Below are 134,708 nucleotides of genomic sequence, written 5' to 3' on the forward strand. Positions count from 1 at the left end.
CTTAACCAACTGAGCCACCCAGGCGCCCTCTGAAAGTTTGATGATGGAGGGCTTTAGTCAAGTTTGAGGGAGTGTTCTTATAGATTTTATTATTCATGTATTTAAATATCATTTAATCTAAAATCTCTTAAAGCCTTTCTAGGGAAATGATTCAGACTGACTCTGGAGTCTTTTATTTGTTCTATTAGTTCTGTTTCTTCAGATGTTGATTATTTTCTGCTGATGTGGAGTTCAAGCTGTCTCCCTCATGGTTTTGATTTTGGTCCCATGCCTGGTGATCCTTAGTTGTCTACTCAGCTTTGAGTCTGAAAATTCCGATTCTTCCTGGGGCATCTGGCTGGCTCAGTTGGTGGAGCATGTGACTCTTGATCTCAGGGCTGTGAATTCAAGCCCCACGTTGGGGGGTTAGAGATTACTTAAAAATTAATAAATAAAATTTTTAAAAAATAGAAAATTCTAATTCTCCTGCCTGTTCTATTTGCTATAACTTGACTCAAGAGAGTGCTGGTAACTTGATATGTTACATTCACTGATTTAGCCTAAGGGCAAATCATAGCATTGGGTTTGCTTGGTATGTGGATCAGAAGGGAGGGCAGAGCCACCCCAACTAGCTCCCATGTCCATCTGTCTGTCTGTTTGTCTGTGTGCTTTCTTTCTTTTTTTTCTTTTTCTCTTTCTCTCTTTCTTGATATAGTTGAGAGTTACACTAGTTTCAGATATAAAACACAGTGACTCAACAAGTCTCTACATTATGCTCTGCCCGGAACAAGTATAACCACCATCTGTCACCATACAATGCCGTTTCAATACCATTGACTATATTCCTTATGCCGTGCCTTTCATTCCCACCATTTATTCATTCCATAACTGGAAGCCTATATCTCCCACACCTCTCTCCCCATTTTGCCCACCCTCCCACCCTCTTATGTTTCTTTCTAAGTAATCACCTTGATAAATACCCCCAAACTTCCTCCTATTACTTGAATCCACTCACACCACATTTGGAATTTCCTAGAACTGCCCATCTTTGAGGTTCTGGTTTCCTCTGGTTTTGTTTCTTAATAATCCTGATCTTGTCTGACTCATCTTAAATAAATACTTACAACTTACACTCCCATACAAGGGCAAGGGGGAAAAAGACTATAAAGCAAATGGGGCAAAATGTTAACCACTGATACATCTACATAAAGGATATTGGGTGTTCTTTGTACCTTTTTTAATCATGTAAGTTTTCTCGAAATTCGAAATTATTTCGAAATACTAACTTTTTTAAAAGGAGCTGCCTGCAGAGACAATCTCAAATTCTTCACTCGTCACTGATTTTTCAAGCCACTCTGATGTGACTTGATTCATTCATGCCCCTGAGAAGAGTGAACCACTCATGATTCTGATGATTCAAAAGCTTGTGAATATTTTTGGTTCTCATCTTAACTGACTCTCAGCAGGATCAAATATCACTGACCACTACTTCCTCCTTGAAACGGATTCCTTGGGATCTTGATTTTCCTCTTTCCTGTTTGGCTGTTCTTCTCAGGCTTTCGTGAATACCTGACTTCCTACTGAACCTCCTCAGCGCTTGATCATAGACCCTTTTTACTTTTTATTCTAAGAGATTTCATCCTTGTCCCAAACATCCTTTATATAAATATACCAACGCTTACAATTCCATTCCAGCCAAAGAGCTTGCATGGCCACAGAATTGACTCAATATTCCCACATGACCATTTCAGAGCCACCTGGAAATTCCACACATCCCAAAGTGACCCATGAGCTTCCAGGGTCTCCAAATCCCTAAGCACTTCTATCTAACCAGTTGCATGAGTCAAAAGTCTTGGCTTCTCTATCTCCTCTCTCTCACCCATATTCAAAGCTTTTGCCAACTCCTGTTCCTTTTATTGTCTGTCTCTTATATGCATACATTGCCTCTCCTTCTTCAAAGCTAGCACTTCATCCCGAAACTCCCACTCTCTCTCAGCTGAGTAATTCCATGGCCCTCCTCCCCCTACCCGCACACACACACTCTCTCTCTCTCTCAAACAAATAAATCTTTCTTAAAAATACTGTATTGTGCACTTAAAATGTTGTTAAGAGTGTAGATCTCAAGTATTCTTAACACCATTTTAAAAATGCTCTGCAGACTGTCTCTACTCCTTCCTCAACATCCTGCTCCCAGCACACACACGTAGGCACACAAAAAGCTGGTATAAGGCTTCAGGCTCTTCCACTCTGCTCCCACTGGAGACTCACCGAACAGCACTGCCATGGGGGGAGGGCACGGGGGTCTCTGTTCATCCCCATCCTGGGTAGCAGGAGTTTACTGGGCAGACTGAGCCAGAGCCCATGGAATGCATCTGAGGGACAAGAACCAGCCTTGACTCTTCACAGAGAGGTGGGGAATCTGGCTTGAAAAGTCTGAGAAACCTCAGACAAGAAACCCCCCTCCAAGGGGTACTACCACTGCAATGGTGTGAGCGAGCCATCTCCCTTTGTGACATCCCACCTCTTGTAAATGGTCTCGACTCACATTCCCCAGTCCCTCATACAATTTCACAGTCCCTGATCCCAAGCCTTAGACATCAAATATGTTTTGGAATCCAGAACTGACACTGGTAATATGACACACACATAGGTCTTTGACCTCACCCCCAACACAGGGCTCCTAAACCCTAGTAAATTCCTAAGTGATGAGAACACTAGGAGCATCTTTTGTTCTAATGAGGCGACTCTGGGTGGGCTTCTGGATGACTCCTGGGTGGGGGCTGGTCACCAGAAAGACCAAGCCATGATTAGAAGGTTGAAATTTTCCGTCCCACCCCCATCCTCCAAACAGGGGAAAGAGGCTAGAAACAGTGTTTATAGTTGATCATGCCTATGTGAGGAAGTGTCCATAACATCCCAATGGTAGAGGTTTTGGGGAGTTTCCAGGTTGGCGAACAGAACCACACAAGGAGGGTGACACATCCCAGCTCCACAGGGACAGAAGCTCCTGCACTCAGGGTCTTTCCAGAACTCTTCATCTGGTGTTATTCTGCAGCCCTTATCACATCTTTTAATAAACTGGTAAACACGTTTCCCTGAATTCTAGGAACAGCTCTAGCAAATTAATTGAACCCAAGGAAGAGATCATTGCAACTTGCCACCTAGCACTGGTTGATCAGAGGCACAGGTGACAACTTAAATTTGTGACTGGCATTTGAAGCAGGGAAGGGGGGAGACAGTTTTGTGGAAACTGAGCACTTAAACTGTGGGATCTGACGCCCTCTCTGGGTAGGTAGTGTCAGAGCTGAGTTGGATCCTTGGACACCTGGCTGGTGGCTGAGAATTGCTTGTTGGTGTCGGGAAACGTCTCCACAGATTTGGTGACCAGAAGAGACAGAAGTGAAGTGTTTTTTGTGAGTAATGAATCAGACTCATATACCATGTATGTTACTTATATATATTATATCATAAGTATGTATTGAAGGGGACTCATGCTAAAGTACACATATATTACCTCCCACCAGGGGCTTCTGGGACAGTCCCCAATAATCAAGCATATTAACATCCTTATTATATGCATATTTGAGCTAAGGAATAAATAAAGACCGTAAACACCTTCACATGTGTTCAATCCATTTGGGCTGCTAAAGGAGCTGTGAAAATTTTTCTGTTTGGGGATTTTATGGTTCTGGATGCAGGATTATGAATCTGTGATTGTTTTTATAACACCACATGTTTCCAAAATTGCCTTTGTAACTTTGTGACCCCTATCTTGGCAAGGGTGTCTTTGTGACATCACAGATGTGTCATTGTAACCTCTCTCCTGTGAATTGTTGTTTCTTTGTTACACGCCCATGGGACACTGTAGAATTCTATGTGTATGTTGGCGTGAAATGTATTGAGTGCTTACCGAGAGCCTGGCACTGTGTATTGAGTGTGTATTCAATGCATCAACTCCTATAACCATCTGTATTAGGTCTGCTGGGGCTGTCACAACAAAGTACCACAAACTGAGTGCCTGAAACAAGATGTTTATTCTCTCACAGTTCTGGAGGCCAGGAGTCCAAAATCAAAGTGTTGTCAGGATTGGTTCTTTCTGGGGCTGTAAGGGAGGAGTCTGTTCCAGGTCTGACCCTCCTCGATTTGTAGATATCCTTCTTCACGATCACATGGCATTTTCTGTGTGTGTGTGTATGCACACAGGTCTATCTCCAAATTTCCCTTTTTACAAGGACACCCATAATATTGGATTAGGGCCCAACCTAACAACCTCATTTTAACATAATTACTTCTGTAAAGACTCTATCTCCAAATACAGTCACATTCTGAGGTCCTGGGGGTTAGGGCTTCCACATATGAATTGGGGGGGCACACAATTCAGCCCAAACTTTTCTGTATTCTATAAGCTCGCTTGGAAGTGACGGCGGGGGGGCACCTGAGTGGCTCAGTCTGTTTGGTGTCTGCCTTTAGCTTGGGTCATGATCTCAGGTTCCTAAGATGGAGCCCCACATCAGGTTCCCTGCTCGGGGGGAGCCTGCTTCTCCCTCTCCCTCTGCTTGCCGCTCCACCTGCTTGTGCTCTCCCTCCCTCTCTCTCTCTCTCTCTCTCTCTCTGTCAAATACATAAATAAATGAATCTTTTAAAAAAAGGAAGTGACCAGGGTTCCAGGAAGACTGGCTCTACAACTCGCACTGTCGACCACTCTACCTGTTATTGGCTGTGTGACCTTGGACTAACCTCCCTGGGCCTTAATTTCTTTGCCTGTAAAATGGGAATGAAAATAAAATAGCACCTCCTGTTGGAGTCTTTGCAAAGCAATTAGTGCCTGGGACGAGTAAGCATTAATAAACATCAGTTATAATTCCTGTCACTATTGTAGAATTCCATCTGTGTACCTTGGGTCTTAGTAACATCTGACAACATTAGGGGACCCAAGTATCCTTGCTGTGGGACACTCCCAAACCCAAATAACCCAGGAAGTGGGACAGAATCTCAGATCCCAAAACTACCAAGAAAGCCACCGACAGCCTTGAGGGCCTGCATCCTTGGGCAGCATGGAACAGAACCCACCCCAGAAGGAAATTCATGGAAGGACACTCAAGTTTCTCATAGCCCTCAAGGGCAGATACTAAATGTACTGAGTTGAATAGTGTCCCCCCCAAAAAAATGTTTTTTTCATGCCCTTCCTGGAACCTCAGAATATTGACCTTATTTGGAGATAGGGTCTTTGCAGATGTAAGTAGTTAAATTAAGATGAGGTTATACTGGAGTCATCTGAGCATTATATCCAATATGAGCAGTGTCTTTATAGGAAGAGGAGAAGAGAAGCAGATGAGATGCACAGAAGGAAAAGCCGTGCCACAAGGGAGGCAGAGATGGGGGTAATGCCGAAGCCAGGAAAGGAACGCCATCCACCAGAAGCTGGAAGAGGCAGGGAAGGAGTCTTCCCTAGAGCCTCTGGAGAGAGCATGGCCCTGCCAGCACTTCGATTTTGGACTTCTGGCCTCCAGGACTGGTGGAAAATAATTATCTGGTGCTCTAAGCCACCCAGTTTATGGTACTTTGTTTTTGGTTTGTTTTAAGTAGGCTCCACGCTCAGCTTGGAGCCCAAGGTGGGGCTTGAACTCACGGCCCTGAGATCAACACCTGGGCTGAGATCAAGAGTCAGTGGCTCAACCCACTGAGCCACCCAGGTGCCTCTATGGTATTTTGTGAGAGCAACCCTGGGAAACTAAGGCACTAGGGTATCCCACCGCACCAGGAAGAGGCAAGTAGGAAACGTTAGTAGCTCCTCTGTCTCTCTAGGGCTCTATGGTCTCATCTGTGAATCCCCACACATCTTCCTCCTCCCCCGCCCCCTCTCTCTCTCTTGCACACGCTTCCCTCCATGTTTCTGTCACATACAGCTTCCAATTCCTGACCCGAACAGTTCGTAGAGCCAGGCCTGCCCCTATTCCTGTGGAGGAGATCTGACTGGCCCAGCTTGAGTCATGTGTCCGTCCTGGCCCAGTCAGCTGCACTGGAGGACTGGCATCACCTGGTGCTATTCAAAATAGGCAACAACTAGGTTAGCCTGTCACTGGTCCCTGGACCAAGAGTTCTGAGGAGCACCCTTCCCTTCCCCCCCACAACCCTGGAGGTGAACCAAGTGCAAGGTTTTGGATGGCAAAGGCCATCTTGGAAGTCCAGAGCAAGCATCTAGTAATGGGGTGGGGGGGAGTAACAGGCTTTTGCCAATATGTGAACCAGACCGAAGCCATCTTGGACAGATGGCCACCAAGACCTCTCTGACCTGAAGCCTTCTTGAGCACAGCACCCCCACACACATCCTTCCCCTTTTACTTAACCACATCCTTGAGTATCCTGGGTCCTTGATCTGCTCTGGAGACATGACTGTGACACACCTATTTTCAAATATTCTCCTCCTGAGTGCCCTCGTCCCGCCCCTACCCCACGGACTCCCAGCGTCTAGCAGGTCTGACAGGAGGTGGGGGTTTCACGGACCTGCTCCTCTTGCAGCCACTCAAAACAGGTTTCTGTCTGTAAGTCCCCTTAATAAACCATTTCTCATCAAGCTGCACTCGTAGGCCTTTTTCTTCTATCTTACAGCTCCTTAGGATTTGTCATTTTGCACATACTTCCTTTTCACGGGACAACCAACTAGAATGGAACAGTTTATTTGTTCTTTGTGGGTTTTTTAAAGTTTATTTATTATTATTATTATTTTTTTTTTTTTAGTAACCTCGACACCCAACGTGGGACTTGAACTTACAACCCTGAGATCAAGGGTCGCACACTCTTCTAACTGAGCCAGCCAGGCGCCCCTAGAACTAGGTCAATAATTTAATTCCCAATCAGGATGACACTCACGGTGTCAGCTCAGTGCCAGTCCTGCACACTCAGGAGGAACCCTGAGAAGGGGTAGAGATGGGTCAGACAAAAGGCGTTCACTTCCACATCCGCATCTTCACAGCCCATCCCACACCCTCCTGTCTGGCCAGTGTGGACCAATCTTCCACCTCTGCCTCCCTTGTTCCCGTCCTTCCTCCTAAGGCCCATCTAGGTCAACTGCTCTGTGAAGACTTCTCTGCCCACCCCAGCCCCTTTTGTCCTATGTAAGAAACCAAGATCCAGCTGGTTTATATGGACCAGCCGGCAGATCTGCATGGTGGGGAAATTATGGCGCTGGAGGGACTGGCTGGTCTGGAGACAGGGGTGTATAGCAAATGTCTAACAACCGGCTCTCCAGAGGGGGAAAAACGAGTATGTGCGTCTATTATAAATTTTGTTGGCAAAAATGTGCAGCATGTATCTACAAAAAACATATAAAATACTCTCCTTTTTTTAAAAAAGAATTATTTAGTTATTTGAGAGACAGCACTTATGCATGTGCACATGAGCAGGGGAAGGAGCAGAGGGAGAGAGAGAATCCCAAGCAGACTCCCCACTGAGTGCACAGCGGACACAGATCCCACACCTCTGAGATCATGACCTGATTTGAAATCAAGAGTCAGATGCTTAACCAACTGAGCCACCCAGGTGTCCCTATAAAAAAACTCTCCATTGCAAATTGCATAGTCAACGCTTACAGAATGCAGTCTTGGATTTTTCCCACGCTGGTACCCATAGCCATGTATGGCTCCAGGCGACAAGGTTGGAATGTTCCTTTAAAGACTAAGATGAACTGGAACAACAAAGATGTCCCCACCTCACTTGTTTGTCAGTCATCTTGAGCAACTTCTTTGCTAAAGCAGATAATGGTCTGAAAACACAAGACATTTAAATACTTCCTCAATTTCTCACGTGCTCTTCACAACGTCACAGCTCAAGACTAGACACACTTTCGAGTTTAATCTCCATGTTTAATCCACACTTTCTCCATCACTGTCTTAAATAGGTGATCCACACACAATAACATGAAGCCAACCTGAAGCATTTGCAGATGCCCATGGCCAATTTTAAGTTCCCAGCATGAGGTCACCGAACAGAGTTGGCAAGCGAGGTCCTTCAGAACGGACGCAGTACTTCCACCACGCAGATACAAGCAGGTCACGTCACCAGCAGAGAGAATGACAGAATGGGAATGAAGTCCCAAAAGCATAGGGTTGTTATGTCTCAAATAGATACCTCATGCTGTCTGACATACAGTGAAGATTCAATACTTCGCGGTCAGTAGCTTTTATGAGTATTGTATCATCCAATACCACGCACCATCCATCACACACTCTCCCATGTGGTCCAGTCACATGGGGTCACACACAATCATAGTCCTAGTGCCAAGCAGGCATACCTGATGGCCAGCGTGGCAAAAGCTGGGCTGTCTGTCTGTCTTGTTCATAGCCATGTCCCCAACACCTAAAACAGTGCCTGATACAAAGGAGTTGCCCAGAACAACTTGCACGAATGAAGCTCACACATCATAGTCACACGGACCCCCGAAGACTAGCCCCCTGAATGCCAGAGCAGGGCTGGGGATGAGTCTTTATTCCGCACATATTAACATAAATAAAATTTTTTTTAAATCTGTTTTGTTTGCTGATGTTTCACCAGCCCTGCACAGGGCCTTGCCTACAGCAGATGGTCAATAAATATAAATGGAATGGATTAATATAAAGTACACTGTTGAGCTCAGGCTCAGAATAAATACCAGAAGTTCGACTTGGGGCAGGATGGGAGAGTGACTTGGAGAGTCCTCGAGGAGTGGGTCAGCAGCGGGGACCCCTGCCAAGCCAGGTGAGGTAGAGTCGCTGGGGCGTCCCTCAACCAAGAGCCCCAATGAAAGAAGGCAGCATTCATTCTCGGTCCAGGGGCCCGGAGCCAGGCCCCGTGTCAATGGGCCACGAGGAGGGGAGTCCAGTGGGGACTTTGGTGGCCACTCTGAAGAGGCCCAAGATGGTGGCACCCTGTGCGAGCTGCCAGGCGAGGTGCACCCCCGCCTCAGCCCGCAGGTGAACACCCAGGCGCTGGCCGGCGCCCAGGTGCAGCAGGCTGCCCTGGAAACCAGCTGCGGAGTCACGGGCCTCTGAGGATGGAGGAGGCAGGTCCAAGGTCAGAGCAGGGGCTGCAGCCGCGGCACCAAGCGGCCGCAGATGCAGGGCAGCGGAGACTGAGCCGGAGCCTTCGTGGGACACCACCCGCTGCAGCTTCAGGTGCAGGAAAACATAGTAGACCCCGGGTTCGGCCACCATCAGCTCCCCAGTGTGCTTGTCGTAACTCAGGCCCGGCCCCAGGAACACGCCTGCCAGGCCCGGGTCACTGTACCAGTGCAGGGGCCCTTCGGTCAGCCGTACTGAGGGAGGAAGAAGAGCAAGGCTGTGGAGCAGGGGTGCAGCCCTGGGGAGGAGGAGCTGGGGCTCTGAGCCCGAGAGGGACAGAGGTCTCAGAAGGAAGAGGTTTTGAGAGGGAGGTGAAGTTGGTGAGGGAAGGGAGGACTGGACAGCGAGGGAGGGGAGGACAGCCGTGAAGAGGGAGAGTGGGGGTGCAGGGTGGGAAAAGCAGAAGGAAGCCGGAGGAGGGGAAACGATGCCCAACGTGGAAGGGGCAGTCTGACGGGGGAGAGCAAGGTGGGGAGGGAAGGAAGTGGATTGGCGGGGAGGTGAGGGGGATGCGGGAGGTGGCACAGCCTGGCGGGGACTCAGGAGGGAGGAGGTGGAAGGGAGAGTCTCAGGAAGGGGGAGAAGACCGAGCGGAGATGGGGGACGGAGGGAAGAGGGGGGCCATACCTCCCAGAGCCCAGCGGGAGAGACAGAGCAGGTAGGATCTGTGGGATCCAGCCCCAGGCCTGGGGGGGGCGGGGGCCGGGGGAGGGGCCGGAGGGAGCCTGAGGTGGGTACGTTTGGGGGGTCAGAGGAGGAAGAGCCGGCACCCTGACAGGGTTATAGGAAGGTCAGGAAGACAGAGGAGGTTCAAAAAGGTGAGGGGACAGCTTTCAGAGAGGAGGGGAAGAGGGTCAGATGGAGGGGGAGGAGGCCCCCCTGCCCCGGGATTCCTCCGCCCACGTGCGCCCCAGGGGCATGGCCGCGGGACACTCACCATCTCGGGCCACCAGCTGCGCGAACACGCCCTGCGGAGAGAGCAAAGGCGGAAAGTGGACGGAGGTTCCCCCTCCCGCTGCCGCAGCCCCCTGGAAAGTGGGGGTCCCCGGGGTCTGTGCAGGCCTTGAGCCCTCCCCCCTGCTCCAAATGAACACACTAGCATACACGAGCACCCAAAGCTGGTGACTCAACGTCCCCCAACCCTTGGAGTCTGCAAGGGCAGAACCCCGTGATTCTGCAGAGACAAGAGGAGCGAGTCCCTCTAAGGGCCCTTGGGAAGGAAACGGGGAGACCCCAAGGGCGCGGGCAAAAAAGCGAGGTTCTCCGGGAGTCAGTAAAGAACATGGAGTCCCCCTTACGGTTGGAGTTAAAGAAGAGCCCTCGGGGTCCGCGATGGAGAAAGGGTTACCTTCCGGGGCCCGGGACGCAGATGGGGTCTCACGGGTGTGCCCCCCGAAGTCCTGGATAAAGAAGGGGTGCTCTCGGGGGCCCGGGTGGGAGAAGGGATTCCGGGCACATCTCACCTGCGGAGAGTCGGGGAGGCGGGCGCGGGCGTCGGGCAGGAGCTCGGGGAGCCCGGGGCTGGGCACGGCGGGGGCCCGGGGCGCGGCCCAGCGGAGCGCGCAGGCGGCGCCGGTGCCGGCGAGCAGCAACAGCGCGGCGCTCAGGGCCCAGGGCAGCGGGCGGCAGGCGCTGCCGGGGGGCGCGGGCGGCCGCTGGGCCTCGGGGTCCGGGCAGGCGTCGGTGCGGGGGCACATGGCCGGCGGCGGACGGCTGTAGCCCGGCCCGGGGCCCCGCGCTTTATAGAACTCAGGAAGCCGCGTTTTCCGGGGCGGAGCGGGTGGGGATCCCGGCTCCCCGCCCTCTCCGCCTTCCGTCTGAAGTTTCCCTAACTTTCTCTTCTCTGAATCTCTCTCCGCTTTCCATCTGCTTTCTCGCCCTCAAAGGCCTACCCCCACCGTTTCCTCTTCGTCCCTAGTTCTCTCCCTCCCCGGTTATCTCTCTCTGCCTCTGTCTCTCTAGGTGTCTCTTCGACACTCTGCATCGCCTCTTCTCTGTGTGCCTCTCTCGCTCTTAATCTGTCCTTGTCTCTGTGGACTGTCACCTACGAGGTCTCAGGGGTTCTTTCCATCTCTCGGCCTCATTATTTCTGTGCGTCTGTCTCTCTGTGTGTGTCTCTCCCTGTCTCTCGATGTCTCTGACTCTCTGATTTTCGATTTCTTAGTCTCTCAGTCCGTCTCTTTCCCTTCTTTCTTGACACTCTCTAGACCCCCATCACTGGAGCTCCCCCAGCGCGCCCCTAAATCCAGCATATCTGCAGAGGGGTCAGGGAACAGCCAGGCCTCATCTCCCTTCTCTGGAGCATAAGCCCCCCACCCCCAACTGGAACCCTGAGTGGCAAGCTCACCTCTCCCGCCACCCTCCCTCACCTTCTCGGGGAGCCCTGGGCCTTCCCTGGCTTGCCCCCACCCACCCATCTGGACGCTTCCCGTCAGGGGCCCCTTCTGGACCCCACAAGCAGAAGGCTGGAGAGTCCAGGTAGAGAAATCCCCCTTACAGGGAAGGGACAGTCTTGGCTAAAAGCAGAGGAAACTCAAATTTCCCGTTCATTCTCCCCTGATGGAGGCGGCGTGGGAGGAGGAGCAGAGCAGGGGCGAAAACTCGGACCCAAAAGAGGAAGCCACGGTATATTGAGAGACAGGCCGCACTGGGAAAGCCCTGGCCTCCTCCAGAAGCTCGGCTCCTCCGGGCCGGGCCAGGTGGACACTGGCCGGGCAAGGGATCCCAGCATTGCATCAATGTCAGCCAGGAAATGGTGCGGGGGGGGGGGGGGGGGGTTGGGGGGGAGGGTCGGATTTAGGTTCAACGGAATCGTTATGGGATGATTCCCCTGTGTTCTATTTTGTTGTATTGGGCCTCCTTGGAGAAATACCGGAAGCAAACAGTCATGATGCTGGCCGTTGTTGATGCTAACAGGTGCTAATGCTTCCTGTATCTGAACAGTTCGTGAAGTGTGACACCCGACCTAGCAAACTAGCCAGGCAGCAGCACCTGGGGATTTGTTAGTTATGCAAATTCTAGCACCGCAAACTAGGCCTATTGACACTCTGGGAGCAGAGAAGCCCAGGAATCAATGTGTGGTTAAGCCCTCTAGGCGGGGATTCTGATGCTCGCCTAAGTTAGAGACGCCACTGCCTTGTACCAGGGTCGTTCCTTTCCACCTGCCATCCCTCTGGCTGGAACGTTCTTTCCCAGACCGGCAGGCAGCAACACTTTCAGTTCCAACATCACTGTGGGTAGAGAGGATGAGCCGAGCACCACGTTCTACTGGCACTCTTTCCTGAAACCCCACTGTGGTGACAGCTAAGCGATTGTTTGAAAACTAAACCAAAATTGTTAGCCAGCAGGGCAGGAAGCTAAATATCATCTCCGTAGCAGAATTCCACCATCGCCAACCCCCAAGGCCCCCCGGCTGGGGGTGACCCCCTCCCAACTCCAAAAGAGAGTGTGGTGGATGGGCTGCTAACATTGAGGAGTTTGCTTCAAGTAGATCCCCCCAAAGAGACACCAGCTTTTCTCCCCAGCAGAGGGCGGAAAAACAGCCATTTCTAGAGTTGCTTTTTCCTCTGGAGAGCCGAAAGGGCGCTTTCTGGGCAGAGGAAGCCAGCTGAGGGTAGGAGAATCACGCTGGGAACCGGAGTGGTAAGCAGACCCCTGACCACAAATGCAGGAGCTGAAATTTCCCCCACCCCAACCCTCGCCCTCACTCAGCACCCAGGACTGGGGAATGGGACAGTAAGAGACCCCTCTCCTAGGAATCAGACCAACCAGAAGAAAGATTTACCGATCCTGAGGCCAAAATGTCCTCTCCCAATGGCATCACTCCGTCAAGAAGCTCACAGGCCATGGGCCAGCCTGTTTACTATTAAGCCCTACCCCACAGCAAGCCATAGCCAGGGATTGCCTCCAATGATATATATATATATATATATATATATATATATATATATATATATATATATATATATATACAGAAAGAGGTACTTGGGAGACCAAAGGCATCACCTTCTCCAAGGACCCAAATGAAAGTGTCCTGCCCTTGGGTCTGGGTTATATGGCCCCATGGGATTTCCTTGGTAGCATTTCCACCATCTGAAATACGCTCGTCAGTTTTATTTCCTTGCTTGCTTTGCCCAGGAGATTGTTATCTCCTGATGAGTCGCATCTCCATCTGCCTGAGAAAACTGCCAGCCTCAATAGTATTCACTGAATGAATGAAGTATATAGCATGACAGTTACCAGCATGGACTCTAGAGGTCAACAACGTACAGTCCACCAACGACACATTTTGTGTTTGTTTCTGGTTTTAAATGGCAAGGAAACGTCAAAAGAAGATTTCACGGCATGTGCAAATTATATGCAATTCAAATGTCAGAGTCCACAAATAAATTTCCTTTTTTTTTTTGCTTTTTTTATTATGTTATGTTAATCACCACACATTACATCATTAGGTTTTGATGCAGTGTTCCATGATTCATTGTTTGTGCATAACACCGAGTGCTCCATGCAGAATGTGCCCTCTTTAATACCCATCACCAGGCTAACCCATGCCCCCACCCCCTCCCCACTAACACCCTCAGTCTGTTTCTCAGAGTCCACAGTCTCTCATGGTTCATCTCTCCCTCTGATTTCCCCCCCTTCATTTTTCCCTTCCTTCTCCTTCTCCTTCACTTAGCAAATAAAGTTCTCTTGGCACCCCGCCCCCACGCCCATTCATTAGCGTGTCATCTATGGTTGCCTTTGCAGTACCATGGCAGAGTCGAGTATTGCAAGAGAGACTGGCCCACAAAGCCCAAAATATTTACTCTCTCTGGGCCATTTCAGGAAAAAAAAAAAAAAAAAAGTTGCTGCCTCTTCTCTAGAGGCTTGAATTTCAGCTCTCGAATGTCTTGCTTGTGATCTTGGGCAGGCGGCTTTACCTCCCTGAGCTTCATTTTTCCTGATATGGTAAATGGGAATAAAAGTAGGTCTCCATACACTGTTGGTGGGAATGCAAGTTGATACAGCCACTTTGGAAAACAGTGTGGAGGTTCCGCAAAAAATTAAAAATAGAGCTACCCTATGACCCAGCAATTGCACTCCTGGGTATTTACCCCAAAGACCAGATGTAGTGAAAAGAAGGGCCGTATGCACCCCAATGCTCATAGCAGCAATGTCCACAATAGCCAAACTGTGGAAAGAGCCAAGATGCCCTTCAACAGACGAATGGATGAAGATGTGGTCCATATATACAATGGAATATTACTCAGCCATCAGAAAGGATGAATACCCAACTTTTACATCAACATGGATGGGACTGGAGGAGATTACGCTAAGTGAAATAAGTCAAGCAGAGAAAGTCAGTTATCATATGGCTTCACTTATTTGTGGAACATAATGAATAGCCTGGAGGACATTAGGAGAAGGAAGGGAAAAATGAAGGGGGAGGGAATCGGAGGGAGAGATGAACGAACCATGAGAGACTGTGGACCCCGAGAAACAAACTGAGGGTTCTGGGGGGGGGATGGGTTAGCCCGGTGATGGGTATTAAGGAGGGCACGTACTGCATGGAGCACTGGGTGTTATACGAAAACAATGAATCGTGGAACACTACATCAAAAACTAATGATGTACTGTGTGGTGACTAACATAATAAAATTTTTAAAAATGTTTAAAAAAAAAAAAGTAGGTCTCCAAGGGTGGTTGAGAGCTTGCCGGGAGGAGGGCCAGGCACATCGTGAATGCTCAATATAGGGGAGCTGGCATCGTGTGATCTCTGAATCTCCCACAACCCCTGTAACACCATCATCCCCAATAGGCTGATGCAGAAACTAAGACTCCAAAAGTAGAAGTCACTTAGCCTCAGTGACTCACGGTGACTGTTCGGAACTCCCTATACCTAGAGGCTCCACAGAGATCTATACACTCCCCCCAGGGAGGGGAAACAAGGTCTGGCAGCCCGGGGAAGACTCAGGCCACAGTCAGGGAGTGCCATGACGTGCTGCTGTGGTCGGGACATCTGAGCCAGGCAGCCCTGCCCATCACAAAGCGCTCAGCATCACCCCACTAGCACCCCACGTTCGGTGGAGTTGCACCTCTGCATTCAGCGGTCTCCCCAAGATGAGCGTGGGCCGTTTTCCTCACCTCTGGGGTAGGACCTGAATCCTCACCCTTACCATCATAGGGCTCAAGGGAGGGACTGGGCAGGAAGTAGTTGGAGGGAGGAGCACCTTCCTTCCCCACTGGGAGGCTCAGTGAACAGATACCTCCTCCAGGAGGTGTGCCTTGATTTTTCCTAGCAAAATTCACCTCCTTTTCCCTGGGTTCCACATTGCCTCCCAACCCCTACCTGTGGCCTCCCCACCCCAGCCCCGCCCGTGTCAACTTCTCGCTGGCCTGGATCCTCTGTCTCCCCCAGGGCAGAGGCAAAGCCTAACAGAGAACATTAGTGATGTTTGCTGAGTAAGTACACAGTGAGAAAGCAAGCAAGTGAGCAAGGGACCAAACAGGGGTGTGTAAACAAGAAAAGAAGAAAAAAGGGAAGGAAAGAACCGAATCAAATAAAATTGGTCTTGAACCATGGCAATGTGTTTTGGGGTTTTTTGTTTGTTTATTTTTGGGGTTTTTTTAAGATTTTATTTATTCAGAGAGAGAGCAAGAGAGCACAAGCGGGGTGGGAGGGGGCAGCAGGCAGCAGGCAGAGGGAGAAGCAGGCTCCCCAACTGAGCAGGGAGCCCGATGCAGGACTCGATCCCAGGACCCCGGGATCACAACCTGAGCCAAAGGCAGCCACTTAACTGACTGAGCCACTCAGGAGCCCCTAGCCATGGCAAAGTTAACACGTGTTGAAGGAGGAAAGAGACACAGAAGGGGGAATCGTGTTGTTCAAGTTAGCCGAATCTCTTGAAAAGCGGGGTCTGGGTCTCCTCAGCCCTAGATAGGCCAGGAGAACAGGGCCCAGCACGTTATGTGTACCTGTGGTGCTGTGTACGCCCTGCAAGGCATGGTAGTGCAAAACAAGCTTTGTGGAGTTGGGGTGCACAACCAGCTGCTTTGGAATTGTGTGATTCCAACGTGATGTTGCATGTTTAGGAATGAGGACAGGGAGGGGTCCCATGTGTGCACAAGTGTGTCTCTAGTTGAGGAACAACACTGGCACAAGATCCAAACTGCTCGGCTTCAAATCCCAGCTCTGCCCCTTGCTAGTTGTATGATCTTGAGCACATTCTTTCCCTTATCCGTGCCTCGGTTTTCCCAACTAGGAAGTGTGGCTAACAGCAGTGACCACCTCATAGGATTATTGTCCAGGATAGGGAGCAGACAGGCGCCGGGCATGCAGTAGATGCTCTGTAGGGTTAGCCATCACTGCTGACAGTCTGGTTCTCCTTGTGATTCGATGCACGAGTTGATCTTGTGAACACACCACCAGGGTCCAAAAACTAGTGCAGGCATCCAGACGGAAAGACAGACAGGCAGGAATGTCTGTTCAAAAGTGTTTTCAGAATGCAAATAACCAAAGCAGTCATTGAAAAAGAAATGGCCAGAATAAGTTTGGTAATCAAGCCATGGAGAAGGTTGAGTCATCTCCTTGGGGCTCAGTAAAGATCTCTCACTAAGGGTTAAGTAAGCTGCAGGACGCTATGTACTGAAGACGTTGTTTTGTTTTAGAGCGGAGATATACTTGCACAGCAAATTTCTAGAAGGTATAGAAAAAAACCCAGAGGATTCAGGGGTGAGCAATGTAGCTCTTTCACTGTGTATGCTTTTGCCCACTTGCATTTTCCATGTGCTACTGTTTTGCTTTGTTTTGGTTTTTTGATGTTAAGTACAGAATTGTGGTCAGGTGTGCACACACGTAGAAAGAAACCAGTAGCCCGAGCTGAAGAAGGGAAAATTTAGCATCAGTGACATCAAAGGCAGGAAATGGTGTTTCCCTGCTAAGGGCAGTGGAAGGACACAGGGATGGGGAAGATCCAGGCAGACCAGGGCCAACCCCTACAACCCCTCAGAGGGGCCTGGCATGAGAAGCCAGATCATTCTGCTGGGAAGCAAGCCCTCCCGCCCCAGGAAGGAAGTCCCAGCAGGGCCACCACCTGGAGGGACTCTCCAGCTTGCCCAGGAAGGCAGCTATAAGGCAAACAGACATAGGGTACAATAGATACCTCCATTTGAGTCATACACAATCATCCAAATCAAGACACAAATCAAGACACACACAGACACACCATATAGACACACACACTCTCTCTCTCTCTCTCTCTCTCTCTCTCTCTCTCTCTCACTCACGGAGACACATACCTGGACACATAACCATACACAAGAGCAGCCACCAAACCTAGCCACAGGCACACACAAGGATAGGCCCGTGGCTGTGGTCATACATACCCACTCACACATGAACAGCCTCCAACAGACTCAAACTCTCCGGGACACACAATCAGAGACTCACAATATCAGACACCCAGAGACCACCAAAGGCACACAAGTCACACAGTGACATAAGCTGACCTAGAGAGACACAAAGGTCAGGCAAGACACTCAAAGACACAAAGTACAAGGGAACACAACCAAAGGAAGCCAGGCCCCATCCTTCAAACCGCCCAAGATCCACCACCCCCTAGTGGGGACCCCGGCTCTCGCTCTTCACTTCCTTGAGGAACCTCTAGGTCCCTTTTCTTGGCAGCGGCGCGCAGTGTAGGCCGCGGGCGACCCCTGCTGGACCAGGTGCCTCAACCCCGGGCTGCAAGAGGTGGGGCGAGGGGTGGGGTCTAGACTCAGAGAAGGAAAACCTGCTTCTAGGTCTTTGGTATCAAATGCAAAGGACTGTGAGGAAAGAGCGTGGCGACCGGGGAGCGGGGAGACGGGCGGCCGAAGCCGGATCAGGCAGGCCTGGAACACGGGAACAGAGCTGGGAAGCCGGAGTGGGACGGAAGACCCTCAACCACCACCCCCACGCAGCCCGCTCCGCGTCCCCGCGGCGCGCTGCTCGCGGTACTGAGGAAGACCGAGTGAGCCCCAAGGCGGACTCCCATTGGCCAATGAGACGCGGCGAGGGCGCCCGCCGGGACCCGGCGACCATTGGCGCAGAGGGAGGGGTGCCCGCCCGCCCCGCATGGCTCTCGGCCGGAAAGTAACCACTACGTTCTGGAATTCCGGGGGCGGAGACAGCCAGCGCAAGATTACCAACCAACTCGGACGTGACTTTGACCCTAGGAAAGGGGAGCTCGCCTCTTCCAGGTCCGACCCGTCTCACAAGCCCTGCCCATTCCCCAGCCCCGCCCATTGTCCCCGTCATTGTCCCTAGGCTCCCCCCACTTCCCCGCCCTCGGCCTTCCAGGCCTTGCCCCCTCCCAAGTCCCGCCCACTTCCCCAGCCATCCCCCTCCAGGCCTTGCCCACTCCCCAAGTCCCGCCTACTACTCCGTTATCTCCCTAGGCTCCGCCCACTTCCCCAGCCATCAGCCTTCCAGGCCTTGCCCCCTCCCCAAGTCCCGCCCACTTCCCAGCCATTCCCCCTTCCAGGCCTTGCCCACTCCCCAAGTCCCGCCTACTACTCCGTTATCTCCCTAGGCTCCGCCCACTTCCCCAGCCATCGGCCTTCCAGGCCTTGCCCCCTCCCAAGTCCCGCCCACTTCCCAGCCATCCCCCTTCCAGGCCTTGCCCACTCCCCAAGTCCCGCCTACTACTCCGTTATCTCCCTAGGCTCCGCCCACTTCCCCAGCCATCACCCTTCCAGGCCGTGCCCCCTCCCCAAGTCTCGCCCACTTCCCAGCCATTCCCCCTTCCAGTCTTTGCCCACTCCCCAAGTCCCGCCTACTACTGTTATCTCCCTAGGCTCCGCCCACTTCGCCCCCATCAGCCTCCCAATCCCGCCCAGTTCGCTGTCACTCTCAGGCCCCGCCCACCTTCAGTCCTGCCCACTTCCCTGTCATTCTCTTTAGATTCGGCGCGTTTCCCAGCCATCAGCCTCCCAGGCAGGCCCTGCCCACTCTCCTGCCCCTCCTACTTTTTTACCTCTCTCAGCCCAGCACCACCCTCTCCCCAGGCTCCGCCCTTTTATTGCCTATCTAAAATCCTCTCTCATTTCCTAGGTTCCACCTTTCAAGAACCTTGCGCCCCCTAACTTCCCCGTCCCTGGTCTAACTGCCCTGCCCACAGTGGTCTTCACTGTCCAGGCCCCATGCAGCTCATAAACTCTAACCCCAGTACGGGTGGGTGCGCCCACCCTGTCGCCCCCACAGTTGATAAATTTACCACACATGATCTTGGCCTTGCCCCAGATGGTGATCTGGTGCCACTGCCTGTGGCCTGGGGACATTCGCAGGACACTCCCGCCCCACCTATCTGCCCGCCTGGACCTCACACCTGGACCAAAGCTGGTGGCTTTGGAATGTTGTGTCTGCAGCTGGATGAGCCCCTCCCCACCAGCCTTGAGCCCCCCCATTGCCAACACCCAAAGGTCTGTGGAGGGGTCTATCTGCCTGTCTTCTTTTTTTTTTTAAGATTTTATTTATTTATTTGACAGAGAGAAACACAGCGAGAGAGGGAACACAAGCAGGGGCAGTGGGAGAGGGAGAAGCCGGCTTCCCGCAGAGCGGGGAGCCCGATGAGGGGCTCAATCCCAGGACCCCGGGATCATGACCTAAGCTGAAGGCAGACGCTTAACAACTGAGCCACCCAGGAACCCCATCTGCCTGTCTTTATCCAAGGGGTCGCTAGACTGGGGGCTCGCTGGCTGCCCTTGTGTGTGTACTTGGGGCACGTGTCTTCACACCTGTGTGCTCGTCAGTGTATTTGGGGGATGTCTGGGTCAATTTTTGTCTGTGTGAATGGGGGAGAAAGGGATTCTCCGCAAGCGTGACTTTGGGATGTTTGCCTGTCTCCCTCCCACACAGCATCTGGCTGTGTGTCTTTTTCTTTTTTGTCAGTCTTGCATGTGACTTTATTTTCTCCCTTCAACCTTTTTTTTTGTTCAGTCTCTCATATGCTTTTCTTTGCTGTCTGTCTTTTTGAGTGGTATCTCTGAGTCTGTCTGTGTGTCTGTGGTGGGGGGAGGGTGTCTGTATTGTGTACCTCTAGGTGTGTTTGACTGTGTGAAGGTTGTATGTGAGTCTCTGGGTCTATCTGTGTGTCTGAGGTTGGCCTGTGTTGTGCTTATATCCATGTGAGTGTATGATTCCGTGTACGTGTGCTCAGGCGTGCGTGTCACACACACGTGTACATCTGGTCCATTTCTACATCGGGCTCTGTCTCTACTGAGGTCTGAGTGTAGAGCTCATCTGTGTGTATCCAACTCTGTGGTATGTATGTGTGTCTCTGTGTTGTGTGTTATGTGGTTGTGTGGTCGTGCTGTGTGTTGTATCGGCTTGGAGAGGTGTCTCCAGTATGGGTGACACTCCTACAATTGCACTTGGTTTATAGGCACCTGACTGTGCAGCTGGGTTGGGGTGGATGTGATTTGTGTAGCTTGGTGTGTGTCTGGGTCTGTATGGGCCTATGTGTGTTGTGGGTATAGTGTTGCATCGTGTGTCTGCCCGTGTATATCTGAATCTCTGAGTCTGGGTCAGATTGTGTCGTTGTACTGTGTAATTGTGTAGGTCAGACTCTGCGTGTGGATGTGTCTCTATGGCCTCAGCTTGCCTGGGGTCTAGATGTGTGGCTTGCATCTGCCCAGTGGGTAGAGCTGGTGACCAAAGCCCCCTCACTGGGAAGGGGAGGGCAGGCTGGGACATGAGCTTTTCCCTCAACCCAGGAAGGGAGTTGGGGGGGGCGGCTGTGGGAGGCTGGGTTCCAACTACCTAGTCCCCCCAGACTTCAGTGGGCAACAGGAGGACAGGGTGGCAGGCCTGGGGGTAGGTCTCTAAGGTGGGTGGGCCTGACAGAGAGCCTCACACAGGACCCCCTGCCCTGCCTGACTTCAGGATGTGGTGTCAGGTGAGGGACCCCAGACCCTGCTCACACACAGCACTCACACCAGTATCTCCCAGCTCACAAACACACACACACCACGCTTCCATGAACACACATGCACAATCACACGTACACACGCAGATCACAGATGGGAGCACACACGTACCCACGAGCACCACAAACACCTATTCCCACAACACATCATACACACATACATGCATACGTCAGGATGCAAACACATACAGAAAGTGAGCCTGCCTACGTTTGTCCCTTCATTATTCTAACCCCTGACCCATCTCATGCACAGGACCCCCTCCCATGCATGGGTCCCTCGGGCTCTGTCCGAGGGCCTTCTGTCCAGACCATCTCCCCTACATGGCCATCCTTGCCCTCCCACCACATCCAGGCTGTGGAGATGCAGGAAGGACAGACTGGCCAGAAGGCCTAAGGAGAGTAGGCCTCAGGCCACCTGCCCATAAGTGGGGTCTTCCCCACCTCTGGCAGTCAGCATCCCCAGGGTGCTGAGACAGAGCGGTTTGTCAGTACCCTACATCCAGGACTCCTCTTGCAATGACACCACTGTCAGATACCCCCCGGGGTGGCCCATTACGTCCTCAAGGACTCAGCATTCATCATCATGGGTTGCTTAATCTCCCTCTTTACAGTAAGGGGCTGGCCACTTTCACCCCATGCGGGGGTGACATGCAAACTGCACCCCTTCTTCTGACAAAACGTAGGCCAGAGCCAGGAGGAGGTACCCAATCTTTTCCTAATGAAATGGGAAATCTCGCTGCTCCATGACATAAAACTTTCCTTGAGGAGAAGGTGAGGCTCACCCTTTGCGTTAAGCATGGAGCAAGAGGAGGCTCAGCCCCTTTACCCGCCCTGCCATAGACAGGGAAGCCCACCCCTCATAGTCATAAAGCAGGATGCAGTACTGCTCCTTTCCTGGGGAGTTGGGAAATCTCCCTCTTTCAAACAGCGAGAGAACATCCTGCCTCTTTATCCTGGTGAAAAGGGAAGCCCCACCATTTTCAGGCATGTGGGAGGAAGTCTGCACATTTTTCCAGGTGTAGCAGGAAGTCCGGCCCCTTTTGGATACGGGACCCCTGCCCCGTGTCTGAATAGGGAGACTCCCCTCCTTTCCACATGAAGTGGGACATGCAGTCTGTCTGAGACAAAGGGTTGGGGACTTCCCATGCCTGTGGCACCCCTGACCCGTGGTGCTGAGCCCTCCCCACTCCAGTGTGGCTCACAGATCAGCCGGGGAGAGATGCCCTGGTTCCAGGACCTGCATCTGAGCTCACCAGCAGCAGCCACGTGGCCATGGTCTCCAGGCATCTGGGCACCTTCATATTTGGCGGCATGACCCACGGGTCACTTAAGGCCCCACTTCCTGCCTGGCCTGGCTTCCTCCAACCAAAAGAGCAGCTACATCACCAATGACACCTGCACCAGGCACCCCGAAGATGCCCTCGATGCCAGGCAAGTCGGTGGGCAACAAGAGGAACCCAGGAGGCAGCCCCCCCACACCCCAGACCCATCTGATGTCAGCCAGTGTCAGCCCTCCCCCACCCATTTCCAGAAAATCCTATTCTGAGCACGCCTCCGTGGGGTGGACTCCATGGTGTATCTGGTGGCAAGTGTTAGTGGGAGGCTGGCCACACGCCGGGCAAGGCCAGAGAATGCTCCCTTGTCCCCCCCACCCCCTCCCACATGTTCAGAGTCAGCGGTGCCAGGCCTCCATAGAGCTTGTGTGCGCCCCTGGAGTTGGGCGGGCAAGAATGGGGAGGGCCTATCTCCTCTTAAGGCTCATTCAGCATCCCTGTCCTGGAACAGCAACTTCCAGAACTCTCTGTCTCCCCCGTCTCTGCAGCTGGAGAGGGCCCGTGCCAGGTTGGGTTCATGCCCGGGGCTGGGCTCTGCCAGGGCAGGGGGGAGGGAAATCAGATCCTGTGGAGGTGGAGGTCTAAGGGAGCCTCTGGAAAGGAGTCAATGACCCACGGGCCCAGCGGACAAAGCAAGCACAGACTTGGGTGGTGGCATCAGATCGCACACATCGGAGTCAGCCCAGAACACCCGGGCAACGTGGTGGGCAGACACAATGGCATAGACAGAGGCCAGGCCAAGGAGCACGTCACAGTCACACGGCTCATACCAGCTACTGGTCACACCAGCAACATTTTCCTCCTGAAAGACAGCCCATTCAACTGCCAGCCCTTCTTTTTTCTTTTTTTAAAGGCCAAGTGACAAAGTAACTACTGGTGTCCTGATAAACCATCAGGGGCTTTGGAGCTGGAATGTATGAACTTTATTCCCAGCCTCCACTGTGTGTGAGATACTCAACCTCCTAGGGCCTCCATTTCCACATCTGTAAAATGGGCATGCAAACAGCACCTGCCTCCTAGGGTTGTGGTTTTGTGAGCTCAAACATAAACGAACTGACACACTCAAAGCACTTCGAACAGGATATGGTTGAGACATCACTATTATCATTAATAATAGACAAAACGGACTCCATCCCCCCCCCAAAGGTGGATTGGTGGTTGGGTGCATGTCGGCAATGCCTTGAGGCTCACAAACAAGGTGGCAATGTGGCCCCCCACATGGTGGACAGATCACACATAACTAGAAGGCAGGCCTTTCCCAGGTTTTGCAGACCTCAGAAAGGGTGGTCAATTTAGTGCACAGAAAGTTCTAGGTCTCAGGGAATTCTTCATCTCATGAGTATTCCCCAAGCGCAGATGCCTGATTTCTCCCTGAAATGCCCAACAGCCACTTCCCTGTTCTCCCTGCTCATTCCAAGGAAGTATATTAACCTGGCATTTTAAAATGGGATTTTTTTGTTTTCTGTTTTCCATTTCAATATCGGGAGCCCTATCCCTGCTCTTTGAGGGCTCCCTGATGATGCCAACCTGGTTCGACTGGAGATGCGACACGGACAAGAGGTGGGAGTACCCGGCCACAGTATGAGCCTCCTGGTAGGGTCTCACCTGACCGCATGGGAAACCCTCTATTTCTCCCAACACTAAAGTGTAGTTAGTAGCATAGCTCTCTTATAGTGATGGCTCCGGGGGGCCAGAGCCGATAGGCTCTTTGGATGCAGAAATCCATTTCCATACAAAACTGGCAAGATAGAACGCCCTGCCTCACACCATGACTGCCCAGGGTCAGGCAGGCAGCTGGGTGCAAAAATGCAGCCCCAGGGTGGAGTCCCTCTGCATACCCACTCCTGGGACATCAAGATGCGGGCTGCCTGCCCCCCAGCTCTATGGGCAAGCCCGCGCGTGGAGACAAAAAACCTGGTTCTTAATGGCCCACCATCCAGCCCGTTTTCTTGTCCCTGGCTCTATTCATGGGCTACATCTGGATCTTGGGACTCCTGGCACTGTGCACACAATCTGGTCTCCGGAATCCCGCAGGGAGTCTTGATAGCTTTCTGGGTAGTAGGTGATACCATGCTACCAGGGAGGGTCTGTTTGCCTGGAGGCCACGGTACACCTGACTTTTACCTCCAGGGAAGGAAGCCCCGGAGAGGCCAGACCACAGAGGGGCAGCCATGGGGGACAGATGACATCAGCCCACCCACCCCAACCCCCTCCCCGCTTCCTCACTGCAGGCTCTCTACATCTCTGGCCTCTTTACATCGCTGGCATTGCCGGGTCCCAGCAGCTCCAGGTGCTAGGAGGCCACCCTTGCTCTCCATTCTCTCCCCGCTTTGTCCTCCCTCTGCTCTCCCGAAGACCAATAGGGAACCCAAGGGATGCCCTGATGCAGAGAGAGGTCAAGGGCACAACAGGGCTGTACTCTCTAGAGGCTGTCCCCTCCCAGGCAGGCTAATCCAGGAAGCCCTGCTCTCTGGGGGCTCAGTCCATAACCCAGATCAACCCTGCCCTGGTGGGGTGACACAGGAAACCCCATTTTTCTGGGACTGAGCCCCAAATCAGCCCCTCCCAGCAGAGCCACTTCCATTTGTATGTTTTTTTAATGACTCTTGATATGTTAACAAAAATTATGCCAACATGGAGTTTATAAATTTTTGATACATATTAACATGGGCCAGTGAAACTCCATGTCTCAGGGATCAATTATTTTTTTTTAATCCTTTAATTTTTTATTGTTATGTTAATCATATATTACATCATTAGTTTTTGGTGCAGTGTTCCATGATTCATTGTTTGTTCATAACACCCAGTGCTCCATGCAGAACGTGCCCTCCTCAATACCCATCACCAGGCTAACCCATCCCCCTACCCCCTCCCCTCTAGAACCCTCAGTTTGTTTTTCAGAGTCCATCATCTCTCATGATTCGTCTCCCCCTCTGACATACTCCCCTTTTCTTCCTCTCCTGTTATCTTCTTCTTTTTCTTTTTTCTTAAAATATGTTGCGTTATTTGTTTCAGAAGTATAGAACTGTGATTCAACAGTCTTGCACAATTCACAGCGCTCACCATAGCACATACCCTCCCCAATGTCTATCACCCAGCCACCCCATCCCTCCCACTCCCAACCACTCCAATAACACTCAGTTTGTTTCCTGAGATTAAGAATTCCTCATATCAGTGAGGTCATGTGATACATGTCTTTCTCTGATTGACTTATTTCACTCAGCATAACACCCTCCAGTTCCATCCACGTCGTTGCAAATGGCAAGATCTCATTCCTTTTGATGGCTGCATAATATTCCATTGTGTATATATACCACTTCTTCTTTATCCATTCATCTGTCGATGGGTATCTTGGCTCTTTCCACAGTTTGGCTATTGTGGACATTGCTGCTATAAACATTGGGGTACACGTACCCCTTCGGGTCCCTACATTTGTACCTTTGTGGTAAATACCCAGTAGTGCAATTGCTGGATCGAACGGTAGCTCTAATTTCAACTGTTTGAGGAACCTCCATACTGTTTTCCAGAGTGGTGGCACCAGCTTGCATTCCCACCAACAGTGTAGGAGGGTTCCCCTTTCTCCGCATCCCCGCCAACATCTGTCGTTCTCAGGGATCAATTATTAACAACACACTAGGTCATAACCTCAAAGGTCTAAATCCGGGTTTCCCTACTTTTGGTCTTATTGACATTTGGGGTTTTGATAATTCTTTGCCTTGTAGGGTGTTGAGCAGCATCCCTGGGCTCCACCCACTTGATGCCGTAGCACTCCCCAGGTTGTAACAAACAGAAATGTCTCCAGACATTGTGACGTGTCCCCTGAGGGGCACGTCAGCCCCAGCTGTGAGCCCCTGGGTTACAGAATCCCACTGACCCCCCCCAAAAAAGACACTGCCTTCATAATCATCTGACCTACTGAGGTCCTAGGATGCTGCACTTAAATACACACCTGAGTGGGGCGGTTAGAGGAAGGGACTCACAGACCCTGGGGGGTCACCCTAGTTTATACCATATAACAGCTGTCTAACCTATCAGAAATCTATTCTGGGATCTAGTGTGAGCTAGGGGGTCTAAATTTTTTCCCACTTGGCAACACAAGGTTTCCCAGACCTTAGCATTGCTGCCGTTGGTGCCAGATAATTCTTGGGGCCCCTGAGGGATTGTCCTGTGCACTGCAGAATGTTTGGCAACATTCACCCACTAGATGCCAGTAGCGTGCACACACACCCTATCCAGGCATGACATTGCCCAGTGTCCCCTGGGAGGGCAGAATCACCTCCTGCTGAGAACCACTGGGTCAAAACCAGAAGCCTCTGGCAATCGTGAGGTCCCGGCCACATAGCCAACCTGACTGATCCCACCCCCACCCCACAATAGCTGGAAACCACGGGGCATGCCGAGGAGAGGAGGATGGCAGAGCTAGAGGTCAGGAGAAGGTGGCCCCAAGAGGTCTGGCTTTCCCTTGAGGGTCAGCACAGGAAGTCTCGTCCAGCCCCTGATAATGACTGTAATACTAACAGCTACAATTTATTGTTTACTCTGTGCAGAGAAAATTGGGGCCGACTTGTTGTTAGCTGGCCCATCTATTTGGACCCTCCCAGTAGCCCTAGAAGAAGGGCATTCTTGACCGCCCCATCTTGCAGATAAGCAAATTCAGCCAAAGACAAAGCGGCCTGTGCAAGGTCATATAGCTAACAAGAAAATGCAAAGGTAGGGCGAGGGCTTGTAATGAATGACAACACTGGAGCAGAAAGGTGCCTCTGGGTGGGGTGGGGGGAGAGGGAGCAAGGCAGCCCCCAGGGGCTCACCATCCACCCCGTGTGTAATCCAGCTCTAAGTGTTACTCCTTGATGTTCAACACCCGAGAAAAGGCTGGAGCTGACCCCACCTGCCACGGACCGAAAGCCCAACAGAGGTATCCAGGGGGAGCGCACTGTTCCCTACAACCTCCATCAGCTTCCACAAACATCTCCAGCTAAACATGGAAGAAAAATCGCGGCGTTCCTTACTATGCAGCTTCAAGACAAGCCCTCCAGGGACCGACCGCCCCCCTCCCAAAACAGACCGCAACTCCGGAGCCCCTAGATCGGCCCCACGAGGAGTCCTCTCGGTTGACGCAAGGGTTCTGGCAAATGAGACCTAAAAGGAATGGGGAAGCAGGCCACGCATGAGAAACTGAGGCAGGGCCGCCCCGGGCGGGAGGAGGGGCGGGGGGAAGCCGGCTCTCTCCGCCGCTTGTTTACCCGGCGCTCTCCCTTCCCCCGCCCAATCTCCGCAGAACCCCGGTCGCCAGGCCTGGCTGGGAGCCGGTGGGAGGGAGGAGATGGTATAGTGGAGCTTGAGGGGTCTCACCCCACGGCCCGCGGTGGGGGTGGACGGCGCCCTGGCGTGCCCCAGCCCTTGCCCCCGGAGGTCTCCCGGCCGCTGGGCGGGTGGGGAGGGAGGAGATCTCTCCACCCCCGCACCCTCCGTCCCGGGGCGGGACCAGGGGGCGGAGCGGGCCGGTGACCGGCCGTGACGCGAGCCCCGCCCGCTCATATAGAGGCGCTCCGCGGGCGCAGGGACCGTGCTTCGCCGCCGCCGCCGCCGCCGCCGCCGCCGCAGCGTCCACGTCGTGTCCCGCCGCCGCAGCTCCCACATCAGCGCCGCCGCCGCCGCGTCCACCATCAGCACCACCGCCATGCGGGAGATCGTGCACCTGCAGGCCGGCCAGTGCGGCAACCAGATCGGGGCCAAGGTGCGCGGGGGATGGGGCGCCGGAGGCGGCCGAGAGGAGCAGAGCGGGTCCACGAACTCCGCAGAGCTTCCCCCACCTTGGGCCTTTCGGAGGGATGGGGTCCCCAAGGAGGCCAGCACCCCAGGGACGGCAGGGGGAAGAGGGCAGGGGCAGGGCCAGGCTGGGAACAAAGAGGGCGATGGGGGTGGGGCCCAGCCTTCCGTCCGCTGGCCACAGCTGGCTTCACAGCTGGCCCACTGTCCTCTCCACACGCACAAAGAGACCCTGCCCCTCCCCGCGGCTGCAGCCTAGGCGAGCTGACACCAGCAGGCTAGACTGAGGTGATGACTCTGCTCCACCCCGCCCCCACCTCTCCCTTCTTGCTGCCTCATCCCTGCCTCCCCACCATGCCTCTGGGTCCCCCATTCACCTTGCTGGGGGACAGGTAGCAGCTAGGGGGGTGGTGGGAGGTCGTGGGCACAGAGAGGCAGGGACAGGCCTGGCCTCCTGTGTCCCCTCCCTCTGCCCTTACCACCACCATCCCTCTAGTTTTGGGAGGTGATCAGTGATGAGCATGGCATCGACCCCACGGGCACATACCACGGGGACAGTGATCTGCAGCTGGAGAGAATCAACGTGTACTACAATGAGGCCACAGGTAGGGCTGGGGGAGGGGCACCTGCTGGAGTGAGGGTGGGGACGGCGGGAGGGAACAGGTTGCTGGTTCCTGGCACTCCTGCACCCCAGCTGCCCTCCATCTGCTTCCCTGCAGGAGGAAATTACGTTCCCAGAGCCGTGCTGGTGGACCTGGAGCCTGGCACCATGGACTCTGTCCGCTCTGGCCCCTTCGGCCAGATCTTTCGGCCTGACAACTTTGTGTTTGGTGAGTTCTAGGCATGGGAAGCCCCCTTGTTCCTTCACTTCCAAATGCTTGGTGAAAAGTCTCCACATAGCATGGGAGACTCCGTGGTAATTACAGGGACCCACGGCCCAGTGGGGGAGGTGGACAGGGCAGTCAGGGCTGTGACACAGGACACACAGGCCACTGTGGGAGCCCAGGGCAGACATCTGATACGGGGGAGGGTGTAGAGAAGGCTTCCTGGAGGAGGTGGCATTTTAATTTAACAGTATGGACCAGAGCCAGACTGCCTGGGTGAAAATACCAGCTCTGCCATTTCATGCATTCCACAAATAACTTATCGAGCACCTACCGCATACCAGGTCCTGCTCTTACCCCAGATGGACAAAGCAGATGACACTCTCTACCCCACTGGACCCAACCTCCTGGTGGAGGGAGATGGGCAACAGAGAAGATAAATAAGTAAAACTCAGCCACTGATTGAGTCAGCTGGGGGACTTTAGCTGGGCTCTTTAACCTCTCTGTGCCCCAGTCTCCAAATCTTTAAAACAAGGCTTACAAAAAGACCCACTCATCAGGATCGAGAGGCTTAAAGCCATTAATATGCGTAAAGCACTTAGAACAGTGCCTCGCAGAGAGCAAAAGGTAAATAAGCATGTGTTGTTTTCATTGTCGTCATCGGTATCTGCAGTCTGAAATATGAGTAGGACCCAGGCTGACCAAGAGGCACTGAAGAGAGGAAAGATGTACAAGACAGAGGGAACAGCACATTTGCGGCACTCAGGTTCAAGGAGCAAGCACACTCTGTGAACATCTTGCTCTGAAACCTTTCCCAGTGCCCCCTAGGTCAGGCTGGCTGCATACGCCCACCTGGCCTCAGACCCCAAGCTCCACCCTCTCCCCCAGCACCCCAGGCACCTCTCTTCCCCAGAGCAGATTTATGGAGTCTGAAGTCTAGGCATTGACATGACAAGCTGTGTGACCTTGGACAAGCGACTTCCCCTCTCTGGTCTGTGTGATGATTCAGCAAGATGATGCTCCTGTGTGGGTATGGCATACAATACGTCCTCAGGATCTGGCTGTGGAAGGACTAAGTAATGTTGGCCAAAGGGTGTGAGGGATTCTAGGATGACCATGGATGGCTCCATTGGGGCTAAGAGATTCTATGGCCCCTGGGAGAGAGGGTGGGGGAGGCAGTGGTAAAAGTGTGGAGTCAGGAGCCAGCTTGCCTGGCAATCCTGTTTTCTCTGAGGTAGTGACATGGCACAGAGACCTGAAGGAAGTCAACCATGTGAATACCTGGGGGGAAGGGCATCCCAGGCAGGATGAACAGCAGGTGCAACGGTCCTGGGGCGTCATCAGGCCTGGTGTGCTGGAGAAACAGCAAGGAGGCCTGTGTGGCCAGAGCAGACTGAGCGAGGGGGAGAGAGTGAGGAGGCGAGTGCAGGGAGGTGACAAGGTGGGGGCAGGTTATTCAGGGCCCTGTGGGCTGCAGGGAGGACTTGGGCGTGTATCTTGAGGGGGTGGGAGCCCTGGAGGGTTTTGGTTAGACGGGGTAGGACCTGACTCAGGTGCTCACAGGCGCCCTCTGGCTGCTTGGAGGAGAACAGACTTTGGGGGTATAGGATGGAGATGAGGGTGGAAACCAGTCCAGGACAGGGCTGATGAGATCAGACCAGGGTGGAGTCAGAGGAGGGGATGAGAAATGTTACCTTTTCGTGAAAATACCAGCCCGTATTCTAATACTAATCCTTGTCCTCCTGGAGCTCTCACACTTCCCTGTGAGATTACAGACAATAAACATGATTAATAGGGCAGCATAGGTTTGTCAGTGTTTGGGGGGAAATAAGCAAGGAAGAGGAATAAAAAATGGGAACAGTTGCAGTTGTATATAGGGTGATCAGGGAGAGCCTCACTGAGGGGAACAAAGCCCTTAAGGAGGTGAGAGAGCCACGTGGGTATCTGCGGGAAGGGCACTTCAGGCAGAGGGAATGCATGTGCAAAGGCCCTGGGGTAGGACTGTGCCTGGTGTATTGGAGGAACAGCAAGGAAGACCCTGTGGCTGGAGCAGAGTGAGCCAGGGCGGGGAGAGAGGAGGTGAGGGCAGGGGGTAGGAAGTGGCAGGTCCTGCAGGGCCCTGCAGGCTGAGGGGAGGACTTAGGCTTTCACCCAAAGGTGGAGCTGGTTTTTGAGCTAAAGCAGGATGGCTCTGCGCCAAAGTGGGGCATGAATCGATTCCGGTTTTACCAGAATCCCTCTGGCTCTGGACGAAGAGAGGCAAATGTGGAAGCAGAGAGAAGGACTAACAATGATACTAATGAAATAACAATTTCGTTATTCAACTGCTAGGATGGCCGGGGTGGCGTTGAGGGCGAGCCCTCCCCGTAACCGCCCGGCATGCCCCCTCCCCTCCCCTCCCCTCTGCAGGCCAGTCGGGAGCCGGCAACAACTGGGCCAAGGGCCATTACACGGAGGGCGCCGAGCTGGTGGACGCCGTCCTGGATGTGGTCCGGAAGGAGGCTGAGAGCTGTGACTGCCTGCAGGGCTTCCAGCTGACCCACTCGCTGGGCGGGGGCACGGGCTCGGGCATGGGCACGCTGCTCATCAGCAAGATCCGCGAGGAGTTCCCGGACCGGATCATGAACACCTTCAGCGTGGTGCCGTCGCCCAAGGTGTCGGACACGGTAGTGGAGCCCTACAACGCCACGCTGTCGGTGCACCAGCTGGTGGAGAACACGGACGAGACGTACTGCATCGACAACGAGGCCCTGTACGACATCTGCTTCCGCACCCTGAAGCTGACCACGCCCACGTACGGCGACCTCAACCACCTGGTGTCGGCCACCATGAGCGGCGTCACCACCTGCCTGCGCTTCCCGGGCCAGCTGAACGCCGACCTGCGCAAGCTGGCCGTCAACATGGTGCCCTTCCCGCGCCTGCACTTCTTCATGCCCGGCTTCGCGCCGCTCACCAGCCGCGGCAGCCAGCAGTACCGCGCGCTCACGGTGCCGGAACTGACGCAGCAGATGTTCGACGCCAAGAACATGATGGCCGCCTGCGACCCGCGCCACGGCCGCTACCTGACGGTGGCCGCCGTGTTCCGCGGCCGCATGTCCATGAAGGAGGTGGACGAGCAGATGCTGAGCGTGCAGAGCAAGAACAGCAGCTACTTCGTCGAGTGGATCCCCAACAACGTGAAGACGGCCGTGTGCGACATCCCGCCGCGCGGTCTCAAGATGGCCGCCACCTTCATCGGCAACAGCACGGCCATCCAGGAGCTGTTCAAGCGCATCTCCGAGCAGTTCACCGCCATGTTCCGGCGCAAGGCCTTCCTGCACTGGTACACGGGCGAGGGCATGGACGAGATGGAGTTCACCGAGGCCGAGAGCAACATGAACGACCTGGTGTCCGAGTACCAGCAGTACCAGGACGCCACGGCCGAGGAGGGCGAGTTCGAGGAGGAGGCGGAGGAGGAGGTGGCCTAGGGCCTCCCGCCAGGCCCACGCCGCCCCCACGAACCTCGCTGCTTCGGCTCGGGGGCCCTGGCTGACCTTTGACCCGTGAGCCTCGCTTCACCTTGAGCTCCATGAGTCTTCCCTCACCCCGACCTCTCCTTCACCTTTGACCTCCCCCGCGAACCCCATTGTGCCCCCAGACCTAGGAGTCCCAGTTTACTGTGGACCCCTCCTGCTGAGCTTCCCCTCCCCTCTGACCTGGCCTCACCTTTGACACCAAGAGCCCTTCTCCCCTCTTAACCTCTGCCTTATCTCTGGCTCCCTTGAGCGCCCCTCCCCTGTCTTCCCCCGACTCCCTCCCCTCAGCTCTTGCCAACCTCGGTTTAGGTGGTGGAGGGCTCCCGCTGCTGCAGCCTGGGAGCATGTGAGCCAAAGGTGCTGTGCCCTCAAGCCTGCCCGCCCCCCTCCCCTCTGCTTCACCTGCAATAAACTTGTCCTGCCCTGCCCTGTTTCTGCCCAGTGCATTTTTCATCTCCCTGCAGGAGGGTCAGCAAGTGAACCTTCCCGGATGGAAGTGGGTGGGGAAGGGGCATCTGATCTGGGGCTGGTGGGGAGCGGAGCAGAGATTTCAGCGTCGCACAGAGCAGGCTATACCGCTAGCTAACCATGTGAAGTAAGCCACTTTGCCCTCTCTGAGCCTCCATTTGTTTAGAAGTGGCGGGCTGAAGGAGGGCATCACTTCCCCTCCATAGTCGGCTGGGGCATCCTCACAGCATGGTGGCTGGTTCCCCACGAGCAACCATCCCAGGAGAGCAAGGCGGAATACACAGCATTTTTCTGACCTAGCTTCAGAAGTCACACAGTTGTCCCCCTGGACTCCTAGTCGACAGGGTCACAAAGGTCTACCCAGGTTCAGAGGGATGGGATGTAGACTCCAGCTCTTGAGGGTAGAGAGGCAAGATTCCAGAAGGGCATATGGGTTGGGAGATATGGCTGTGACCATCTCTGGAAATTGCAGTTTGCCACAAAGAATCTCTTGCCCAAAGTCCCATGGTTATTAAGTGGTGAGCTGGGGCTCAAACTCTGACACATTTAAGTCTAGAACTCTGATTCCCCTTTATCAGCCAATGCTCAGAGCAAGGACAGTGGCAGACATGTTAAGCAGATTTAATACAAGGACTTAGGGGCTTACAGCATTGTTGGAGGGACTGAGAGAGTGGGCTGTAGGCCAGTATTTTTTAAACTTTAGTGTGCAAAAGAATCACCGAGAAGGGGCGCCTGGCTGGCTAGAACACATGACTCTTGGCCTCAGGGTCATCAGTTCAAGCCCTGAGTTGGGTATAGAGCTTACATTTTTTTTAAATAATAAAAAGTAAAAAAAAAGAATCACCAGGAAAACTTTGGTAGAGCACAGCTTCCATCGGAGTTCCTGGTTTAGTAGGTTTGGGGGAGGGGGCCCAAGACTGCATTTTTTTTTTTTAAGATTTTATTTTTAAGTAATCTCTACACCCATCGCAGGGCTCACACCCACACCCCGAGATCAAGAGTTGCATGCTCCACCAACTGAGCCAGCCAGGCGCCCCCAGACTTTGCATTTTTAACAAGCTCCCAGGTGATGGTGGTGATGCTGCCCATGAGACCGCATTTTGAGTAGCCCTGGAATAGGCTGGAACATCACAGAGCTCAGGCACCAGGGAGCTGCTGCTTCTGCTCAGTGAGAAAGGTGGAGAATCAAGAGGCTGCCACCAGAATTGCACACCTCCCAACACCCACAAAGCTGGAAATAGGTACACACAGAGAGAGAGAGAGTTCTGCCTCACTCTGCCTTCCAAATCTTATGAGCATTTCTAGTTGGTAGAACCTCATCTGCATCCAGAACCAAAGCTGGAAAGAAGTCTACGAATTGTTTTGTTTTGTTTCTTAAATTTTCTCACTCCTGCAATACCAAAGGCAGGCAAATCAGGAGGAAGAGAAGGAAGGAGGAGAGATGCTAAGAGCCAGTCAGCTCTTCCCACCACACTCTATGCTTGGCCACCAGACCCAGACTGGCCTTCCAGCCCCCTGACTGGGTCCCACTGCAGCCAGGAGGAAGAAGTGTAGGGACAACAGCCTGGGTACCCAGCCCCCTCAACCCACAGCTCAGGAGGCACAGCACAGTGCTGGGTGGTGGAGCAGAAAGACAATGGACAAGACAGTGAACTTGGCTCTCTTTATCCTCTCAGACCTAACATGGCCACAAAAGAACTCCCTCTTCTACTCCCAAAACATCCCCTTCTCCAATAAATGGCACCATCCAGTTGCTCACACCCCAAAGCTAGCAGTCAGCCTTGATTCCTTCTTTCATACGACCAGCACACACTTCCTATCTTTTGCTGATCTTGTTGTCTCTTTCTCCAAAATGTATCCCAAATTTGACCTCTTCTCCCCACTGTCTATACCCTGGACTAAGCCACCATTATTCCACATCCAGAAACCTCCCGCAATGGCTTCCCTGGACTCCCTGCTGCCACTCCAGCCATCCTGAAGTGAGTCCTCCTCCTACTGTAGCCAGAGAGGAGCCTTTATATGCAGATAAGAGCCTGTCCCTCCCCAGCGCCAACCTTCCCAGGACTCTCCTCACACTCAGACTGAAACCCAGACTCTCACCTTGGTCTCTACCCACTGCTGACTACATCCCTGTCACCCTCCCCCACGCTCATTAAGCTGAAACTGCAGCGACCTTCTTGTGCTCAACCCAATCACGCTTGAGTCAACCTCAGGGCCTTCGTGCATGCTGTTCTTCTACTTTTTCCAGAGGTGCTCACGACTGGCCACCTCTGGCCTACAGGCTTCCATTCAAACGTCACCTCCTCGGAACAGCCTGCCCTTGGCAAACGGAAATTAGCCCAGCCCCTCTCCATCTGCTATCTTGTTTCAGTTCACTGAGAGCACCTATTGCTAACTCACAAATTATCTTGTCTATTTATACACTTGTTTCTTTTGTCTGTCCTCTTGCCTCCCCACTGGCATGTAAGCTTCAGGAGGACAGAAATCTTGTCTACCTTGGTCACCATGTGCCTAGAACAGCCTGATGCAACAGAGGCCCTCGGTAATTCTTTGTTGCATGAATGAGCAAGTGCGCCGTAGATGTCCTGATTTCTTCATTCTACAGTGAGAAGAATGAAGGCATGGAAAGTATAGAAGGCAGCTTCTCAGACTGCCCCCCCAGAAGGCCCATCTCCCCTACTCATGCCTTTGGGTGATCCCCTCCCATTGAGTGTGGGCAGGACCTGGTGATGGCTTCTGACGAACAGGGTATGTCAGAGGTGTTGGGATGCCACTTTCTCCAAGATCAGGTTACAAAAGACTGGGACTTCCATCTTGATGAGCTTTGTGGCCTTCTCACCTTGCTTGTGGTGGTGAAGCAAGCAGCATGTTGGGAAGGTTCACATGGCAAAGAACCGGGGGCATCCTCCAGCCAGCAGCCAGCAAGGACCTGAGACACTCAGTCTAACAATCCACAAGGAACCCAGTCCTGCCAACAGCCATATAGTGAGCTTCAAAGCAGACCCTTCACCGCCTGGTCCTACGGATGAGACCATAGCCTGATGGGCATCTTACTACAGCTGAGAGACTCTGCACTAGAGGATTCCGACAAGCTGTGCCCCAGAGTCCTGGCCCCCACAGGAACCGTCAGATGACAAATGTATGTTCTTTTATGCCACTAACTCTGGGGTGATTTGTTACACAGCAATCCATAATTAATACAGAGAGGTCAAATGACCTGCCTAAGATCCCACAGATGTTAAAGAACAGAGCCAGGCCTTTGAACCCAGGTCTCTCTGACTCCAAAATCATGTTCTTAACCACTCAGCTGACCTTGCTCCCACAATAACAGACAGAGCATATCAAAAGCTTGATTCGGGTCTCATATTAAACGTTTTACATGAATTCTCTCTTGAGCCTTCATGGGATCTGTGAGACAGGCACCATATCCACTTATGTTCCAGATGCAGTAACTGAGCTGTGCAGAGAATCCCACTCTGAGATCACACATCAGGGGCGTAAACTCTTCTCTTAGCCCCATCTCCTTGGTGTGCCATCGGGCGTTTGTTCTGAATTGGAGTGGATTTCAGAAATGAAGAGGGACTCAGGATGTCTCTGCAGACTCCAGGCCTTAGTCCGTCAGGGCTGCTATAAAGGAATGCTACAGACCGGACGGCTTCTAAGAAACACACACTTATTTCTCATGGTTCTCAAGACTGGAAGTCCAAGATCAAGGCACCGACAGATTCCATGTCCAGTGGGGACCCACTCCCTGGTTCATAGAGACAGATGTTTTCTCACAATGTCCTCACATGGCAGAAGGGACGAGGGAGCTTTCTGGGGTCTCATAATGGCCTGGTCACCTCCCACCGGCCCCACCTCCTAATACCATCACCTTGGGGGGGGGGGTGGGTTTAAATATGTGAATTGGGGGCAGGACACAAGCATTTCAGTCTCCAGCAAGGTCTAAGAGTGTGAGAAGAGAGAAAGGCACGAACTCTGCACCACCCATTCCCAACCCTGGGTTGTGGTCCAGCCTCCCTGGAGAGAAAAGGGACACCAAGCTCTCTGTTTAGCCTCATCCACCTGTGTCTTGATTGGAGGCTTTACAGGTGTGTGTGTGTGTGTGTGTGTGTGTGTGTGTGTGTTCACATTCTTGTGTACCTGCTCACCCCCCACTCCTTGGCATGGAAATACCTTGCACCCATGGTCACAACAGACACGCACAGAATGAGAATCCCCAGTCACCTGCATCTTTACGCAGCCTGATGGACTACACACAAACCCCACAGCCACACAGACTTTCACCTCCAGGCTCCCCGGGACATGCCAGGCATGTGGATTCTTGCCTATGCACACTGATGTCCATACAGACGTTCTCAGTACCTTTCAGGAGGCTAAGGAGTCTTGCAGACTTTGTTGAATTTAGACTCCCTAAGTCTGCCGTGGGACTTTCTGTGTATGTGCGTGACCATAAGCACCTGTATTGTGTTCTGCCTTTGTGCCTGCAGGTGTGTCCTTGTGCTTCCCAAGGACAATGTAGCCATCTGTCCACTTGCATTCTGTCTCTTTCTGAGTCTGCAGCTCTGCTTGCGGGTGTCCGGATGTGTCTTTCTCCGTGTGTGTGACTGACTGTGACTCCGGCTCGTGGCCGGGTCCTGACCATGTCTGCCCCTCTGTTACCGCTCCATCTGTATCTGCGCCCTATGCGCTTCTGTCTCTTGTCCAGATCTGTATCTCCGTTGTCCTGTCTGTACCCACAGCTGTGGTCTGTTGTCTCTGTCTGGGAACTGTCTGCTGGCTGCACCTGGGTGTCACCTCTGCATCCATCACATGGCTGGGCAAGGACTGCTCCGTATGTGTGCTGTCCCTCTGCGCTCCTCAGTTTGTGTCCACGACTACGCTCCGTCTGCTGTCTGTCCACTTCCCTGGTTCCTGAGTCCACTCTCCAGCCTGGCTCCCTCTGGTGGTCCTATAGGGAATGGCCGGTGCAAATAGGCCAAAGGAAAGAAGAATTGAGGAAAGAGGAAGCATTTTAGGCAAATTGTCGTTTCTTTGGCTGCCCCAGAGAGAGGAAGGCTTGGGTGTGATGTCAGGGACCAGAGGTGCCCTGGCCCGGCAGGACGGTGCTGGGGGTCTAGCCTCCGAGCCCGCCACCCATGCCCACCCTACCCTCAGAAGGCTGGGAGGCAGGGTGCCTGGGTCTCTCACAGTGGATGGGGGCGGGGGCCTCCCTCCTGGGACGTCACCCGTCAAACTTCCTCTCCCGGCCACACAGGAAGTTGAGCGGGCTCAGAGCCCAGCCCTGCGCAAGCACAGGCCCCCAGGACCCCTGGGGCAAGGGCCCCGCCGCCGCCGCCACCGGCGGCCCTGCAGGGACCATGGGATCCAAAGCTGAGTAAGAGCTGCACCCTCCCCGACTCTCTGGACCAAGATTCCCAGAGCAGGCCTGGGCTGGGGCCAAGGGGAGCTGGGCCAGGGCAGGCCCAGGAGGGGCCGTGAGCCACAGGGGCAGGTGGCTGGGTCTGGGGCAGGTCTCTCAGAGGGCCTGCAGTGTGAACTCGACTCTCGGGCCACTCTCAGCCCCTCTTCCCTCTCTCCCTCTCTCTCTCTCTCCTTCGGGCTCTGCCTAAGTCTGTAACTCTGAGCAGGCACCTCTTGGTGTACCAGAGAGATGGTGAACATGGCTTCGGGGGGCCAGCAGGGGACGGGGAGGTGAGCGATTGTGTGGGTCCTTGTGCCTGGGTGCTCGTATGGACCACGTGGGCATGAGGGTGAAGTGCTGGGGGTTCCCGTGTCAGGGTGTCAGGGGCTGTGTGTGTCTGCAGCCAGTCCCCACCCTGTGCTCTGTCTCTCTTCAGTCTCACTGTTGCTCCCCCTGAGTCCAAGTCCCAGCATCCTCTGTGGGGTGGGCAGAGTCGGGGACGAGGGAGCACGGCAGAGAGTGCAAGGCTCATAGAAGTACAAGGGCACGTGGCCCTCCTTGCTCTGATGAGAAATTTGGGGTCAGCCCCTGGGGCACCATGAAGTCTCCCACACAGAGACATGTGGGCAGGGCCTCTCGCTCTCAGGAAGACCGCAGGGATGCTCACACATTGACCCAGCCACACTCGCAGCCATGCAGGAAATTGTAGATGCTATTCATCCTCACACTGGCTTGGTCTCACACACTCCCACTCCCACTGGACACTGGGCAGTCAGGCAGACACGGGACAGAATCACAAACACACACACACCTGAGTGCTCACACGAGTCACGCAGCACATAAGTCAGGCACACACACAGTCACACTCACACTCCGCTGCATACCTCTCAGTCATGCACACACAATCATTACTATTGTTCACATAGCATCACACAACCTATATACACTGCCTCAAGTCACTGAGGGCACCACACACAGTTGCACCTGTCATACACACACACATGCAGAGTTGCAGACGTGTACACACGTACACACGACGACATACATAGAAGCAAGGCCCTGGACTCGCTAAGCCATGTCCCACACGTCCTGTCCCACAGAGAGGATCCACCTGCCATGTTCGACTGGTTCTTTGAAGCAGCCTGCCCTGCCTCCCTGCAAGAGGGTGAGTTGGGGTCATCAGGTGGGACTGGGGACGTGGAGGATGGGCCTGGGGCCCTGAACTTAGAAGCCTGCTCTCCTGCAGATCCCCCCATCCTGCGGCAGTTCCCCCCAGACTTCAGGGACCAGGTATGCAGGCTGGCTCTTTGCTCCCTGGACCAGGGCCGGTCCCCCTCGGGGAAGAGACTGTCTTGGCCAGGGGTGGGGCCCAACCTGGGTGATCAAGCAGTGCGTGCTTCTCTCCATCCCCAGGAAGCTATGCAGATGGTGCCTAAATTCTGCTTCCCTTTTGATGTGGAAAGGTACGGATGGAAGCAGACACTCGAGGACCCAAGGACTCAGACCTCTCAGAGAACCCCAGGATTCAAACACCCAGGGACCCAGGGGCTCAGGCACTCAGGGACCCTGACAACTAAGAACCTGTACACCCAGAGCCTCAGACTGGTGGACACAGTACTAGGAGTGTTGGCGGGGGATGGATCAGGGAGCTGGGACCCTCAGGTCTCTGAGAGCCTTTCTCACCTGCAGGGAGCCCCCCAGCCCAGCTGTACAGCATTTCACCTTCACTCTCACCGACCTGAGCGGCACCCGCCGATTTGGTTTCTGCCACCTCCGGGCTGGTGCCCACAGTTGCCTCTGCATCCTCAGGTGTGGGGTATGGGGCTCTGGGGTGGGGGTGGGAAGGGCCTTGGCCTAGGGGTACTTCATAGAACCTATATCTTCTCCCCACAGCCACCTGCCTTGGTTTGAGGTGTTCTACAAGCTGCTGAACACAGTGGGCGATCTCCTGGCCCAGGACCAGGTGAGATCAGTCCCCCTTCTTATTCCTGTGGGCGTCCCAGCCCTACCCTCCCAAGCCCCCAGCCAGGCTCAGAACCCCCAGGCCTGACCTAAGACCCTCGACTCCTCCCAGACCGCTCAGCCCCAGTCAGAATCCCCAACCCACGTTCTGGCTCAGACACCCTGCTCCCACCCAGGTCTCTGAGGTCGAGGAATTTCTTCTAAACCTGCTGCAGCAGCCCCTGCCTGGGACTCAGGCCTCCGTCGAGCTGGTGAGTAGCCCCCAGCTTCTGGGTGACCCCCTCGGGTGGATGGGGAGGCTGCACCCCAACCCTGAGGACCCCAGCCCTGAGGACCACACAGCCACACCTCTCTCCCAGGGCAGCAGAGTGACAGTCTCCAGTGCACAAAGCATCCTTCCCCCTGCTCCCGGGAACAGCAGGCCGGTGAGAACTGGGGACCCTGTTAGGTTGGGCACCCAGGTGAGGCCGACCCCTGACTGATCGGTGCCCCCTCCCACATCGCCCCCCACCAGCTTTCCTGCTTCGTAGCCCCCGACTCCGGCCGCCTGCCATCCATTCCTGAGAACGTGAGTGGACACCTGGGAGAGAGTCCTGGGGGCGGGGAAAGGTCCCGAAACCCAGAGGGGGCTGTCGGATCCTGCGGTCCCTCGCGCCCAGCGCTTCTCTCCGATCCTCAGAGGAACCTAACGGAGCTGGTGGTGGCGGTGACCGACGAGAACATCGTGGGGCTGTTCGCCGCGCTGCTGGCGGAAAGAAGGGTCCTACTCATCGCCAGCAAGCTGAGCACCGTGAGGCGGGACCAGCCGGGCCGGGGGTGGGGCCAAGGCTTGGTTTCGCCCCTCGGGGGGCGGGACCGCGGGGCGGATTCCTGGCTCTAATTCCACTGGGCGAGACTTGAGGCAAAGTCCCGGCTCTGCCCCTTTCAACATCAGAGTTGAGCTGGATCCTGGCTCCGCCCTCCTGGGGGGCGGGGAATCAGAGTGGGCCGCGCTGTAGTGCCCCCTCTCGGGGAGCGCTTAGTCCAGACCCCACCCACCAGGGGCCGAAACAAGACTGGCTCCGCCCCCCTGGAGGGTGAGCTCGGGGAGCGCTAAATTGTAGTTTCGTCCCTAAGGGGAGGACGGAGGTCGCGAGTGCAGGACGAATGCCGGCTCCATCCCTAGTGACCAAGGGAGCTGAATTCTAGCTCCGCCTCCTTGAGGATGGAGTTACTGGGCTGTTCTACCCCTGAGGGGAGGGATCCGGAGTGCTGCATGTTAGCTCCGCCCCTTAAAGGGAGCGACTGAGACCTGCTGAGTAGTGGCCCCACGAGCTCCAAACACAGTAATTTGCCGAATTCTTGGTCTTCACAGGATTCCTAAAGGGATTTGAATTTTCACCTCTTACCCAGTAGTGGGTGGGGAAGGGGCGAGGAGGAGGAGATAGGGACAGGAGACTGGGGACGTGGGAAATGGAGCCGGGAGAGCCACCGTCCAGAAGAGGGTCCTTGAAGCTGGGGAGGGGAGGGAGGTGGGGGGGTGGGGGGAGGTCGGGGGGTGGGGTCCAGGCCTTGACTCCACGGCCCCCTACGTATCCCCAGCTGACATCGTGCGTCCACGCGTCCTGCGCCCTCCTGTACCCCATGCACTGGGAGCACGTACTGATCCCCACGCTGCCGCCGCATCTGCTAGACTACTGCTGGTGAGGGGCGGAGGCCGGGGAGCAGCAGGGCTTGGGGAAGAGGCCTGGGGTCCTGGAGACTGTGGGACGGCGCCTGCATGACTCTGTCCCCTCGGTCGTCTGCAGTGCGCCCATGCCCTACCTCATCGGAGTGCACTCCAGTCTCGCCGAGGTGAGTGGGAGCAGACCGGGATCGCAGCGGCGGACGGGATTCCCCTCCTCCTGCATCCCCAAATAACCGCCCCCGCCAGAGATCCTCGGGCTCTGAGCGGCCGTCCCCACCCCCACTCCCCGACGCAGAGAGTGCGGGAGAAAGCCCTGGAGGAGGTCGTGGTGATGAACGTGGACTCCAATACCTTGGAGACGCCCTTCGACGACGTGCAAGCGTTGCCCCCAGACGTGGTCAGTGTCACCCCCTTCTGTGCTCCTGCCGCGTCGCGGAGGCCAAGGCCCCACATCTGCCGGCTCACAGCCTCCCCTTGTCCCCCAGGTGTCCCTGCTGAGGCTTCGGCTAAGGAAGGTTGCGCTGGCGCCGGGGGAAGGGGTGTCCCGTCTCTTCCTCAAAGCCCAGGCCCTGCTCTTCGGGGGTTACCGCGATGCGCTCATCTGCAGCCCGGTGAGCAGCGGGGAGGCCAAGGGAGAGGTCTCCTGGGTCCCTGAAGGATTAATAATAATAATAATAATAATTAATGATAATAATACCTAGGCTTTATGGAGTGCTTACTCTGTGCCTCTGTTTGCTCATCTGCGAAATGGAATCCCACTAGTACCCACACAAAAGGGTCATGTGAGTCAGTGAATGGGCATATGCAAAATGTTTGGATAGTGCCTAGCACATCGGGAGCTCTCGCTAAATGCTAGGTTTTACTGTCACTATATCTTGTTTAATGCTCACAACTGGATGGTGAGATAGATACCATTATGGTCCCATTTTACGTTTGCTACATGGACACGGGATAGAATAAGGGAGACAGCTGGGGTCCAGGAGAGCCACGGAAGTTCAGGGTCTTTCTTCTAGGGCCAGCCTGTGACCTTCAGCGAAGAAGCCTTCTTGGCCCAGAAGCCTGGGGCGCCCCTGCAGGCCTTCCATCAGCGGGCTGTGCACCTGCAGCTGTTCAAACAGGTGCGCCAGAACCCTGAGGGCGGGGCCGAGGCCGGGGGCGGGGCTAGGGCGGGGCTGGAGCGGAAAATCCTGGGTCCCTGGGGGGCGAGCCGGAGCTAGAGGGACGGAAGCCTGAGTCCAATAGGGGAGACTAGAGTCGGTCCGGCGGGGTCCCACCCTTCAAGGTCCCCGGGTGGGGGAGGCATGACTGCACTACCGTTTCCCTAAAGATAGGAGCCCCTGACGCCTGGCGGATAAGATCTGCTCCCAGGTTCCTGGGGAGATTGAGGTGGGACTAAATCCCTGGGTCCCTAAGGATGGAGCATCCGGGGCGGGAGTGGGGGTGTACGTGCGGGACTCTGAAAGGGGTGTGTCCCGAGTGTGCACTCCCCTTGCTGGGGAGGCGGCGGCCGAGGACTCCGGGGTTACAGGGATATGGGGGAGAAGTGGAGCCGGATTCCTGGGTTCTTGGGAGGTGGGTAGAACTCTGGGGTCCATCTGTGCGGGGATGGGTCCTCGGGTCCCTGAAGATGAGGTAGACTTCTTCCAGGATCACTGAAAGGAGTGGCGAGCCGGTCAGGAGTGTCAGAGTCCGACTTCCGGGTCCCTATGAGGGGCGGGGTCTGGTCCCCGACAGGTCCTGACTGGGGAGTGGCAGGGAGAGGGTTGGGCTTCTGGCTTCCTGAGGTGGCTCCAGACTCCAGAGTCCTAGGGGTGAGTCCCTGGAGGGGCCAGGGATGGCTTCTGCCTGTGTAGAGCCAGCAGAATCCTGAGTCCTCGAATTCAGATGTGTTGGTGGCAGCCCTTGCTGACCCTTCCCCCACCCCCAGTTCATCGAAGGCCGACTGGAGAAGCTGAACACAGGAGAGGGCTTCTCAGATCTCTTTGAGCAGGAGATCACCTGCAGCGACGCCTCCTCAGGTGAGCCCTGTGCCTAGGCCGAAGCCCCTGCCCCACCAGTACCCCAGCCTCAGCCCACCAGCCATGACCAGCTCTCCTCATTGCAGGCATTCTTCGCTCCTACCAGCTCTGGGCAGACAACCTAAAGGTAGTAACACCAAACACTTGTTTAGTGTTTATTATTGGATTAACTTAGCTCCGTAACAGTCTCCAGGGTCATCATTATGCACATTTATAAACAGAAGTGAAGAAATTGAGACTTGGCTAGGGAGAGGGGCTTGTCCAGCATCACACAGCTGCGGTAGGGAGGTGGAGTCTGGGGTAACCCCAGGGTACCAAGTCTCTCTCCCTTGCCATTCTCTCTCCCCAGAAAGGTGGTGGTGCCCTCCTGCATTCGGTCAAGGCCAAGACCCAACCAGCTGTCAAAAACATGTACCGCTCGGTGAGGCTACACTAGATAGGCCACTTACTGGACTGACAAAGACAAGGGGACGAGGCACATTTCAAACCCTCATGGGAGCAGGACACTTTAGCCCCCCATTTAAAGTGCAAACATTTTTATCAGAACCAAACCAGCATTAAACCATTAACAAGTCTTCCTGCGTTTATTCTCCATTTACCTACTCATTCTTGTCAGGATCACTGCTTCAGTATTTGAAAGTGACAACCCAGATTTGTTGGTGAACATGTTTTGTCCTCAGACTATTACAGTCCCAGAATTTTCCTGTGGCCAACTTCTGCAGCTCCGAACTTAGGTTTTATTCAGTTGCCTGGCTTTTGAATGCTGATACATTTTTACAATGTTCTGTTTTTGCCACTCCCCATTTCATTCAGTGGTTATAGTCCCCTAGGAATACTCCTTTTGTATTAGGCAAGGGGTGAGTTAGTGTTGACTTCTTACGTGGTGCATGGAGAACTGTGACCGTCGGTGAGGCACAAATGTGAACAGATGGCAAGACAGTTGTCCTACGGGATGGAGAGCTGAGTTCTCAAATACTCAGGGTCAAATCACCGTGGAATCTAATTCTCTTTTGGCTCCTCCATAGGCCAAGAGCGGCTTGAAGGGTGTGCAGAGCCTTCTGACGTACAAGGTAAGACCAGTGGCCAATGGCTGGGGCAATGAAGAAGGGACTCCTGGCTTACCCACCCTCTTCCTAGGATGGGAACTCTGGCCTGCAAAGGGGGGGTTCCCTGAGAGCCCTGTCCCTAACCAGCCGCTCAGATCGTCTGCAGCAGCGCCTGCCTATCACCCAGCACTTTGGAAAGGTAAATGTGGCAAACCACCCCCCCCACACACACACCCCACCGCAAATGCTCACACCTGGAATTACCACCTAGTCCTCCTCCCATTCTGTCTCCACCCAGACATCTCACTCACCTGCTCACCTACCCCAGTATCTGGTGCCCACTTAACACTCACCCTCCTCCAGAAACCCGATTCTGTCGTTCCTGAAGCCCCGCCCTCCAAATCTGTCCTTTGCAGAACCGGCCCCTTCGCCCCAGCAGGAGAAGGCGACTGGAGGAGAGACCTTCTGTGTCCCTGGAGGAGGGGTAAGGCTCAAAGGCTGGGGAGGCGGCAATGTTGGACGTGGGAGGCCAGGACTGATGGGGAGGATGGCCCCTAAACTCAAGAACCTCCAGAGCAGTCCAATCAGCACTGGGGGTCTTGGGCAGACATCTGAGGCTGCCCATCCTTACCCAGGGCACCTGCTCTGAGCCCTGAGGACGCCCAGGACCCATGGGCAGAGGAAGCTCTGGACAACAGTTTCCTGGGGTCCGGAGAAGAACTGGATTTGCTGAGTGAGATTCTGGACAGTCTGAGCATGGGAGCCAGCAGGGCGGGCAGCCTGCGGCCCAGCCAGAGCTTGGACTGCTGCCACAGAGGGGACCCGGACAGCTGCTTCAGCTTGGTGAGAGCCCCTAGTCCCCCCCCCCCCCCGGCCCATCTGACTTCCCAGTCCCTCCAGCATCTGAAGGCCAGCAACTTGCCCATCTCCCCACCCCTACCCAGCCTGACATGCCAGGAAGATCAAGATGGCAACCAGACGAGGAAAAACCACCAGAGCCTCAGCCCCTGTCCCTACCTGCCGGGCACCTGCCGTCTCTGCAAACCCTCCAGCCTTTGGATGCCATGACCTCCTCAAAGGACCCTACTTTCCAGCCAGCCTTGGAGGCCAGCCAAGAAATCATCCTTCCACCCCAGTCCTCACCAGCTTCTGTGGACCCAAGCAGCCAAGGGGACCCCGAGTCCCATCTTCTAATCCTACATCTCTCCCCTTCCCCCAAGGCAGCTGAAGATCCCAGAGCCCAGGAGAGCCCCTGCGCCCAGCTCTCCACAGCACCCACCCACTCCAGCCCTCCAGAAAGTGTCCAACTTCTGGTCCCCACAAAGCCCAACTTGGATATTACGTGGACATCCCAACCCCTTGATTCTTCCTCAGTTCCTGGTTCCCCAGAGAACCCCAGATCCCCGATCTCTGAGGTCCTGCTGGCAGAGGACGCTCACTTCCAGCTCCCAGAGGGGCCAGGAGCCTTCAGATCCCCTGCTGCACCTGCCAACGACTGGCTGGAGCCCCAGGCTAGGAGCCGGCCCAGAGTCGCTGAGCTTAAAAAGTGTTTTGAAGGTTAAGAATCTGGGTTCTAGAGGAGACCCCACTCCTTCAATAAAGCACAAGAACCCAAAGCTGGTTTTCCTGGTGAGTTTATCTGGGGGCCCTCTCTCTGCTCAGAAACGTACCCCATCCACTACCTTCCTCCTGGGGCAGCCTCCGGCTGGCTCTCAAGTGCAGCTGGAAGCCCCTCCCTTCCAGGAAGCCCTCCCAGCCCTAGGATCCTCGCAACCTTACAATTCATCTCTCAACAGCCTATGAGCCCTGAGTTTTTTCCCTCCATCTAGACTAATTCCTGCCCCCATCAGCTCAAAAAGAAAAAGGTTTTGTTACATCTCACTACTGACTGTATGTATATATATAAGATGTGAACAACACACTCTTCCTCACCCTCAGGGACACAGCCTTTAAAGCACCTTCTCCCCCTTCTATTCTTAAGCACTGGCTAGGTTTGATTGCCCAGAGAGGGCTCTGCCTTCCCCCAAGGTCACACAGCAAGGCAGATGGATAGAAAAGGGGACCTAGATGGGCAGGCAGCCCCGCACTGTCTCCTTGGAGTCCTGGGGAGCCCGGGCCTCGGCTGCGTGGTTGAACTGAAAGAAAGGAGAGGATCTGTCGGGCCTGTGTGGCAGCAGGACAGTTGGCCGAGCGAAGATGGGGCAGCAAGCGTGGAGGCGGGCCCCCAGCCCCGGCATCCCCAAATGCAGGCAGGGTCAAGCAGAGGCGGCATGCTTCACCGAGCCTGCCAGGCAGGTGCCCCGTGGCCTCCCCCCAAGTCCTCCTGGACCATCAGAGGCTGTTGTCTTGGTGGCAGCTGCTGTGTGTGAGTGAGCACTGGGTCGTCCTAGGAAGTTGTGGCGGCTGCAGCAGGCCCCAGCATTCAGATGAGCCGCTCCTCGGGCGGCAGCTTGAGGTTGGGGGGTGGCGGCACACGGGCACCCACCTGCTCCTCGCTGCTGGGCCGGTAGGTGCCCTCTGTCTGCCTCTTCTCACGCAGTTTTCGCACCAGCAACACCAGCCCCACGGCCAGAAGCAGGGCGGCCAGGAGGGAGAAGACAACAATGATGGCAGTGATGGCCGCCTGAGACTGCAGGAGAGGGGACAGGTTGCCCACCTGAGCCAGATTCTGTCCACCCTCACCTGAGAAGCATCCAGGGCTCCTAATGCCCCACCCCACAACCTCCCGCCCCACAACGCCTGCCACTTTTGGGAGTATGGTACCTCCACCCAGGATTCCTGATGCCCATCAATCACATGTGGGGCTCCCAGGCTCCCACCTGCCATGCCTGGGATCCCCCTCCCAAGCACCTGCCACCTCTGGGAGTCTGGGCCCCTTCACCTGCTTCATGTGGGATACCTGAGTAACATTGCTGTTGCCCTCCTCCTGCATAAAACCGCAACTCACCAGGGCCCCATTGGAGCCAGAGCCTGGGTCAGAGGGTGTAATGGTGCCGTTCTCATTTATAGGGGGGTCCTGCGCTGTGGGGGGGGGGGTTAGAGAGGACAAATTAATCCTTATCTGTCCTTCCCATCTTGGCACAAATGCACCTTCCTTGGGCATCCCTCAGTTAGAACTCTGCTTTTCTGAGTCTTCCATTCTGCTAGACTGTGGGTGCCCTGCATGCAGGGGCTGGCTCAGTCATTTCTGCTCCTCTAGCCACCCCAACCCAGCAAAGCCCAGCGGTGAGCAATCAGCCTACAGTAGTTTGCAGTTTGTGCTGAGTTGGGGTCTGCTCTAATGGATGGTGTCTGGAAGCTGGACCCTGCCCTCCCCCCACCACCTCTCCAGCCCTCCCTCGGCCCTTAAGGATCTGGGTGGATCCTGTGTTTCCCTGGAGTGTCTGACTCACACCTCCCCCCCAGGCTCCAGAAACTGAAATAGAAGGACTGAATGGCTGCGTCCACACCTATGACCAGCCTGGTCAACCTGGGATCAGAGGCCTCCTCCCAGGCAGGCCTCCTCCTGGCTCCCAGTCCGCCCAAAGCACTTCAACCACACTGAGACTCAGCCCACAATTCCGCCCTCCTCAGGAACTCAGGAATTCTACACCAACTCCAATCGTCCAGGGAAGCCCCTACCCCTGACCGACCCTGTAGACTCCTCTCAAGGTATCCCATGACCGCTCCCCAGTTCTTGACCTCTCCAGGGCCCAGGTAACCCGAGCTTCTAAGCCCCGCCCCGCGCCCCCCCAACCTCTAGCCGGTACCTACTTTGCCCCCAGGCCCGGCCCCAGCCGGCCGGCAGCAGCGGCAGGCCGAGCGCCAGAAGCAGCCCCAGGCCGGGGCTCGCCATGGGCCGGGCGACGGGCTGGTGGCACCGGGGACCGGGCTTCTCGCGCGCGCTGCTTCTACCGCATCTCGGGCCGGGGGTACCTGCGACCCGGCACCTGGGGCGGGAGAAAGAGAATGGCGTGGGGGAGGGGGCTAGACCCGGGCGCAGGCCCAGGGGAGGGATGACCGGCCCAGGGCACCCCGCAGTCCCGCCCCGCCCCCGCCGCCAGAGGTCAGAGATTAAAGATTAACTCGAGGCGGCGCGTTCCTGGGCTGGGGAAAGGGAAGGAGAAGGGGAAAGGGGTGGCAGGCCAAGCCGCGCGTCCTACCTCCCTACCTGGCCCAGCCGTCCTCGACCTCGCTCAGGTTCCCGGTCCGGGTCCCCGGCTCGAACCCTCGGTGCGTCCGTCGGTAGCTCGGACTCCTCCAGCTCCGCCCGCTCACGTGACCCGGAAAGTTTAGTCACTCACCTGGGAGGGGAGCACACTTCCGGCTTGTGCACCTGAGCCTAAGGGAGAGGGCGGAGCCAAACGGGGGTGGGACCGCGCCAGGGACGCACCTGTAACGGGAACCCAACTCTACAGTACCGAAGAGTAAAAAGGGGCGCAAGCGCGCAGGTGTAAGAGGGACCTCCCACCTATATTGCGGGCACATCTGTAGGATAGCAGAAGTGTGGAGACAAACCGGGCAGGGAGACACTGGTGCATGGGGCACGCCTGTCTGGGGCAGGCCCGAATGGGTGGCCCTTGATAAAGACACACCCGTGTGGTACATACCTGCCTAGGAGCCAACCTGTATAGAAGACATTTGCGTGGATGTGTAAGAAGAACACCTATGGGAGACATCTGCATTGACACATCCATTTGGTGTATCGCTGAATGGAAGCATACCTGTGTGGAAAACAGCTGTATAGAACACACCTGCATTATAACAAACACCTGGCTGAGGCCCTCTGGTGTAGGATACATTTGCTTTGGAAACGCATCTGCATGGCTCACCCATGAAATGAACAACTCTTGTATGAGGAATTCCTGTGTGGAAATGTATTGGAAAGACCTGTACGAGACACACCTGCATTTTAGTACACCTTATAGGACCCAGGTATATGGAAACGTACCCAGACGGGTGTATACTTAACTGCAACATACCTATGTGCGGCGGGCAGAGGGGAGCTGTATGATGCATTCCTGGGTGGATTTCTGTTGAGAAAGACACCTGTGCAATGAAGAAAATAGCCTCGTATGAGGAACATCTGCATGGAATTGAGATCGAATGAAAAAAAGACCTGAGAACATGTGCATGAGGCACACTCATATTGAAGCACCTGGGAGCTTCAGTGGGGGCGGGTGGGCAGGACAGAGGCTCACGTGTATTGAGGCCCACCTGTCAGGGATGTATTTGTGAGAAAAGGCCTATTTGGGGCATTTCTCTGGGAAAACATCTGTATCCCCCATGTTGTGGGGCACCTGCAAGAAAGAAAACATCTGTGAGGGGCCATCTAAGACGCCATCTGGACCACTGGCCACTAGGACCTCCCTAAGAGGCCATTTGTCTGGGACTCACAGGTGTGTTTGAGCTCACCTGTCTGGGCAAAACTAAACGTGCCCTCACGGCTGTACTTTTCGATTAAGGACGGTGATAATAAGACTTCCACCCCCTGGGCACTCTAGGGTGAAGAGTAATGGTTAAGGGGAAATGAATCACTTTTAGAGTATAGAGCGATGGGTGAGAATTCCAGGTCTGGTTAAATCCCCGCTTTCCCGCTTACTGGGCATGTGGCCTGGGTAGAGCAGTTTAACCTTCTGTTTCCTCATCTGTGAAGTGGGAAAGCCAGTCCCACGTACCTTATAGGGTTTTGGCGAGGATGACGCGAGGCGTGAGTAAAAGGCCTGGATTGTGAAACGCCGTGAATCAATGTTAGTTATTGTTATTATTTTTCGCCAAGTGGTCTGGCCGCCCCTCCCCCTAATGGTGACTCGAGAAACTGCGCCCGAAATTAGTGGGAGGGACTTTCGGCAGGTGCAGCGAGCACGACAGGCTGGTGCCCCGCCTCCAGCGCTCGCCTTCCCGGTTTTCATCGGCACTCGCGCCCGCGACACTGAGATCCGCAGGTTGGTCTGGAGAGAGCAGTCAGCACAGCGACTGGATCAGGCCGCGGCCTCTTTAAGACTGCCCAGCCAGCCCGAAGCCGCCGGGGCCCAAGGCAGCGCAGCGTAGCCGCGGAAGCCCCGCCCAGGTGGGGCGGGCGGGCGCAGCTCAGGCAGCTCTGGCCAATAGGAAACCGACTTTGCAGCCGCGCCGCACGTTGATCTTGCGTTTCCCAGTCTGAGTGGGACCGAAAAGGAAGGCTCGCGGGTGGGATGTAGGGTTTCAGGGAGAAAGCACAGCTTCCTGATTTTCTGTTTCTGTGGCCGAGTGGGGAATGTGAAATGAGCGGGCGGGCAGATGGAGGGCTAGATGGCGCAAGGTTGGTTCTTGAGCATTATCTGGGAAAAACGAGAACTTTAGCGCCTAAAGAGAAATAGTAGGCGAGGGAGGCCAAGTGGAAAGGGATTACGAAACCAAATCCCTGATATCCCTCTACTGCGCGCCCTTGGACAGAGGGTAAACCGAGGCACGCAAGGCGGAACTCTGAAAGCAGAATTGAGACCATTGATCTCTCTAGCCCCCCTCCCCAGAATGAACTCGGGTGCTTCCTGTGCCCTACCAAAGCATCCCGACATTCCGCCCCACACCCGCAGCTCCGCCTCCAGCCCCCTCTCCCCAAGCGGGTCGGGAGGGAGGAGACGCAAGTTCTGGCGCGGGCGGCGACGGCTAGCAGTCACCGCCTCCTACAAGTGCCAGAGCCAGGCGGGCAGCGCGGAGGCTGCGGTGGCAGTGGCCGCGGAGCTGGCCCTGCGGGGCCGCGGGGGGGAGGGGGAGCCGCGAAGCCCCCGCCGAGGCCGCCACCGCCGGGCCTCCCCTCCCCCCCCCGGACCGGCGCCATGCGGGGGGGCCCGGGCGATGCGGAGCGGCGGCAGCGCTGGGGTCGCCTCTTCGAGGAGCTGGATAGTAACAAGGATGGCCGCGTGGATGTGCGCGAGTTGCGCCAGGGACTGGCCCGGCTGGGCGGGGGCGACCCGGACCGCGACGCCCAACAGGTACCCCCGCCGGGACCCCAGCCTGGCGCGCGGCGCTCCGGCCCTGCGGGCGCCGGTAACCCGAGCTCCTGAATGGAGCGCCGCCGCAGCCGTCAGCGACTGCCTGTGGCTGCACTCCAGTGCGGGTGCCCAGCCTGGGCGTCTCCGTCCCCTTCCCCCTGCCCCGCGGGTCTGGGCCTAACGGGTTCGCCCAGGACAGAGCCACGGAGGCTCCAGGCCTGCAGTTCAGCTGCCAACCGTCGGTCCCCAACCCCCGCGCCGGTGCCTCGAGGGTGGGGGATGTCTTGCCAGCGAAAGGAGCCGATCGGCTCTCCTGCCCACTGCCCCGGACACACCCTCCTCTGAACTCTTTGCCCATCCAAGACATACCCTGCTCCCCGCCTCAGGAGACACACCCTTTCCCATCCTCCCCCCCTCCTCCGGGCACCCACTGCCCTCCCAGCCGGCTGCCCCAGCCTCTCCACGTTTACATTTCCCAGGCCTGCCCTTCCCCCCTCCCCCTCCCCGGGGGCCTGGCTTAATGCCCCAGGCTACCTCAGCCCGGTACCCAATCCTGTCCGAGGCCACCCTCAGCATGGGATGTAGCAAAGCAGGAACTTGCCCCAGGCCTATGCAGGTGTCCCCTACACCTCTAGCCCCAGATGCCCCTGGAGTGTCTCTCTCCACAGCATCCTGAGACCTCCAGGACAACCTCCCACTTTCCAGGTGGGAAACCAGAGGCCTGGTGGGGGCTCAGCTTAGATCTCTCATTGCCCCACAGTGCCCAGAGCTGTCTCTAACGGGAGCTCCTGAAACTGCCATATGGACAGGGTTTTTTTAAGAGACAGCTGGGAGGACAGGCTTTCAGAGACAAGAGCCCAAGGCTACCTACCACTTCCCAGTTCTGTAACCTTGAAAAAGTTACTTGACCTTGGAGAGCCTCAGTTTGCTTGCTAGGCAAACTGGACAACCGCTTTCCACCTCGTAGACCTACGGTGGCCTTGGGCGTATTGCTGAGAAGTGAGCTAGTGGATGGAGGGGTGACTTCCCCTGCTCCTGTCCCTTAGGTGCTGGGGGCTCTGAGTTCCTGGGCCTTAAGCTTGTCATGCCCCCCTGCAGATTGGGAGCAGCCTCCTGGAGCTCCCTCGTCCCTTCCCCCTTGCCAGGGTATCTCCCCTGAGGGTGACGCTGACCCAGGTGGTGGGCTGGACCTGGAGGAGTTTTCTCGCTACCTGCAGGAGCGGGAACAGCGCCTGTTGCTTCTGTTCCACAGTCTGGACCGGAATCAGGATGGTACGACCCAGGGATGGGCTGCAGGGGCCCTGGAGACACCAGTGGGGTTAGAACCGGCACTGCTAGGAGGGGGAGGGCCACTTCTCCCTGATGACTCACAAACTATTTTGGGAGTTCTCCTCACCCCCCAGCTAGGTGGTTGGGCCCGTGGGCCCATCCCACCGCCTTTCCCTTCTGGGATGCGACCCCTGTTATTACTCTTAAGTTTCTAAGGGACACAGAGATGCCCCATATTCCCGCTGGATTCCCTATGAGGCAGACACCCCCCATAGCCTCTTCTGGGTCCCTAATATTGCCTCTCAATCCCCTATGGCATAAGGACCCCCATAATTATCCCTGGATTCATTTTTTCATTCATTCATGGAGCAGAGGAACCCCCCCAACATTGCCCAGTTCCACCTTTCTAATCCCAGTGGGTCAGTGACCCCCCCCAACCCTGCTGCAAATCTCATCCTGGGTTCCTGGGTTCCTGGATCCCCTGGTCTTCCTAGACCATCCCCATTCTGAGCTGTACTGTACCTGGGCTCCAGGGTCCCTCCATGCACACCCTTTTCTGGTCCCCTCCCCAGGTCATATCGATGTGTCTGAGATCCAGCAGAGTTTCCGAGCCCTAGGCATTTCCATCTCGCTGGAGCAAGCAGAGAAAATTCTGCACAGGTGAATAACTGGGGGTCCAGAATCCCAGGTAACTCAGTTCCCCGGGGGCCCCTTGGCCACCTTGAGTCTCTAGGCCCCAGACCCAATCCCAGGGCAGGTGGAGCTGAGAGGTGGGCTTGGGAGTCAGGCAGATCCTGGACCAGATGCTTCACTTCTCAGAGCCTCAGTTTTCCCCTTTGTAAAATGGCAAACTCTTAGCGCACAGGAAGTCCACCCCCAAACCAGCTGAACCTCACTCCTACACCCCCTGCCCAGCCCCTGCACTGATTCTATCCCTACCTTGCCCTGCGCCCCCAGCATGGACCGAGACGGCACGATGACCATTGACTGGCAGGAATGGCGCGACCACTTCCTGTTGCATTCACTGGAGAATGTGGAGGATGTGGTCTATTTCTGGAAACATTCTACGGTGAGGTGGGGGCAGCTTTCCTAGCGTGGTGGCTGGGCCTTGGTCTGGTTTCCCCTGGGCATGGAGGGGCTGGGTCAGGAGTCTTGAGAAGGAAGAGCCACTGGGAACAGCCAAGGGATGAGACTCTAGTCCTCTCTTCCTCTGATCAGGGCTCAGGGGACTGGGGACCCTTTGGGGGAGGTCTGTGATCTGGCTGGAGCCCTTCAGACCTGACTTTGGGGTGCTGGGGCCAGACTGTGGGAGGTGGGAGCACAGGGAAGGAAGAGCTCACCAGACAGGGCACCCAGCCTCCAGCCTCCACCCACAGCTCCCCTTCTGCTGGGTTCTTTTTGCCTCAGTAAATGGTCTGCTGCTGAAAGGACTCATTAGAAAGCCACCTTCTTTGGAAAATCCACTGAGATCCACTGGACGTTGGGGGAGGAGGTGCTCTAAATCCCCCGCTTCTGGGTGGGAATCTCTGAGTGATGCTTCCAGTAGGATTTGATGGCATCTGTAGGGGAATCCACCTGCGGGATCTGGTGAGATTCCCTTGGGAGATCCAGACATTCCCACCCTGGGGATCCATGAAAGACTTGGTTGGGAAGTCTATAGGTGGATTCTAGGGAAGGGATGATCCCTGGGGACAGATTCCCTGTGGGATCTGCTGAGGCCCTGGGAGGGATCCACTGGTCTCCTTAAATGGCAGGTCCCTGGTGGGATCTTGTGTGGCCCTGGAGGGGTCTTCTGGAATCCTTATGCGGGAGATTCTTGGGTGCAATCCTTCAAAGGAATCTGATCAGCTCTGGAAGGAATCTGTATATGGTAGATGCTTGGGTAGGCTCCTTTGGTGGGATTTGGTGGAGGTGCCCAGGAAGGATATTGGGATCCTACATGGGAGTCAGGTTGGATGTTCTGCTGGGATCTGGTAGGGTTCCAAGAGGGATCTCCTGGGCTCTCCAAGTAAGATTTATTGGTGGATGCTCTGCGTGTCCTGGGATTCATGAGGGAGACACTCCCATTTAGGGCTGAGGTGCATCTCCCTGCCCCTATGATGGTGTGACACCCAAGTCCCTGCCTCCTCAGGTCTTGGACATTGGTGAGTGCCTGACTGTCCCTGATGAGTTTTCAGAGCAGGAGAAGCTGACCGGCATGTGGTGGAAGCAGCTGGTGGCAGGTGCGGTGGCAGGTGCTGTTTCGCGGACGGGCACGGCCCCTCTGGACCGCCTCAAGGTCTTCATGCAGGTGAGGGGCCCCGGAAAGACCCACCCCTTCTCCTAGGCCTGGGCCCCAGAAGGGGACCCCAAAGCCACCTTATCTCCCCACACAGGTCCACGCCTCCAAGACCAACAAGCTAAACATCCTGGGGGGCCTAAAGAGCATGATCCAAGAGGGGGGCATGCGCTCCCTGTGGCGTGGCAATGGGATTAACGTGCTCAAGATTGCACCTGAGTCGGCTATCAAGTTCATGGCCTATGAGCAGGTGGGGGCAGGTGTGGGAGATGTGAGCTAGATGTGAGGGCTGGTGGGATTGGCTTGGGGGTGGGGGATGTCCGCAGGACCCCCAGGAGTGGGCATCTGCTCCCCTGGGTGGTGCCCACAGCAGGACGACCTGAGGTCCTGCCCACCTCTGTGTCTCCCACTTTCAGATCAAGCGGGCCATTCGGGGGCAGCAGGAGACACTGCACGTGCAGGAGCGCTTTGTGGCTGGCTCCCTGGCTGGTGCCACGGCCCAAACCATCATTTACCCCATGGAGGTGAGAAGGAGGGACTCTTGCCGAGGCCCCTTTGCAGGGTGGGGGGCTTGCAATAACCACGTCACTCCATGGTGTGATAGGCATTGGTATTGTAACTTTGCCTCTCCCTGATTTGGACTGGGGCTCATTAGAGCAATGCTATTTCATGTGTAGTCTGTATGGGCATTGCAATTTGAGATGTGACTTCTAGGGATGGTGGTGTTGATCATAACGATATAGGCAGCAACTGTGGGGCCAGCTGTTTGTGGACATGCCTCTTGTAAGGATACTGATTTCCAGGCTGTTTGTTCCCAGGGGAATTATTTCAGGTTTCAGGTTGTGCAGTGTGTCAGGATTCTGAGTGATGGAAAGCTCAAATCACATAAATGAAGTCTAAAGTAAGCAGTTCAGGGCAGGTATGGTGGCTTCAAAGTGTTAGAGACCGAGGTACCTTCCCTGTATCTTGTTCCAGCACTTCAGAATGTAGCACCCACCTCATGGACCAAAATGGCTGCATATGCTCCAGTCATCACATCTATGTTCCAGTCAATAAGGAAGAATAGACAAAGGAAGGAACACCTCCCTGCCTTTAAAGATACTTTCTGAGTCACACATGCCTGTTCTCCTGCTGTTTCATTGGCTAAGACTTAGTCACATGGCCATATATCCAGGGAAAGTGAGTGGCTGTGTGCTTGCTGAAAATTATAGTTTCTATTATTAAGGGGGGACGGGAACAAGGTATTGGGAGACAGCAGTGGCCACCATATGCAACTCAGAGATGCAACCATTTCGAGGTATAGAGATTTGGGGATAGCAGAAGATTCTAGAGTAACTGGTTTGTTAAATTCAGGTATTGCAAGGGTAGATCCTTCTAGGAGTAGCTGTTTCTAGGTGTCTTCACTCCTGGTTGTGGTGTTTCTGGAAGCAGTTTTCCCAGGGATAACCGGGGTCCTCCCCAGGTGCTGAAGACGCGGCTGACCCTGCGCCGGACAGGCCAGTACAAGGGACTGCTGGACTGTGCGTGGCAGATCCTGGAGCGAGAGGGGCCCCGCGCCTTCTACCGTGGCTACCTGCCCAATGTGCTGGGCATCATTCCCTATGCGGGCATCGACCTGGCCATCTATGAGGTCTGTGGGCAGCCCGCCCCCCTTTTTCTCTCCCCCCCTGGGATTTGCCCACGGGACACCCCTTTCCCATAGGGTTGACTCAGTGAACCTCCATAGCTAGGGGTGGAGAAGCACCATGGGCCTTGGGATCCTGGGGAACCCCTTCAGCTGTTGGACTCCCCAACTCTTTCACTTTTACCACTGTGAGAATTCTTCCCACTTCCGTGTGCAGTTCAGCCTTGCTGGGCCTTGGGGACCTGGGAAGGTCAGGGACCACCATAGCTCACAGAATCATGGGAGAAAGTGAATGTGAGCTTCAGAGATGCCTGTCTCCCCAGAGCACATACTGGATCCGGCCAAAGTCTTCTTCAGGGCCTGCCCATTTCATAGAAACCACACCCTATGGCCAGCATCTCAGGGCCTTTATCAAGAGAGGCAGAAATGGGGGGGGTGTTGACTTCTCTTCCAGTGGTCATGACTTTTCTCCTGGTGGAATCGCCAAGTTCTTCCAAGTAGCACAGCCCCAGATGTCCCCAGGCATCCCCCAAAGTCTCTGTGTCCAGGACAGGGCTAGCTTCACAGGCAGGGGGCCAGTTCAGTCATCAAGGGCCCCATGCTCAGAGGGCCTGGCTCTTGGTTTAATGCCCCGCTGTTGCCATCTTGAAATCCCTGATCATCTTTGGACGAGGGACCTTACATATTTTTATTTTGCCCTGGGCCTCGCAAAACGATGCAGCCGGTCCTCATCTCCAACACTCCATCCCTGACTTCCCCAGCACCCAGCACCTGGGCGGCCACATGAGACAAGACCACCACTCATTCACTCACTTGCTCATTCACTCACTTGCTCACTCAGCAACGGTTTACTGAGCATCCCAAGGTACAGGGACGGCGTTAAATAAAAACAACGCAGTCCTCGCTTTCCTGGGGCATCCACTCCAATGAGCAAGGACGTCAGTCCACGGGCCCACAAGTAGTTTCAGATCCTGCTAAGTTCTCAGAAGAGGATAAAACAGGATGTGTAATTGAAAGTAACACTGGGCAGGAGGGGGTCGAGGCAGGCCCCTGAGGGGCGATGAGCAAGGCCGTGTGAAACAAGGCAGAGGGTGCAGAGAGCGCAGCTCTAGAAGCAGCACTGGATTTGGCCTGTTGGAGGAGTGTGAGTCTCGAGTGGCTGGAAGGAATCGAAGAGTCAGCAAGAGCTCAGTGATGTGGCTGGTTTTTCCTGAGTGCAAGACTCCGCCACTGGGGGCTATGAGAAGAAATTAGACCGAACTTTATTCGATCCATTCTTCACCCAAAAAGGGAGGTGGGAGGTCTGAGTGGTTTGAGAAAGGCTGTGCCCTCTTGGAGTTTCAAAATCTATGTTAGTCCCTTAAAGACTCTGAGAAGTCTGCAGAAAAGTGATTTAACTGGGTTTTTGTTTTTGGTGTGGTTTTTTTTTTTTTTTTTTTTTTTTTTTGGTTTGTTTGTTTGGTTTTGTTTTTTGGCCCAGTGTTGGCCATACTTACACAGTCTTCAGAACTTCTTTTCAACAGAACACCTCTTAAACACTCATGCAACACCTATTTGGCAAATCCTGCTCCAGCCCCCAAAGAAGGCTCTTAAAATTGCAAGGCAATAATGGTGAACACTTGCTTCCAAGGCGCCCAGTCCTTGCCTAGCCCGGACATCACTGATCTGTGCCAGCCCTGAGTCCCTCTCCACACACTTCTGGGCAGCTGTTACCAAGGGGTGAGAAGTGACATGGGAAGTGAAACCTAGGAGCCATCCCAGTCCCAGAGCAAGAAAGAAGGTCCTCGAAGAGAGGCTTCAGAAGGGGTTGGCTGCCTGAAAAACCAAGCGCACCACTCTGGACTCCAGCGTGGCTCTGAATGTTGACTCCCACCCTTATTTTGTGGCTATGGACAAGTAACTTCCCTGGAGCCTCGGCTTCTTGTCAATGAAATGGAGATGGTGGTGGTATTTGTCTTAGTCTGAGGTCCTCTGGAAGCAGGGATGTGAGAGCACGTGGTTTGGCAGGAAGGTAAGGTAACCAAAATAAAAGGAGCATCCGTTCCCTAGGGCTGCCTAACAAAGTACCACAAACTGTGGGGGGCTCAAAGCAACAGACGTTTACTGTCATGGTCCCGGAGGCTGGAGTCTAAACTCAAGGTGTCGGCAGGGCCACACTCCTTCCCAAACCTTAGAGGGACATCCTTCCTTGCCCCTTCCAGCAAGGGGCATCCCTGCAATTTCTGCCTCTGTCACCGTGTGGCTGTCTTCCCCGCTGTGTGTCTCCATCTCTGTGTGTCCTCTTCTTATGAGGACATTGGTCATGTTTGCTTAAGGGCCCACCCGACTCCAGGATGACCTCATCCTAACTCTCCATACCTGCAAAGACTCTATTTGCAGATAAGGTCACAATCTGAGGTCCTGGGGGTTAGGACCCCAATATATCTTTTGGGGGGATGCCGTCGAACCCATAAGGGCATGTTATCAAGCAAGTTATCATGGTGGACAGGTGGAGCTCAGTCCCGGTGGGGGGCCTCTGGAGGCAGCATAGAACATGCCCCCCCCCACGAGACGCGAGGGAGCTAGGAGCTAGACGCAAGTCAGTCATCCGCTGCTTGCTGCTGGGGGGTGGGGGGGCTCAGAGCAGCCTTACCTGGGTCCAGCAAGAGTCCTCAGACAGGACTGTGGACGCTGGCAGTTGGGAGTCAGCTGATTTGAGTTGAAGAGGACACGGATGGCGTGTCCACCTTGGAGAGCGTATTAGTGTCCTATGGCTGCTAGAATGAATGACGACAACCTTAGGGGTTTAAAACAGCGCACGTTCACTATCTCATCACTTTTTGGAAGTCCAAAGTCCAAGATGGGGCTCAGCGGGCTAACATCAAGCTGTTGGCAGGGCTGCCTTTCTTCCGGAGGCTGCAGGGGAGAAGCTGTTGCCTTACCTTCCCCCTTCTCTAGCAGCTGCCCGTTTGCCTCGGCCGGTGGGCCCGTTGCCCATCTTCAGAGCCAGCCGCACAGCATCTTCCAACCCATCCCCCACCTCTGCCTCTCTTATCCCCTGTCCTCTAACTCTTATAAGGAGTCTCGCGATGACATTGGACCTACCTGGATAGTCTAGGATCATGCCCCATCTCAAGGTCCTTAACTTAATCTCGTCTCCAAAGTCCCTTTCGCCACATAAGGTACCATATTCCCAAGAACAAGGGCGTGGACAGTAGAGGGGGGCCGTCATCCCACATACCACAGAGGGTCAAGGTGAGGCCTGAGTGACAGGATGCAGGTACCGTGCTCGTGGGGCACCTGGGAGGTACCAAGCGCTCAGCTAGTACCAGCCATCAGGGGATGCAGAGACCAGCCAGCGGGGCCTCTGAAGCCAGGGTCGTGCATGGCGTTACCCAGTTCCGACCCAACCCACACTCTACTCTCTTCTTCGCCCCCACCAGACCCTGAAGAACCGGTGGCTCCAGCAGTATAGCCATGACTCAGCCGACCCAGGCATTCCTGTGCTCCTGGCCTGTGGCACCGTCTCCAGCACCTGTGGCCAGATAGCCAGCTACCCGCTGGCCCTGGTCCGGACCCGCATGCAGGCCCAAGGTGAGGCCTGGGCAGGAGGATGGGGCAGGGAGAGAACATCACCACTGGGGCCCCACCTCCCCGTCCCCAGCTCCTCCTCCTGGCTAGGCAAGGTGCCAAGCTGGGATCCTCCTGGATTTGGATGGCCTTCACTAAAGTCCCTACCTTTCTCTGGGCCTTGGTGTACCCATCTGTGACACTGGAACGGGAGCCCTTTCCCACCCCCCCCACCCGCCCCACCAAGTGAGGAGAGCAGATGCAGCAAGTACTGGAAGAGTGCCCTAGCAGGCTGAGCTGGGAGGGCTGCTAACTTGAGCTCCGATTTGCAAGGCTGGGTTACAGTGAGGAAGGCAAGGCGAGGGAAGATCCGGGTACGGGGGGGGGGGGGGGCGGGGGGGCAGGCTGGGTATGGGTTTATTATTTTCCTCGTAGGTTTCTTTTATGGGTTCTAGCCCCCCAAAACACACACACACACACACACACACACACACACACATTCCTGAATCTGTTTTGGGAGTTTCCTTGGGAATTTTAGCATTTGTGTTCTGTGATTTTCTCTGGGGGTGTATCGGTGCATAAACCTGGGTTCTCGCCCTCCAAGAGCTCACAGGCTGGAGAGGAAGCAAGATGCTGAATAAATCATTCCACAATTAAGTATGGATTGAGGGTTGAATGCAGGATAAGAGAAAGAGCCAGACTTAGACTGGGGTACCAAGCAGGGCTCCCCTGAAGAGCCTGCTTTGGCATGAAGGTTGGAAGGCAGAGAAGAGTGAGCTGGGAGAAGAGGCAGGGAAATGAGTTCCAGGCAGAGGAAATGTCTGTACCCTCTCCCACCACACACATACGTATACCTTCTCTGTTTCTAATCATCCCCAAACTTGGGCCCTCAAGACTGGGGTGAAAAGGTGAGCAGCCATTTCCAGAGCCAGGAGAAGTCCCGATTCTGAGTGGTAGGTCCCGCTGTTAAGCTAACCCTCCTCCCTCGTGCTGCAACGGCCACAGGCCCAGCCCTGGGGAGTAGGAGGGGGAAGTAAGAGGGGCCCTTTCACCTCACCTGGCCTCCCCGCCCCCCCCCAGCCTCCATCGAGGGCGCCCCCCAGCTCTCCATGCTGGGTCTGCTCCGTCACATCCTGTCCCAGGAGGGCGTGTGGGGCCTCTACCGGGGCATTGCCCCCAACTTCATGAAGGTTATCCCGGCTGTGAGCATCTCCTATGTGGTCTACGAGAACATGAAGCAGGCCCTGGGGGTCACGTCCAGGTGAGGGACCCAGAGCCTGACCCACCCCAGATCCCTCAGCCCAATCACGACATCCCCCACACCTCAGCCACTGGAGACTGATGGCCCAGCCAATGGATCCCAGGGCTCCCTACACCAAATCACAGGATCCCCACACTTGGCCCACTGGGTCCTACACCCCCATATCACAGCTACTGGCCCCCCCCACACACACGGGGTCCTGGACCTCTGTGACTTAACCACGGGATGCCCCACAACCCAACTAATGGATCCTGATAACCCAACCACAGGAGCACACATCACCATACCTAAACACCCAGAGCCCAGCTCCCTCAGGCCCCAGATCCAGCGCTGGGTCCTAGATCCCCAAACCCACTGGCGGATCCCAGATCCCCATGCTTCCAGCCCTGGATCTCCAAGCTCCGCCACTGGATTCTGGATATCAAGAAGCCTCAGCCACCGGATCCTGACAATGCAATGCCTAGATCCCGGGGCCCCAGCCACTGGATCCCAGATCCCCTCACCCCAACTACTGGATTCCTGAATTCCTTTACCTTGACACTGAGTCCTGGATCCCTCTGCTTTGACTACTGGATTCCCTACACTTCAACCACTACACCCTCAACCCCCAACCACCGGATCTCAGATTCCCAAGCCCTGACCGGCTGGATCCTGGCTCCTAAATCCACAATGTGAGCCCAACGGCAGAGCGAGTGGGTCCTGGCGACTGCGACTATTGGACCCCAAACCCCTTCGCCACAGGCACTGGATGCTGAAACCTCACGCATAGGAGACAGACTCCTCCCCCACCCTTCCAAGCACTGGATCCCAGCCCTTTAACCTCTGGATTCTGACCAGAATCCTCCCAGGCACTGGGTCCTGAATGCTCAGACTCCAAGTCTAAATAGATCCCAATAGGCCTGTCACAGCATCCTGGATCCCCCCATGCCCCTGTCCCAGACACACTCCGGAGCCCAGGGCCCTCTGCCCATGACACAAAGCCCCGGGGTCTAAGGAGCCTGTGGGAAGCCTAGGTCCTGGCCTCCTGCTTCCAAAAAACCCGCGGGACTTGCCATCAGTCCTGACATGGCTAGAAGCCGGCAGCTGGGGAGGGAGATGCCCCCCGTCCCACGGCCTAGAGAGCCGCAACCCGCCCCCGCCACCTGCCCGGCACGGCTGCACCTCTGGCCTGTGGGGAAACCGCTCCCCGCCCAGTGCCCCCCACAATGCTCTGTGGTGTCTTCCGTTCCCTTCCCACATTTAGGCTGATGATAACCTCCAGTCGCTCTTTCCTGGGGGCTGGCAAGGGGTCTGAGGCCGGGAACACGTTAAGGAGACTCTCCCCAACCACACCCCAGCACTGCCCGTCTCTTCCCCAGGCTTCGGGGTTGGGAGCTCGGGGCAGGTCTACACAGACTAGCCTTCCCTGGAGCCAAGCGTCCAATTATGCAAAACAAACAAGCCAAATCCCTCAAACTCACTCCAGGTCTATTTTTCTACCAGAGAGGAGCAGACATTCTTCCCCCTCAGATAACCCAAGCCCCCAGCATCCCCCACGGCCCTGTACATTCTGCACTTTAGAGTTGGGTTCCGAGCTTAGCGTAATTGGGGGACCCCTCCCGTCACTCCTCCCAAGTCCTTGGGGAACCCCATGAAAGGACTACAAAAGAGCAACTGGGTTGTTTGGGGGGGCTGGAGGACCCCCCCGTGGCTTCCACCTGCCCCCCCCTACACCGTGTCCCACCTCCCCGCCTGTGTGTGTTATTTCAAAGGAAAAGAACAAAAGGAATACACTTTCTAAGCTCTTTCATTGTGGTTTTTACTGAAAAGGGGTGGGTTGATGTGGGACCAGCTCAAACTACCCCCAGGGAAGGGACATGGGCCATCCTCTGTTGCACACAGTGCCAGAAGACCAGGAAGTGACTTCCTCGGTTTCCATAGCTGTGAAGTGGGGGGCAGAGAAAAGCCCACATTCATGGGCCCTTTTTATTTTTTCTGTATTCTAATTACCTAAGGATATTTGTTTCCCAGGGCTGCTGTAACAAATTACCACAGACCGGGGGCTTAAAATGACCCAGTTTTTAGATTGATATAATTTTTTATTGTGGTAAACTAGACATCACATACAATTCACCATCTTAACCATTTTTAAGTGCACAGCTCAGTTGAGCACACTCACACTGTCGGGCAGCCACCCCCACCCTCCGTCTCCAGAACTTTCCATCTCCCCACACGGAGACTCTGTCCCCACGAAGCACGGACTCCCCACCCCCTGCACCGGCCCCGGCTCCCACCCTCTCCTCTCTGTGTGGACGGGACTCCTCTGGGGACCTCCTGGGACTGGGGTCCTGCGGGATGTGTCCTTCTGGGTCTGGCTCCTCTCACTGAGTGAGCAGTGTCCTCGGGGTCCCTCCACGTCATGGCAAGTGTCAGGATGTCCTTCCTCTTTAAGGCTGAATAATATTCCAGTGTGTGGATGGACCATATTTTGTTTATTCATTCATGCATGCAGCAATGGACACTTGGCTTGCTTCCACCATTGGCTATGGTGAATAAAAACCAAGAGGAATTTATTGTCCGCCAGTTCTGAAGGCTAGAAGTCTGAAAGCGAAGTGTCAGCAGGCTATGACCCTCTGAAGACTGTAGGGGATGATCCTTCCCACCTCTTCCGGCTTCTGGCAGTTGCCAGCACATGGCATTCCTCGGCTTGTACACCCAATTGGTCCGATTTCTGCCTGTCTTCAAATGACCAAAATTGTTCCTGTCACCATCTTGTTTGTGTTTTAAGCTGCTACCATTGGGGTAATTTGTTATGCAGCAGTAGCTAACTGCTACGCATGCGCCTACATAGATATGATTTTCCGCACACTCAAAGATGGACTTAAGCCCTGCTAACTATTTCATATTTTTACTTCCTTTAAATTATGTCCTGAGGATCATATTCCCAGAAGCGGGCTTGCTGGGTCAAAGGATATGACGATTTCAGGGTCATGTCCCCAGAGAAATCGTCTGCGATATACACAGCTACCAACAAGGAATTGGCATTCCTAATTTTACTTCAGTCATACCAGCACGGAGTGTTACCACTTTGATTTGACTTAATCAGGCCAGTCTGCCACTATTTTCTTGTCCACCTTCTTATATCCCATTACACTGTTTGGGCCTCGGGAACTGACATGTGGTGTGATATCACACAGACTGCTTTTCTCTTTCTGAGTCTCCCCACCCACAGAATAGGGGATGTTATCACTGACATCTTTAAAGGGAAAAGAACTTACATTTATTGAGCAAGTACTCCGTACGCTGGCCCTGTGCTAAGCCCTTTGATGCGTTATCTCCCTCACTTACTCATCATCTATTTACCAGACACCTGCTTTGTGCCAGACCCGATTTTGTGAAACACACAATCGTTGCTCCCATAGACCCCACATTCCAGTGGAGAGCGACAAACAGTAAATAACACACGTGAGTGAATGTGTAGCTGGGTAGAAAGCAAAGGCATTATGGATAAAAATAAAGTGGGGAAGCAGAGTTTACATCTTAAATAGAGTGGTCAGAGGAAGCATCAGGAAGAAGGTGATGTTTGCATGAAGATTTAAAGACAGTGAGGGAGGGAGCCATGGTGATGTCCAGGAAAACAGCATTCTAGGCAGAAGGAACAGCCAGTGCAAAGGTCCTGGGGCAACATCATGCCTGGCGTGTTGGAAGAACAGGGAGGGGGCCCGGGCTGGACGTGTGGCTGGAGCAGAATGGGCAAAGAGGAGAAAGGGAGGAGGGAAGGGCAGGGAGGGGACCAGGCAGGTCATACAGGGTCTTGCGGGCCACAGGGAGGACTTGGGCTTCTACCCCAGGGAGATGGGAGCCCTGGAGAGCTGTGGGCAGAGGAGGGCAGGACCTCACTGCGGTGCTCACGGGCGCCCTCCGGTGGTTATTGTGGGGAGCACGGACCGGGGGCAAGAGTGGGCGGGCCCAGAGTGGAGGCGAGTACACTGGTCCGGGGTAATCCATCAGGGGGCTGGACCAGGGTGGAGGCCACAGACGTGGTAAGCAGCAGCCAGATTCCGGATTTCTGTTAAAGGTGAAGCCAGGATTTGATGACAGAGTGTGGGCATGAGGGAAAAACAATCATGGATGACATCAAGATTTTTGAACCAAACCACATGGAGGATGGACACGCTCTCAATGAAGACTCATTGCAGCCTCTTGACACAATGTGGTAGAGCTTATCATTACTTCCAATTTACACCTGAGGAAACTGAAGCTCAGAGAGGTAAAGTGAGTCCCCCAAGGCCACACAGCAGGGGTTGTCCTAGATGGGATTCAAACCCAGGCTGCCTCCAAACCTATGCCTGCCTCACAGGCATAGTTGGAGACCAACTGTGTCTCTCCCTCCCAGAGCTCCAGAACCTTCCCACTCGCCCTCACGTCTACCTCCCGTTGCCATGACAGCGACACACAGTGCATTCATTTCCTATGGCTGCTATAACAAACAACCACAAACGTGGTGGCTTCAAACAACACAAATATATTATTCTAGAGGTCAGAAGTCTGATACGGATCTCACTGGACTAAAATCAAGCTCCTCCTGGAGGCTCCAGGGGAGAATCTGCTTCCTGGCCTTTTCCAGCTTCGAGGGTCGGCCTGCACTCCACGGCTCGTGGTTCCCTCCTCCATCTGCAAAGCCGGCAATGGTTGGATGAGTCTTTCTCACACTGAACCCTTTCAACACCGACTGTTCTGCTTCCCTCTTCACTGTCTGAGGACTCAAGAGGTTAGACTGGGCCCACGCAATTCGTCCAGAATAATCTCTCCATCTCCCCCTTCAGCTGGTTAGTGCTCTTAAGTCCTCTGGCAAATTCACTTTCCCCTTTGCCGCGTAACGTAGAGAGTTCACGGGTTTAGAGGGGTTTGGATATGGACATTTTCTGGGGGACACTCTCTGCCCACCATATCCAGTGAGGTCACAAGGGCCTCTGTGACCTCATCATGCCCTGGTGCCCAAATTTACAAGCTGGCCCCTCCCACATGGCTGCTGGATGGGCAAACCTGTCACCAGGGATTTGAACCTAGGTGTCCTGACCCTCCAGCTGCCGTGGGAGCCCAGCCCGAGGAAGTTCAGAAGACTTGCTCGAGCGTCCAGACGCTGTTTAAGAGGGTCAAAGCCTTACTCGCCAAAACCCCACCACCTCCAACCCTGCCCCCGCCCCCCTCCCGGAACCCAGGCTGTACACATGTGTATGGGTACGTGTTGGGGCACGTGCATGAAAATGCCCTGGAACATCTCCCATCACAGCAGGTGAGCTTGAACACGGCAGGTCTACCGGCATCTCCGGCCTGAAGGCTGGGGTAGAAGGCCGTGCTGCCCGCCCCCTCTGCATGACCCACTCCCCTCCAAGCAGACCTGGATTTCCGCCTTGAAGCAGTGGGGACCAGGGTGGGCCTTTCACCAGGAGGGGCTTCTGGAGATGTGGGGAAGGAGCTCCAGCCTGGCTGAATACGGGTGGGAGCTGGGTCTGCCCTGCAGGTGCTGGGCACAGGAGAGCAGCTGATGGTCCCTGTGGATGTCCTAGAAGTGGATAGCAAGGGGGCCCTGTGGAAGTTTCTGCTCTCAGGAGCCATGGCTGGGGCGGTGTCCCGCACTGGCACGGCCCCTCTGGACCGAGCCAAGGTGTATATGCAGGTGCGCAGGGAGCACAGCGCTGGAGCCTTTGGGGTGGGGCTGGACAGAGGCAGAGCTGATGGGGTTCAGGATGGGGGTGAGGGTGCAATTGGAAACAGGTGTGAGGGTGGGGCTGGGACGCGGGTTGGAGTCAGGAGGAGGCTGAATGGAGGTAAGGGTGGGGGTTGAAGTTGGGGATGGAGCTGGAGCCAATGGGGATGGAGCACGAACTTGAGTTGGAGGAGCCAAGAGAACCGTACCAGGGACAGGGCGGGTTGGGGATAAGGGAATTGAGGATGGGGGGCTTTGAAGGCAAACTAGAACAGGTAAGGAGAGGAAGGTGAGGAAGGAGATGAGCACATGGGTCTGTGTCTGGAGGTGAGGAAGGAGATGAGCGCTGTGAGGCCAGCTGGGAAGGGAGTGGGAAAAGGAATGGGGTTGGGTGGCTGCGGACAGGATGGGCTTGAGCTCCAGGCTGGGATGGAGGCGATCAGGTGGGAGGCTCCTCACAGGGCCAGTGGCCTCCCTATCCCCAGGTCTACTCCTCCAAGATTAACTTCATGAACCTGCTGGGGGGGCTCCGAAGCATGGTCCAGGAGCCGGGCTTCCGCTCCCTGTGGCGGGGCAATGGCACCAACGTCCTCAAGATTGCCCCTGGGTACGCCATCAAGTTCTCCGTCTGCGAACAGGTGGGCGGGGGAGAAGGAGAGGCCCACTTTGCCCAGTCCTGCCCTTCAACCCAAACCTCTCCTACACCCCCTCTCAAGCCCAGATCCTTACCCAAGACACACTTTCACCCTCTGGCCCCAGACCCAGGGTGGGTTTCAGCTAGGAAGAAGGTCAGCAGTTCCCTCCTGTTCCTCTCTTCTGCCCCAGTGTAAGAATTACTTCTGCAGGTGCATGGATCCCTACCCTTACAGGAACGTCTCCTTGCTGGCTCCCTAGCTGTGGCCATCTCCCAGACGCTCATCAACCCCATGGAGGTAAGAGAACATCCGCCCCGCGGAAGATGAAACAATGTCAAAATTAGCTACCAGCTGTTACCGCTTCCCCCCTTCTTGTCTTCCCCTTTCCTCCTCCCCCTCGTCTTCTCACGTGAGGTGTGTGTCCAACTTGCGTTCCAGATGGCTCCCCGGTCATCTCAGCAACTATTTACTGGATGGGTCCTATCCTTTTCCCTTCAAAGATTCGAGATGCCACCTGTGTAATTTACTAAATTCCTGCGCATATTTGAGTGTATTTCTGGCCTTTCTCTTCTTCCTCTGCTATGTCTGTCCAGGCACTAATGTCTTTTTTTTTTTTTTTCCTCTTTTGAGGGGGAGGGGGGTAACAATTAGATTTTATATTGTACAGCAGTTTTATTTATTAAGATTTTATTTATTTGACAGAGAGAGACACAGCAAGAGAGGGAACACAAGCAGGGGGAGTGGGAGAGGGAGAAGCAGGCTTCCCGCCGAGCGGGGAGCCCCATGCGGGGCTGGAGCCCGATGCAGGGCTCGATCCCAGGACCCTGGGATCATGACCTGAGCCAAAGGCAGACGCTTAACGACTGAGCCACCCAGGCGCCCCTGTACAGCAGTTTTAGATTCACAGAAAAATTGAGCAGGAAGTACAGAGTTCCCATACACATCTCTCCCCACATATACAGTTCCTGCTATTAATATCCTGCGTGGTGGGGGGCGGGCAGGGGACGTTTGTTGCAACTGATGAACCAATATCGATACATTATTATTAAAGCCCATAGTTGCCTTTAGATTCACTCTCGGTGTAGTACATTCTGCAGTTTGTACAGATGTATACAGACGCGTACACACCATTAGGGTGTCTAATATAGAGTAGTTTCACTGCCCTAAAAATCCTCTCTGCTCCACCTACTCACCCCTTCTTGCCTCTCCCCTGAATCCCTAATCGTTTGTCCAGTTTTACCTTTTTAAAAAATTTTATTAATTTAAATGGTGTCTACACCCAACGTGGGGCTAGAACTCACAACCCCGAGATCAGGAGTCACAGGCTCTTCCGACTGAGCCAGCTGGGCATCCCTGTAGTTTTACTGTCTTTAATTTTCGAGGCTTGATCTTATGCTTTCTCATCCCCCATCCCTGCTCTTCTTTATCGGTTTCCAGGTTACTCCCTCTGTGGTTTCCCATATAAACTTTAAAAGTAACTTACCTCTAGTAAGTTCAGAAAACAAAGTCACCTATTGGTATTTTTTACTGGGATAGTATTCAATTTATAAATAAGCTTAGAGATTCCTGCCATCTATGAGGCTGGCTCTGGTATCCAAGATCATTTCTATTTGTTCAAGTCTCCTTTTATGTACTTTAATGGTCTTTTAAAGTTTCCTCATATAATTCTTGCCCTTAACTAGTTAAATTTTCTCTTAAGTGTATTTGTGTTCTATTGCTGCGTAACAAATTGCCACAGACTCGGTAGCTTAAAAGGATACAGATTTATTATCTTTTGTCTGTGGGTCACGCCTGGGCACTGGCTAGTCAGGTCCTCTGCTCAGGGTTTCATCAGGCCAAAATCAAGGTGTTGGCTGGGCTACAGCTGAACCCACCAGAGACCTGGGTCCTCTGTCAAGTTCCTTGGTTGTTGGCAGGATTCAGTTTATGGTTGTAGGACTAAGGTCCTCAGCTCCTAGAGGCCACCCACCGTCCCTGCCATGTAGTCCTCTCCACAACAGTCAGCTTGTTTAAGACCAACTGAAGAGTGTCCTGGATACTCCCAATCGCTCTGATTTCTTCTGTCTCTGGCAACAGACTCTTTTATTAAAGGGCTCACCTGATTCGGTCAGGCCTACCCAGGACAAATGGTCTTGCTTCGCTTAAAATTAATTGCTTAAGGACCCGATACATCTGCAAAATCCCTTCACTTTCACGAAATGTAACTTCATGTCATGTAACTTTACGAGGGGAGTGATTCCCAATCATAGTCCCAGCCTAGCACACTCTCAAGGTCGGGGTGGGAGGGGAGGTGGGCATTATATGGAGCGCACATATCAGGGGTGGGAAACTTGGGGACCACCTTAGAATTCTGCCTACCACACTGGGTGTTCGGTTTTTTGGGCAACTGTAGAGCTGCCAATGTTCTGATGTTGGGGTATTTTGTACAAATGACTATGTCTGGCTTCTCTTGGAAAATTGGCAAACCTGGCCACCACGTGGGGTCTGCACCCCCGTGGCATGATGTCTGGCTGCTGCTGGGTGTAAGCTGTAACTCCGCTCAGTCCACACCACTTCCCTTATCCTCTTGGCCTCTGTCAGCACTTGGGCTTCTGAATTCTGGGTTGAAAGCACACACAGGCCAAGGGATCGCATGGCTCTGGGTTGGAAACTCAGCTCTCTGCACTCCTGACCTTCCATTTCCTCAGCTGTAGGACGGAAATGCTGGCCACTGCTGAGGGTCAAGAAAAGGGCATGCAGGGTGGCCACTGGGGGCTAGTAGGTGAGGGTCGGTGAGAGCATTCGATCAGATGAGCCACCTCCCGCCTCGTCCTCCCCAGGTGCTGAAGACACGGCTGACCCTGCGCCGGACGGGCCCAGTACAAGAGGCTGCTGGACTGTGCAAGGCAGATCCTGAAGCGGGAGGGCACCCGCGCCCTGTACCGCGGCTACCTGCCCAACATGCTCGGCATCATTCCCTATGCCTGCACGGACCTGGCCGTCTATGAGGTGTGGGTCGCACAGAGGGGTGCCAGGGGTGGTGTGAACACAGGCCCGTACTAAACTGCCTCCTGACCCCCTTCTCTTGCAGATACTCATGTGCTTCTGGTTGAAGTCAGGCAGGAACACGGAGGATCCCAGTGGCCTGGTCAGTCTGTCATCTGTGACGCTGTCCACGACCTGTGGCCAGATGGCCAGTTACCTGCTGACATTGGTGCGCACCAGGATGCAGGCCCAAGGTCAGACTAGCCCCAATGGCCACCGTGCATGCTCCTCCCCTCAGCCTTGACTGAACTTTCTCGTCCCCCAAAAGTGACCCCCAAACTGACCTCTAAACCTACCAAGACTCACCCCTAAATCTGACCCCAACCCCAAAATTAACCCTACAAACCACTGAAATGAACATCTCCCAACTGACCCCCACAAACACCCCCCAATTCAACTCAGGCCCCCACACCATATTTCAAGACATAGATTCCCCAAATGCTCTCCCACCTTCTCCAAATCAGACCCAGCCTGTACTCCTAAAATTCCCAAATTCGCTAAGCCTGACCCTTAGACATCCCAATATCATAACCACTTCCCCCACTACCCTGTATACTCCCCAAATGGTCTCTCAGCCCCTAAACCAATCCACAAACATCCAAACAAGTCCTTGGTCCACTACCCTGATCTCGAAAATATCCCCAAACCATCCCTTAGCACACTCCCCGAATCTCTGGCAGATCTTAGAAGTTCCCTCCCAAATAAGCATGCATGTTTTCTAAGATGTTCCTGAAAACAAATCCTGAAAACTCCTGCCTGAGTTGATCTCACTCTCCCCAAACTGACCAATTTCCTCTAAGTCTTCCAAACTCCTTCCCAACACCGACCCCCAGACCCCAGCCCCTGGCTTCACCCAACTCCCAACATTCCAGCCCCCCCACCCCCCTGCCCCGGGTGGCCCGATCATCTCTGCCAGAAGCCCTGAGCTTGCCCCTGTTCCCACAGACACTGTGGAGGGCTCAAACCCCACGATGCGCGGAGTCTTCCAGGGGATCCCGGCCCAGCAGGGTTGGCAGGGGCTGTACAGAGGCATGACTCCCACCTTATACTGAAGGTGTTGCCAGCAGGCGGCATCAGCTACGTGGTGTATGAAGCCATGAAGAAAACCCTGGGTGTATTAGGCAGTGGCTAGTCGACCCACCCTGGGCAGAAATGGACAGGAGGATCCAGGGTCCCCTGGCGCAAAGAGCCCTCCAGGCTCAGGCCCGGGGGGGGGGGCAGTTTCTGTCAGGAGAAGCAGTCTGGGGGCCTGGGTCAGAAGATCCCTGGGGATCCTGCCCGAGGGTGCAGCCAGGGACTAGTCTGGACTCCAGTTTGGCTCGTTGTGGCTTGTCCTGGCTTCAGGGTGAAATGGTGGACGTGGAGACAACCTGAAATAAAGAGACGGTTTCTGCTGGATGTGTCTGGGGTACCTGCGTCGCGGAGGGGAGCTGGGTATCTAGAATCTCTGGGTCTAGACTAAGAATCCTTGGTTTCAGGGGGTGAGCTAGGGACCTGGAACACCCTATGTCTAATAGGGAGCTGGGGGCTTCGGATATCTGTGTCCCAAGAAAGGAAGCTGGGCACCTGGGCTCCCTGGGTCTCGGAAAGAGGCCTGGATTATCTTGGGCCCCTTGGGCCCGAGTAGGACTTGTAAACCTCCATAACGCCTGGGTTCGGGAGAGAAACGGAGGTCCTAGGATTGGAGCTTCGAGCTCAGGTCCGCAGACCTTATGCGAAGAGGGTGTGGGGTGTGGACTTAGGGTCCTAGGAGAGAACCAGTGGCCCTAGACCCTTGAATTCTGGAGGGAAACTGGTTCCAGGAGTCCCGGAAGAGAAGTGGGGGCTCTAGAACCCTGGGTGGAGAAGAGAGGGGGAATCCCTGGGTTCCCTCCTGCTCTTGGCCCACCCCACCCCCGGAAGCATCCGATCTCCAAGGCCTCGAGCAGGCCACGTGTTCCGCCGGCCCAGCCAGGCTCCTGGGGCGCTAACCTAGACGTCAGGCCTGAATTCCCCTCAGCCGGTCGGCACTGCCCACGTCGACTGCCATTCACTCTCGCTACGGCTAATCCCCTCTCGTCGTCCGGTGGCCGGCTCCGCCCCAATGCAGCTACGCTTCCACTGGCTCCCACCAAAACTGGGCCCCTTGACTTCCTTCCCTGCCATTTGTCCAGAGCGGTGTTCGTCACCTTGCACCCGCCCCCACCGCCCAGCCATTGGCTTAGAAATCAAGGCTAGAAAAGGATTCTGGTTAACAGGGAGAGCAATCCAGTCCAAACCTCAGCGCGTCACCCGGAGTTCGCCAGGGATTGGATTAAGTTGACTGCCAATCTTCGCAAGACCCGCCTTCTGCGTGTCCTCATTGGCTCGCGTATATGATTATCTCACCTGGCGCCCGCCCAGCCTGTTCAAAGGGGCCTTTCCCCAGGTCCCTCCTTCCTGTCCACTTGACTCTCCGGAGTCGTCAATCCAGTTCTGAAGTCGCCCCGTAGTTCTGGAACTCCCGCTTCATTGGGCTTCCTGTCCTCTCGGGTCGCCTCGATTTGCCCGCCCAGCACCGGCAGCCCGAAGCCCACTGCCTCCGAGAGCTGTCGGTCACGCGGCGCCTCCCGCCCACTGCCTCTCGCGGCACTCCGATTGGCCGCTTGCCTCCAGAGCCCGCGATTGGTGTCCCAGGAGCGGCGGCCGCCTCCGATTGGCCTGGCTGCGCCGTCCGTCACGCCGGCGGCGGGAGGAGGCGTCCCTCTCCCCCCTCGTCGTCTTCCCAGCCGCTGGGTTCCCAGAGTGCTCCGCGGCCGTGTGGAGCGAGGCCTTGTTCCCGCGTTGAGCCGCCGCCGCCGCCGCCGCCTCCTCAGCTTCAGCCTCCGCGCCAGGCCCGGCCCCGCCGCGCCATGTCGGACTACAGCACGGGAGGACCCCCGCCCGGGCCGCCGCCGCCCGCTGGCGGCGGCGGAGGAGCCGGGGGAGCCGGGGGCGCCGGGGGAGGCCCTCCGCCGGGCCCGCCGGGTGCGGGGGACCGGGGCGGCGGCGGCCCCGGCGGCGGCCCCGGCGGGGGGTCGGCCGGGGGTCCCTCCCAGCCGCCCGGCGGGGGAGGCCCGGGGATCCGCAAGGACGCTTTCGCCGACGCCGTGCAGCGGGCCCGCCAGGTGAGGAGGCCGCGGGCCTGAGGGGCGCGCGCGCGCGCGGGGGAGGGGGCGGGGTCACGCGCGCGCGCGCGGGGTCGCGGGGGGGCGGCCCGAGGCCGCCGCGGGGTCACGTGGGGCGGTAGGCGGGGGCCTGGGCCGCCCAGGGTGTCTCCAGTGGGCCCCCAGCGGGTGACCCCCCTGCAGAGGGAAGGGGTGGCCGGGGGGTCGCCAGGAGCGGCCCCTGGATGTTGGGACCCCGGAGGGCTGGGACTCACTTTGGGGAACCCTCCCCTTAGGGACACCCGAGGGCACGATTCCCTCTCTAGGAAGCAAAGTGTTCCCCTTCCCGGGGGGGAGGGTCTTGCTTTTCCCTCACCTTCCCATCAGGGCAGAGAGCTCTGTTTGCCCCCAACCCAGTCGCATTTTTTGCCCGCGCGCCGGGAAGAAGGGACTTTGGGAGGAAAACAGCCCTTCCTCTTGAGCCTGCAAAGGGGGAACTCTTGCTACCAGAGTGGCCGAGCACTTAGGTGAAATGGGGAGGGTGGACACAGGGGCTGGCTCTTTTTGATGCTTCCGGTGGCTTGAAAGGTGGTCTCTCCTTGGGGAAGAGGGGAGGGTCCCACCACTGTGTTTTGAGGCGTGATGATACCATGGAGGTGTCACATGCCGGTGTGACTGACCTCAGGTCCTCTTGTGGCCTCCCCACGTCCTGGAGGGCAGGAGGCCTGTTAGAATGGGAGAACTTTGCCGCCCTCTCAGGAAGCCGACACTCTGGGGGCCGACTGAGTGCATTTGCGATTGAGTGCTTTCCTCGGGTCGTTCCAGTGCCTCCAGGGCAGAGTGGGAGGTCCCGTTAGGTGAACGCCCTGTTCCCGCCCAGTGTGGTCTGTGGCTTTCTCACCTTTGGAGCAGGATAGGGTTCTAACGTGCACTTGATCTCGTCGCCCCCCAACCTGCCTTGTTGGAGAAGCAGTTGTAACTAGCCGAGTTGATGCTCTTTGCTGGGGTGGGAAAAGGCCTCGTCCTAAGAGCTTTGGCTCACAGTATTAAAAGAAAAAAAATCGGGAGAGGTGGAAAGATCCTTAACTCAGGGATCCCAGAGCCCCCTGGAGAGCGAGGCAGACAACTTTATATGTGAGGCGGGTTCATCACACTCAAGTGCTCGGGAAGGCTCGGGAGCACCGTGATAAGCGCCAGCCGCTCCTCAGGCAGGCAGGGGTACCTGGGGGCCAGCAGTGTTCAGGGTCCCAAAGAGACACACAGGTTTGTGTGCCTTTGGAAAGCTTGTAATAATCCCACAGACTCTGGTCTTAAATTGGTGGGATTGGGGTTATTTGAAATTGCTTCTCACGTGTCTGACATGTAACCTGTGTTCTCCGAAAGGGTCTTTTCTTTTGGTGGAATGAAGATTTCGGATGCCTTTAAGCAAAAGCTTCCCTAAAATTTGTTCAACGAACGCAAAGATTTTGAGGGTGAGGGAGCTAAAGGAAAGTTGTTCTCTTCACCATCCCAGGAGAGCCAGGCTACAATCACACTTCCTGCCTCCCTCGTGGAGGCAACCTGAGGACCCTCCTGAGAGCAAATCAGTGTGGATTGTGGCCCAGTTGCAAACAGCATAGGCGCAAATCCCAACTAGAGAGGGAGTTTGAAACTCCTGGATGACTGTTGAACGCTGAGGCCCTTGGGTACGTTCTGAGAAGTTGGTCTGAGCACCAGGGAAGGTTGGTTGTGGTGGTAACCTTCTGCGCTTACGATTTTGTTTCTAGATTGCAGCCAAAATTGGAGGCGACGCTGCTACAACAGTGAACAACAGCACTCCTGATTTTGGTTTTGGGGGCCAAAAGAGGCAGTTAGAAGATGGAGGTAACTATAACTACCTGCTGGGAAGAAGGCCTGGGGGTAGAGTGAGGTGCCTTTGTTTGAACGTGGTTCAGAGTCGGAGGGAAGCCACTTGGTCTTTTAAAAGCTCAGCAATCCCAGCCTTGTTCATTCTTTTTGTTTGGGCTGCCATCCTGGGGTATCAGGTGGCTGAGAGGAGCAGATTGATTGTGACTAGGTCCAAGTTGTAAGTTCTCGAGATTGTTCCTCCCCTTCTGGCGGGCTTGGGAAATGCTCGCAGTTTTGTTGAGGCCCCACATAAGTGCAGCTTGGCTGGCCCCAGGGCATGCGATCCTACCCATAGTAGCCAGAACGATCAATGTGGGGATCAGCCAAAACCGGACTTACACCTGGGCCCTCCTTGACCCTGGACTCGAGTGCCACCGTCATTGTTCCTGTTATAAAGGACTTTTTTACTCTCTTAAGTGCTAGTGGTGGGACTGATGGAAGTCTGGCCCCCCTCCGGGGTTGGTCCCTGCCACTCTCCTGTCTTGGCTCTGATATTGGGGGTGGGGGAGGGGGATTGTTTACCAGGCCGTGTGGCATCAGCATCAGATTTGAGGCAGCTGTGGGTGGGTGGGTGCAGCATCTGACATCCTCTCTCTTTCACAGACCAACCGGAGAGCAAGAAACTGGCTTCCCAGGGAGACTGTAAGTCCATTGGGTGGTGCAGGCAGAGGGCAGCTTCAGGGTTTTAAGAGGTTTTTAGCATTTAGGAGCTAGAAGCTCTAAGCAGATGGCACCTGTCCTTTATGGAGGCTCTAGGTGCTTATCATCTGGGGTCCATGAGCTTTAGGGATCCCAGAGCCCCCTGGAGATCGAGGCAGACAGTTATATGTGAGGCGGGTTCATCATACTCAAGTGCTCAGGAAGGCTCGGGAGCACCGTGATAAGTGCCAGCCGCCCCTCGGGTGGGCAGGGGTACCTGGGGGCCAGCAGTGTTCAGGATCCCAAAGAGAAGGCAAGCCAATCTTTGCTTTGAATTTTCTCTCTGCAGCCATCAGTTCTCAACTTGGACCCATCCATCCTCCCCCCAGGTAAGTTGTGATTTGGAGGACACTCGTTTCCTTGTCTGTCAGCTGTCTCTGTCCTTTCTTGCTGACTTGGGGGAGAGCTGTGTCTGGGGGCTGTACCGTTTCGGACCTTGTCCCCGCTGCTTGCTTGGCCACAGAGAAGCCCAGGAGGCAGAAGAGCTGTCTTTGCGCCTGTGTGTGGGGCCCAGGGAGGGGCGGTCTTTGTGCCTTGTTGCTGCCTGCACTGTGGTGGGACACTCCTCAGGAGACAGCCATCTTCCAAAAGGGCTGGGGGCTGGCCGTGGGGTTCTCGTCCACCTTCTGCAAATGCTTGATCCCCAAGAACTGGTAGGGCCTGGGGTTCTCTCCTACCTTTTGCCGCCTCTCCCAACCCCCAGTGACTTCAGTGGATCTGATGTAGAATCCTTTGTGAAGGACCATGCTGTTTCTTTTCTTCTAAGAAATGCAGTAAAATTGGTTTGCTAGGGAGAGGACGTGGAAAAGATACAAACCGTTGTTGTTGTGTTTTTTTTTTTTTTTAAGTCAAGAGACCTGAAAGGATTGTCAGAATCGTGTAAAAGTGTCCAAGTGTTTGCTTTTGCCCAGAGTCGGTGGGGCCACGCTGACCCCGACCCAGCCTCTTGTGGCTTGCATGGGGAAACAGGCCCCGAGAGGTTGAGTGGCTTGCTGTGGGGAGAAGGAGCCCTGTGCTCTTGTCAGACTCTGTTTAGGCCTGTGGGGTCTTGGTCCAGATGTGGTGGGAAGCATGGGCAGAGGCCAGTAGCACCAAGGGCCCCACAGGTTAGGGGCTGCGGCTTTGAGGCGCTTTTTCTCCTGGAGACGCTGTGTCTCTTTTGCCTCGCTTAAGACTGTTATCGTCTCTCTTTGCAGGACTTCAATGACAGAAGAGTACAGGGTCCCAGACGGCATGGTGGGACTAAGTGAGTGTGGCTCGCTGTGGGATGTCCGTTTCCCCTGTCTCTCGGGGACTGTGTCCTGGGAGCACCTGCTGGCCCAGGAGCTTTTGGTGTGAGAGGGCCTCCTGTACTGTGCTCTCTGGGCGGGGAGGCAGGTGGAGCTCTCAGGAGGACCAGGAACCCCTGCCACAGGGTCTTTTTGGCTCTGGAGTACCCTCATCAATCTCTGCTTTTTTTCCCTTTTCTCCATGTAGTCATTGGTAGAGGTGGTGAACAGATTAACAAAATCCAGCAGGATTCAGGCTGCAAAGTCCAGATCTCACCAGGTACGAGAGCCAGATTTGTGTCAGAACGGGGCGCTGGGCTGGGCTGGGCTCCTTGTACTTTTTTTTTAACAGTTCCCTGACTGGCAGGAATGAGACAGGTTGGTGGTCACTGAGTTATCTCTTAAGTGCCAGGCTCAGGGTAGAGTCCCAGCCAGTACAGCATGGCGTCCAGCAGTGTAGCTGCAACTTTCGCTTTCTTTGGCTTTACAGTTGGCGGGGAAGGCCGAGGTGGGAGATCGAAGATTGACTATAGAAGTTTTGCTCTAAACTGTTAGTTAACTAAGTCCCTACGTGAAGTAAACACCCTACAGGAAACCAGTGGGAATGTGTGAGGCAGGGAGATGCATTCGAAGGAATGGCTTTGAGACCCAGCCCAGGTTTGCACCCCAGTCTGGCTGCGCAGCTGCGTGCACCTGCTGGGCAGGGGTTTCTGAGGACTGGCTCTAATCCAGTGGGGTTTGTAGACCGTGGAGAGTGCACATGTGATCATTGCTGGTGGCAGGAGTGGCCTAGCTTTGGGACCTCACCTTCCACCTCATCTTTTGCCCTAAATGTTCTGCCTCCTTGACTGGACTTCAGGCTACCCAGCCTTGGTCTTGCATAGAGCAGCCTCCCAGAAGTCTGATGAGGTAGCGATTTGTCAGGCTGCTCATGGTGGTGCAGGTAGCCATTGTTTGTTGTGCAAGTTTCACCATCTCCTTGGAAAGCCTTTCTCTAGTGTCCGTGGACCCGGGAGGCATTGACCCTCTCTCTTCTCTGCAGACAGCGGTGGCCTACCCGAGCGCAGTGTGTCCTTGACGGGAGCCCCAGAATCTGTCCAGTAAGTCCCTGGCGGGGCCTGTCATTGTGATGAGGGGAGCAGACAGAAGCTCTCTCCATCCTTTGGAAAGTTGGGGGCGACTCCACCATGTCCCTCAACCCTTGCCCTCTCCAGGGGCCTGTACTGATGCTTTGATTGCCCTGACTTCGAAGATCTGGGAAAATCATCTGAATAGCCCCAGCCCTGGGGACGGACCCTCTTCATCATCTGTCAGACACACGTGTTGGAGTCACGTTCCCTTTGAGCTGGATGGGGCTGTCAGACCAGTACTCTTTCAAGTGTCTGAACCCCGCTCTTCCCCTTCCCAGGAAAGCAAAGATGATGCTGGATGACATTGTCTCTCGGGGTCGTGGGGGGCCCCCAGGACAGTTCCACGACAATGCCAATGGAGGCCAGAATGGCACTGTGCAGGAGATCATGATCCCCGCGGGGAAGGCTGGCCTGGTCATCGGCAAAGGCGGGGAGACAATTAAGCAGCTGCAGGTGAGGGGTGGGATGGAGGACAGAAGCTCCTGTCCCAGGAAAGTCTCCCTCCTGCCTCTGCGCGTGCACGCCCCACCGACTGCTTTGTCAGAGCCTCTTATCCTTTGTGATCACACCTGCCCCCTCGCGTGCACTAGTCCCAGAAAGTCTTTGAAAGCCTGGTACTAATTGTCCCGCATTGGTTGTAAAGGAGCGAGCTGGAGTGAAGATGATTTTAATTCAAGATGGCTCCCAGAATACGAATGTGGACAAGCCTCTCCGCATCATTGGGGATCCTTACAAAGTGCAGGTGAGAACCCTGGGGGTGACGGGGCATCTGGAGAAGTGAACAACAGATAGGGCTGGAGATTTGAGTGAAAGGGGAGAGGTTTTCAAGAGCATTTGCTTGAAATCAGCCCAGAACTCCCACTCTCATACTGAGTTCTCCCTCCCAGTGCTGGACATGAGCAAGAGGCCTGAACTATGATCTTTCATTTTCTTATTTGGAGAATGGGGGTTGCTGGCCATCCCTCCCTCTCAGGATGGCAGGTCAGGAGCTCAGCGGGGCTCTGCGGTGGATTCAGCTTAGGTCCATGAGCCCTTGGGTCGTGGGAGGCTGGGGGAACAGTGTTGGGGGCTTGCCCTGTGCACACCATGCCTGTGTGTTTGCAGCAAGCCTGTGAGATGGTGATGGACATCCTCCGGGAGCGTGACCAGGGTGGCTTTGGGGACCGGAACGAGTATGGATCCCGGATTGGCGGGGGCATCGATGTGAGTGTAGGCTTCCTGTAGTAGTGGAGGGCCATGGGGTGGGTGTGACTCATGCTCTGGTGGGCAGAGGGCACCAGAGCCGTGGGGACAAGATTCAGTTGGCCCTTCCATGTTTCTCTTTCCTCAGGTGCCAGTGCCTAGGCATTCTGTCGGGGTGGTCATTGGCCGGAGCGGAGAAATGATTAAGAAGATCCAGAATGACGCTGGTGTGCGGATACAGTTTAAGCAAGGTCAGGGGCCTGGCTGAAAAGGTTAGCTGGGTGGGTGGTGGCCGTGTCTACCAGTTCTGTTCTCAGGATCACTCTGAGGTTCCACTGCAGAGAGCCTGGCACCAGGGAGCCCGTTGAGCCTCTCTGTGGTGCCTCGTTACTCCCAGCTGGCAGAACGTGCCTTGTCTCCCTCCTTTATGGGAGAACCACGTGAGAGAGCTCGTGAAGGGCAGACTTGCTGTCTTCCTGTCATCACATTTGTCCCTTTGCCCTGCCCCACCGAATGGCCCATCCTGACAGGGCAGCCTGGACTGGATCAGATCTCTCTGTCCCGACTCTGGGTTACTGCCAAGCCTCAGTGAGAATCTCCCAAGTGGCAGGCCCGTTCTGAGGTTTATTGTTCTTAGTTTCACGAAATGCATCTGTTCTGGGGGTGCCACGTGCCAGAAGAAGCCTCAGCTGCCACCCTGCCATAGTTGGTCGGTTTTCTTCTCTGGAAACCTGGCCCACCTGCATTCCCCACGCCCCCCCCCCCCCCCTCGATACATGGAGTGTGATGAGCGGGACTTTGAGCCTGAGATATTTCTGACACCTGGCTTGGCATGGTGTCTACCTCGCAGAGGCGGTGTTATGGGGGTTTGGTGTTGCGCTTTTCTTGAAAATTCATCTCTCTGTTTTGGATGCTCACTTCAGATGATGGGACCGGTCCTGAGAAGATAGCTCACATAATGGGGCCCCCAGATCGGTGTGAGCACGCAGCACGGATCATCAATGATCTCCTCCAGAGCCTCAGGGTAGGTGGCTCCAGGCTCTGCTGCCGGCAGCTGGTGAGGGCGGCGGGGACTGGCCCAGCCCTCCCGGAGAAGTCCAGGGGCCAGGCTGGCTTTCTGTGTTCACTCTCTACCTCTTCCCTGTCTTGCAGAGTGGTCCCCCAGGCCCACCAGGGGGTCCTGGCATGCCCCCGGGGGGCCGGGGACGAGGAAGGGGCCAAGGCAACTGGGGCCCTCCGGGCGGAGAGATGACCTTTTCCATCCCCACTCACAAATGTGGGCTGGTCATCGGCCGAGGTGAGTAGGCCCTGCCTGCATTCTGTTCCTCAGCCCCCTGTCCTCCTGCCTTCTCTTCACTATCTGTGGTTCCGTGCAGGTGGGGAGAACGTGAAAGCCATAAACCAGCAGACAGGCGCCTTTGTGGAGATCTCCCGGCAGCTGCCACCCAACGGGGACCCCAACTTCAAGTTGTTCATCATCCGGGGCTCACCTCAGCAGATAGACCACGCCAAGCAGCTCATTGAGGAAAAGATTGAGGTGGGCCCAGGGAGGGGTTCTTGGAGCCCGGACCCATCTCCTGTCCCCTTCCCTCCACCCAAGTGACTTTGCTTCTCCTTCCTCCAGGGTCCCCTCTGCCCAGTTGGACCAGGCCCCGGGGGACCAGGCCCTGCAGGCCCCATGGGGCCCTTCAACCCCGGGCCTTTCAATCAGGGGCCACCTGGGGCTCCCCCGCAGTGAGTATTCATTCTTCTCAGCTTCCTGGGACTTGGGACATGGGGGTTGCTGTGCTGGCAAGAAGAGCAGCGGACCCCATTTTCATTCGGCACCAAGAAGTGCTGATCGCAGCGGTTCAAGGCACGATCCGCCCAGCCTCTCTGTGATCGATGCCATTTGTAAAAGATACCACAGATGTGGATCTCGGTCTCCCACCTGACAGGCAAACCTGTGTATGTTGAATGTGGGGGACTCGCACGTCCTTAAGCCGACGGAGCTTGTGTTCTTTGGCATTGTTTATCTCACCTTTTTCTGGGCGAAGGGCCTGTGACTGAGCACAAGCAGAGGGCCGGGCCTGGGCCCCCTGCCCGCCAGCCATCCCTGCCCACAGAGGGGAGTGGCCCCGGCTCACTTGCCCTGTCTTTCTTGTCCCGCAGTGCGGGGGGTCCTCCTCCTCACCAGTACCCACCCCAGGGCTGGGGCAATACCTACCCCCAGTGGCAACCACCTGCTCCTCATGACCCAAGTAAGTAAGGCTGCCCAGGTGAAGGGCAGGATGGGGCTTGGGTGTGCCCAGGTGGAGGGGTGGGGGTGGGCGGCGGGGCTGGCTTCCAGGACTGCCCTTTAGCCCACTGCCTTCCTACAGATAAAGCTGCAGCCGCTGCAGACCCCAACGCCGCCTGGGCCGCCTACTACTCACACTACTACCAGCAGCCCCCAGGCCCCGTGCCCGGCCCTGCACCGGCCCCTGCGGCCCCCCCTGCCCAGGGCGAGCCCCCACAGCCCCCACCCGCCGGCCAGTCAGACTACACTAAGGCCTGGGAAGAGTATTACAAAAAGATCGGTGAGTGTGGTGGGGGCCGCCGCAGGGGCTCGAGTTAGGGCAAGAGGCTGGTGAGAGGCAGCCGCGCACCCCTGTGCCGTTCTCTGACCTCTCGAGGCCTTGCTCCTGCAGGCCAGCAGCCCCAGCAGCCTGGAGCGCCCCCGCAGCAGGACTACACGAAGGCCTGGGAGGAGTACTACAAGAAGCAGGGTGAGCCGCTGGGGCTGCGGGGCAGGGGCGGGGCCGGGCCCTCGGGCCCCCAGCCACGCTCGCTCACCGTGACCCCGCTTCCGTGCAGCTCAAGTGGCCACCGGAGGGGGTCCGGGAGCACCCCCAGGCTCCCAGCCAGACTACAGTGCCGCCTGGGCCGAATATTACAGACAGCAGGCCGCTTACTACGGACAGACTCCAGGTCCTGGCGGCCCCCAGCCTCCACCCACACAGCAGGGACAGCAGCAGGCAAGTGGGAATTGCCACCCTCCTCCTCCTCCTTTTTCCTTCCAACCCCCGGCCACCGTCCATCCTGCCTTAGTGGGTAGCGCCGGAAATCCCTTCCCCTGCGGGGTGTGTCCTTGATGCCTGCAGCGGGGGCCGTGTGGCCAGAGGTCTCCGGGAGTCCCCACGAGCTGGGGAAGTGCGCTGGGTCCAGAGGTTAAACGAAGAGGCCTCCCTGCGCCGGCCCGCTTGTTCCTGTGTCACGCTGTCTCGATGCTGGGGGAGAGCGCGAAGCAAATACAAGGTGGAACTGTTGAACTGGTGGGTAGTCCTGGGGGTGGGGGGGGCAGGCCAGCAGCACAGACCTTGGTCGCCATCCTGGCTGCTAACTCGCTCATTCAAAATCTGGCCACTTGGGAAGAAAACGGATGTGTTTTCCCCTCTCTGCATTACTTTTTTGGGTTTTGTTCTTTGCATTCTTTTATTTTTAACCCCACAATCTTTTCCCCGTGTCCAAGTGACTGTGTGTTGCAGGCGGCCCCAGCGTGGGTCAGCCCTGGCTCTGGTGGGAGTCGGGGAGCTTGCCACGGGGACCGGCCGCAGGGCCCCTCCCGCCCTGCCTGGGCTCCGCCGCCGCCGCCTCCGCTCTCGCGCCTGCCTCTGTGTCCTGGTTTTGTCTGTGAAGTGGGCATGACGATCGCCGCCACCTTCCAACCTACCTCACAGGGGTGTTGTGGGGACACCGTGATCTCTGAGATTGTCATGTTGTGATGCGCCGGAGCACCTGCCTTCCTGAAGACAGAGGGCACCCCTCCTCCCTCCCAGACCCTGAGCGCGCTTCTCCCTCTCCCCCCGCTCTGCCTCTGCGGCCCCCGCTTCTCTCCTCCTGGTCTTCACGCCCCTCTTGCTCCCTCCTCCATCAAGGAGCCAGTCTGACTTCAGCCAGGGGCCCCGGAGCACGAGACTAGACACTTACAAACACGTCGTTCCAGCCCGGGCTCGCCACAGGCGCGGGAGAGGGGCTTCCCGGCCCCCTCCTTGCCCCCGCCCCCCCCCCCCGTAGTGACCAATTCCTATCTCTTCCCTCTCCGCAGGCTCAATGAATCGAATGAATGTGAACTTCTTCATCTGTGAAAATCTTTTATTATTTTTTTTTCCGTTTTGTTCTGTTTGGGGGCTTTTTTTTTTTTTGGTTCTTTTTTTTTTTTCTTCATGTGTTTGGCGAGAGAGCGACGGCTGCTGTGGGGGTGCTGGGGGAGCCCTTGCTGGGGGTGGCTTGGAGGTCACAGCCTGGGCGATGCTGGGCTCTCTCTCTCTCGCTCATTCTGTGTGTCTCATGCTTTTTTCTTTCAAAATTGGGATCCTTCATGTTGAGCCAGCCATAGAAGATAGAATTGAATCTCTGCCAAAAAAAAAAATTTAAATATAAAAAACACAAAAAGCAAACGAAACCTATAAAATTATATATATATATATAAAAATCTCTATCCCTTCCTGAAACTGCCTCTTTCAGGGGAAAGCAGTTCATTTTCTTCCTACCACCCCTGGCCCCCTTCATGTTTTTAAAATAAACTTTTAAAAAGGAAAAAAAGTCACTCTTGCTATTTCTTTTTTTTTAGTTAGAGTTGGAACATTCCTTGGACCAGGTGTTGCTATTGCAGGCCCCCCTCCCCCCCAGTCGAGCCCCTTGATCTGCTCCTCCCCCTGCCTCGCTCGGCTCCCCTGCAGCCCCTCCCGCCCCCCACTCCCGGGACTGGTCTTGGGTTTCAACTGTTCAAGAGGACATTGAAACTGAAAAATTGAGAACAAAACAAAAAATTGTATGGCAGTTTTTACTTTTTATCGCTCGTTTTTAACTTCACAAATAAATGATAACAAAACCTCCCCGTGTCTGCTGGGTGCCGTCTCTCTCTCTCTCTCTCTCTCTCTCTCTCTCTCTCTCTCTCTCTCTCTCTCCCCCTCTCCCCCCCTTCTCTCTCTCTCTTTCTTTCCCTTCTCTCTCCCCCACCCCCTGTAGAGTTTTGAAGCAGATGTTTGTTTGTTCTTTATAGATGTTGTAAAAGCCTGATAATGGTGATTGGAAATTACAAGCTTTGTGTTGTGTTTTTGCTTTCCTTCCTTCCTTTTTTTTTTTTTTTAAGAAAAAGAATTATAAGAAAAAATAGTTTTCTGCAGGCGCATTGTGCTTTCCTAACTCCCCCCACCCTCTTTTTTTTTTTTTTTTTTTTGGTTAAATAAAGTGCTTTTTGTCTAAAAACTGCGTGCTGGCCGCAGTTGTGTTTGTAGGAGACAAGCTGAAGAGGAGCAAGGGTTGGCCAATCAGAGTGGGGTCTGGGCCCCCCAAAGACCGCTCTTCTGGTGTTGTCTTGCAGAAAAGGGAGCAGCAGGGTGAGCCCCAGTGGAGTAGTCCCCCCACCCCCTTTCCCCGTGAGGACGTGGGGAGCAGCACACCCAGGAGAGGCTCTGGGGACAGGTGCTTCCGTGGATGCAGCCTGCCGCCACAGCAGACCCACGGCTGTGTGTGCCTCCCAGGAGTCAGGCGGGCCTCGTCTCTCAGCGGGCCCCTATGCAGAGACCAGGCCTGTTAAAAAATGGCCCTGGTTCCAATGCTTGGTGGGAGGCTCTGGCCTCCCAAGGGTGAGGACCGGATATGGAAGAGTGAACTGAGGGGCCATCTGAGCTGTCTGGCCCAGGGGCAGTCATCTTGAGGCCTACTGTGTGGCTGGAGTGCTCTCTCTGGGCTTAAGAATTGAACGCTAACAGATCAGGTTTCACATTCAGAAGCCTGGGCCCACAGGCTTCAAGGGCAGCCCCAAGCAGGAGCCCACACAACAGCTCATAGCACCCCCCGCCAGGCCTTGTCCAGGTTGGTCAGGAACCTGCTCCTGTGGGGGGGGCCCCCAGCCAACCCACCCCTGTGGTGCCACGGCCCAGAAAGGGGCTGTCAAGTCTGGGGCCTCGTGGGGAGTCAGCTCAGATTAAAACCTGGCCTGCCATCACCAGATGTCTTACCTCCCAGGCACTGCGCCCCTTCTGAACCCCGTGTGGGTTCTGGGATGAGGGCGAAGGCAGAGCCCCCAGCCCCTCCCATCACTGCAGGCTTTCAATGACGGAGCAGCGCCTAGCAAAAATGTTTTCTGGAGCTGCTTCTGCCAAGATCTAGAGGAGGGGGAGTGAAGGGTCAGTGCTGAGTCACAGCAGGGACACTGTTCACCCCTCCAAAAGGGGGAAGCAGGTTAGCAGGCCTCTTTATTAAGTGCGGGCAAAAAATCGAGGTGCATGCAGTGCCAGGGCCATGCAAGTGAGGGGAGAGGGAAATGGGTCAGGAAGGCTGCAGCACAGTGCTACATGTCACTAGCAGCTGGCCAGAGGTGCGGTCCCTCGGAGCAGGCCACAGGAGGGCAGAAGGTGGGGGGAATTGCCTCCCCCACCTCACCCGGCCCCCCACCCTCCCTCCCCAACCTCGTTGGTCAAAACTAGTTCCACAAGACACCCTCCTTTCAGCCTCATCTCACACTCTTGCCTTCAGTGGGAAATGGGGACAACAAAGTTGAATGTCTTCATAGACGTGTCACTTTAAGAATTAAGATAGCCCTACCTTCCCTGGGGAATGTGTATGGCTGGACTTGAGCTGTGGTTCACCAATTGTCCTAACCTTATATTTTGTAGATACATTCTAAAATGTATTTAACGTTGCAGCTTTGGAGATAGTAATTCTGTTTAGGCCTCAAAGGTCATGGCCGGAAGGCCACGGCCTGTGCCCATACTGCCCAACCGAAGGAATGGGAGTTCCCAAATTTCCCAGTATACATAGTGGGGAAACAGGCCCAGAGAGGTCCAGGATGTGGGCCACGGCATGACCCCTGTCTTGTTCCCTTGGGCAGTCAGTCGGTGGGGTGGGAGGTGAGTGGCAAGCAGGGAGTACCTACATTACAGAGCAGGTTCTGCTGCTGCTAGAAGGTCAAGACTGGCTCACACAACGTGTAGTTTGTCTCCAGGCGCTGGCGGATGGCCGACTCACAGTCATCTGCCCGGTGCTCTACGTGGCCCCGGCGCAGCACTCCGAACCATCGTGTCCATGGAGCAGTCAAACACGATGACGCTGTCTGTGGCCCGGCCCACCTAGGCACCCGCAAACGGGGCTGGGCGAGGAAGGGGCTAGGTGCAGTGGCTCCCTGACCCCTCTACCCTGAAATCAGGAGTCTAGAATTGTGCGGGCCCCCTGGGTTCATCTGATTTTTTAGCTCCAAGTTAGTGTTCACATATTTATTTTTTGAGATAGGTAGGACCCTGGCAGAGGCTCAGAAGTAAACAACACTAACAGGGAAGAGTGAAGACTTCCTCACCATCCCCAGCCACCCAGTTTCACCCTCCCTGGAGGCAACTCCTTCCTGGAGTTACCTACTATTAGGGACATATACTGTAAAAGCAAATGGGCTCCGATGTCCTTTTTTCTCCCTTTTTATACAAGTGGTGGATACTGATTTGCCTTCGACTTCACTCAGTATAACTGGAGATGTTTCCATACTGGTACATGAGGAGGTTCCAGCTGTATGGATGTACTATAACTTAGTTCTAGGCCGATGGATATTTGGATTGAAATATTTCTTCTAAGATGGATTTAAGCATTCCAGATACTTCCACTGGGTAAGGTACAAGAACCCGCAGCTCAGGGGCACCTGGGTGGCTCAGTGGTTAAGTGTCTGTCTTCGGCTCGGGTCATGATCCCAGGGTCCTGAGATCGAGCCCCGCATCGGGCTCGCTGCTCAGCAGGAAGCCTGCTTCTCCCTCTTCCACTCCCCCTGCTTGTGTTCCTTCTCTCCCTGTCTCTCTCTGTCAAATAAATAAATAAAATCTTAAAAAAAAAAAGAGCCCCCAGCTCATCCTTACCCATACCACTGCTCTGACCTCCCTGACTGGTCTCAAGGAGACCTTCCTAGATCTCCATGTCTGCCCACTGTGAGCTCTACCTCCTACAAGTCCCTCCAGAATTTCATTGTAAAATAGACTTCAATGATGCATTAAAAAAAAAAAAAAAAATTACAACAAAGTGGGATTCATTCCAGAAAGCAAGGATGGTTCAATACAATTTATTGTATTAACCAATGAGGGAAAAGGCATATGATCCTCCTCATAAACACAAAGAGGGCAATTAACAAAATAGAGCATGCATTCAGATTTTTAAAGAGGCAAGGAATTGATATCTTTAGCCAACATCTTAATGGAAATTTGCTTTCCCACTGAAATTGGGAACAAGACAAAATTGCCCACTCTTGCTTCTATGACTTAATAAGGTATGAGATTAGCTAAAGCAATGAGATAAAAGAAATCACTTTGAGAAACCTGAATTTGAAAGAAGGGAGGTAGAACCATGTCTGTTTGCAGGTGCTGTGATTATATTTCTGGAAAACTCAAGAAAATCAATAGATAAACCAGTGTAGACTTAAGAAAATTTGACAAAATATTCGCTAACAGTAACAGAATATAATACTAACACACAGAGGTCAACAGTCTACATGTACGCAAAAATCACCAGTTAGAAAAGAAGGCCCAGGGTGGCTGGGTGATAGACATTGGGGAGGGTATCTGCTACGGTGAGCACTGTGAATTGTGCAAGACCGTTGAATCACAGATCTGTACTTCTGAAACAAATAACGCAACATATTTTAAGAAAAAAGAAAAAGAAGAAGATAACAGGAGAGGAAGAATGAAGGGGAGTAAGTCAGAGGGGGAGACGAACCATGAGAGATGATGGACTCTGAAAAACAAACTGAGGGTTCTAGAGGGGAGGAGGGTGGGGGGATGGGTTAGCCTGGTGATGGGTATTAAAGAGGGCACGTTCTGCATGGAACACTGGGTGTTATGCACAAACAATGAATCATGGAACATTACATCAAAAACTAATGATGTAATATATGGTGATTAACATAACAATAAAAAAAATTAAAAAAAAAGAAAAGGCCCATTTACAATAGCAACAAAATGAAATATAAAATGCTCAGACAAAACTTTTCCAAAAATGTGCAAAGTCTTAAGGACAATCTTTAGGGAAAACTTGGATAAGATTACCCCTAAATAACTCAAAGGAGACTTGAACAAAAGAAAGATAAAAATGTGCATGGGTAGGAAGACCACATCATAAAGGTGTGAGTTCCCGAATTAGTTTGTAATTTCAACGTGATAGCATATTTTTAGTTGAATTGGCTGACTCTAACATTTGTATACAAAATCAAACACAGGGATGTCCAGGAGAACCTAGGCAAAGAAATCCAATGGATAGTAGGGGTGGGAGAGGAGGTCTGGAACCCTAACAGATACTAAAGTCTAATAAAGCTGCCATAACTAAGACAGCAGGGCATAGGGGGATAAAGAGACCCCTGGAACAGAGTAGCATCCATAAATTGACCCACGTGAATACGGAAAGTTGTTACATGGTGAGGGTGGCATCCCGAATAAACGGAGAAAGGACAGCCTATCAACTAGAGGATCCTGGAACAACTGGATCACGATTTGGAAAAAGGTCAAACTGAACCCTTACCTCATTCCAAAAACTAGGATAAGTCCTGAATGGATCAGAGATATCAACGTAAGAAATAAGGTCATACAAGTACTAAATGAACCATGAGTAGATTCCCTTATAAGCCTAGGATTGGGGGGGGTGCTGATCTTAAAATCCCGAAGAAATAACAAAATATGATAAATTTGATTAAAAATTTAAAAACAACTTTTGCATGACAGAAAGATACCATAAAGCAAAGTCAAAAGATAACTGACAAAGTGGGGGGAAAAGATTTGCAATATAGCCCAATATAAAGAGTTCCTAGAAATCAAGAAGAAGAGACCAACTCTCTGTCAGAAAAAAATAAATAAATAAAGCTAAAGATATAAAGAGCACACAAAAGAAATAAAAATGGCCCTTAAACTTTGGGGAAGATGTTCAGCCTCACTCATAGTAAGAGAAACGCCCATTTAAACTACCCCAAAACAGCATTTTGCACCTAAGCAGGGTGACAAACATTAAAAATTCGGCAGCATCCTCTGCTGGTGCGGGTGTGAGGAAAGGACACTTTCATCTTTCGCTGGTGGCAATGCAAAACAAAAACCGTGGTGATAGCTAGCAAAATGATCCACACGTTTCTCTTTAGTCTAAAAACCCACCCCAAAGAACCTATTGTAAAGATAACTAGCAAAAAAAGAAAAGAAAAGAAATGCCATGCGGAGGTTATTTAGTGTTGCATTGTTTGTGGTGGCACAAGACTGCCAACAGCTTTTTGTCTTCCAACATGTTGTCCAACAATTTATTGTCAGTGGGGGATCAGCAGGATAAACGGTGGCAGTGCCACACCTTGGAAGAGAAAGGGAACAAGGAAGTCTTCGGTGCCCATAGGAGATCTGCAGGATATATTGTAAAGTTAAAAAAAAAAAAAAAATGAAGACAGGTATATACAGAACGCTAGTTTTTGTGTGAGGAGGAAGATCTCTCTCTCTTTCACACGCACACACACACGCGCGCGCGCGCACACGCACACACACACACACACACACACACACACACGCACTGGCTTTATATTTGCAAAAAGAAACGCCAGAAAGACAAACCAAACACTACTGAAAATGGTTGCCCATGGGGGTTGGGGACGGACAGGAATGGCTGGAAACGAGCTCTCTCCAGCGTACCTTTTTATGTGGCTCTGACTTTGGAATCATTAAATAATGCAAAAATTCAAAAGTTAAATTTAACAAAGCAATCCATAAATATCCAAAACCGAACTGAAACAAATGTACCCAACTGAGTGTTATTGTCATGCATAACTACACAGAGAAAATAATTATTTCGGGCAACTCGGTGTTTTTTGTGTACATCCACAGTGAGGAATATTACAAGGAAAATCAGAGCCGCAGAGAAATCTTAAACTTCCTTCAGTCGTTTTGGTCTTAGTAGTTAATATGGGTACATTCCTTGGAAACTATTTTGCATCTGATGGAAAAATGCGAATGACCGTGTTCATGGTTTTAGGAATCCGGCGTTTTAGGGAAAGAGAAGGCACAGTCATGGTAAGTGTGAACTGGAAACATCAGTACGAACTTGTGATATTTTTCTTCCCCTTTCACAAGTTTGTGTTTTCCAGCTCTGTCCCCTGGAAAGGCCTGGAAACGGTGGCAATGGGCACCCCTGACCCCCAGAGTGGACGCCACTCAGAAAGGGCTCCTTCGAGGCACGGCCAGTTCTAGGATTCAGCGGGAAGTGTGAAAGGTGGTGGGGGGGAGGGGAGGGGGGGCACGTGGCTGTGTCAGAGGACACACGTGTCAGCGAGAAAGGGTGCCTCCTGGCCACCGATGTGACAGCTCTCACATCAACAGCGACAAAGACCCGTGAGTTCATAGCGATGAGAGAGAACAAAACAAGGAAGGCAAAGTTGACCAACCTCATGGGCGCCATCGGAAGGAACCAGGACACCAACGCCTTAGTCTGAACAATAGCCTTCGTTGAGGAAGGAGACCCCAACAGTCCTCGGTGAGGAAAGAAATTTCTTCTTTAGGGAAGGATTCCCGCTAATCAATGTGGAAAACATGACCAGCAGAGAAAAACCTCTCTCTCAAAATAAATAAATAAATCTTCAAAAAAAGAAAAATCAAGGTGTCCACCCAGCTAGTTCCTTCTGAGACTCCTTTCCTGGGCTTTTCCCTGTGTCCGCCGCCCTCTGTGTGTCCATGCCCTAATCTCTTCTCGTAGGGACACTGGTCGGATTGGATCAGGGCCCACCCTAACGACCTCTTGACTTGCTCACCTTTTTGAAGACCCTCTCTCCACCCATGGTCACATTCTGAGGTCCTAGAGGTGAGGGCTTCCACATACAAATTTGGGGGGACACCCTTCCAGCCATTACAGACCCCTCACTAAGGTAGTGGCAGTCGGACACATGGGAGCCTCCTGGAAATTATGCAAGACAAAAAGTACTGAACCACAGTGCTCTACGCCAAATTCACCCTGCTTCATCTGCCACCACGTAGGGGAGGAGCCAAAGCCTGAGGAGCACAGAATGTCATGGAATTGGAAGGACATCGTCAGAATTGGACAGATGTCACAAAACTGCAAGCACGACACACACTCTGTTTTCCCACTTTCTCGAGTTCACCACCTGTGTCCCAGTGAGCATTCGGGGGCCCGATTCCTCCAAAATAACACCCTCAAACACATTTAAGAGATAATCCAACCAGGCCAAAGAGACAACTAAGCATTGTGTACCACCCGACACACAGTTCCCGTCAATGCCTGCAACACCTGCTTGAAGAAATGGCATCTGAGTCCCCAGCGAGCAAGAGTCTAGACACACCACCGACTGATAGATCTAGTGGCGAGAGGAACGTGGTAAAGAATGCTTTGCAATCGGCAAAATCCAGGCTGTGCGAAATGAGGAGACCCGAAGCCGTGGCTTCTTCAATAAACCCAATGGCAAGGAAAACAGAAGCAGCCGCGATGGAAGGAGTGCCGACTGTTGACAAGGACCGTGAGACATAGCGACCCACTGCACTGTCAGCCTTTACTTAAATCCTCATTAAACCCAGACGTCAGAAGACAGAGATTTTGAAGATGTTCACGGAAATTTGAATATCAATCAGTTGTTTGAGGACGTGAAAGATATTAACGTGGGACAGTGGGAAGTGTTTTGATTTTGCAGAAATCTTCATCTTTTGGAAAACATATACAAAAATATGTACGGATTCAAAAACACACACACAGACACCCAATGTGTCGAACCTGAATCTGAGTGGGTCGGTAGTTAATTTTGCGTGTGCAGCGCAAATGAAGGATAGAGAGACGAGTTAAGGAATACCACGAGTCAGGAAGCCCCTGGACAAATCTGAACAAATCAGAATCCCAGGCTCTCTGGTGTGTCAAAGGCAGGAGGGAAGCAAGCAGGGCCGACGACCTGCCTTGGATTAGGAGACACCTAGCGAGGTGTGTGCCTCGTTCTCCTCACAAGTCTAACCTGATGGAAACCAAAGAGACATTCTTCAGACACTGGGGAAACTCAGAGGTGGCCTGGGCATTGAACGGTCTCGAGGCATGAATGTTAACCATCTCAGGAGCGTCTGGGTGAGGGAGCGCCCAGAATGGGACCTGGTATCTGCTTCAAAGCACACAATCAGCAACTGCAACAAGACTTTGTGTGTGTGTGTGTGTGTGTGTGTGTGTGTGTGTGTGTGTGTGTGTGTGTTTTAAAGATTTTATTTATTTGAGAGAGAGAGAGAGAGAGCAAGGGGGAGGGGCAAAGGGAGAGGGAGAAACAGGCTCTCCGCTAAGCAAGGATCCTGACGATCCTGGCTCGATCCCAGGACCCCAGGAGCATGACCTGAGCCCAAGGCAGATGCTTCACCGACTGAGCCACCAGGCGCCCGCGACAAGATGTTTTGGCGCAGATAAGGCAAGTGTGGCCAGACCTCGATGATGGTTTGATCTGGGGACATGGAGATCCCTTAGATCGTTCCAGTTGTGTGTGTGTTTGAAATCTGGCACCAGAGATACCAAAGATGGCCTTGTGGGTTTTTCCACTCAGGGAGCACGCGCACACACAAGTGCACAAGCGAGTCCCCTTCCTGGTGAGGACAGTGAACAGGTGCCTTCATTCTCTTGGGTGCTTCCGAGTGCAAGTCTTGGCGGCGTCAATTTGCACTTCAAGGTCAGCACTGTTACTTACAGCACTGCATTCCCCCAAATGCCTTTTTCTACTTTTTGCCGGGCGGGGAGGGCGGGCAGTGAGAGCCCTTCAGTGAATGGAAAGAGAGCACCCCTTGCTCCGGAGGTAACTAAAATCAAATACGCAGCAATGCTAACAGTCTGGTTGTGATACTGGACGATGCCACCCCCTGGGGGGAACTGGGTGAAAGGTACAGGGCAATTTCCCGTGAGCCTCTAATTAACAAAAAAATTTTTTTTTAATATATAATTATTTAAGTCTACTTCTGTGAACAGGGGAGTTTCCCTGCAGGTGGCACTTTTGGGAGAAACAGGGACCCAGAGAAATGGGTCCCGTGTCTGGGCGTTTCGGGGCGACTGGTCACGGATGCTCCAAGCAAGTCCAACCTGACGATAATCATCGGAGCTGCACGTGGTTATCTGGTCCTCCTCGCCGCCCCTTGTGCAGAGTGCTTCCTGGTGGGGAGTCCCCGCGTGCTCATTTGACACAGGCCACCCACCCCGGGGCCTCGGCTCCCTGGAGCAGTGTTCTCAGACAGGTGCACAGGTGACCGAAGCAATCTTGGAAACAGACAGGAAACTGTCTCAGGAATCAGCCTTCCCCATCTCCCCACATCGAGGAGATGCCTGTAGCATTTCTGTCCATATTCGCTGTTGAGGACACTAAGGCTTGGGAGGCCGAGTCTCGTGCGAGTCACAGACAGGTGGAGAAAGTGACCGAGTGTGACCCGAGCTCCAAACCCACAACAGCATCAGAGACCGCCCTAAAAGAGACACTCCAGCCCAGCAGGGTCGGGATGGAAGGACCAAGCTGGGTGCCTCCGGGGACCCCTGGACAGACCAAAGGCAGGGGCCTCCAGGGTCCTCAAAGGTCAACAGGGGCCTGGCAGCTCACAGAGATCTAGAAAATTCTCCACAAAGAAAATCCACTCTCCTAACCCAGAGCCCTGTTTATTTCATTTTTGCACTTTGGGCAGCCACACGGGCACAAGAGGAATGCATGCCTTCTGCTCCTCTTAGCATAAAACCCCAACACAAGTATGATCCTACATGGCAGATGGCACTCGGCCTCCATGATGGAGAGGCAACCTTCCAGGGGTGTAGCGGGGAGACCACCGGGAGGCGGAGAAAGGTCCCCCACTGACATAGTTAAAATCTAGGCCTCAGAACCAATTGCTGTGGTGTAAGGCCTGCGTCCACCACCTAAATTATGTGATCCCAGGCAAGTCGCCCGATCCCTCTGTAAAAAAGCAGGATGCTGATGGTGCAAGAAACATTTTTTCTGGAACATTCCGAAAGATCAGAGCTCCTCCGTGTAGTGTCAAGAACAGCGCTGGGCTCAGGAAAAAGCTCAAGATGCATTCATGCTGCTGTTGCCATGGGGACATGCAGGCCCTGCGCCTGCCAAGTCAGGCGATTTTCAAGGGAAGCTGGGAGTTTTGATGTGGCATCTCCTGAGTTTTGAAGCTTGGCCTTAAAAACCTGTAGAGTCCAAACCAAACCCATCGGTGGACCACATGGGGCCTGAGGGTCAGGGGTGTGCAGCTTCTGGTCTGAGACTTTGCGGCACCTGTGGAGTCCGCTGAGCTGGCATCGAGGGCTGGGGCCTACTGTAGGGTGGGCGCCGGCCCAGGGCTCATAAGGATGGAGAGATTCATGAGCCCGGCCTTTGCCCTCAGAGCGCCCAGACCAGGAGAGGGAGCCCAATATTTGCCCTGAGAGTCATTTCAATGAGCCCGACAGAAATTGCTCCCAAGCAGGTGCAGACAAAGGGCAGGGCCCCACCTGCCCCAGCCCTGGGCAACCTCTGTTTGATTCCCACCTGGACTTCTTTGAAGGCACTTCGACCCTATCCAGCAAGTTCTGGAAAAGCCTGGAGGCTGACGATCTGCCAGTTCCTCTTGTCCTGCTCGGCTGTTTCCAGACGCTCCAGCCATGGCTGTTCCGGCGTGTGGATGGGCCTTCTCATGAAGTCAGCGCTGCTGGCCTGCAGAAGTAACCTGAAGAAAGGTAGTCCGACTCGCCAGCACTGGCTGGCTCCTCCTTGCACAGCTCAGTTGTCCGATGTCCTCACTTCAAGGAGGCCAATGGGGACCACCCAACCCAAACAGCCCATTGAGTCCCTCCAGGATGTCATTCTGTCTCCGGCTCTTGACTGCATTTATTGCTGCCAGAAACATCTCTCTTTTGTTCAGCAAGTCATGCATTGGTCAGTGCCTGTCTACTGGCATCCTAAGAGCAGGGACTGAGGCTGTCCCATGAACTCCTAAGGACAGAGCCTGTTCTCTACTGTTTGGGGACAGGTGGTTAAATACATAGATGAACGAATAACTATACTCCATCCTTGTGGCCCAGAGAGGATGCTAAATCCACGTGCTACTCAGTGGGCAGATAATCTATGTGCAGGAAGATACTAATATGACTGTCCCGGCCAGCTCACCAGGTTCTAGAAGCTTCCAACAATCTCCTGACTGTCCCTTGATAATATAAAATGCCACTGCCCCCTCGCCATCTCCTCTCCCCCGAGTCTCACCCCTTCTGACTCCATCTGAGGTGGGGAGGGAGGAGTGGCTTCACACCTCACCACACACTCACACCCCCTGGGGTCACTCACAATGCGCTCAAACCCCTTGGCCTGCCTCAGCTCCCGCAGGAAGCCGTCAATGAGGAAGCCCCGGCTCTCTGGGCGAGATAACATGGCGTTGCAGATCATGTCTAGGATGATGCCCTGGGAAGGAAAGGGGTGGCGGCTTCAGTGCCCCGGGGTCCCTCACCTACATGGCCACCTTGTCAAGTTCTCTCCCTCAGTTTGGACTTCAGCTGAATCCAGGGAGTACCTGCCCTCTCCAGGGCCTGGGATTCTGGGTCTGCTCTCGTGCCCTGGGGCGACTCTGATGCACAGATCCCATCTACTGGGCAAGTGGCTACTGTGTGCCAGGTACAGGGGTGACCTTCATTTTACAGGTGAGGAAACAGGTACAGAAGGGGCTGGTGATAGAGACGCCCAAGGTCACAAAAGGAATAAATACTAGCAAACTTTACCGAGTGCTTGTGAAGTGCCAGGCACTTTGCCACGTGCAATGACGTCAGCCAACCCTCACTACAGACTCCTGCTGTGGGTCCAGCTGGTCTCCCCTTTTTACAGGTGAGGACACGGAGACTCAGGGCAGCAAGGCAGTGGCCAGGCCAGGAGCCGTGGCCTTCTGGGCCTATCTGCTTCCACAGGGCTTCCAGGGAAGCTCATCCTAATGTACCCCCTTCTTCTTCCCTCTGCCCCGGAGCCTGTGAGCTCTCACCATGGGCACCAGGAGCCCCTGCAGCATGATATTATGGATCTTCCAGCCCCGCTGGGTGCTGCGTTGGGCTTCCTGCCGCAGCAGCTGGCCCAGCCCCACATGGCAGAAGCCATATTTGGTCGCCATGTTCTTGCACTGTGTCCCCTTGCCACAACCTGGGCCACCCATCACGAAGATGATCACGGGGTACTTGAGGATGTCTGGGGGGCCCAGGGAAGAGGTGGGGAGAGGGTTTGGTGCCTACAGGGGCCAGCATGCACCGATGTGACTGTGTCCACAGCCTAGTGTGTGTCCTTGGTGAGTGACACCGGACACGGGTCTCCTGGCATACCCACTTTTGCCCTAGGGTGGCATCTGGGGGTGCATATCCATGCCCAATGGTATATCCAGGCATGGCATGCATTAGTGCTGTTATGGGTCGCTGTGAAGCAGATGTGAATTTGAGCAGGCCAGGCCCTCTGCACACAGCATCTCCTTGAAGAATCTCAATGACTCTATCATCCCATTCTACAGTTGTGGAAACAGGCTCAGAGCAGGGCAGGAACTTGCCCATCCTCCAGACCATCCCATACCACCCTCCTCTTCCTCCACTCTGCTCTAGCCCCAGTGGCCTCTTCTGTCCCTTAAACTTGCCAAACTCAGCCCTCTCCTGCTGTGCCCCCTGCACAGTAAGTCCCTCCTCCACTGCCTTCAGGTCACAGCCCCCCCGCATCACGCTTTCTCTAAGAGACTCCCTCCCCATCATTCCATCCCAGAGCCCCATTTCTTCCACAGCAGCGGCCATGATCAGCAATGATTTTGCCTGTTTACTTGTTCTTGTCTGTCTCCGCCGCCAGACTCTATACTCCATGAGGGCAAGGACTATTTCTGTCTTGCTGGTCCCTATGTTTCTATTAATTGGCACAGTTCCTGACTTATAGTAGTGGGTGATGAGTAAATGAACGTCCACGGCTACCAGGCATGACCATGGAGTGCAGTAGTTTATAATGCAATGTTAGTGTCTTGCTTCCCTCCACCTTGGCTTAGTGAATTCCTAGCAACTCACAGGGCCCAGCTTAAATCTCCCCTCCTCCCTGAGACCTGAGAGCCAGCTCTTCTTTTTCCCTGTGGCAGCCGTGTTCCCTCCTGCTTGTAGATGCCATTTTCTGAGACTGTCTCCTTCACTACACTCTCATCTCCAGGCCAGGGAGCTAGTTTGACACATTCACCCTGGAGTGCCCGGAACCCCGCACAGCGGGTGCCCACGTGGATCAAAGCATGGCTGTTCCTTGAGCATGTGCAGTTGTGTTACTATCACGGGGGGAGGGGGCTGTTACTATCACGGGGGGGAGGGGGCGTGTGCACGCTGGACTTGGGGTGTGGGACACCTGCAGTCCCTCATGCCCTTCACAGCCTCCTTCCATCCCCCCCACCCCAGTGGGCCAGCCGCCCCCTTTTCCTGGGGTCTCAGGGCCCTGCCCATCTGGGGCAGCTTGGACCTCCACAGACCCATCCCACCAGCGGCCCGTGGGGTGGTCGCGCTCCATCCCTACCCAGGCCCTGACTCTTCCTGGCTTGGCTCAACGTCACAAGGGCCCGATCATTTGGCGAGATGATGAAGTGTCCCCGGGGCAGAAGGAGGAAATGAACCCAAAGAGGCTCAGGTGGAGCCGCAGCAGCTTGCTGCGGAAGAGGCCTCGGTCGCTATAGCGACGCGCCCTCCTTGCACTCACTTCCGGAGTGGAGTGGCGCATGCGCTGGGCGCCCGCGACCTCGCGAGGAAGGCTAGTGTCTCCCTCCCCTCCCAGGATGCCCCGCGGTTCCGGGTGTGACGTCGAAGGAGGCGTGGCCACATGGCTGATTAAATTAACCGCGCTGTATAGCGAGGCGAGAACCCCCCCCCCCGCCCCGCGCGAGCGGTAGACGGTGTGATTGCTAGCTCGGGTTCGGGTTGGGCTCTTCCTTCTGGAAAGAGACGGGGGTACGTGAGGCGCAGGGAGGTTGCCATCGCGACGCGGCCCGAGTTTCGTTTCCAGGTTAGGCGCAGGCGCAGACGTGGCCGGAGTGGTCCCCGAGACGGACGGCCGACTGAGCACCGCCTCTGGGGAGCTGCTCCTGGGATCGGTGGCAGCCGGGCTTGGGGTCCTCGATCGGGGCCAGAGACCCCGACACCGCGAGGGCGGCTTTCCCGGGCCGGAGGGACGCGGACCGGACCCGAACCACCGATCGTCACCCATGGCGGCCCTCGTGAGTATGCGGCGGAGTTGGGGGGTCCCGGCGGCGGCCTCTGCAACCCCTCACTCACCGTCCTTCCTTCTCTACCCGCAGGGCCCCAGCAGCCAGAACGTCACTGAGTATGTCGTTCGAGTTCCCAAGTAAGTCCCTGAGCCCTCTTCCCACTTCCCCCGAGAAGGGATCAAAACCTTCCTGAGCTTCTAGGCATGCCTGGCACCTCCTGTGATTCTCCCTCCTAACTAGCCAGGGACCTGGGGACAGGGCTGGGGTTTAGCCGAAGCCTCTGTGGGGGCATCCTGTGTTTTGAACAGAAGGAATGAATGAATAAACGAATGAGTACATTAATAGGCGGTAGGATGCAGCCTCCTGGCCTGGTACTCCCTCGGGCAGGAGTGCCTTTTCCCCAGTTGTGACTCCTTTGTTGGTCCTCTGGAAACCCGGTTCCAGGATTTTCCTCCTCTGGGAAACATTCGCTGCCTGCCCTCCCCCATCCCCAGGGCAGAATTCCCCATTATTCCCACATCTTGGGCTACCCCAGGTCTTTGTGCCTCCTTCTGCTCTTCTTCAGCATGGGTTGGGGGGAGTACGGATCTGTTCCCTGTCAGACTGGGAACCCCTGAGGGCTTTTGTGGGTCCCCAGCTTTGCTGAGCCAGGGAGTGTTTGTTAAATGAATGAAGGACTGAGCACTGCCTCTACTTGCCCATTCCAGAAACACAACTAAGAAATATAACATCATGGCCTTCAACGCAGCTGATAAAGTCAATTTCGCTACCTGGAATCAGGTAAGTCCCTGTTGTGAGTGAGTGCGAGAACCTGATCCTGCACTTGGTGGTTGCAATAGATGCTTAGTTATAGTAGTAACTGAGGCTTGGTTTCCTCCACGCGCCCTGAGTGGAGATAAGATGATGTACTAAGGCCCAGGCTGAGCTGCTGGGTGTCTCTGTGAGGAAGATTGGGCAGGCCCCACAGGAGGCCTTGTGAAAAGAAAACATTTAGAATTTGTGTCCACTGACAGGCATTTTTGGTCTGGAGTTATCTGGGCAAGGGAGGGGGCTGCATCCTGCAGATGGTTTTTGGAAGCTGTCTCTCTCCATTGGTGCAGCTATAGCAGAATACCCCGGACCGGATGGCTTATAAACAACACACGTTTGTTTCTCACAGTTCTGAAGGCTGGGAAGTCCCAAGATCAAGGTGCCAGCAGATAGATTTTCGGGTCTGGTGAGGGCCTGCCTCCTGGTTCATGGATGGCTGTCTTTTTACTGTGTGCTCACCTGGCAGAAGGGGTGAGGGAGCCCTCTGGGGCCTAAGGGCACTCATCTCATTCACGAGGGCTCCACCCTCATGACCTAATCCCCTTCCCAAGGCTCCACCTCCCGAAGCCATCACCCTGGGGGTTAGTTTTCAACGTATGCATTTTGGGGTGGACCACCAACATTCAGTCTATAACAGAAGCCATTAAAGGGTTTTAAACAGGGCAGTTACAGTGATCTGGGTGCTGTCAGGAGACAGGCTCAGACAAAGGGTGTGCAGGGTGGAGGCGTCGGCTGAGGTCCAGGGGAGTGACCTTTGGGCCTGGAGCAAACAGCGGTTAGAGAAGTGAGTGGATTCTAGTGTGTTTCGAAGTGGAGCCAACATGATTTGTTAAGGATTGGATGTTGAGGGGTGACAGGGCCAGATGGATGGAGTATTTGAGAACTCTGGTCCCGACATCATATGTTAGACATCCAGGTGGAGATGGGAAATAAGCAGTTGAGCATATGAGTTGGGAGACTGGCCGGGAGCATCTGGGCATTTGGAGCTGCATTTAAAGCCACTGAGCCTGAACCAGCCCAGCAGAGGAGTTGGCCCCAAGTCTAAAGTCGGCAGCTTCAGACCTTCGCTCAGTAGGGTGGCTCCTACTGCTCAATCTTGTTTTCCAGCACAGGTCTCTCTTTGGACTATTTTTAAACGTCACTTCATCTAGTTGAGCAAATGAGGCCATTGGACATTGGGCAGGTGAATGCTTGCCCAGGGCACCCTCTTCCGTTATAGGGTGCCTGCCTCCCAGCATCTCCAGCTGCACACCCATTCATATACAAACTAACATGCTCCCCCAAAGTCAGGTCTCACCTAAATTATCCAGAGAGGGTGCAGGGTTTCCAAATCCCTGATCACTCAGTGGGGGGACATCCTTTATCACTAATCATCCAAGAGAGAAATAACCCACCCATCGGGGGTACCCGGCCCCCAAACAACACTCATCGCTAAGAAGAATAACCTGGTAAATACTTTGGGAACATACCACCTACCATCCCTCATTAAGTAGGAGGGCCCCTCTCCCCCGACCCATGAGAACCCAGAGGAGCCTACCCCTCAGTCACCCATCATCTTGAGGTGCAGCACCTGAGTCGTTATCACCTCTTGAGACACGTGACCTCCTAACCACTAGGAACGTGGGGGTTACACATACCCCATTCCCTGATCATCATGGGGGGACATCGCTCATCACGCCTTGTTTTGACCACCTGGAGGTCACACCCCCTGAAAATCTAGTCACGGGGAGATACAGCCCCCAGAATTCTCATTGACTAAGAGGCATACTCCCTAAAAAACTTAGGAGGATTACATTCCCTGGGGAAAAACGAATCCACTGGGTTCTCACTAATCACCCGAGGGAGGGGGCAGGTACAGGCGTCTAAGCGCTGTCAACCACAAGGGACATCCCTTCCCCCAGTAGCTTCTCCTCACCCATGGCAACTCGTGAGCGGAACCCACCCCCTCCCCAGATGCATTCTTTGCAGCAGCTGTCCCCAGAGACCACGCCCTGGGCTAGTGGTGAACCAGCCCAGCCGGGGCCCTGCCCTCTGGGGTGACCGCCTTCAGAGAATCAGGCCTGTTTACCCCCCTTTAGTAATGAGGCATACCCTGAGCTGGCTCCCAGAAAAGGAGGTGCAGGAAGGACAATGATTCCTCCCATCCCCTGGGGATGCCCTAATTCTGGCCCAGGCTAGCTTGGTAGCCGTTTTCCCTCCTATTTCGAAGCTTTTGTTCCATCGTCCTCCAGCGTGTGGTGGTGTTGACTGTTGAGAATTTCCGCCACGCTCATTCTTGTCCTTCATATCAGGGGTCAGCAGGCTTTTTCTTGAAGGACCAGCTAATTATTATGCTTGGCTTTGTTGGCTGGTGTCTGGCACAGCCCTTCTGCCCCGCCCCGTACACGGTAAAGACACAGTGGTATGTAAATGAGTGGGCGTGGCTGCACGCTAATAAAACTTTTGCTTTCCCCCCTACCCCCCATCCCCGCCACTTCCTGGATGCTTGTAGGATCTTTTTGTTCCCAGCCATCTGAAGTCTCTTGACGGGGGGAAGTAACATCGGTCCTTTGCCTTTTTCAGCTAACATGTCTTCGCAATCGTTCCACACTCTTGGCTCCTCTCTTTGGCTCTTTGCTCTTCCGTTGTGTGGAGACGGGCCTGTGTGTTAAGCGAGTCCCCTGCTGATGTGCGTTAGATTCACTTCCGGTCTTTTGCTGCCGCAGACAGTGGCGCAGCCAACGGCCCTGTGTGTGTGGCATTTCACCTCCGCCGTCTGGAGGAGGCAGCTTGAGGGAAAGCGGTGTGGGCGTCTGAGAATTTCTAATTGCTGCTGAATTGCCTGGAGATCCAGACCTGGAAAGCAGCCTTTAATGGTGTCTAAATGCAGACAGAGAAGAGGAGTGGGCCGGTTCCAAGCAGGTTCTTTTCATTGTCTTTGCTTTTGTCCTCTCACCAGAATGATCCGTTTTTAACTGTTGATTTAGAAGTAGTTTCAGACTTTGAAAAGCTGCGAAGTAGACATAGTATAAGGCTTACCCACCTCCCTTCACCCAGATGCACAGAGGGCCAGTATTCTACCCCTTTTTTTTGTTTTGCTAAGCAGGAGGTTGGCTTTGAATGTCTGCAGCTCAGCCTGGGAGAGGGGGTAAGGGGTGCTCTTGCAGGGGCGGGCACCCTGCTGAAAGTGTCTTTTTCCTGCCTGCCCTGCCCTGTTGCCCCAGGCCCGGCTGGAGCGAGACCTGAGCAACAAGAAGATTTACCAAGAGGAGGAGATGCCTGAATCCGGCGCAGGCAGCGAGTTCAACCGCAAGCTTCGCGAGGAGGCTCGGAGGAAGAAGTATGGCATCGTCCTTAAGGAGTTCCGACCCGAGGACCAGCCCTGGCTGCTCCGCGTCAATGGCAAATCAGGCAGAAAGTAAGCGGTGGCGCAGTGAGTGCCTCCCGCGTCCCCCTTGTGTCCTAACTCCATGGGGCGTCCTCTCTTAACTCCCATGGCTCTCGTGGGGTTTTATTTCTGAAGATGAACCAAGCCGATGCTCATGCAGGATCTCTAGGGACCAGGGTGTGGGAAGCCTGAGAACCTGCCCTGATCACACACAGCGAGGGGCTGCCTGGAGACGGGGTTGTGAGGATTGGGAGGTTGGGTGGATGGAGGGCACTCCAGGAAGAACAGCACGCACAAAAGCACGGAATGGCCTGCAGAGCTCTAGGGACTATCACAGGGCGGGTGGATGGTGCAGGACAGTGGATGCCAGGATGCCGCTGGACTGTGGGTGGGCCGGGGCCCTGGGGAACCTTGAAGGTTGTAGGCAGGGAAAGGGCACTCTGTAAGATTTCCCAGACTTTTAGGGCAGAGAAGGGTGAGGGTAGAGGCCAGGAGGAGGCTAGTAGTAGTTCAGTCATGAGGAGGAACATGGAGGCAAATCCGGAGGGGTCTGACTGCAGGGCTCCTGTTTCACAACTAATCTATCATGGTCCTTCCAGAAAGGACCATGGTACATACAATGAGGGGAGCCCTGAGCTCGCTCTTTGAGGTGGGGAGTGCTGGGCCTGCTTTCCAGACGTGGAAATCGAGGCTCACACAATTGAAGGGCCAGCCCAGGGTCTTCTGACCTTGAATTTTTTTTTTTTTTAAGATTTTATTTATTTGTTTGAGAGAGAACACAAGGGCAGGGAAGAGCAGAGGGAGAGGGACAAGCAGACTCCCCGCTGAGTGCGGAGCCTGATGTGGGGCTCAGTCCCAGGATCTCGAGATCATGACCTGAACCAAAGTCAGACACTTAACCAACTGAGCCACCCAGGCGCTCCTGGATGTTGCTCAGAGAACTGAGGTGGTTCTGGAGCAGGGGTAGGCCAGGGGGCATAGGCCATCAGGGGGGCTGATCCTGAGGACCAGGCTGTGACCATGACTCTCTGCAGGTTCAAGGGCATAAAGAAGGGAGGTGTGACAGAGAACACGTCCTACTACATCTTCACCCAGTGCCCTGACGGGGCCTTTGAGGCCTTCCCCGTGCACAACTGGTATAACTTCACGCCTCTGGCCCGGCATCGCACACTCACTGCTGAAGAGGCCGAGGAGGAGTGGGAGAGGTGAGTGAGCCTGGGCAGGCCTGGAGGGAGGCAGGACCCAGACGTTGTCCTCTCCCAGCTCCCCAGAAGGGGGCTGAAACACTTGGAAATGGGGTGTGTCACCAAAGCTTTCTGTGTGACTGGGAGCTGGGTATTCAGTGGTGACAAAGCCACACTCCTCCAGGCCCTCGGGGAGTTCTCAGTTCAGTGGGGAAGACAGACACGGAAGCATCAGGGACACACAGGGCCTTGAGAGAGCTGAGGAGGGGGTAGCTGAGCTGAGTCCTGGAGCAGGAGTTGGCAGAGCAGGGGAGGGTCTCCCTGGCCCACTTGGCTTCCCCCCAGGCAAGAGGGCTATGCCTGGATCACCTACAGGTGAGATCTATATAATGTAAAGTTTACCATTTAACCATTTTTAAGTATCCACTTTAATGGCATTAAGTACATTCACATCATCGTACAACCATCACCACCATCCATCTCCAGAACTTTCTCATCTTCCGATACTGAGTTTCAGTCCCCATTACACAGTAACTTTTTGTCTCCCTCCCCTGGCTCCCACCATTCCACTTTCCATCTCTGAGTTCGACCTTTCTAGGGAACTCTCATGAGTGGGATCATGCAGTATTTGTCTTTTTGTGACTAGCATATTTAATTCAGCATAATGTCTTCAAGGTTCGCCCCTATTGTAGCATACGTCAGTGTTTCATTGCTGTTTTTTAATTAAAAATAGTTTTAATAGTAAAAAAGACATAAAACTTACCATCTTAACCATTTTTAAGTGTACCACTTAGTAGCGTTAAGTCCACTCACATTCTTCTGCAACAGAAGAGTATCACTCCTTTTCACGCCACTGTTGAACTTTGTGCTCTTAGATACATTAATCGTAAGACTCTCCTTAGATGCAGTCCTATTTTTTAAAACTTTTATCACCATGGTAAATAGAAACACCAGTCTTGTTTGTCATAAAAACAAAGGCACCCATAAACTACCATAAAAACACACGGATGTGGATACACTGTGGCCAAATTCTGTTGCCTGAGAAAGGCCCTGAGTTTGAGAGCGATGCTGGGATACCAGCTCCACACTGGGACCTTCTCCTTGAGGGACACAGGGCAGAGAGGGCGTTGAAGAAGGGCCAGCTCTCCCCAGGTGATTTCAGGGTGTTCCATGCCGTGGTTGTGAGTCCTCTGAGGTCAGATCATCCCTCAGATCGCTTAAGTCCTGTCTGTGGTTCCCCTTTGGGGAGCGCCTGGTGGAGATGCAGGGGGAGGGCCAGGTATCTGGAGCCAGGCCCCTCGTCACCGCCCACCATGCCCCTCCCCCTGCCCACAGGCGAAACAAAGTCCTGAACCACTTCAGCATCATGCAGCAGCGACGACTCAAGGACCAGGACCAGGATGAGGAGGACGAGGAGAAGGAGAAGCGGAGCCGCAAGAAGGCCAGTGAGCTGCGCATCCACGACCTGGAGGATGACCTGGAGATGTCGTCTGACGACAGCGAGGCCAGTGGCGAGGAAGGTGGGGCCGGTGGAGCCCCCCGGGTGGCTGGGTCGTACTTTGTCAAGGCGTCTTGAGTGATGACTCAGGGAGGTTAATGCCACTGAAGGCAGGTTGAATCCCTCACAGCCCGCTGGCAATGAGGGCGTGACGCAGCGGGCTCCACGGGCCCCTGGGGAAGCACCGCAGTCGGTAGGAGGCAGAAAGCAGCGACGGGCACGTCTCAGCGGTGGCCTTTATCGGGACTTCCGCGGGATGGGCAGTGCGGGGGGTTGGCGGAGAACCGCTTCCAGATCGGCCGGTTCAAATAGTCCTGGCAGGCCCTGGGCTACACAGGGGTGGTTTCTGGTACCCGGTATGGGGGCGGCGGGGGGCGCCTGGGGGCTGCAGGGAAGAAGATGGTGGCCCTGAGGATGCGGGGGAGAGAGAGGGAGTTGGCGGTGGAGACTTGGACTGGTCGGGTTTGCGCGTGCGAGGCGAGTGCTCGGGGGAGTCTCTCCCTGGTCAGCGCGGGCCCCCAGCATGTCCAGACATCCTCGGATACGCCCACGGGGACGCGCGCCAGCCTGCGCCCCGCTCTGCTCCCCCAGGTGGCAGAGCCCCCAAGGCCAAGAAGAAGGCACCACCCCCCAAGGGGGGCAAGAAGAAGAAGAAGAAGAAGGGGTCCGACGATGAGGCGTTCGAAGACAGCGACGACGGGGATTTCGAGGGCCAGGAGGTGGACTACATGTCCGACGGCTCGAGGTGCGGCGGGCGGCGGGTGGGAGGCCCCGGGCCGGCGTGGCGCCCCGCGTTCCCTCACCCCCCTGCCCGCCCCCGCTCTTCCAGCAGCTCCCAGGATGAGCTGGAGGGCAAGCCCAAGGTCACGCAGCAGGAGGACGGCCCCAAGGGCGTAGACGAGCAGAGCGAGAGCAGCGAGGAGAGCGAGGAGGAGAAGCCGCCCGAGGAGGACAGAGAGGAGGAGGAGGAGAAGAAGGGGCCCCCGCCTCAGGAGAAGAAGCGCAGGAAAGGTAGGTGCGCCCGCCGCCCCCCGCAAACTCCCAGAGCCCCTCGTCTGGGGCGGAGCTGGGGCGGGCGGGCGCCGTGGCACTGACGTCCCCCCTCCGGCCCGAGCAGACAGCAGCGACGAGTCGGACAGCTCGGAGGAGAGCGACATCGACAGCGAGGCGTCCTCGGCGCTCTTCATGGCGGTAAGGCCCGGCCCCGGGGCGGGAGCCGGCGGGCGGGCCGTCCCGTCTCTAGACTCCCATCCCCGACCCGATCTCCGCAGAAGAAGAAGACGCCCCCCAAGAGGGAGCGGAGGCCGTCGGGTGGCAGCTCGCGGGGCAACAGCCGGCCGGGCACACCCAGCGCGGAGAGCGGCAGCACCTCGTCCACCCTGCGGGCAGCCGCCAACAAGCTAGAGCAGGGTGAGCAGCCTCGTCCCCCTCGGCCTCCGCTCGCCGTCCACCCGCGCTCCCTCGTCCCGCCTCAGGACCGGAGGCCTCTCCGCCCCCGAGCCCCCTGCATGGGGGGGGGGGCGGGCGGAGCGGAACGCTGGCACCCCCTCCGCCTGGGCGCCCAGGGGTGCAGCCGCCGGGCACAGGACTCAGCCCCGCCCCTGCTCCCCCAGGCAAGCGGACGAACGAGACACCGGTGGCCAAGCGCTTGCGGCTGGACCCCGGGCCCCAGAGCCTGTCGGGGAAGTCGACCCCTCAGCCCCAGTCCGGGAAGTCGACCCCCAGCAGCGGGTAAGTCGGCGAGGGCAGCAGGGCCAGGGCAGGGGCGTGCAGGAGCCTCCTGCTGACGCGGCGCCCTGCCCTCGGCCCCTCAGGGACGTGCAGGTGACCGAGGACGCCGTGCGCCGCTATCTGACACGGAAGCCCATGACCACCAAGGACCTGCTGAAGAAGTTCCAGACAAAGAAGACGGGGCTGAGCAGCGAGCAGACGGTGAACGTGCTCGCCCAGATCCTCAAGCGGCTCAACCCCGAGCGCAAGATGATCAGCGACAAGATGCACTTCTCCCTCAAGGAGTGACGGGCTCCGGCGCCCACCCGCCTGCCCAATAAACAAGCTCCGTCTCTAGAACTTCCTGGGTGCTCGTGTTGTCTGGCCCCTGCCCCCCTCCCAATCCCAGAGCGCCGCCTTGTCAATTCCAAATCACCCCGGGCAGTTTTCTCAGCGGAGGTCTCTCCGTCTCATGGGCCCCCTCCCTCTGGAACCTTCCACTGCCCCTTAGAGCCTGTTCCTCTTCGTCCTCAGCCTGTCGCACTCACTGAGCATCCAGCCCGCATGGGCACCGTGGGCCGTCTCTCCAGCTCTGGCTTCTGGTTCTGTGTTTAGTTGTAGCTTGTCCCCCTTAACCCATGAAGTGCTTTGTTTCCATGTCTGTTCTCCAGACCTTGAATCATCTTTGCTCCCTTTTCAGATCAGCTGGTCTGTTTTACGCGCCTTGCCGCTAATGCTTTCAATCCCTTCTTTCACGTTTTTGTTTTAAGCATCTGTCTTATTATGGTCTCTGGCAGATAGACACCTGGTTCCTGACACCCGCGGACATCCTGTGTTACCTTCTGATCCCTCTTCACGATCGATTGTTGTGTTTTATAACTTTGGATGGGGACCTGAGGCCGGCTCAGGGCTTCTGTGGGGGCCTCCTGGGCAGTTGGCTTTGTAGGCCAATCCTGCAGGTGCTTTTTGCCTTTGCTCCCTCCCACCAAGGTGGCCCAGGAGCCCTGGGCTGAGCCCGGGTTCTCAGCTGGTGGGCTCTGGCCCAACGTGGCCACGAAATCCCAAACGCTTTTGTTGCTGATGTTGGCACCTGGGCCCTATTTTTCAGCTTTCCAGCGATGTTTCTAGGACTCCCCTTATTTCTAACAACTTAGTTAGGCATTTATTTTATCTCCCGTTGCTGGCGTTCTGCCTTGGGAAGGCTTTTTGAGTTTGTGGACAGTTTTCATTGAGGGAAATGGAATTTGGCCGTGGTGCCACTTTTGAACCCCTGTTCTGCGTGATCTGGCTGGGGTGGGGGCAGGATGTGGGGCTTCTGCCTTGCCCGAGGCTGGATACTGGGTGGAAAACTTCCCCACCCAGTTCCACAGGCCCTTGGCCGCCGAGCCGAGATGCCAGAGATGACAGGCTAATTCCTAGGAATGTTCCAGGTCCGTTCAGCCTCCCTCCCCATCCTTCCGCCAGGCCTTTTGGGGGCAGCAGGAAAGCAGTGTTGCCCCTGGCCCGGCGATTTTACCCCTGGCCTCCCTGCCACGGGACTGAGGTCTGAGGCCTCCCCAACCGGGCCAGCCGACGCGCCCCAGTGGTTAGGTGCAAGGGCCTTGTGTTCAGCAGCATCTGGCTTAAAATCCTGCCAGTGTTTAATTCTGGGCCACCTTGGACAAGTGACGGTTTTTGTCGGAAGGTGGTCCCAGCAAGCACCACAGTAACCGCACCAGCAGGACGCAGACGGAGTTTGGGTTACTCCCAGTCTTGCTAACCCGGAGAGCGGCTCCTGAGGTTGCCTGCTCACCTGCGTAGGACGAGTTCCTGAGCCCGTGTTTTCCTGGGGAGGAGGGAGGTGACTGGCAGTTTCCGGAGCAAAGGCTCAACCGCTGCGGGTTTGCATCCCTCTCCACGGCCTGGGGTGCACGTGCGTCGCACACACACCCCCAGCCGTGGGGAGGCACGCGCAGGTTTTTGCCCCCTGGCTGCAGGCTCCTACCTGAAGTGTTGGCCCGGTCTGACCTACAGGGGCTCGAGCACCTCTTAAAGCGCGAGCCCAAGCTCTTTCGTGCTTCCTTTGCCTCAAAGGGAGGCTTGCTCTCGCAAGCTCCTCACTCGAGCAGCATGTTCAACACTAGACGGGCCGTCTGTCTGTCCTCAGAACCTCTGATTGCCCCCCCTCACAGTGAGGGAGGGCCTCGTTACCCTGAGGTCACAGGGGCTGGGCATGGAAGTCACTGGAAATTGTTGCCGCCTCTCAGACCCTGCAGGCTTACCCTCCCCTCTCGCCCTTATGCCGGGACGGGGCTGAGGTCCCAGGGGCCTCAGGTGGGCCTCCCAGAGACAGGAGTCCCTGCAGGGTGAGCTTCCTAGCCTTGCGTCCCAGGTTCTTGGCTGTCCCCGGGCCTCTCCCTTTTCCTGTTTTGATGCTGGCTCAGCCAGGCCCGGAGACAGGGGCATGATGTCTTAATCCTCCAGGTGGCAGCCATGATGGAGGATCCCCGTCAGCTCCACCTGCTGACCTCTCCCCGCTACCCCCCTCTACTTGGTGCACAGTGTGGGGACCCCGGAGCCCTGGCACCCCAAGTGGGGAGAGGGTCCCACTGTGGGTCCTCAGTGGCCCCCCCACCTCTTTCCAGAAAGCAGGTGGGGTGGGGGACCCCGCGCCCGCCCTGGGTTGGGCTCTGGCTGCCGCAACCCTCGTAAATCAGGGGTGAAGGGGGTGTCGGAAATGGGTCTGCGGAATGTCTCAATGGGGCGGGGACGGGGTGAGCACTTAACTCTTAGAGGCACAGGGGGTGGGGCAGAGGAACTGGCCTGAGGATGCGGGGTCGTCCTGCCGCTACCGCAGCGGGAACGAAGAGGTTATTTCCCCCGCCCCGGCAGGGGGATAAATTGAGGGTGCGAGGCGTCCCCCACCGCCACGACCCGCCCGCCACGATGGCCACAGGAAGACTCCTACTCTGCGCTCTGCTGCTCCTGTCGCTGCAGCGGGGCCTCAGCAGGGGCCCCGGTGCTTGGGGGGCTCCGGTGGCGGAGGAAGAGCTCCGAGGGACCCAGAGGCCGCAGCTGGGTAAGGAGCCCCCTCCCCAGACCCCTCGTGGCTGCCCAACTCCTTCCTGCCCAGACACCGCTTGCTGTCAGCTGCCCCTTGCCCCCCCCCCCCCCCGCAGGTGCCCGCCTGCGCCGAGCCCTGGCCAGCCCGTGCCAGCTGTGGAGCCTGCCCCTACCTGTGGCCGAGCTGGGTCTGGGCTACGCTTCGGAGGAGACGGTCATCTTCCGCTACTGTGCGGGCAGCTGTCCCCGCGGCGCGCGCACCCAGCACGGCCTGACGCTGGCCCGGCTGCGGGGCCAGGGACGAGCCCACGGCGGGCCCTGCTGCCGGCCCACCCGCTATGCCGACGTGGCCTTTCTCGATGACCGCCACCGCTGGCAGCGGCTGCCCCAGCTCTCGGCGGCTGCCTGCAGCTGCGGCGCCTAAGGACGCCTGGCCTGGGGCCCTGCGGCTCCGCGAGGAGCTCTGCGGACTTATTTATTGGAGACCGGAGGGGAGGTGGGCTGCGGGCCGCCCGCGAGGAGCATAATAAAGGAGCTGCGGCCGCAGGACTGTGTTCAGCCAGAGTGTGCCTTCACCCCACCACCTCAGCTCCCAACGCTCGGGGAGGCGGCGGGGCCGGGGGGGTTCCGGGGGCCGCCCCTGCTCCGCTCGGCCCCTGCGAACAGCCAGTGTGCCTGTCCACTCTCCAACTTTATTCACAAACACGGTGTCTCCGAGAAGCTGGGGGAAGGGCCTGGGGTTCAGCAGGCTGGGGGCGGCTGCCCCAGCTCCCCTGGTCCCATTCCCTCAGGGAGGGAGCGGCAGATCACAGAGATGCGTCGGCCCCGGGGAACCCGACGCTCCCCAAAAAAGGACTCTTCATCCCGAAGAATCTCATGGGAGAAGTCATAACGGGCTGAGCCCCTGCAAGAGAAAACAGGCTGTGGCAGCGCAGGGTGAGGGCAGCCCCTGCGCCAGGTGGACTGCCTGCCATGGGGGAATGATCGAGTCCGCTGGGAGGGCTGAAAAAGAGAACGTGCTCGACATGCTAGGCGGGCATCTGATAAGCTACGGGGGGGGGGGGGGCGGGGGCGGGCTCCCTGGCTGGGCAGTACCTAAGGATGTAGAGGGAGCCTGGCTCCAGCAAGAGTTCCAGCCACTCCCCTGGCTCCTGGGTGTGTACCAGCCGCATGACGCTGGGAGAGAGTAGGGACAGACCAGCGATGGTGGCTCCACAGAACTGGAAGAGGGGGCATGGTGGCCAGTCAGCCTCTGGCCTGGCCGGTCCACCCCCCGCTGGGAGCTCCAAGGCTCTGGCCTCTGCCCACCTTGATGCTGTCCACGTGCGGCTTGATGTAGCCCCGAGGTTCCAGGTCCAGCACATGCACCGGGGACAGCAGGGTCTGGCCAGAGCTAAAGGCGGCTGCTTGCACGCGCTGCAGGATGGCCCGGCTTGCCTCTGACCAGCGTGACTTTTCCGTCTCTCGGAAACCGTGGATGGCCTATACAGGGAGCTTCGGTCAAGCCAGGAAGCACCCAGAGGGAACAGGAAAACTGAGGCACGGGGGGGGGGGGGCGGGGGCGAGGCGGGCAGAGTGCAAAGAACTGGTTTTCCCAGCATGACCTTTGACACCACCCTCAACTTACCACCTTGGTCCTATCTACCCCAAGATCCGGGGTCTCAAACCCCAACCCCTGTCCTACTAGGTCTGGCCTCACTCCTTTGCACCCGCCTTCAGGTTCCAATTCAGTCCCAGAGCTTGTCCCCAGTGCTGGCCCCACCACAATAGTCAATATTGTCTGTCTCGGCCCACTCAAGTCTTCTGTCTCCGCCCCCCACTGGTGACTCTCCCTCATCTTGCTCCACACCTGTTTCGGCCCCTAACCTTGCTCCTGTCCCCCAAACACCTTACAGTTCTAGGTCCGGCCTCCAGCTATGGCCACGCCCTCATCTCCGAAGTGCTTTCCCTGCCCGCAAAGGCCCTGGGCATCAAGACCCCGCCCCGAACTATAGCCCCTTTACAACCCAGTGCCCCACCCCTGCGCCCACCTCTAACGCCACAGGCCCCGCCTCCGCCGTGGCCCCGCCCAGAGCGCCATCCCAGGCCCCGCCCCCACGCGGCCCCGCCCCCAGCGCCGCCGGCCTCACCGCGTCCCAGTGATCGTATTCGTAGCGGCGGCGGCGCAGCTCGGGCTCCAGCTCGCCGCTCAGCGTCTCCTCCTCGGCCGCGCTTAGGAAACCCGGCCGCACCACAGCCGCGTCCCGAAGGCGGCTCAGTACAGCCGGGCCCGAGCCCCGCACCCAGCCGGGCACCGGTAGCGTCCCCAGCGCCAGCCGCCCACTCCCGGCCATAACCCCGGAGCCCGGTCGTGGAAGCGGTCGGAGTCGGGGCTGCGCCCCCGCCCCGGAGCCATTGGCTGTGGCCGCACCGGACCCCTTCAGTGATTGGCCTTCCCCAGAGTCCCGCCTCCCGGCCAAGGCTACTGGTTGCTGCTCGGCTCGCCCTCTCAAGCTCTTGGCTCCCGGTAGAACCCGCCTCCCCCCCCCCCCTCCCCGCGCTGTGGGGCGCCATAGACGATGGAGGCCGGGGGGCAGGGCTCGACGGGCTTCGGGGTCAGGAGCTATTGGAGGCCTTGGGCCAAGGCCCCGGTTGTGGAGTCGGCCAGGACTTGAGATTAAGGGAAAAGTCCGCTCAGGCTGAGAGGAAGGGGTCAAGGGCACGGGGTTCAGGGGAGTGACATCAAGGCCATGATCATGGGGTGGGGCCAAGTTAGAGGTTGGGGTCAAACGTTGAAGCCAAGCATCACCCATGCCCCCTCTCAACTGGGTCATTCCCACCCGTGTACAAACAGGCTGGCTCCCACCTTATAAATAAAAAACAAAAAAAACCCTCCTCTTCCCTTAAGCGTAGAATTGACGGAGCACCACTTTGCTGCCCTTATTGGAACATTTAGTGGATCTAGACACGGTTTGTCATCTGCCCCTAACATCACAAAATGAGGGACCACGACACTTTGGGCGCCTCCTGATGGACGTGCGCACCTCCACCTAAGAGGTCACTTGCCAAAAATGGAACCTGAACCCGATCAGACTTACCTAGGTTTATACCTCAAGTCACAGGAAATATGAAGGACAGAGGTCACAGCCCATCCTGATCCAATCATCAAAATTCAGATGGAAAGTCCCCGAGACAAGAGAGTGAATTTCAAGGAAAGAGAAGAAAAAGAGGGAGAGATTAAGGGGAAAACCCACGGTTAAAAGAGACTTTGGGATATACCTACCAGTTGCAAGGTGCACCTTATTTGGATGCTGATTCGAACCAACTAAAAACATAGAGGTAAACCAGGAAGATTTGGACACTGGTTGAATATGTGACGACAGTGAAGTATTGTTTTTTTTAGGTTTGCAAATGGTATTCTGGGGGTCTTTGTAAAGATTTATCTTTTTCGAAATACGTTGGAATATTGACCCCACAACCCCTCCAGGGACAGCCACAGGTTCTCAGCTCTCCTTATACAATGAAATTCCTTGAAATATGTGTCCAGCTCCCGTGTCTTCCCGCCCCTTCCCTCTGGGTGCACTCCAGGCTGGCTTTTGGCACTGAAAGTGCCCCTACTGATGCCATCAGTGACTTCCACTGTGCCAGATCCAGCAGCCGGTTCTCAGCCTGACTGCTAATTTATCGACATACCGATGATGTCTTTTCCATTTTCATTCCCAACCCTGACCCCAGATTTATCCGCCCCCTGGGATGTGTCCAACACCAGAAAGTTAACGTGTCCAAACTCGACTCCTGATCCCCTGCCCCCACACCTGCGCCTCCCTGCAGCCGTGCCACCCGTCAGCTCTGCCTTAAAACCTGCCTAGAATCTGACCTCTCCTGGCCACCCAGCTGGGGCCGCCAGCCTTCATCTGATTATTCCAAGTCTCTGAACTGGTCTCCGGTTTCCACGCTAGCTGCAGCCCTCCCAGTACTCCATGGCAGCCACAGTCTTCCTGCTTGTCATTTTCTTAGAACCCTCCATGGCTCATCTCCCTCCTTGCTCAATCTACCAGGCCTTTTAAGGTCTGTCCTCCTCCCTTTTTTTTTTTTTTAAAGATTTCATTTATTTATTTGACAGAGAGAGACACAGTGAGAGAGGGAACACAAGCAGTGGGAGTGAGAGAGGGAGAAGCAGGCTTCCCGCGGAGCATGGAGCCCGATGCAGGGCTCGATCCCAGGACCCTGGGACCATGACCTGAGCCGAAGGCAGACGCTTAACGACTGGGCCAGGCGCCCCTGTCCTCCTTCCTTTCTGTTCTCATCTCTCCACCGTCCCCCTGCCATTCCACTTCAGCCACGAGCCTCCTCAGGGGCCCCTCCCCTTTGGCAGCCACAGTCCTGCCACAGGGTCTTTGCACTTGCTATGCCCACTGCCTGGACCGCTCTGTCCCTCTCTCACCTTAAACCTTGTTCAAGCATCACCTTCTCAGCAAGGCCTTCACTGGCCACCCCATCGAACGCTGTAACTCTCTCTCTCACACACTGCATACCTCTTTCCCTGCTTTTTCAGGAACTGTCTACCTCCACAAGAATAAGTTCTTGTAGACAGGGATTTTTGTTTTCTTCACGATATGTCGTGGCCTCTAGAACAGTGCCTGAAATGTCCTATTTGCTCAGTAAAGTTTGCTGCAGTTAGGGCTTGGAAGGTCAGAGCCTCAGGGTCACGGTGAAAGCAGAGGAGGCCTCGTGCAGGGCACACGTGTGCGAGCCACGGTGGAGCAGGCAGGGAAGGTGACACAGATGGGGATCAAAGACTACAAAGATTTAATTGAAAATCACAGTGTCTCATTCAAGATACCTGCCCTGAGGGGCAGCCCCAAACCCAGAGTTCCTCACAGGGCCCTTCCAGGCTCAGCAGTGAGGGGTGGGCAGGGCTGTGGCGCCAGCGTCTGACTGGTGCCTGGCTCCCCCGACTTTCCTCTGGAGGGTGAGGTCCCAGCTCTCAGATGCTTGCTGGGGCGGGCTCTGCTGCCGCCACCACTGCCACGGGCTCCTTCTGCACCAGCTCCGGCTCATCCTCACCGTCCTGGGGAGGGTGGACCAGAACCTTGTCTAAGATGCCAAACTCCTGGGCCTCCATGGGGCTCATGTAGCGGTCCCTCTCCATGGCCGACTCTGCCAGGGGAAGCAAGGATGTGTGGGGTTAAGGGCGGAGGCCTGGGGCCAGGTTGGGGTCCCCGTTCTGCCACTTCTTCGCTGGATGACCTTGGCCTTCCCCGCTTGGTGCCTCAGTTTCCCCACTGGTAAAATACCCATTTCCATTTTTTTTTTTACTGGTTACTGATGTCTAATATACACCCAGATGGTAAGCAGAAGGTGTGAATTTCAGACAGAACATAACCCACATGGCCAGCACCCAGGCCCCTGACCGCCCCCTGCTTGAGCCTGCTTCCAGTCACTAACTCCTCCGGCCCAACAGTAATTGCTAGCTTAACGGTGGCCTGACGGCATAGATAAGCCTGCTTCTTTTTGTTTTTAAATATGTGGAATCACAGAGTGTTTACTTCTTTTTCCCACCCGGCAATATGTTTCCGAGATTCAGCCCGGCTGCTGTGGGTCGCCGTGGACGGGTCTCTGTCATTGCCGTGTGGGATTCCACGGCGTAAATAAAGCACCAAAGTGCCTGTCCTGCTGCTGTTGGGCATGAGGGTGTCTCCCAGCATGGGGCTCCTACACACAGGGCGGCCGTCTGCGTTCCCGTCCGCAGCTTTGGTGGCCATGAGCGCTCACTTCTCTTGGTTACATGCGGAGCGGGGGAACCGTGACATTTTGGGGGCATTCTGAGCCTGAGCTGGGAGTGTCAGACGGCTTTCCAGAGCGGTGATGCCATCCTCGGTCCTGCCTGCCGAGGGTGAGCGTTCCAGTTGCTCCACATTCTCACTGGCACTGGGTGTTGGGTTTTAGATTTTAGCTGTTCTAATGGATTGAAATGGCATCTCACTGCGGCCTTAAACTGGCCTTTCTCTAAAGACCAATGATGTTATTTAAAAAAAAAAATAGATGGGCAAGGGGTGCCTGGGTGGTACAGTCAGTTAAGCATCCAACTCTTGGTTTCAGCTCAGGCCATGATCTCAGGGCCGTGAGATCGAGCCCGTGTCGGGCTCCACGGTCAGTGTGGAGTCTGCTTGGATTTGTCTCTCCCTATGCCTCTGCCCCTCCCCCCATGTACTGTCTAAAATCTTAAAAAATTAAGATTTTATTTATTTATTTGAGAGCGAGCGAGCGTGAGAGGGCGTAGGGTCAGAGGGGGAAGCAGGCTTCCCATGGAGCAAGGAGCCTGACGTGGGAGTCGAACCCGGGACTCCAGGATCATGACCTGAGCTGAAGGCAGTCGCTTAACCAACTGAGCCACCCAGGTGCCTTATTTTATTTTTAATAAATAAATTTTATTTATTTATTTATTTTTGAGTAGTCTCCAAGCCCAACGTGGGGCTTGAACTCCCAACCCTGAGATCAAGAGTCACATGCTCTCCTGACTGAGCCGGCCAGGTGCCCCTAATGATGTCATTTTAAAATATCATCACTAAAGATGATGAGCAGCTTTTCTTGTATTTCTTGGCCATTTGGAATATTCTTTACTGAGGACCGCGTTCAAACCTTTGGCTTGTTTCGAGGAAGTTTTCGTCAAGATTCTGCTAACGGGTCTCTTTAAAGTGCTCAGGACAGGGGATTTCCACTGGGAGTGATTCTGCACCCCCAGGGGACATTGGGAGGCAGCTTTGGTCATCACAAACAGAAGGTGCTACTGGCATCCAGTGGGCAGCAGCCAGGGACGCTGCTCCACGTCCCACAGTGGCCAGACAGAGGATGGTCCAGCCCTGAGTGTCACAAGGCCTGCCACATATGTGTGTGTGGGTTAAAATAAAGGTGGGCAGGCGGGGGTCCGCCCGGGGCAGGGGCACTCACCGATCACCTGCAGGCTCTGTTTGGTGTGCTTGGCGTAGATGCCGTAGAGCTGCTTCTTGAGTTTCATGATCTCCTCTGCCTGGATGGCAATGTCTGTGGCTTGGCCCTGGGGGGTGGCCCAAGGGCGGGTAAGAGGGAGAAGGTCAGAATGAGCATCAGTCACTCACAGGGAGGCTGGAGAGGTCGTTCAGACAGGTGAGCAGGACTTCTCGAGGCCCTGCACACCCTGCTGCATCTTTGCCCCCAAAATACAGGAAATCTTCCTGTATTTTTTTTTAAGATTTTATTTATTCATTTTAGAGAGAGAGAGAGGTGGGGGGAAAGGGCAGAGGGAGAGGGAGAAGCAGACTCCCCGCTGAGCAGGGAGCCTGATGCAATGCGGGGCTCCATCCGGTGACCCCGAGACCATGACCTGAGCCAAAATCAAGAGCTTAACCGACTGAGCCACTCAGGGGCCCCAAGGCTTCCTGTATTAACTGCATTTTCTGCATGTGGAGCCTCGCCCCTCCCAGGGCAAGTGGATTCCTGGAGAGAGCGGACAGCTCCAACTCAGCCATGAGTTTTCCTGGGCAAACCAGCCATCAGTGTGCACACCCTCAACCACCTCCTCCGTGGGGTTCTCATACGCAGGGCCACTGTCCCCTGCCCCTACCCCCATGAGCCTGCTGAGATCATTCAAAGCCAGTCCTGAGTCTGCTGGCCCTGCCTCACTGTTCCTTCCTGCAGAAACCACAGTAAAATCCCTGTCCACTCCCCCCCCACCCCCTGCTCTCTGCCTCCGGAGCGACCCTGGTGCTTCCCACGTGGCCAAGCATGACGTGGCGTGTGCCCCCCCCTCCACCCCCCGCCTTGGGAACTGTGAGTAACAAACCATCTTCCCAAGGCAGTCCTTTCCTGATCAGATGGCCTCACCATACACGAATCATTGTAAAACCCGTATTTCAAGCACTGACACTCCCCCGTGACTTCTACCCAGTCAGTCCTCCTGTCCAGACAGCACCTCCCATCCCAAAGCAGCCTGCACGGGGCCGGCACTCACCCGGGCACCCCCGGAGGGCTGGTGGATCATGATGCGGGAGTTGGGGAGTGAGTGGCGCATGCCCGGGGTGCCGGCGGCCAGAAGCAGCGAGCCCATGCTGGCGGCCTGGCCCACGCACCACGTGCAGATGGGGTTCAGGATGTACTGCATCGTGTCGTAGATGGCCAGGCCCGAGGTCACCATGCCGCCTGTGGGGGAGGGGGGGCGGGGGGGAGTGAGGGGCTGTGCTGGCTCCTCCCTGCATCCTTTCCCTAGCGAAGCCCCTGGCCTTGGGGAGGGCTTGTGTGGAGGCAGCCCCTTAAAGCCGGTGTCACAAACGTGAATACTTCCAAAGGTAGGGAGGTGACAGCAACGGGTGACACAAACTAAGTGAGGGCAAAGAGGAGAGCGCATGCTCCAGAGTGAGCTGACTGTTAGCACCTGTGCACATGGGCCTAGGGGGGGACCAGATCTGTCAGAGTTTCAAGAGAAAGTGGAAGTCGGGGAGAGTGGTGGCCAAGAGGGAAGCTCTGGAGCCAGCCTGTCCTGGCAATGTCGTCGGTGTCACCTTGGGCAAGCTACCCAGCCTCCACGGTGTCTCCGGCAGACCGGGGATCACTGAACAGTACCTACCACCGGCAGCTGCCACGAGGACCGGATGAGTTCAGTGCCTATAAAACGCCTAAAGTACAGGGCACAATCGGCACTCAGTCAAGATGAGCTATTCTCTTTTGGGAGGGGGACCAGTCAGTGGTGGCAGCTACCAGTTTTAAAATGCTGACCACCGGGTCAGGTTGGTAAAATGTTATGTGTGGGATCAAGGAGACAGGCTCAGCTGCCCGTTTGTGAACGTAGACTTAAAAGCAAGGAACAGGCAACTTTTGGAGGTTTGGAGACCGTTTTGGAACTCTGCAGGAAGCTCAGCACCCTTTCTTCCTCCAGAGGGAGAGTGTTCCTGATGGGGGGTGTTTCTCTGTCCCCTGAGTCACCTGGAGTGTCCCAGGAAGCGGCCCTGGCCCCCAGGGAAGGCTCTGCTCACCGGGGCTGTTGATATACATGTGGATAGGCTTCTTGTTGCTCTCGGACTGCAGGAACAACAGCTGCGCGATAACCAGGCTGGCGACACTGTCGTCGATCTGCAAGGAAGCGGGGAGGGTGGGCTGGCGCAGCTGGGGGGTAAGGAGCCGGCTAAGGGAAGCAATTGTGAGGTGGCTGGGGATGAAGTCAGGGAACAAGGACGGGTGTCAGAGCCCAAGTAAGATGGCTGCAGAGAACTCAGGACCAGGGAGGGGAGGTGGTGAGGGGTGGTAGGGCCCCACGGGGGGTTGGGCACGGGAAGGGGGGAGTCAGTGGGCTCGGGGCAAGGAAGGGAAGGGGTGAGGAGGGTTGGAGAGAGGGATCAGAGCCAGGAATGGGGAGGAGGATCACTGGTAAGGGAGGGAGTCAGCGTGAGGGAAGGGAAACGCAGAGTTTGAAGAAGGGGTGGGGGTGGGGGTGGGGGTGGGCGGTGGGGGCCAGCAGAGGGGGCTGAAGGCTTCTGTGCCCAGGAAGTGGGGTGTCAGATTGGGACCAGGGCAGAGCCTTGGCAGTAAGGTCAAGGGGGAAGGGTCAAAGGTCAAGGGGGTTCGAGGAGGAGGGGCGCGTGGGGTCTGGGCAGGCGCAGGGGAGGATCCCGGCGGGGCACTCACCGGACCCATGACACACACGATGCGCTCCCGCAACAGCCGCGAGTAGATGTCATAGGCGCGCTCGCCGCGACCCTGGGGGAGAAAGATGGCGGTGAGGGTCAGGAGCCGGCCCCAAGACCCCCGACTCCCACCCGGGGCCGAGTTCCCGCGGCCGCTGTACCGTCTGCTCCACCACGATGGGAATGAGCGGGAGAGCCCGGGCCGCCGTCGCGTGCAGGCTCCGCTGCAGGGCCACGCCGGTCTTGGGCGTCCGCCGCGGGGAGAACCGGGCGGCGAGGCGAGGCCCCAGCGCGGGGGACCTACCTGCCGCCACCCGGGCCCCCCCAACCAATATTCCGGGCCACATCCCGCCGCAGTCCGTCCCGGCTTCCGTCCGATGGCGGAACTACAACTCCCGGCGTGCTTTGCGCCTAGGGCGCATGCTCACCGGCCGCCCACGTCCCGGGAGCCGGACCGGCATGCTTAGGGGCGGGGCGAGGGAGGGGCGGAGCCCGAAGGGGGAGGAGGCGGAGGGTCTTTAATGCGGCGAGATCTAGTCCTCTCCCCAAAGAATTGGTTATTCCTTAATTTAAAAATCAGCTCCAGGGACGCCTGACTGGCTCAGTCGGTGGAACGTGCGACTGCATCTGGGGGTTGTGAGTTCAAGTGCCACATTGGGCTAAAGCTTACTTTAATAATAATAATAATAATAATAATAATAATAATAATAATAATATAAGTAAATAAAAATCATCTCCATTGTGCCCACTGGGCTGGGGCCTAGCCGAGCTTCCAGCTTGGTGGGGCTAACCCGTACAGAGACCTTTCCATTCATCTATGGACCCCAGGCTGTGGGAACCCAAGGATGGGTGTTGCAGACTCTGCCTGGGAGGTCTGTGTGGAAAGCTTTCCTAGGAGGAGTGAGTATTGGAGCTGGGTTTTGAAGGATGGATGGGAGTTTGTTAGGTGGGGAAAGACATTCCTGGCAGGATAAGAATGGGCAAAGGGATGGAAGTAGGAAGGCTCCTGGTAACGTTTGGGACCTCTCTTTTCCTCCAAATCCGCTCAAATGCTGCCTTCTTACAGGTGTCCCCAGAGCCTAGAACGGTGCCTGGCGCACAAACAGATGCTTATCAATGACACTTTGAACCAAGAGGTGATAAGGGAGGAAAGTTAAGAGCTGAGAGCTTTAGAGGCAGCTGCCCCACCTGCCCAGCTGGCTCAACCCATGAAGTGCTGTGTGATCTTAGGCGCATCGTTTAACCCTCTCTGAGCCTGAAGTTTCCCATCTGGAAGATGGCAATGATCAAACCAATCTCACAGGGAAGGATTTAAAGAGACCGGCTGCTGAAGCAGCATATTGAAGTCCCCTGAGTTTGAATCTGGTCCCCATTACTTACTAGTCGTGTGTCCCTGAGCCTCCGTTTTCCACCTGTAAATAGGGGTAATGATAACATACAGCCCAGGGCTGCTGTAAGGCCCTCAGATAGTAAGTGCTCAGTTTGTATTCGCTAGTGGTGGTTTTAATTATTGATCGTGTTAGCCAGGAACCACCGGGGTCCAAGAAGTCCTCTCTTAGGAGGGTCCTTTTGAGGTGGGTTTTGACAGATAGATAGGAGTTCACCAGACTGACAGAGCCTAAATGCTGGACCCTAACACAAATGCTGGGTGCCCTAGAGAAGGGTAGTTTTTGTACCCTCTGTGTTCACAGCGGATCCCCGTCTGATGGGGAGAGAGAACAGGACACGGGCACTCCTGCCTTATGGAATCAGGGCAGGACTGAGAGAAAGACCTGGAAGTAGAAGAGCTTGGAGGAGGCCTTAGAGGCACTCCCGCACGCACTAAGGCCTAGATCTAGGTGTCACTGACATGGGTTGGGGGTGGGAGGAGCCAGGGTTCGGCCCGGGGCGTGGCATTCCCCGGTGGGGGACTGTGGAGGTGGGTGGGCTGTCCCAGTTTCTGCTGTGAGTCAGGTGGGTGGCCCTGCCCAGCCGGTTCCCCTAGGGCCCTGAGCTCCCTCCCTGCCCTGGGGAGAAGGGTGGGCCGTCAGCTGCTGCCGCAGCCCCCGCAGCCCCTCCCCCAGCGCTCCCCCACGCCCCCTGACCTCACTGCCTCCCTTTGTTTCACCTGCTCTACCTGTCCAGAGTTCAGCTACTTTTCGCCTCCTCCGTGCTGGTTACCTCCGACAATAACAGCCCCATGTGTGTTCCTTGTGTCCCGGGGTTACCTCTTCATTCAGCAAGCTGAGAAAGCTCACCATATCCCTCCCCTGCCTGAAGGCCTCCCCTTGGCTCCCTGTCATCCACGCTCACCTCTTCCCTCACCTACTTCCACGCTCCCTCCCCCACTCGGCTCCAGCGGTGACATCGACCAGCTTTCTGTTCCTCAAACACACCAAGCCCCAGTCGGGCACCTGGGCTTCGCCTGCGTCCTCTTCCTGAATCTAGCTCCTTCCTGACATACAAATCTGCCCTCAAACGTCACCTCTTTAGAGAAGTCTTCCCTGATTCCCCTTGCTGATATCCCAGGCCCACTCTGGAACCTTTGCCTTGTTTAAATGGCTGTCCAAGGGGCACCTGGCTGGCTCAGACGGTTAACCATCCAACTCTTGGTTTCGGCTCAGGTCACAATCTCAAGGTTGTGAGATCGAGTCCCGTGTTGGGCTCCCTGCTCAGCAGGAGCCTGCTTCTCCCTCTCCCTCTGCTGCTCCCCCTGCTTGTGCGCTCTCTCTCTCTCTGTCAAATGAATAAATAAAATCTTTTTTTTAGTAATTTTTTTAAAGATTTTATTTATTTATCTGAGAGAGAATGAGAAAGTGAGCACACGAGAGGGGGGAGGGTCAGAGGCAGAAGCAGACTCCCCGCTGAGCAGAGAGCCCGATGTGGGACTCAATCCCAGGACTCCAGGATCATGACCTGAGCCGAAGGCAGTCGCTTAACCAACTGAGTCACCCAGGCGTCCCTCTTTTTTTTTTTTTTTTTTAAAGGCAACTTTTGAACAGTACCTGGCACATTGTAGGCACTCAGGTAGTTAATGTGTGATTCTTGCCAACTTTGTTTGCACAGTATGTTCTCCATGAATGAATCCATGTTAGTAGATAGGACGAGAGGGACGGAGGGGGAATATTTTGACTCTTGGCTACAAAATCAGTCCATCCTACTAGTTTTAAGTTATTACTCTGTGGTCAGAGAGAAGCTCTGATCATTGTTACCGGTTCTTAGATGTATGCAGAGCAGGCCTGTTGAAATGGATAGAAATTGGAAAATTAAGAAAAGAAATGGAAAACCAAGGACTGAAGAGGCTGTGGGCAGATGGATAATCCTGTAAACAGCTCACCGACATCACAACAACTTCTCTGGAAACAAAGTTGACACCACGTTTCAGATTCACATGGTCTACTTCTAGTTACTCCTTTTTAGGAAGTGATCAAAGGTGAGCACCAAGAGTTGGCCATAAGGCCATTTATGGCAGATCTGTTTATACACTCTGTTGTTTCAGTTAGCTAGTGCTGTGTAACAAATCATCCCATACACCTAGCGGTTTCAAACAGCGCCAGCTAATTACTTCTTACAATTGGGGAGTCTGGCCTGAGCTCCTATGATTGTTCTCTATGTGGGGTTTGCTGGGGCTGGAATATCCATGGTGAACATTCTGCAGTCCTATCAGGAGACTCACTTCAGCTGCCTGGGCATCTCTCTCCCGCCACGTGGCTGCTTGGGCTTCCTCACACTACGGTGGTCTTCACATCTCACATGACAACTGGCTCCCAAGTCTACGGCCATACCACCCTGAACGCGCCCGATCTCGTCTGATCTCGGAAGCTAAGCAGGGTCGGGCCTGGTTAGTACTTGGATGGGAGACAACTGGCTCCCAAGACAGAAGAGGCAGAAGCTACTTGTCTTCTTAGAAGCTTGGCCTGCAAGTCACGTGGCAGGTCTTTGCCACATTCTGTCAGTCAGAGCAAGCCACACCGCCAAACCAAAATTCAAGGTGGGAAAGGGGACCCTGACTCTTGGTGTGAGTTGTGTCAGGGGCCCACAGGATGGAAAGAATTGATGGTGGCCGTCCTTGGAGACAGTCTACCACACTTACATTCGCAAAGAATTGGAAGTGTCCAAAAAGAGGGAGCTGATTAAATCATTAAAATTTTAAATTAAAAAAATTATCAAGGGCACCTGGGTGGCTCAGTTGGTTAAGCATCTGCCTTTTACTCAGGTCATGATCCTGGGGTCCGGGTTCCCTGCTCAGTGGGGAGTCTGCTGCTCCCTCTTCCCCTCCCCCTGCTCATGCTTGCTCTCTCTCTCTCTCAAAAATAAATTTTAAAAATCTTTAAAAATTGTCAAGTATGAGATTGTGGAATATTACTGGTATTTACTTTATTTTTTTAAAGATTTTATTTATTTATTTGACAGAGAGAGACACAGCAAGAGCAGGAACACAAGCAGCAGGAGTGGGAGAGGGAGAGCAGGCTTCCCGCCGAGGAGGGAGCCCGATGTGGGACTCGATCCCAGGACCCCGGGATCATGACCTGAGCCGCAGGCAGACGCCTAACGACTGAGCCACCCAGGCGCCCTACCTTTTTTTTTTTTTTTAAGATTTAATTTGTTTATTTGACAGAGCACAAAGCAGGTGGAGTAGCAGGCAGAGGGAGAGGGAGAAGCAGACTCCCTGCTGAGCAGGGAGCCGGATATGGGACTCCATCCCAGGACCCTGAGATCATGACCTGAGCCGAAGGCAGATGCTTAACCGACTGAGCCACCCAGGTGTCCTTTACTGGTATTTACTGATTGCCTATTCTGATCCAGGGCTTATTAGTTAGGTATGATGTGACAGAGGGTAACCCCAAAGTGCCAGTGACTTAGACAAGATAGGAATGTCTTTCTCTCCAAGTAACAGTCTGGAGATTGGCACCCACGGTGGGCAGGGTGGCTCTGTACCATGAAGTCTCCAGAGACCTTCTTCTGGCTCATACCTTGGCCATTTCTAGGGTCTCCAGAATCCAAAATGGGGCTTCACCTGGCACATTTTCATTCCAAGAAGCTGGATGGAGGTAGGGAAGGAAGAAGACGCATAGGGTGCATGCCAGCCAGTCTTGAAGGAAGGCTGCTGCCCACCCCTCTGCTTTTTTTGGCTACATAGCATTCCATTACATATATATAATATATATGTGTGTATATGTATATATATAGTATATACATATATGTTAAATATATATGTTTTAACCAGTTCCTAGTTGACGGATGTCTCCATTGTGATGAATTTCTTTTTCTTATCAGATTTGTCTTTTATTTTTTTTAAAGATTTTATTTACTTATTTGAGAGAGCGCAAGAGAAGGCGAGCAAGCATGAGCAGGGGAGAAGGGCAGAGGAAGAGAGGGAAGCAAACTCCCCGCTGAGCAGGGAGTCCGATGCCAGGCTTGATCCCAGGACTCTGGGATCATGACCTGAGCCAAAGGCAGATGCTTAACCGACTGAGCCACACCAGGCGCCCCCAGATTTGTCTTTTAAAGAGACTCCCTGCCTTGGAGAGCCCTTGGCCTCAGTCCTTTACCCTCATCTTTATCCATACCCCCTCGATAATTTCCTCTGGTCTCTTGGCCTTAAATACCCGCATATCTGATGCTTCCCAGATTGGTGTCTCCCACCCAGATATCTCTCCCAAGCTCCAGACCACTCTCCCTCTCATCTCTCCTGGGATGTCTAATTAGGCACCAAAATGAACGTGTTTGAGAGGAATGACTGATCTTCTCTCCCACACCAAAGCATTGCTCTTTCCACCCTTCCATTTGCTCATACTAAAAAAATTTGGAGACATGTTTCATTTCTCCTTCTTCGTGGCACCAAAATATGTTGGCTGATCCAGTGGGCTCAACCCTGCAAGTTTGCCCAGAGCTGATGATTCTGTAATTCTGGCACCCAGGGAGCATGGAGTAGGTGAGATTCTCCCTCCCCACCCCTGCCACAGGAATGGGTTGAAGTGAGAGGAGACTAAGGAGGGCGTGCCGGTCAGAGAAGTAGGAGAGGAGTGGGAAGGGGCAGTCACAGGTCCAAGGAAAACAATGGATCAAGCAGAAAAGCTTGATCGGGCAGGGGCATGGGCTGTTGAGGTCTGCCATCAGTTTCAGAAGGATCAAATGCTTTGGGGAGCCATTTTAGTGGAGAGGGAGGTCATTTAAATGGGGTGTCAGAAATAAAAATGATGTTTTATGTTCATTTTTATTGACATCAAAAGAGTTCCATGGTATAATTTTTAAAAATTATTGGAATATAACACACACTCAGTAAAGTTCATACATCTTAACTGTATAGCTCAATGATTTTTGTTTTACATAGATGTACACCTGTGTAACCATCACCCTGTTTAAGATCTAGAAAGCTCCTTCATACTCCTTCTCAGTAGGTATAGCCTGGATACTCTAAGATACCACCATTTTTATTCCCTTGATGTACTATCTAAGGGGGAAAACAAGCAGGTAATTAGATAATGTAGACTTCATAATTCAAAGGTCACAACTCTGTACACCTCTATTTTTCTCCCTTCTCCTTCCCTGTACATCTTTTTTTTTTTTTAAGATTTATTTATTTATTTATTTATTTGACAGAGGGAGACAGCGAGAGAGGGAACACAAGCAGGGGGAGTGGGAGAGGGAGAAGCAGGCTTCCTGCGGAGCAGGGAGCCCAGTGCGGGGCTCGATCCCAGGACCCTGGGATCATGACCTGAGCCGAAGGCAGACGCTTATCGACTGAACCACCCAGGCGCCCCTCCTTCCCTGTACATCTTGTTTTAAAGCCCACTCTATTGAAGTATAATGTTTGTAATGTACAATTTGATGAGTTTTGACCAAACCTTAGAATGACTGCCACAGTCAAGATAGAGAACATTTCCATGACCCCCCAAAGGTCCCTTAGGTCCCTTTGCAATCAACCCCCCTCCCATCTCATCCCCAGTCATTGGTCCAATGTTCTGTCTCTCTAGATTAGATTTCCCCTAACTAGACTTTCATAAAATGGAATCCTATAGTTTATAGTCTTTGGAGACTGGCTTCTTTCATTCACCATAATGTTTTGAAATTCGCTGTGCTATTGTGTATATGCGTTGATTCATTCCTTTTCATTTCATGGATGTACTAGATTTACTAGAATTTATCCATTCACCAGGTGATGAACATTTGGGTTGCTTCCAGTTTGGGCTGTTGTAAGTAAAGTTGCTCTGAACATTTGTGTACAAGACTTTGTGCAAGCATACATTTTTGCTTCTCTTGGGTAAGTATCAAGTGGAATGGCTGGATTGTATGGAAGGATTTAACTTTTGAGAAAACTGCCCATCATTTTCCAAAGTGGTTCCACCATTTTACACACCCACCTGAGATGTTTGAGAGTTCCAGTTACTCCACATCCTCTACGTCACTTTCTAGAGAAAGGTTGTTGTTTTAAAATCTTCGTTCATCCAATGGGTGTGTAATGGTATATCCTTGTGGTTTTAATGCTCAATTCCCCAGTGACTAATGATTTTAGGTATCTTCTCATGTGCCTTTTGGCCCTCTCTGTGTCTTTGGTGAAGTGTCTGTTCTGAGCCCTTTGTCATTTGTCTTCTTATTATTGAGTTGCAAGAGTTCTTTGTGTGTTCTGGCAATAAGCCCTTTGTGAGATGTAAGTATTCCAAATATCTTCTTCCAGTTAATGGTATGCCTTTTCATTTTTTTTAGTAGTCCGCCTCAAATCTTGAAATGTTTCAATTGTGCCCTCAGGAAATCACAATCCTTCCTAAACAAAATTTCCTGTATTCTCAACCTCTTGACAAAACATGCTCTTTACCTTCTCCCCCAACAGAAGCTTGGCTCTCCCCCAAGGACTGTGAGCCTCTAGGTCATGGCTGTTCTCTCTCCCAGCTCCTCACACCCTTGTGCCCCTTGGGGTGAGGTAGGCGCCCTTCCTCCATCATGGCTTCTAACTCTTCTCTGAGACTCTGCAGCTTTGAATCTCAGGTCACCAAACAATACCCACAGCTTATTTATCTTGCTTGTTTATCTATTAGACCTAGGTGATGTGCTCTCATTCCTTCACAATTGTATGTCCTGGTTTATCTTTCCTTTGTCAAACACTTCTTTGGGCGTAATTCTTAGTGATTTCAGTGTCTACGTAGACCAGGGTTTCCCAACCTTGGTACGATTGACACTTGGGGCCAGACCATTCTTGGTCATGGGGTCTGCCTGTGCGCTGTAGGATCTTGAGCAGCATCTCAGGTTTCCCCCCACTCAATGCTAATAGAACCACTCCCCAACGTCACCGCCAAGTTGTGACAACCCAAAATGTCTCCAGATATGGCCAAGTGTCCATTGGAGGCAGAATCACCCTTGGTTGAGAACCACTGAGCTTGATGATCCTTCTGGGTATGCAACTTCCAGATCCGTCCACTCTTCTCTCCCTGTCACCTTGTCCTCCATTCTACCTCAGCCCCCACCTCTCATGGTCTTATTTTAGATCTTGTCATTTCCAAAAACTGCATCACTTTCCGTGTTCTCAACCACCCTACTCACCAACCCACACTTCTTTTCTTTCTAGCTCATTCCATTTGGTATTCCTATCCAAACAATCCTTTAGCTCTGCCAGAATTTATAAGCCATGAACCTCGCCCACTTTTTTCCCTGTCCCCTCACTTGGTTGAGAACCATAGGCTGTCATTAAAATCACTCCTTGACATATGTCCTCAACTTCCTCATCTACCTCTTTCTTCATCACATTTATGTAGTCAGACAGCCAAATTAAAGCCAGCCCCCCAAACACTCCTCACTTGAACCTAGGAGGCCTCTTGCTCGCTTTGGCAGCACATATACTAAAATTGAACTTAGGAAGCCTCATACGCAGTCATACCAACTGGCCTCCCTGGAGATTTTTGACCACTCATCTGCTGCCCCGTGATCCTACTATGTGCCCCGGTCCATTCACTCATCCACTCTTTCATATGGTAACATCCCACCTTGCCTTCTCCCCCTCAAGCCTTCTCCTTCCTCCTGACTCTCAGTTCTTGACCTTGCCTCCAATATTCTGCAAAAACAAAGCCACAGAAGGTGAATTCCATAACACTTAGGCCATCAACATTGCCTTCTTTCTTGTTATGATGACAGAGTTGTCCTGGCTTCCAGCCAAGGCCAACTCTCTACCTATATCCTGGATTCCATTCCACTCAAGTTCATCATTCTAAATAAGTCTCTGCTTTCTCTTACTACATCAGATATTCCCTCTCTTGATTATTCCCATTAGCTTATAAACATGTGGTAATAGCTCCCGTTTTAAAAAAATGTAGGCAGGTGATCCCACAATGTCTTCCGGTTATTACCCATTTCTTTATTCTCCTTCACAGAAAAAAATCCTTCTAAGAGTTGAATCTCTTCTTGGTTTCCACTCCTTCACTTTTCATTATCTCTTGAACCCACTCTAATTGGGCTCCCCCCCCACAACTCCACTGAGACACCAGCTGTCAAGGTCAGTAACGGCTTCCAGATGGCCACATTCGATGACCAATTTCAATAGCCAAATCAAAGGTCACACAAAGGAAATTAGAAAATATGAGAAAATTTGAGAAGAACAAAAATGAAGACATAACATCAAAACGTATGGGATGCAATTAAAGCAGTGCTTAGAGGGAAATTTATAGCTGTAAATGCCTATATTAGAAAAGAAGGAAGATCTCAAATCAGAGACATAAACTTACAACAAATTCAATGGTCAATCATCAGTTCATTGTGTTGTCAGTCCTGTTAGCAGCTTTTGACACAATTTATCATTCCCTCTTTTTTTAATTACAGTAAAATATATATAACATGAAAATTACCATTTTAACCATTTTGAAGTATACGGTCTGTGGCATTAAATACATTGACATCATTGTACCACCATCCCCACCGCGTTTTGTTTATTCATCCATTGATGGACACTGGGCTTGCTTCCACCTTTTGGATATTGTGAGTAATGCTGCTGTGAACATGGGTATGCAAGTATCTTTGAGACCTTGCTTTCAGTTCTTCTGGATAAGTACCTAGGAGTGAAGTTGCTGCGTCATGTTGTAATTCTATTCTTTGCTTTTTGAGGCACTGCCATATTGTTTCCCCAGTCTTTGAACCTCATCTTTTTTTTTTTTTTATAAAGGGAAACTAGCAAGTGTCAGTGAGGTGTTAAAGGCATGTCTCACCAAACTGAGCCTTTCTCCTGAGCATAATCAGAAGAATCAAATGACTGGGGCGCCTGGGTAGCTCAGTTGGTTAAGCGTCTGCTTTCAGCTCAGGTCATGATCTCAGGGTCCTGGGATCAAGTCCCACATCGGGCTCCCTGCTCAGCCAAAACTGGGAAAGCCCCGAGCAGATGGGGATGAGCTGGCCACCATACTGGGAGCCTTTTGCCCTGCTCCGTGCTTTGGGCAGCACTATCTCAACCCACCAAGTCAGTTTCAAGATGGAAAAACAAAATCTTCATGAGTTTCCTAGAGCTGCCAAAGTACCACAGACCTGAGGGCTTAAACAACAGAATTTTATGGTTTCCCAGTTCTGGAGGCTGGAAGTTTGAGATCAAAGTGTCGACACGGCCCTGTTCCCTCTGGAACCTGTAGGGGAGCATTCTTCCTTGTTTGTCCCAGCTGCTGGTGGTTTTCTGGCCATCTTTGGTCTTGCTTGGCTTGTAGACCCATCACTTTAATCCTGCATCTCCACATGGGGTGCTCCCTGTGTCCCTTCACACTGTCTTGCCTTTGTGTGCGTCTCTGTCCAAATTTCCTCTTTTCTAAGGATACCAATCGTATGGATTATAGCCCATCCTAATGACTTCATCTTAAGTTAACCACCTCTGTAAAGACCTTGTCTCCAAATAAGGTCACATTCCGAGGTCCTGGGAAGTTACTACTTCAATATATCTTTTTTTTGCTTGGGGGGGGCACAATTCGATTCATAACTTAGGCTTCAGGGGTGGGGCTCTCCTCCCTCCGTTTGAAAGGGTAGGGACAAGCAGAATCTTTCCCTTTGGACCACAGTGATCTTGGCTGTGATGTTGGAGAGACACATCGAATTTTAGGGCTAGATTTACAAGTCAAAATCCTTTGAACCTTAAAATCTGGCAGAAATCCTAGTTGGCAATATGTTTCCCAAACCGTCACTATTCCCCTACAGGTGACTAATAGGAGTACAGCAAAAGGTTAGCCTCGGAATAACCATTAGGGTTATCGGATCTCAGAAGTGAAGGCAATGAAAGATACATTTTGTGAAACTCTCTTATTGGAGGGAGGAATGGGGGTAGGGGTTTGGTTAAGGGAAAGTTTCCAAAATGGGATTGTCAGATTGAGCAAATAAAAATATAGGATGCCCATTTAAATTTGAATTTCAGGTACACAAGGAGTACTTTTTCAGTGGTTCAGTCAATCCCACGCAATATTTAAGACACACTTATGCTAAAAATTATTCATTATTTATCTTATCTGAAATTCAAATTTAACTGGGTGTCCTGTATTTTACCTGACAATGCTTCTGCAAATAAGTAACGGAGTTAAGCCACATTAGAAAGCAAGTTTGCTGGATTTCTTGAAGCTTTGAAGCCACCTGGGGATGTGGCTGAAGCAGAAGCAGTTCACATGGCTCTGAGAATGGCTCCTAATGGGGTTTAATGATATCTTCCCTTTGTTGTCCTGGAGTATTGGGAGGGAAACAGGAAGGAAGCACACTGGCCCCAGTAAAAACCTCTGTGCAACTCTTACTAGATGCAAACTTTCCCCCAATCCTCCCACTGAGATGACCTCTATTCTGGAGTTGGTGTTCACCATTCCTTTGCTTTCTTTTTTAAAAGCATTTTTTTTTTAAATCGCATATGCATGTCTCCCTAAACTTAAGGCAAGATGAAAAATAGTTACTGGATCTTAACCCTTTAGCTTCTGGGTCGTGAAGACATCTATTGGGGCATAGGGACAAAGTCACGGTGGTTGGGGATGCACTGGAGTGAGGGGGGCTTGAAGCAGCAGCTAGGTACCAACCAATATTGCCATATTTTAACAAAATTTTTTAAAGATTTTATTTATTTACTTGAGAGAGAGAGAATGAGAGGTAGAGAGCACGAGAGGGAAGAGGGTCAGAGGGAGAAGCAGACTCCCTGCTGGGCAGGGAGCCCAATGCGGGACTCGATCCCGGGACTCCAGGATCATGACCTGAGCTGAAGGCAGTCGCTTAACCAACTGAGCCACCCAGGTGCCCTATTTTAACCAATTTAACACTCATATATGTGTGTGACTGCTGACTAGCAGCCCCACCCTAAATATTATTTGTTTAATGCAGCCTGAATTTTGGTCATTTTATAAATAGATGTACTGGTTTTTTTTGTCTAGCATTATCTTGTTGAGAGTCATTCGTGTTGATGCAAGTCCCTGCTATTCATTTATTTATGTGTATTCCATTGAATGAAAATACCATCATTTATTTATCGAGTCTGCAATTCATGAGTATTCAGGGTAATTCCAGGGTTTCGCTATGGCTAGTAAGGCTGCTCTGAATAGTCTTGTGCCCGACTCCTGAGTCCATGTATCATGGTTTCTCAGGAGGACATAAATCCAGGAGGGAAATGCCCAACTGCAGGATATGTTCATTTGTGACTTTGGTGAATGTGGCGGAGGCAGCCTGCTCTGTCACAAAGGTTCAGGCTCCCTTTCCATGGGGTAGAGTTTTTTTGTTTTTTTTAAAGATTTTATTTATTTATTTGAGAGAGAGCAAGCCAGGGGAAGAGCAGAAGGAGAGGGAGAAGCAGACTTCTCGCTGAGCAGGGAGCCCGATATGGGGCCAATCCAAGGACCCTGGGCTCATGACCCAAGCAGAAGGCAGACGCTCAACCAACTGAGCCACCCAAGCGCCCCTCCATAGGGTAGAGGAGCAACTGCTCTGCGAGAGACTACATTTCCCAGGTCCCCTTGCACCAGTGAGGTCATGTGGACTCATTTTGACCAATAGAAAGTATGCTAAGTGGGGTCACCCTGAAAATTTCATGTTGGGGGTGGAGATCACATGTTGAGAATGGAAGCACCACGAGATGGAAGGAGCCTGGGCCACCTGACAGACAGCCTTCCAGGGTAGATGCACCCACTCAATGAACTTTGCTTATGTGAGAAATAAACTTTTAAGACATTTTCTTAGTCTAGCAATTGACCTATCCCACTCAGTACTACCCTAGACAATGCCAAATCGTTTTCAAAGTGGTTGACCATCACACATTTCCACCAGTCAGGGATGAGAGTTTCCTTGCTTCCCAACCTCACCAATACTTTTGATTTGCCAACCTTTTTTTTTTTTTGAAATATTTCTATTGTAGCAGGAAAGAATACAATGAACAAGAATACAATGAACTGCCATACACCTTTCACCCAAATGTATCAATCACTTACATTTTGCCATATTTTTCTCCCTCCCTCCCTCCTTACCTCACCGACCCACCTCCCACCTCCAGTTTTCACACTATTTCAAGGCAAGTTGTGAACATCATGTCCCCTCATTGCTAAATATTTAAGGATGAATCTCCTAACAGCTAGGACACTCTCTTACATAACTACAAGTCATTTATCAAATTCAAAAATCTTACTCTGATACAACACTATTATAATATACAGTCCATATTCAAATTTCACCTGTTGCTAAATCACGTCCTTCATAGCCTTGGGCATTTTCAGATTTTAAACTTTGTCCATCTGTCACCATTATTTACTT

General features: G+C 54.4%; 12 protein-coding genes and 1 pseudogene across 19 annotated transcripts; 8 read left to right on the forward strand and 5 right to left on the reverse strand.

The window, feature by feature from the left end:
- Nucleotides 1-7,820: 7,820 nt before the first annotated feature.
- Nucleotides 7,821-10,788, reverse strand: TNFSF9 (TNF superfamily member 9). Its single transcript, XM_028126011.2, has 3 exons — nucleotides 10,538-10,788; nucleotides 10,012-10,042; nucleotides 7,821-9,268 (listed from the first exon to the last, which is right to left on the reverse strand). Exons 1-3 carry the CDS (start codon nucleotides 10,769-10,771, stop codon nucleotides 8,772-8,774), a joined length of 762 nt encoding a protein of 253 aa, XP_027981812.1. The 5' UTR covers nucleotides 10,772-10,788; the 3' UTR covers nucleotides 7,821-8,771.
- Nucleotides 10,789-18,165: 7,377 nt separating this feature from the next.
- Nucleotides 18,166-24,950, forward strand: LOC148165194 (uncharacterized; annotated as a pseudogene).
- A 3,000-nt stretch (nucleotides 24,951-27,950) lies between these two features.
- On the forward strand, nucleotides 27,951-32,883 carry TUBB4A (tubulin beta 4A class IVa). Of its 2 annotated transcripts, XM_028126384.2 has the most exons (4): nucleotides 27,951-28,087; nucleotides 28,616-28,724; nucleotides 28,839-28,949; nucleotides 31,353-32,883. In XM_028126384.2, the coding sequence occupies exons 1-4, from the start codon at nucleotides 28,031-28,033 to the stop codon at nucleotides 32,408-32,410; spliced, it is 1,335 nt and encodes a 444-aa protein (XP_027982185.1). In that variant the 5' UTR covers nucleotides 27,951-28,030; the 3' UTR covers nucleotides 32,411-32,883. The 2 variants fall into 2 exon arrangements, with proteins under 2 accessions (XP_027982185.1, XP_087873913.1); XM_088017787.1 differs by having other exon boundaries at nucleotides 28,616-28,949.
- Nucleotides 32,884-38,286: 5,403 nt separating this feature from the next.
- Nucleotides 38,287-46,638, forward strand: DENND1C (DENN domain containing 1C). The gene is made up of 23 exons (XM_028126237.2): nucleotides 38,287-38,303; nucleotides 39,431-39,495; nucleotides 39,577-39,620; nucleotides 39,744-39,793; nucleotides 40,020-40,139; nucleotides 40,224-40,293; nucleotides 40,469-40,543; nucleotides 40,652-40,717; nucleotides 40,807-40,860; nucleotides 40,972-41,082; nucleotides 41,874-41,974; nucleotides 42,080-42,125; nucleotides 42,254-42,355; nucleotides 42,444-42,569; nucleotides 42,972-43,076; nucleotides 43,886-43,976; nucleotides 44,063-44,103; nucleotides 44,326-44,397; nucleotides 45,002-45,046; nucleotides 45,114-45,221; nucleotides 45,439-45,506; nucleotides 45,658-45,865; nucleotides 45,967-46,638. The coding sequence occupies exons 1-23, from the start codon at nucleotides 38,287-38,289 to the stop codon at nucleotides 46,582-46,584; spliced, it is 2,403 nt and encodes an 800-aa protein (XP_027982038.2). The 3' UTR covers nucleotides 46,585-46,638.
- A 447-nt stretch (nucleotides 46,639-47,085) lies between these two features.
- CRB3 (crumbs cell polarity complex component 3) lies at nucleotides 47,086-48,857 on the reverse strand. Its single transcript, XM_088017794.1, has 4 exons — nucleotides 48,776-48,857; nucleotides 47,970-48,043; nucleotides 47,508-47,651; nucleotides 47,086-47,157 (listed from the first exon to the last, which is right to left on the reverse strand). Exons 1-4 carry the CDS (start codon nucleotides 48,855-48,857, stop codon nucleotides 47,086-47,088), a joined length of 372 nt encoding a protein of 123 aa, XP_087873920.1.
- A 2,839-nt stretch (nucleotides 48,858-51,696) lies between these two features.
- Nucleotides 51,697-63,731, forward strand: SLC25A23 (solute carrier family 25 member 23). 5 transcript variants are annotated; one of them, XM_028126375.2, is made up of 11 exons: nucleotides 51,697-51,975; nucleotides 53,121-53,247; nucleotides 53,817-53,904; nucleotides 54,202-54,313; nucleotides 55,376-55,534; nucleotides 55,620-55,772; nucleotides 55,939-56,046; nucleotides 56,985-57,152; nucleotides 60,569-60,719; nucleotides 61,776-61,956; nucleotides 62,226-63,731. In XM_028126375.2, exons 1-11 carry the CDS (start codon nucleotides 51,820-51,822, stop codon nucleotides 62,245-62,247), a joined length of 1,425 nt encoding a protein of 474 aa, XP_027982176.1. In that variant the 5' UTR covers nucleotides 51,697-51,819; the 3' UTR covers nucleotides 62,248-63,731. The 5 variants fall into 5 exon arrangements, 4 of the variants coding, with proteins under 4 accessions (XP_027982176.1, XP_027982177.1, XP_087873922.1 ...); XM_028126376.2 differs by having other exon boundaries at nucleotides 53,193-53,247; XR_003612721.2 differs by lacking the exons at nucleotides 61,776-61,956; nucleotides 62,226-63,731 and adding an exon at nucleotides 58,777-59,157 and having other exon boundaries at nucleotides 60,569-60,644.
- Nucleotides 63,732-66,062: 2,331 nt separating this feature from the next.
- SLC25A41 (solute carrier family 25 member 41) lies at nucleotides 66,063-72,498 on the forward strand. Its single transcript, XM_088023530.1, is given in 11 exon segments — nucleotides 66,063-66,151; nucleotides 67,006-67,231; nucleotides 67,460-67,615; nucleotides 68,131-68,283; nucleotides 68,471-68,486; nucleotides 68,489-68,577; nucleotides 71,100-71,135; nucleotides 71,137-71,268; nucleotides 71,351-71,498; nucleotides 72,250-72,350; nucleotides 72,353-72,498. Coding segments are annotated over 11 exon segments (1,230 nt in total). The 3' UTR covers nucleotides 72,437-72,498.
- Nucleotides 72,499-74,047: 1,549 nt separating this feature from the next.
- On the forward strand, nucleotides 74,048-85,430 carry KHSRP (KH-type splicing regulatory protein). Of its 2 annotated transcripts, XM_028126245.2 has the most exons (20): nucleotides 74,048-74,429; nucleotides 76,175-76,271; nucleotides 76,899-76,937; nucleotides 77,284-77,323; nucleotides 78,191-78,240; nucleotides 78,471-78,542; nucleotides 79,305-79,362; nucleotides 79,671-79,845; nucleotides 80,036-80,134; nucleotides 80,497-80,595; nucleotides 80,723-80,825; nucleotides 81,498-81,598; nucleotides 81,727-81,871; nucleotides 81,951-82,111; nucleotides 82,199-82,308; nucleotides 82,726-82,814; nucleotides 82,935-83,132; nucleotides 83,244-83,321; nucleotides 83,410-83,570; nucleotides 84,641-85,430. In XM_028126245.2, exons 1-20 carry the CDS (start codon nucleotides 74,175-74,177, stop codon nucleotides 84,647-84,649), a joined length of 2,139 nt encoding a protein of 712 aa, XP_027982046.2. In that variant the 5' UTR covers nucleotides 74,048-74,174; the 3' UTR covers nucleotides 84,650-85,430. The 2 variants fall into 2 exon arrangements, with proteins under 2 accessions (XP_027982046.2, XP_027982045.2); XM_028126244.2 differs by lacking the exon at nucleotides 84,641-85,430 and having other exon boundaries at nucleotides 74,049-74,429; nucleotides 83,410-84,610.
- A 1,206-nt stretch (nucleotides 85,431-86,636) lies between these two features.
- Nucleotides 86,637-97,709, reverse strand: LOC114226106 (adenylate kinase isoenzyme 1). The gene is given in 5 exon segments (XM_088022611.1): nucleotides 86,637-86,705; nucleotides 87,476-87,599; nucleotides 87,601-87,668; nucleotides 96,860-96,973; nucleotides 97,542-97,709. Coding segments are annotated over 5 exon segments (543 nt in total).
- Nucleotides 97,710-99,356: 1,647 nt separating this feature from the next.
- On the forward strand, nucleotides 99,357-108,687 carry GTF2F1 (general transcription factor IIF subunit 1). Of its 2 annotated transcripts, none has more exons than XM_028126299.2 (12): nucleotides 99,357-99,767; nucleotides 99,849-99,895; nucleotides 100,466-100,538; nucleotides 103,772-103,965; nucleotides 104,970-105,140; nucleotides 106,455-106,639; nucleotides 107,209-107,362; nucleotides 107,447-107,628; nucleotides 107,735-107,808; nucleotides 107,889-108,027; nucleotides 108,231-108,348; nucleotides 108,432-108,687. In XM_028126299.2, exons 1-12 carry the CDS (start codon nucleotides 99,756-99,758, stop codon nucleotides 108,634-108,636), a joined length of 1,554 nt encoding a protein of 517 aa, XP_027982100.1. In that variant the 5' UTR covers nucleotides 99,357-99,755; the 3' UTR covers nucleotides 108,637-108,687. The 2 variants fall into 2 exon arrangements, with proteins under 2 accessions (XP_027982100.1, XP_027982101.1); XM_028126300.2 differs by having other exon boundaries at nucleotides 99,358-99,767; nucleotides 107,450-107,628.
- Nucleotides 108,688-111,252: 2,565 nt separating this feature from the next.
- Nucleotides 111,253-111,793, forward strand: PSPN (persephin). Its single transcript, XM_088023535.1, has 2 exons — nucleotides 111,253-111,385; nucleotides 111,486-111,793. Exons 1-2 carry the CDS (start codon nucleotides 111,253-111,255, stop codon nucleotides 111,791-111,793), a joined length of 441 nt encoding a protein of 146 aa, XP_087879661.1.
- A 248-nt stretch (nucleotides 111,794-112,041) lies between these two features.
- On the reverse strand, nucleotides 112,042-113,748 carry ALKBH7 (alkB homolog 7, RNA demethylase). The gene is made up of 4 exons (XM_028126301.2): nucleotides 113,499-113,748; nucleotides 112,678-112,851; nucleotides 112,465-112,589; nucleotides 112,042-112,273 (listed from the first exon to the last, which is right to left on the reverse strand). The coding sequence occupies exons 1-4, from the start codon at nucleotides 113,700-113,702 to the stop codon at nucleotides 112,111-112,113; spliced, it is 666 nt and encodes a 221-aa protein (XP_027982102.1). The 5' UTR covers nucleotides 113,703-113,748; the 3' UTR covers nucleotides 112,042-112,110.
- Nucleotides 113,749-116,140: 2,392 nt separating this feature from the next.
- CLPP (caseinolytic mitochondrial matrix peptidase proteolytic subunit) lies at nucleotides 116,141-121,387 on the reverse strand. Its single transcript, XM_028126416.2, has 6 exons — nucleotides 121,166-121,387; nucleotides 121,006-121,077; nucleotides 120,357-120,453; nucleotides 119,339-119,526; nucleotides 118,300-118,405; nucleotides 116,141-116,508 (listed from the first exon to the last, which is right to left on the reverse strand). Exons 1-6 carry the CDS (start codon nucleotides 121,349-121,351, stop codon nucleotides 116,336-116,338), a joined length of 822 nt encoding a protein of 273 aa, XP_027982217.1. The 5' UTR covers nucleotides 121,352-121,387; the 3' UTR covers nucleotides 116,141-116,335.
- Nucleotides 121,388-134,708: the final 13,321 nt, after the last annotated feature.

This window comes from Eumetopias jubatus, unplaced genomic scaffold (assembly GCF_037043125.1).
Source record: "Eumetopias jubatus isolate StellerSeaLion01/CBP00866 unplaced genomic scaffold, mEumJub1_p1.0 scaffold_1, whole genome shotgun sequence".
Lineage (NCBI taxonomy): Eukaryota > Metazoa > Chordata > Mammalia > Carnivora > Otariidae > Eumetopias > Eumetopias jubatus.

What these genes read in the sequence shown, in the direction of transcription:
- TNFSF9 (XM_028126011.2), bottom strand. Translation starts at nt 10,771, where the DNA reads ATGTGCCCCCGCACCGACGCCTGCCCGGACCCCGAGGCCCAGCGGCCG. An exon ending in GCCTCCCCGACTCTCCGCAG is followed by an intron (nt 10,043 to 10,537) that starts GTGAGATGTGCC and finishes CTCTCTCCGCAG; the next exon opens with GGCGTGTTCGCGCAGCTGGT. An exon ending in GCAGCTGGTGGCCCGAGATG is followed by an intron (nt 9,269 to 10,011) that starts GTGAGTGTCCCG and finishes TTCCTCCCTCAG; the next exon opens with TACGGCTGACCGAAGGGCCC.
- GTF2F1 (XM_028126299.2), top strand. An exon ending in TATGTCGTTCGAGTTCCCAA is followed by an intron (nt 99,896 to 100,465) that starts GTAAGTCCCTGA and finishes TGCCCATTCCAG; the next exon opens with AAACACAACTAAGAAATATA. An exon ending in AAGTCGACCCCCAGCAGCGG is followed by an intron (nt 108,349 to 108,431) that starts GTAAGTCGGCGA and finishes TCGGCCCCTCAG; the next exon opens with GGACGTGCAGGTGACCGAGG.
- KHSRP (XM_028126244.2), top strand. Translation starts at nt 74,175, where the DNA reads ATGTCGGACTACAGCACGGGAGGACCCCCGCCCGGGCCGCCGCCGCCC. An exon ending in AGAGTATTACAAAAAGATCG is followed by an intron (nt 83,133 to 83,243) that starts GTGAGTGTGGTG and finishes TTGCTCCTGCAG; the next exon opens with GCCAGCAGCCCCAGCAGCCT. An exon ending in GGAGTACTACAAGAAGCAGG is followed by an intron (nt 83,322 to 83,409) that starts GTGAGCCGCTGG and finishes GCTTCCGTGCAG; the next exon opens with CTCAAGTGGCCACCGGAGGG.
- SLC25A23 (XM_028126375.2), top strand. Translation starts at nt 51,820, where the DNA reads ATGCGGGGGGGCCCGGGCGATGCGGAGCGGCGGCAGCGCTGGGGTCGC. An exon ending in AGTTCATGGCCTATGAGCAG is followed by an intron (nt 55,773 to 55,938) that starts GTGGGGGCAGGT and finishes TCCCACTTTCAG; the next exon opens with ATCAAGCGGGCCATTCGGGG. An exon ending in TCGACCTGGCCATCTATGAG is followed by an intron (nt 57,153 to 60,568) that starts GTCTGTGGGCAG and finishes CGCCCCCACCAG; the next exon opens with ACCCTGAAGAACCGGTGGCT.
- CRB3 (XM_088017794.1), bottom strand. Translation starts at nt 48,857, where the DNA reads ATGGCGAGCCCCGGCCTGGGGCTGCTTCTGGCGCTCGGCCTGCCGCTG. An exon ending in CTGGCTCCAATGGGGCCCTG is followed by an intron (nt 47,652 to 47,969) that starts GTGAGTTGCGGT and finishes CCTCTCCTGCAG; the next exon opens with TCTCAGGCGGCCATCACTGC. An exon ending in GGCCCAGCAGCGAGGAGCAG is followed by an intron (nt 47,158 to 47,507) that starts GTGGGTGCCCGT and finishes CCTTTCTTTCAG; the next exon opens with TTCAACCACGCAGCCGAGGC.
- TUBB4A (XM_088017787.1), top strand. Translation starts at nt 28,031, where the DNA reads ATGCGGGAGATCGTGCACCTGCAGGCCGGCCAGTGCGGCAACCAGATC. An exon ending in GCAACCAGATCGGGGCCAAG is followed by an intron (nt 28,088 to 28,615) that starts GTGCGCGGGGGA and finishes CCATCCCTCTAG; the next exon opens with TTTTGGGAGGTGATCAGTGA. An exon ending in GCCTGACAACTTTGTGTTTG is followed by an intron (nt 28,950 to 31,352) that starts GTGAGTTCTAGG and finishes TCCCCTCTGCAG; the next exon opens with GCCAGTCGGGAGCCGGCAAC.
- CLPP (XM_028126416.2), bottom strand. Translation starts at nt 121,351, where the DNA reads ATGTGGCCCGGAATATTGGTTGGGGGGGCCCGGGTGGCGGCAGGTAGG. An exon ending in CATGTATATCAACAGCCCCG is followed by an intron (nt 119,527 to 120,356) that starts GTGAGCAGAGCC and finishes CCTCCCCCACAG; the next exon opens with GCGGCATGGTGACCTCGGGC. An exon ending in AGCCCTCCGGGGGTGCCCGG is followed by an intron (nt 118,406 to 119,338) that starts GTGAGTGCCGGC and finishes GCCACCCCCCAG; the next exon opens with GGCCAAGCCACAGACATTGC.
- ALKBH7 (XM_028126301.2), bottom strand. Translation starts at nt 113,702, where the DNA reads ATGGCCGGGAGTGGGCGGCTGGCGCTGGGGACGCTACCGGTGCCCGGC. An exon ending in AATACGATCACTGGGACGCG is followed by an intron (nt 112,852 to 113,498) that starts GTGAGGCCGGCG and finishes CTCCCTGTATAG; the next exon opens with GCCATCCACGGTTTCCGAGA. An exon ending in GGCTCCCTCTACATCCTTAG is followed by an intron (nt 112,274 to 112,464) that starts GTACTGCCCAGC and finishes TTTCTCTTGCAG; the next exon opens with GGGCTCAGCCCGTTATGACT.
- PSPN (XM_088023535.1), top strand. Translation starts at nt 111,253, where the DNA reads ATGGCCACAGGAAGACTCCTACTCTGCGCTCTGCTGCTCCTGTCGCTG. An exon ending in GACCCAGAGGCCGCAGCTGG is followed by an intron (nt 111,386 to 111,485) that starts GTAAGGAGCCCC and finishes CCCCCCCCGCAG; the next exon opens with GTGCCCGCCTGCGCCGAGCC.
- DENND1C (XM_028126237.2), top strand. An exon ending in TGCACTCCAGTCTCGCCGAG is followed by an intron (nt 42,126 to 42,253) that starts GTGAGTGGGAGC and finishes TCCCCGACGCAG; the next exon opens with AGAGTGCGGGAGAAAGCCCT. An exon ending in CTGCAGCGACGCCTCCTCAG is followed by an intron (nt 43,977 to 44,062) that starts GTGAGCCCTGTG and finishes TCCTCATTGCAG; the next exon opens with GCATTCTTCGCTCCTACCAG.